We start from the raw sequence: 139,428 nt of genomic DNA, 5'->3' as shown, positions 1-139,428 counted from the left end.
TGTGCTGTGAGACCATCCCAGAGTGGCAAATTTTATTAGCCACGGCTCCAAATTTTACACACAGGTCTCCATTAAAGATAACCAGACTTTTACATAATTGATGGTGGATTCTTGAAAAAGTTTCTAAAGTTCCTCTTAAAGGACCAACTATCTTTACAGATGCATCCAAACAATATTTGTGCTATATACTCTCATGACTTAAACTATAAAGAGAGTAGTCAGAACCCCTTTTCAGTCCACTCAGCAGAATGAACTGTATGCGATCATTCTAGCTCTTACTTATCCAGGAGACATAAATATAATATCTGATTCAGCCTATTCAGTAGGTGTGGTACAAAGAATTGCCACAGCCCAAATAAATTTGTAGCTTCTAATATATATCAGCTCTTTAAGGAACTTCAGGAGCAAGTGAAAGAGCATCCAGAAAAGATTTATATCTTGCATGTCCACTCACATAGTGGACTCCCAGGTCCTATTTTTGAAGGGAATTCAAAGGCAGATAGCCTTCTAACTATGTTGGCCAGTACGCCTTTATTTCAGGAGGCCCAGGAATCCCATTCTAAATACCATCAGGCTGCTTGAGCTTTGTGTTTACAATTTGGGATTACAAAAGAGGAAGCTATGAGCATAGTAAAAAGCTGTACAGCTTGCCTTCCTTTCCACACTCCTACACTGCCTCCAGGGAAGAACCCTCGTGGTTTGAGACCCAATGATATCTGGCAAATGGATGTGACCCATTATAAATCTTTCGGTCATCTATCTTTTATCCATGTTGTGGTAGACACCTTTTCAGGATTCACTTTTGCAATACCAGCAGCAAAAGAGACAGCCCGAGTGGTCACTGAATTCCTCATGCAAGCATTTGCCATTATGGGTGTGCCACAAGCAATAAAAACAGACAATGGTCCTGCATATACCTCCAAACATTTAGCACACTTTTGTGCACAGTATAAGATTTTACACACCACTGGCATACCCTTTAATCTTCAAGGACAGGTAATAGTAGAGAGGAGAAACAGAGACATTAAGATGCTGCTCCAAAAACAAAGGGGGAGCCACAGGTAACCCTAGAGAACTTCTAAATCTAGCCCTTTATGCTATTAACTTCTTGATTTTTGACAAAGATGCACTGGCTCTGGCAGACAGGTTTTATAATCCACCGGAATGGCAGTGTCCAGTGTGAGCAGCTCCACTATCTTTAGATAATTGCCAGGTAATGTGGAGAGACCCAGAAAGTGGTGAATGGAAGGGACCAGATAGGCTAACTGCTTGGTGGAAAGGGTTTGCTTGTATCTCTATAGGTGGAGAAGGAATCAGATGGGTGCCAACGAGCCGTATTCGCCTTGTCCATCGCAGAGAGACGGAGCAGACCCTTGAAACGAAGGAGAAGACCCAAGAAACATCGGGTGGTTCTGTTGCTGATTGTGCTCACCATTGAAGGAGTATGGCAGTTATGGCGTTTGACTCATGGACATAGAAAATCATTGGACTTTAAAACCCTCAGGAATCATTGGATTTTCTGAGACATAAAGTTGTTTGTAGGACTTGAAAACCCTCAGGAATCATTGGATTCTTTGAGACATAAGACTTGAAAGCCCTCAGGAATCATTGGATTTTCTGAGAAATGATAAGACTTACAGGACTTCAGAATCTGCTGGAATCATTGGATTCCTTAAACATAAAAAGACTTTTGCAGGACTTCAAAAACTTGGGGGGATCATTGGATTCCCTGATATGTGAGGCAATAGACAATAGATTGGTTTTGGACCGTCTCTTGGCTGCTGAAGAAGGCATATGTGTGACTGTTTTTTACATACCCTCCTTCTAGAAATTCTGGCAATCTTTTACACCACCATGTTGATTTATATTGTTTGTTATACTTGTGTGTACAATTCATGATTGTTACACCACATCAAGCCTGCACTGACTGTGGGGAGAGTCATCACTAATAGCTTCTGTGTTATTGCTGTGTGCTTGTGTAATACCTCCCATGCTGATGGGTTTGTGCATAATAAGACCCTTCAGCCCAGAAACCTGCTAGCAACCCCCACTTCCCTTTGGTGCTTTTCATCTCCCTTCCTGAGATGTCAGGGAGGACATGATTATCTCCTTTTTAGTGCTTTCACCTCCCTTCCTGAGAAGTCAGGGGGGGTCGTGATCACCTCCTTTTTGGTGCTTTCACCTCCTTTCCTGAGAAGTCAGGGGGGTCGTGATCACCTCCCCTTGGGGGCTTTGACCTCCCTGAGGAGTCAGGGATGGCATGACCACCTGTGTTCTAAAACAAAAGAAAGCGGGAGATGTAATGGGCTGAGGCTCGAGTTGATGCACTGAGGTCCCAAGCACATGAGGCTAAATAATAATTGGACCATACTCTATTAATATATATGCTTGGAGAAAAAATGGCCCCCGCCCACTCTTTGTGCAAGTCCTGATGTGTTGTATAGGAAATGATGTTTTTGGTGGGTGGAGGCAAGGGAGTGGAAAGGGAAGCGGAAAGAGAGACTGCTGTCTGGCGTCTTGACACCACTGCTCGCATTGCTGTCACGACGGCCCTTCATCTGCAATCCTCCTCTGCTAGCTGGCTTCCTGTCGCAGCTGCCCATAATGCTACCGCAATCTTTCTTGCCCATATTGCTATCGCAATCCTTTTTCACCTCTTCACTTCAATAAAGATTGAAGATTTTTCCCTTAACCTGAATTCCTGACTCCATCTGATTTTAAATACACGGTCATCACAACATCCCCCTTGACATTTCTTATGCCACAAGAGTATCACATCATGTGCCACAACTTGTTAAGTCATTCTCCAATTTGTGATAGTATCCTGATTTCTAATTTTTTGCAACCGCAAAAAGAGTGATTGAAAATATTTACATGATTATATGTCCTAATTTTTTTTTTTTTTTAAGCTCTGGGATACAGACTAGTAATGGGATTGCTTGGTCAAGGGATACGCACACCTTAAAAACCCTTTAATCATAATTTCAAATTGTTTTCCAGAATGGTTAGACTCCATAACTCTACCAAACAATTCATTGATGTACCTATTTTTCCATTATTCCCTCCAGGATCTGTCATTTCTGATGGGTGTGAGTTGGTACCTCAGAGTTGTCTTAACTTGCATTTCTCTAATAGGTAATAATTTAGAGTATTTTTTATTTGATTATAGATAGCTTTGATTCCTTCTTCTGAAAGCTGCTTATTCATATCTTTTGACCATTTATCAATTGGGGAATGGACCTTATTTTTATGAATTTGATTCCATTCTATATTCAGTATATATTTGAAACATTATTGTGAAGTTTTTTGGAGGGGAAAGTTGGGAGAGTTTAATTACCTACCTACCACTGGCTCCACTGAAGTAATACTTGTAAAGTACTTAATACAATTTTAGCACTTAGTAGATGCTATATAAATGTTATTATCATTACTATTGCAATATTAAATCTGTACAGCTAAAAAAAAACCTATCCATTTCTGTCTTTCAACACTTCTGTTCCCTGCAGTTTGCAAACCATAAAAAATTGGTACAACTTATCCTTTTTGTTGCACTTGCAATTTTATTTATTTTATTCTTTTTCTTCCTTCTATTGCACATTTGTCTTTTATGCTATTCTGTACTATAGATGCAGGTACTCATTCCAACATCTTGTCCCATTTTAAAATTAACTATGACCATGTTCATGTCATTCAATTATATCAAATTGTTGTTCAATTTTTGCTCTTATTTTTTATGTGGCTGGCAGTGTTTCTATATGAAGCATTCTTTCTTTTGTCCATTTTAAGGTCTCTTTTTTAAAAATTAAAACAACTGTTGAGAATATGGTACAGTGGTGCATCATGTCCACAGAAAGGAGCATGTCAAAAACCCTCAACTAGCTTACACACATCACATTAATTGACTTGCATTAGATGTGACATGTTCAGTCATTTCAATACTTTCCAACTCTTTGAGACCCCACCCCCCCCCGTTGCTCCTATGTATGACATAATTTTTAATTCATACTAAAATTCACATTATTCAAACTCCTACCACCCTCCCACCCCCCGCTCTCCGCCCAGAAGTTTTCTGTATAGACACAAATCAAAATTAGCTAAAAAGCCAAAAACAAAAAACACCAATTGACCTAATCTGAGTAACTTTGTTTGGTAACTCCTTTTATCCATTAAACAATAGGCAAGAACTATTATATGAGAGTACTGCATGCTTTCTGTGGACTCACTACTATATTATTATTAGCACTTTTTGCTGTGAGTACATCACAGGTGGCTGCATGATGTTATGGATACTATTAAAAGGGAAGGGAAGAAATAATCTCAGTACCGGATGTCCACAGGGCCTCTTGCAAGTACTGGTATTTCTTCACTTGAGCTTACTCTCCACAGATAAACAGGAGAATATCCACAAGAATAATGATGATAATGAGCTATAAAATCATGACTAATGAGGAAGTTAAAGAATATAAGGATGTTTGACTTGGAGAAGATAAGATTTAGAGGGAACATAGCTGTTTTCAAGTATCTAAACTTAGATTCAAGCAACTTCACAAGTATAAGATGGAGGAAAATGACTAGGCAGCAGTTCATCTGGAAAAATAGGGATATTTTCTTAAACCTTTTTCCACTTGTGACCAAGAAATTTTTATGGGATTCCTGGTACATAGATATATAAAATAGGTATATAAATCAAACATTTATTGATAATAAATCATAATTTCTGAACCTCCCACATTCAGTTACAAGACCCCATATTGGGGATCTTGACTCAATTTAAGAAGCTGTGTTTTAGAGGATTTTAGGCTTAATGTGAGTTAATAGTAGGATACCACAGTCAGAGAATATGATCTTCAGATTCATTTTAAAAAAATAGTATCTGGAACTTCATAGTTCAACTTCTCTATAACAGGATATGCCCATGAGTCAATGTTTTTCTTCTTGTTTACATCCCATTTTCTAATTCAGTAGTTTATTTAAACTACTAGTACGATTTGCCATTTTCTTCTCCAGATCATTTTACAAATGAGGAAATTGAGATAACCAGAATTAAGTGACTTGCCCACACATGTAGTGTCTGAGGCTAGATTACAGCCCAGATCTTCCCGATTCTAGGCCCAGTACCCTATTTATTTATTGCACCACATAATTGCTCCTCCAAGATAACTACAAAGTCTGTAATCAAGTCACTTCCCACTATAGTATAATGGAAAGAAATCTGAATCATTTGTCAAGAGTTCCTGTTAAAATTCAATACTTTTCCTTGTAACACTGGGCAAATAACTTCACCTTCCTGGACTTCAGTTGCTCCATCTTTAAAGAATAAAATGGCTGAATAGATGATTTCTAAGGTCTTATTAACTCTGAAGCTTAGAACAAAACCCAATTTTTTTTTTTTAGGGAGCCAATTCTAGTATTCAAGCATATTGAATTTAGTACTAGAGCAGCAGGGTTCAAATTCTGGCTCCTCTTGTCACTAGTTCCATGATTTTAAATAAGTCAATTAATCATCCCTCATCTGTATAAAAGGAATGTTACTGATACCAACTACCCTACAGGGCTGTTGTGAGAATCATAGGAATTAATGAAAGTGAAGTGCTTTGTAAGATATTAAGCAAGAGCAGGCCTGTTATATTTGACCCTCTGAGTTTCCACCCAAGTGGGAATAGAAATCTCTGTTCAGCTCTGGCTCCCTAAGTGATTATGAAGGAAACTATGTTCCCCCATTTTTAGGGTCCAAGTAACTAGCACCCCACGTCTATTTAACAACTTAGCATTGGACTAGTTTTGAATGTTTGCTTTTAAAACAGCGGTAATAAGTATTAAAATATCGTGGGATATGTCCCCCAATACCACTCTGGTCTAAGAGTGAAAGGGGTAGTGAGGTGGAAGGTGGTGATAGACTTTAGCTTAGTTAAGCCCCCAAGTTCTTGTACAAAGTTGGCAGTTCCAGCTTCCTCTCTGAGCTGCCATACTGTACCATGCTCTTTAAGGCATTGCTACAGGATTGGCTGCAATATTCTGAATTCCTGGACTCCACAATTTTGGGACAGATTAAAGACTTCACACCCTACACCTAAAACAGAAAAGAAGAAACAAAGTCCAAAAGATTCTAGACCCATCTTTCAGGGGCAGGGGCTAAAGAAGGAGGGTACGAAGGAAGGTAGAAAGGATGCAGAGTCCAGACCCTTACTCCTTATTATGTAGTGAAGTCATCTTTACCCTTAGGTGCAAATGGAGAAAAATCCCAGCTATTGCCAAGTAAAGCCATGTAAGATGCTAGTAGTTCTGACTAAATTGCGTCCAATGGACGTGTTCCAGTGTTCTAGTCTTCTAGAATTAAATTCCCAGTATCTTCTATGTGAGTGACACTATATTAGCAAACTGATGGTGTCTGTCTTATGATGTTCCCCATTCCATTCTTCCTCTTTTTCTTAAAAAAAAAAAAATACACACACCATGAGAGAGTATTATATGGAATAACTCTCTGGGAGGAGGAAGGAAACTGGGAGAAAATTTTATTGGGTAAAAAAAAAAAAATACTAATAAAAATTTATTATTTTTTTTTTTTAGAAATAAGTTTAGAAAGAATAGAAACTAAGGGTTATATTGAGGCAATTGGCTGGGTACTAGTCTTTTGATCAGATGTTTCTACTGCTGCTGTCACCTCCATCACTCCCTTTCAGGACCTAGGGGAGGAATATGGCTGGAAAATATGAAAAACATCTTAAAATGCTTTAATAGGAGACATTTACTCTAAAATTTTTTCTGTTCTTTAAATGTTGATAATTCCTGATTTAATTAGGTAGAGTCACTTTAAATGATGGGTCATAATTGCTCTTTTAAAAAGTTAGATATATTTTTGATCAGCAAAAACATGTCTCCTCTTTCACTGAATTCTTCCCCTCTTTGTCAGGAAGTGGGTAGCTTGTTTCATCATTATTTTTATGGAATAATGGTTGGTCATTATACTGTTCAGAGTTCCGAATTCATAAAAGTTGTTTTGTCTTTATTATGTTGTCATTCTATCAATCGTTCTCCAAGTTCTGTTCAACTTAACTATCAGTTCTTACAAGTTTTTCCGTTTATAACTCTTATTTATGTTTTATTATTTGTATCTACAAAGTTACAAAAAAAGAAAAGAATAGTCTGGATATAAAGACTAAAGTGAATCATCAATAAATATGGACAATTACTGAGGACTTGGGAGGAACTAATCTTGATTTGTTAATTTTGATAAACATTCCAAGTAGCTAAAAACAGAGTCCTGGACTTTTGTACTTGGGCCAAAGCGAGTTAGACACCATTGCTGTTTGGTAGGAGGGCAGGCTGGTAAATCACCCTTCCTTCTTCAGTTTCTTTTCTCCTCTAACTGAAGGACAGAAAATTCTCTCTGGAAGAAAGTAAGTAGTTGATAGTGGTGACAGCTCATAAACAGTGGGAAGGAAAAGGGAGTGTTTGGATTCATTCACTGACTCCCACACTCCAAGAGTGAGGGCTTGAAAAGGATATGAGTTTACCCCCTTTTCATTTTCACCTTCAACTTCAAAACTTAGATAATACAAAAAAAAAAAAAAAAAAAACTTAGATAATACAAAGGCTGCACAAGACAGAGTAGTTACAAAGGAAGCTTGGATAGCGAAGTACTATCAGGTCAGACAGCTAGAGGGCTCAGTGAAGAGAACACTAAGCCTGGAGTCTGGAAGGCCCGAGTTCAAATTCAGTCTTAAAATTTGTGATAACCAGGCATTTCAGAAAACCTTCCTGGCACTTTTCTTCAGCATTATTCCAATACAGACACTGATCAAATAATTTGTTTTTTATCTTTTTGGTTATATTCCTTTCTGGAACATATAGGGCAATTCCAATAAACATTGGATAGAAAATGGCAGTGTATGTTGGTGGAATTGTGACTACATCTAGCCATTCTGGAGAGCAATTTGGAATTATGCTCAAGAAGTTATCAAACTGTACATACCTTTTGATCCAGCAGTGTTACTACTGGGCTTATACCCCAAAGAGATACTAAAGAAAGGAAAGAGACCTGTATGTGTATGAATGTTTGTGGCAGCCCTGTTTGTAGTGGCTAGAAGCTGGAAAATGAATGGATGCCCATCAATTGGAGAATGGTTGGGGAAATTGTGGTATATGAATGTTATGGAATGTTATTGTTCTGTAAGGAATGACCAGCAGGGTGAATACAGAGAGGACTGGTGAGACTTACATGAACTGATGCTAAGTGAAATGAGCAGAACCAGGAGATCATTATATACTTCAACAACAATACTGTATGAGAATGTATTCTGATAAAAATGGATATCTTCGACAAAGAGATCTAACTCAGTTTCAATTCATCAGTGATGGACAGAAGCAGCTTTACCCAAAGAAAGAACACTGAGAAATGAATGTAAATTGTTTGCATTTTTATTTTTCTTCCCGGGTTATTTTTACCTTCTGAATCCAATTCTTCCTGTGCAACAAAAGAACTGTTCAATTCTACACACATCTAGGATCTCTAGTGTATCTAGGATAAACTGTGCCATATTTAATATGTATAGGACTGCTTGCCATCTGGGGAAGGGAGGAAGGGGAAAAGTCGGAAAAGGAGTGAGTGCAAGGGATAACCCAGGCATCGGTTCTGTCAATAAAAAGTTATAATTATGAAAAAAAAAAAAAGTAAACCATTTGACCTTAAAAAGAAAAAAGAAAATGGCAGTGTAAACCAATACATTCTGCATTCACTTTTTTTTTCTTATCTTTTTTTTCTCTCGTTTTTTCGTTTTGTTCTGGTTTTTCTCTCTAAACATGATTCAAATAGAAGTGTGTATTTTAAGATTTTTAATGTACATGTATAACCAGAAAAAATAAAACACTATTTAAAAGGGAAAAAATGTAAAGAAAAAAATCATTCTCAATTTCCTTTGAAAGACACACAAGAGCTTGCTTTGCTATAACATTGTTCTTTATATAAGTCACATTTCCACTCGAAATGACTTATATTCTCAAAAGGCCAGAAGATTCCAAGAAGTAGTTATTTTGTTAGACTTCTAATACAGTACAATGTATGCCTTTCATTTAAGGACCAACCTAACTAAATTCAATCAGATGAAAATTGTCAGTCAATGTATTGTTCACAGCATTTAAAAAAATTAAAATAACAGAATGAGGAGATTATGTTTTGAATGGTGGCCAGAGTACCCATGCCTGTTAAATCATGAATTTTTAAAATTCTAGTTACATAAAAATTACTCAAATGATTAAAATGATACTGTAACATGGGCCTTGTGAAGAGTTATACGAAAGAACTGCTTATATCTATATATCCATATCTATCTATCTATCTATCTATATATATATATATGTGTGTGTATATATATATGTACATATGTGTGTGTATACTGTTATCGTACAGATTTTAAAGTGCTATTAGCCCTAGTGGAACATAAAATATAATTTAAGTCAATTTTACCAAATAAAACTTAGGAGAATTTTTTTTTTTTTTTACCAAGTTAAAAGAATACTACTTAGCAGCAAACAGCATAGCAAAGCATTCTCCTGAGAGCCTCAAATGGAGCAAGGTACAGTTTCTGATTTCAAATCTTTCTGGACTAGGCCTTTTTATATCTTAGGTAAGCACAGATGCAAAACAGCCTCTCTGCCTCCTTTAAATCAGCATCCCAGGTATAGGAACCAGTCTTAGCTGCTAACCAAGAAGGCTTTTATTTACTAGGAGAAGAAAAAGGCAGCCAAATTGGTGGGGGGAGAAGGGGGAAAGAGAGGAAGGGGAGAGAGGGAGGAGCAAAAGATCCAGAGGTAGAAGACTTTGATTCTGAACTTATGTTTAACTCAATTTAGGATCCTAACAAATCTATTACTTTCCATTAGCCTTGGTTTCTTTATTTGTAAAATGAAAAATCTGGATGACTTTTGAGGATCCTTCCAATATAAATCTATGGTCCTAGGACCTGTGGATACCATTACCATTACTTACTACTCACATTACATACTTGATTTACCATCCATAATCATTTACCATACCATTACTTCAGTTCAGGCTATGTTTTAATTCCGGGAAAGGGAAGAGCCTAAATCAGCTTCAATCCTTATATCCCCCTGGAACCCATTTACCTGGCCTTTTGCTTCCTGTTAATGAATTTCTCTGGCATGCAAAAATGCTGATGAGTCCTTGACTTTAGCTTCTCAGAACTCAATAATAAAGCTTTTCCTAATCCCCCTTTTACTGCAGAACTTTGCATCCTTTTGAGAACCAAAATGAAACAATCCAACCAAGGAATTTGTTTTTCCTGGGAACTGGAAGCACCATGTATAGAATAGATAAGAAAAGAAGGGATGTGAGAAAGTGTTGGAACTCATCAGTGATGTATAAATCTCAATTGTGGCTTAGAAATAAAGGCTCAGACAAGACCAGCTTTGTGTTTTAGATATTTTTGGAACTTTAACTGTGGAAACACATACCATTGTAGATGTCATGAAATTATTAAGTGGAAAACCTAGTAAGTAGAAACTGATCATTTCTTTCCAACATCCTCAATAAACAATCCATCAATAAACATTAATAACTACTATATTCCATATATACTATATATATGTAACTATATAATGTATATATATTTTAATAACTACTATGCCAGGAAGGAACTTGAGATACAAAAACAAAAAAAAGTCCTAGTCTTCAAAAAGTTGACCTATCAGAGAAGACAATGTGTGTATATATATAGATATATAAATGTAACTTTGATTCAAAGGACCAGTTATGTGAGACTATCTCATTGATGGATCAACTGTGAGGCTCTGGGATAAGCAGAATTTGGGAAAACAGGAGAGAAGAGAGAAAAGAGATCCATTCTCTTCAATCTCTTCAGACTCCTTTAGCTTCCAGCTTTGAGAGAAAAGATATGTGATGTCACCCTCTCTTCTGATTGCTGAAGGAAAAAAAAAAAAAACCCACTGGCAAGCAGATATGAGAGGAACTGGCAATCCTCCTCACGTCTCTAGCCCCAACTTGCAACAATGGAGACTCTCAGGACTGAGCTGTTACCTAACTCCTGGTAGGAAAGTTCTTTCTCACTGTATTGTGTGGTCTGTAAGCTCATGTGTATATTTCCTTTGATTTCTGTTTTACTGTTGAGTTGGGTAAATGTCACTTTGCCATATATATATATAATACACACACACACACATTGTAGAACTGGCATTGATGGGAAGGGAGTCCAGCCTTGCATATAAAACTTCGGGGTCCTCTTCCCCCCATTAATGAATAGATTTAAGGAAGTGATCTTAAACCTAACAGCAAGCAATACTTAAGGAAGAAAATAGGCTTAACTTTATCTTGCACCCCCTTTCTCTGAGAAGAACAGAATTGCCTGCTTCTCCTCCTGACAGAAACCAGTCTTCCTTAAAGAAGAGTAGTTAAAGATATTATGAAGATATTTACTCTTGCCTCTATAAAACACTCACATCATCACCAACCCAACCCCCGCCATAGCCATATGCTACATATAAAATAAGTATGTGGAAGAGAGTTGATCTGTGATTAACCCCCTGGGCATGAAACCAAAAATTCACTTATTTTAACAAAGTCTTTTACTATAAAGATGTGAATGCCCTTTCCTAATTTAATTAGAAATTAATAAAGTGATCTAACTATCCTATCCCTTGGGGATATTAAATAGCTATTTGTTGGTTGTTGGATCTTTTCCATTGGGTGATTCTCATGACCCCATTTGGAGTTTTCTTGGCAAAGATACTGGATTGGTTTACTAGTTCCTTCAGCTCATTTTACAGAAGAGGAACTGAGGCAAACAGCATTAAGTGCCTTGTCCAGGGCCACATCACTAGTGTCTGAGGCCATATTTGAACATTCAAGTTCTGACTCCAGGGCCAGCACTTTGCTGCACAACCTAGCACATACTTAAATATCTAAAACCCATTAACCCTGTGGAGTTCTTAGCTGAGAACCAGGATGTGGAAAAACCAGGATGCTGATAGAGAATCATCCTTTGTAAGGAATAAAGGAAGAGAATAAGGTTTTTTTTTCCTCCTTCTCTAGCTTCATTGACCTTCATGTCACTTTAAAATGAAGCTACTGCGATAGTAGGTGACACTATATTAAGCTGGGAAGACAAATAAATAATCAAGACCTACACAGTTCCAGAGAAGCCATTACTAGGAGAAAGAAGCATCCTCAACAAACAACTTCTGGCAACAAAGAGAAGAGCTGAATACATTTTTTTAAACTTTCTTATTCTTGAGTTTGTTTGATATTTTTTTGTCTACATTTTCTTTTGCAACATGGCCAATACAGAAACATTTTTCATGACTGCACATGTATAATCTGTATCAAATTACTTGCCTTTTCAAGGAGGGGGTAGAGAGAAAGGAAGAGAATTTGCAACTCAGTGTTTAAATAAAATGTTAAACTTTTTTACATGTAGTTGAGAAAAAAAAAGAGAAGTGATAATAGGCAGGAGCAGACCCTGGGCACCCACTAAACAGAAGCCCAGAACAGATGGTACATACATCATACTACAGAAACAATCTGAAGAGAGCAAGAATATTGAGGTCCTGAATCCCTAGGAATCATTCATTGCCTTTGTTATACATGTGTTCCATACATTTGTCTCACTACCATTTTAATCTAAGTCTGAGTCCATTCTTCCCATGGATACTCAATTTGGTTTAAAAGGAGGATATTTTGTTAGTTCTATGACATAATAAATGTTTTTGCTTAAAACTACCATTAATGGGAAGAATGCCACTTAAAATATGAGCTGTAATTTTAAAAGGTTAATATGCCACATGCACCCTTGAATTCTGAATATATCTCCCTAAAGATCCTAAATGTGCTTTGGGAAAGTAGCCTGGGAAAGGCTGCTATATATACATATATAATTAAATATGGAGAAATTTGGAGGAGTTGGGGATGGCAGAAGCTGGCAAAGATTAGGAAAGATGTCATGTAGAAAGTAACATATAAATTGAGTTTTGAAGTACAGTGACTTGAACACAGTGAATGCTAATAATACATGTGGATGGAATCAGAAGAGTGAAGGGTTCACAAGCTGTCTTGGAATTCTATTCCAATACTTCCCTCTCATGGCTAGAAAAGTCACTAAGACTATATAACATGATAATTGATATATCTAAATTGCTCAGGACCAGACCTAATTCAACTATTATTAAAATCACATATTAAAACAGTCTTCTGTATTGTATCAGCATTTGGCTCTCATCCATTAAATGTGGGTATTGCCTAAGGCTCAGACTTTGGCCCTCTTCTTTCTCTATATTCTCTCTTAGTTATCTTATCAGTTCCCATGAGTTTATCATCTTTCTGCAGATGACACACAAATTTGAATATCATGCAGCCCCAGTCCTTCTAACATCCAATCTAATTGCTAATTCCCCATAGAACATCTCTACTTGGATGTTCCATGAACATCTAGAACTCAACATGTTTAAAATAGAGTTCATTATCTTCCTCCCCAGATCCTTCCTCCAATCTGCTTTTTTTCTGTTAAGCTCACTATGATCCAGGTACCCAAGGTCAAGCAGTTGCTCCCTCTTCCCTCTCCCATCCCCACATATTCAAAACAGTTGTCAAATCTTATTAATTCACAACATCACTTTGTATCCTTTCTTTTCTTACTTACACAGCTTTTATTCTAGTTCAGATTCTTATGATTTTCCACATAATCTTTGAAATAACCTCCTAATTGACTTCTTGCCTCCAGCCTCTCTCTTCTCCCATCCATTTCCATGTATCTATCAAACTGATATTCTTATCACACAGACCTGACCATATCCTTCTCCTACTCACAAATTTTCAATAGCTCCTTTCTCAATTTGTTTAAGGGATTATAATCTGGCTCCAATCTTTCTAGTCTTATTTCATTTTCTCTTTTATATACTTTATTTCACTCAAAACGACCTATTTTCTGTAAATAACTTTCCATCTTGCACTTCTGTGAATTTGCATAGACAGTCACCGAGGCATGGAATAACATTTCTTATCTCTGCCTTTGAGAATCCCCAACTATCTTCTTAGCAAAGCTCAGTCACCACTTCTTTCTAAATACTTTAAACATAAAAAAGTACTCAGAGGTCATTTAGTCCAATCTCTTCATTTTACAGATAAAGAAACTGAGGCCAAAAGTTTAAGTGATTATTCACTGCAGAGAAGACCTGGGTTTTAAATGGAAATTCTCTAATTCTGAATTCACTGCTCTTTCCACTGAACCACACTGACCCCCTTCTTCCCTTTTCCTGAATCCCTTAATTGTCAGTGCCCTCTGCCTCTTGAATATACTTTGTAATACTTGGTATATAACATTCTTCATTGGTGTACATGTTATATGCCCTAGTATAACTAATGTATACTACTTGCAGGCATGATTGTTTAAATTTTGCCTTCTATCCTTCTACCTTTCATACTCCTTTTCCCATAGTAAGTCCTATTTGTTAAATTCAGTTCAGAGTTGTTTCAGGATACCTACCTAAAAGAGAGTCTTTACTGGTTTATATAGAAAGATACACTCTTGTTTGTCCTTCATTCCCAAAGAGAACCATGACTTGCAAGTGAATTGGATTTAAATGAAGAAGGGCTGGACTGAGAACTTCTATGAAATACAATCTTTTCAAAATACTTCCTTGATGTAAAGTAGAGTAAGCCTACATAGCTATATGTTTTAAATATACTTGAGATGGATGTAGGAGGGAAAAATATGGTGTAATGGGAGAAAAAGAAAGTTCTAGCTTTGGAGTCAAGGACTGAGGCTCGACTTATTTACTACATTGACAATCGTTTATCCATATTCCTTCTCTGGTTCTCATTTTTCTCATCTATAAAATGAGATTAGACTAACTGATTGCCAGCACTAATATTCTCCATATCTAGGTGCCATTTTTTTCTATTATATTGACAGAATAATAGAATTTCATAGAGACCTCAGTAGCCATTTGGTCCAATTCATATTGAGATGAATGAAAAGCTCAAGAGACAAAGTTTCTAGGTAATTAATAATCAATTTATTATTTAGGCTAGGAAATAATAAATTGGTGCTCAGTATTCTCTCTTGATAACTAGAAAAAACTATGGAATCACTGAATGCTTAAATACCTTTGGAAAGGGAGTTGTCCCTTCCTGATTGGGTGAAAATCAACCTGATTGATTAACAGTTAATGAGTGGGTAAATGTTTTTTGAGGAGGTGGGCTCAAAGCCCTCAGCTAGTACCTCAGAGAATAAGAACTCTGCTTGATCAGGAGACTAAGAAACCTCCACCACATTTTTTCCCAGAATCAAGTCCAAGCTTGTCTCTCTGCTGCTTCTACCTATTGCTCCTGGTCTGCCTCTTAAAATCAAAGAGAAGAAGTCTAATCCCTGTTTTTCATGACAATTTTAAAATACAGTTATCATGCCTTCCCAGAGTCATCTTCAATCCAGGCTAAAAAAAAATCCTCAATTCCTTGATCTTCATATCACACATACTAAGATCTGGTTGTTCTACATTGTTCAACATGGGATGTTCCCTTTTTTATCAATGTCCTTCTTTATGGCACCCCAAAAATAGAACATAGACTTCCAATTATGCTCCAACTGAGACAAAGTACCAAGTGACTATGATTATCAACTTATTCCAGGAAACTGTATCTCTCTTTTTTTAAAAATGTGTTTATTTAAAATTTAAAAAGAAAATAGAAAAAAAAATTGTCATGTGCACAGCAAAACATAAGGGAGGATTCAAAATATGTAATAATAAATTTCCATTTCAAGAAAGCCTTTATAATAATAGAAAACTTTGTATTCAGAATTATCCATATTTTCTTTGCTTCCTTATAGGTTTTCTTTTCTTCTCTGCTATGCACTTTTTCTTTATTCTTTTTTTTCTCCTTTCCTCTCTCCCACCTCACCTAAGCAGGTTGTAATTAAGCAGTTATATTTATGTACACACATACACACACACACACGTATGTGTATACATAGGTATACACACATATACCTACATACATGTACATATGTGCATGTATACACATATGTATATACACCTATACATGCACATATGTACACACATGTACCCGTGTACACATGCATATGAAACAATATTAATGTAGCTGACATAATGTAGATTTCTCTCTTGATTGAATCTCTTTTAACTATGACTTTGTCCGAGACCCTTATTTTTTTCTAATAAATTCTACTCCTGATCATTGTTATGTTTGTGTATATCTCTTGTTTCCTATCCCTGCTAGTTCTTCTACTTTACTTCTACCCATTAACAAGTCTCTCCTTTTCCCTTTACTTAACCTCACCTGGCCCCAAGGATTCCTCCTTTATTTTCTCCTCCCAACCTTTTCCTCCTTCTTTATGTCTTTCCCATTAATCTACACACTTATCCTATGAGTATTTATCTGCACACCCTTCTATACTTTACCTTATTCTATTTCCTTCCTCTCTTATTTCTTTATATATTTTAGAGTGTGTTTTATATCCTTATTGGGGGGGGGGGGTGTACATATATACATATATGTGTGTGTGTGTGTGTGTGTGTGTGTATTTGTATTGTTCCCTCTTTAACCCATTCTAGATGTGTGCAGTATTTCAGAACCAGCCCTCTTCCCCCATCTAATTTTTCTGGGTCTGGTTCTTGATCTTATACCTCATTTATACGGTATAATTATTGTTTTTATCTTTTCCTATATAGTTTTGCTTTTAGAGTCACAATATTCTCACCTCTACCTCAGTCTTTCTTTTGCACTACCCAATTACTCTCATGCTCTTAGATATATGGTTTACATTTCTAAGTATAAGACATAAAGAGTTTGTCCTTATTGAGTCTCTTGAAATTAATCTTTGAGATTGACTCATTTGTCAAATTTTCTATTGAGTTCAGATTTATTTGTGATAAAATCCCAAGAATCTGACAGTTCACTGATTGTCCTTTTTTAAAATTTAGTATTATATTTAATTTTGCTGGGTGTAATGTTTTCAGCCATAACCCTAGTTCTTTTGATCGTCAATATACAGTATTCAAGAACCTATGGTCTTCTATTGTAGCCACTGGTAGTGCAATTCTAATGGCAGCTCTGGCATATTTGAATTTTTGTTGTTGTTGCTTGTAAAACTTTCTCTTTGATTTGGAGATTTTTATATTTAGAACGATGTTTCTATATGTTTGCCTTGAAGAATTGCTTTCAGATGGTCAGTGGATATTTTTTTCTATTTCTACTTTCTCCTCTTGTTTTATTACTTCTGGACAATTTTTTTAACTATTTCTTATATTATTTTATCAAGATTCTTATTTTTGCCATAGCTTTCAGGTCATTTAATTATTTTTTTGTTTTCTTATGCATTGTTTTTCTTCTAAGATGGCTCACATTCTCTTCTATTTTTTCATTCTTTATATTTTGTTTTATTATTTCTTGTTCTCTTATAATTTCTCTGGATTTCCCTTGCCTTGTTCTAATTTCAAAGAATTCTTTTCTTCCTTAAGACTCTGGTTTTCCTTTTCTAGTTGGTTGACTTTCTTTTTATAATCTTGTTTTTCTTAGATAGTTCTTATTTAGTTGTTCCTCAATCTTTCTTATTTGATTTTTGAAGTGTTTTTTAAATTCTTTTGGAGCTTGATTTTTGAAGTCTTTTTTTGAGTTCTTTTTTTGGGCAGATAGCCATTTAACATTACTCTTTGGGATAGTAGAGGCTCTTTAAAAATCCTTTTTTTTCTTTCTTTTTTTTTTTTTGGCTGAGGCAGTTGGGGTTAAGTGACCTGCCCAAGGTCACACAGCTAGAAAGTGTTAAGTGTCTGAGGCCACATTTGAACTCAGGTCCTTCTGATTTCAGGGCTGGTGCTCGATCCACTACACCACCTAGCTGCTCCTAATCCTTTTCTTAAAATGAACCCCAGTCTTTCCTATTTCCATAGTAATTTTCTGTAGTTGGGATCCTTAACCTCTGCCTGCTTATTTAAAAAATAAAAAATAAGAGCTTGTTAGTGTAATCACTTCTAGTCCTAAGAGTCAGGAGAAGGAAGGGGGGAAGGGGAGGGTGTTGCATCTGGTTTCACTTCAGTTGTATCTTCAGGCCTGGAACCCAAAACCAAGGATTCTATATTCCTGTAAGTGCCTGTGGCAGCATCTTCCCTGCCCCACTGCTTCTGCCCTCAGCAATGTGCTGGTTCCATCATTCTTTCATCCTGTGTTTGAAAATCTGGGTAGTTTTTTTTCATTGTATTTTTTTTTCTCCATTTCACTAATTCTATTTTTCAAGGGGTTGTTTTCGTTTTCCATTTTGCCAAATCTATTTTTTAGTGTTTTTCAGTATTTTTTTTCCTATTTCACCAAATGTATTGTTTAAGGAATTGTTTTCTTTAGTCAATTTCTGTTTCCTTTTCCAAATTCTTCTACAAAGGTCTCAATTTCTTTCCCCATTTTTCTCCCAACTCTTTTTAAAGATCATTTTTGAATTCTTCCAAGAGAGTCTTTTGAGTTGGAGACCACTTCATATGCCTTTTTGAAGCTTCATCTGAAGGAGTTTTTACTTTTAGTGTCCTCAGGGTTTAAGTTCTTTTCTTCTCTGTCTCCATGATAGCTATCTATGGTCAGGGCTCTTTTTGGTTTTTTTGTTCATTTTTAAAGGTTGAGTTCTGCTCCAAGGGCACAGGGGAGATTGTCCCATGTTTCCTCTACAAGACAACAGGGACTTTACACTGCCCTAAGGCTGGTGGTGCTGCAGGCTTCTTCCCTTGGGCCTGGTCAAGTCCTGCCTGTTATTCTGAGGTGCAGAACTTACTGCTTGCCTTCTGAGGTTGCATTAGAGGTCTCACAGTTAGTCTGCTGATCTACTGACCTTATGAACTAGAGCAGAGTAGCCAATGCTGCTGTATTTTGGCTAGGAGGGAAACCAGGAGAACTTCAGGCAAAAGCCTGTCTTCTCTCTACCATCTTGACTCTGCCCCCTGGGTTTTTTTTAATCCGAGTAGAAGACCATATTGCATTTCATCTTCTTTAGATTTAGCCCAGTGTTCTAGAAATGTCAAGATCTTTTCAGATCCTGACTCTATTAAAAGTGTTAATGATGGATCCCAATTTTGTGGTTTTTCAGGTTCATTCATTTTATTAGTGCTCTTATCTCTTAATTATTATCAGTTCTGTATTTCTCCATTAGTGTCTGTCTTTCTCCTATTATTACATCCTTACAAGCACAAAAGTGAAGAAAATCAAGATCTCCAGCTTGACTAAATTCCAGTTCTACAAGACTCTATGCTAATGGTGCTGAGAACTATACATTTCATTGTGTATAATCACATTGCTGTACAATTTCCACCCACATGCTATTTTTCATGGAAATCTGTTTTTAGGAAATAGAGGTCTGCCTATTTGAAAACATGATGCTGCTTAAAGATGGCAGACTGACCTATAAGTCAAATTTAAGATGGATCTTGATGCTGTTTAAAAGCACCCAGCATTTCATCAAAAGCAATTACCTCTTTTGAAAGTGGAAATCACAGAAGACAGACAAATGTAAAATGCTGAGTGGTCAAGCTGAAACAGAGAAAAAAAATCCTTGTTTTGCTCAAAAAGTCTAAAAGAGAGATAGGAAACAAGACAAAAATGAATTGCAGACATTTTATCATTCATCAAGAAAAAAGAGAAAAAGGAGGCAGGAAAAAAGGAACTTGGGTATCAATGAGTTATTAAGCAGTCATTAAGCATTTACTATGTGCCAGTCAGTAGGAATGGGGAAGAACTTGAGCTAAGAAGACCAACCTGCAGGCTATTACAGTAGTCCAGGCTAGAAGGAAGGAATGAAGGAAGGACGAAGGAAGGAAGGAAGAAAGGAAGGAAAGAAGGAAGAGAGAGAAAGCAAGGGAGGGAGGAAGGAAAAGAGAGAGGGAGGAAAGGAAGGAAAGAGGTAGGAAGGAAGGAGAGAGGAAAGGAGGGAAGAAAGGAAAGAGGGGGGAAAGAAAGTAAGGGGGAGAAGGGAGGGGAGAGAAGAGAAGGGAGGGAAGGAAAGGAAGGAAGGAAAGGAGGAGAAGGAGGAGTGAGGGAAGTAAAAGAGGGAGGGAAGAAACAAGAAGAGGGGGAGGGAGGAAGAAAAGAAAGGAAAATAGAGGGGCAGCGAGGTGGCGCAGTGGGTAGAGCACCAGCCATGAAGTCAGGAGGACCTGAGTTCAAATGTGGCCTCAGACACTTAACATTTCCTAGCTGTGTGACCCTGAGTAAGTCACTTAACCTAATCTCAGCCAAAAAAAAAAAAAAAAAAAAAAGGAAAATAGAAAGAAAGAGAGAGCGAAAGGAAGGGAAGAAGACAGACAGAGAGAGCAAGAAGAAAGTAAGATGCAATTCTGGATGGTTTATTTTGCTCCATGATACCCTGGGTGCTGTGGGCACATCCCTTTGCTTTCTTCTTGCTATCCCGAGTCTGTGATTCTGATTAAGCACCAAATGAAGCCCAAACTAGTAAAACTTTCATCTGTACTAAGTGGTAGTGGTGCTGGTGCGGTTGGAGGAAGAAGGGAGTACAAGCTGGACACCTCAAAGCTCGACTTTGCTGGAATAGTAAGGAGCACACTGTTGGGCTCAGAGGGAGAGGAGAAAGGTGATTGAGGTGAAGGAAGGTTGGGAAGCTGGGGAGGTGGGGAACGGGAAGGAGACTGTCATGGCCAGGTAGTAAATTACTTACCGTCAGGTGGTCCTCTTCTAGTTATGTCTGTTAAGAATGCCCAACTGGGAGGGCTAGATTTTGTTGTTTTTAAAAGATGTATTTCTCAGTCTAGTCCTTCTCACCTTAATAGGTGTGACTTTCTGGAAATGAAATCCCTCAGACATCTAAAGGAGAGATACAAATAATATTTAAATTAGTTGGCTTGGACTAGAACAGAGACACCATTTAAACTTAGAGGTCTCAATGTGTAATAAGCAAAAGATAAACTTCAGTCCTTTAGGCAAATCATAAACCTTTGCCCAAGTAATACATTTCCTCACATAAACTTCTGTGCATCCCAGTGATGCCCTAGGGGCCTGCATGTTAATAAGAAATGAGACTGAATCCCATTTTGAAAACACTGCTCAGAGAGCAGAATTACAGAGGGGTGCTGCCACATTGGGGAGCTCTCAGTCACAATCTCTTAATGAGCAGCATTTAGGAGTTTAATAAAGTCAGTCTACTCCAGCTCACAATTGCCAGTGGCCTTCAAATGTGTCAGAGCAAGGCACTGATAAGAAAGGAAGCAATATTAAATGTATATATAAACCATGGAAACTAAAAACTGATTGATCCTGTGCAAGTTTCTTCATTTTATGAGACAGTGGCCAAGGTGGTAAAACCACCATTTCCTAGAATATTACCACTTCTCAGAGAAGTGTGAAATAGACTTGAACTCTCTTCTAAGAAGAAGATTTTTAAGAAGTGGAAGTGTTACTACAGAGTTAGGAGAAGTTACATATTGTAATGGATATCAGGATGGCCTTCAAATTGGTATGTCCTGGAATCAAGACTCGCCTCATAAAAACTGTACCCTTAAGCAGACACTTCACTTCAATGCTCCAGCAACTCTTAACAGAGTCTGTTAAAGATGAACGGCAAGAGCAACAAAAACAAGCCAAAATTCATCTTTGGAATAAGGGAGTAACCCTAGAAGGAGTTCAAGATCCAAGTTTGCAGGATTTCAAATATAAGGTTATAGGTTTGGACTTGACTCTGTAAGCAAAGGGAATCCATTACAGATTCTGAACAGGATGAAATAGAGTGATGACAGCAAAAATGAAAAGAAAGGGATAGGTGCAAGAGACATGGCAATATATTATCCTTTTACAGTGGTCTGTGAGCAAGTGTAGCAGTTACTACATCCATGGAGCATTCTAGTTCTTTCAACATATATACACAGAGAGAGAGAGAGATACATATACATATTTTTCATATTTCCCATCAAATTTTCTTATCTCTGATTCTTATCCTGTTTTCTAATAGAATAATTACATTCTCTGGGGAATAGAGCTAGGCCAGATGGATTGTTTTTATTCCTTAATTTCTTTCCAGACAGACTGTACAATCAGCATTACACAGATATACCTGTTTTCCCACAGTCCTGCCAACACTGGGCTGGAACATGTGTATTTAAGTTTCATCAGCTTAGTGCATATGACATGGTACTTTACAGTTATTTTGAATTGATTTTCAAAATCCTTAGGTCAAACATATTCTCAGGGATATACTTTTTGTTTTCTCATTTATTGTCTACATATATATATATATATATATATATATATATATATGTATTTTTTATGCTGAGGCAGTTAGGGTTAAGTGACTTGCCCAGGTCACATAGCTAGGAAGCTTTAAGTGTCTAAGGCCAGATTTGAACTCAGAATCTCCTGACTTCAAGTCTGGTGCTCTCAATACATATTCTTTGGTCATTATTTGTATACTGGAAACTGTACAGTTGTTCCCTCTATACCTTAGCATCAATTCCTTGCAAAAAGATCCAAATATAACTTTATCTGACAGTTATTAAAAATATTTTTCTATTTTGTTGCTTTTCTTTTTATCTTAGTTTTGCTTTCTTATTGGGTTGAACTTTTTAAAAGTTATATAATCAAACATTCAGACTTCTTCCCATTAGTTTTAACTTCACATTAGATCTATTGACAAGAATTCTCCCCTCCACATTTGGATTAAAAATAATATACATGCTTTTTTAACTTTTAAGTAGTTTGTTATTTTGAATTTAACTCATTGATCCAATTGGAGATTGTAATGCTATACCTGTTAAGGTACAGATCTAGATTTGGTGGTTTCACATTGTTATGCAGTTTTCCATGCTTGAATTTTTTTTCATGCCTATTCAAATGTTGCTATGGGATAAGAATCTTTTCAAGAAGTAAAAAGTGAAGAGCTCTTGACTGTGCAGAGTAGCTTTTCTTGTCTGTGGATAATAAGAAAAAAATTAGAGTTCTAACAATGCTGAGTAACTCATATTGATGTTTAATGTTAAATTTCTTACAAAACATGTATTTATTTAAAAACTGAAGAATGACAGTGTTAACTGGATTTGAAGGGAGAAAAACAACACAAAAACCTCTTTAAGTTATATATTACTACAAAACCTTTATCTTTTTAATGCCAGTATTTCTTTTTCTCCCAATGATATTTTATAGCACAGAGAAAAAGGATCTCAGAAGAGTCATCAATGCAAGTAAATGCAGTGCTTCATGGTGGATACAAGCAAATAATTTGCTCATGAGACATCGCTATAAAGAATTATGATAAGAAGGGGGTCAATCATACATGAGTAATGAATTATAATAGATTGACAGCTCATGTGTTGCATCTACTATCAGTAAGAGAAACAGGAGGCCTCCATTATATTGAATATATCTTCTATAAAAGACTTATGGGAAGAGATGAGCAAAGTTGGTGGTGAGTGGCTGATGATTGATTATAGTAAAAAAAAAAAAAATGGATTCACAGAATGACCAAAATACTAGGAAGCTTCAGCATCCTTGGAGAGTGTTCAAAAATTGGCAAACATGAGATAAAATGGAGCAAAGATCAATATCTGGGATTCCTTCGTTTGGAAAAAACCTATGATTCAAAATTCCAAGATTCTGTCCTTTATCCTTATGGATCAGGATCTGTAAAGAGGAGATAAAGAATTAGAGTATATATTAGGAGTGAAGTCTCTATTAGATGTATGTTTTGCTTGAGATTCCTTTTGATCCTGGGCATAGGAAGCACCTGTAGCAAACAGTGGGACTACATTGAATGTACAGATGGTTGGAATTCTGATTTTCAAACAAAGCTGCTGAAGGGTGGATAAAAGGGGGTGGGTCTCAAACTCAAGGGAAGGCCTGGATAGAGTCCTGGAAAAACAAAGTATAGCAGTGAAGAGTCAAAATCACAATAGTTTTCCATTCTGTGAAGGTGGTGGATCTGTTGCTGATGAAGAAGCATCTAGTTGCTAATTTTCTACCACACAGTTTAGAGCTATGACATGCTGAAGACTAAAGACAGGACATGTATTTCTCTCCTATACAAAGAAATGATGTGACTTTTCAGTATCCAGCTCCAAGTAAAAAGAGAGATTATAGTGGAGGGAAAGGGACAATTTCCTAGTTGCAGAAATGCACAATCACGGTCACAAGCTCCAACTTAATCCTTCCAGTATTGCTAACTGAAACTCAGGATCATTTGTATAGTGCTTACAATAATGGCCAGATACATGATGGGCACTGAAAGAATTAACTCATCTTTATCCAATATCCACTTGGCCTGAGGGATTTAGCATTGAGGAAAATAAAGTCAAAGTTTACCCTTCTCTCATCCCTGTTTCCCTGAAGCTTTTTTTTTTTTTTAATATAACATCTTCTAGGAAACAGAAAGACTGCTTCATCTCTTTCTTATATTATAGTGATCTTGGGAGGTTCAAAAAGAAGTGGGTTTTCCCTGAATAGCACCTTGAGCTCTCTGCAGAAACTCACACTATACAAGTACAAAGTACTTTTGGGGGTTCAGATTTATGGAATTATCTCACCTAAAACAGAATTGCAGCTGAAGTATTGACTCTAAGAATAGCCTTCCAACCAGTTGATTTAATTAGGCAATCTAAGCATCTTCACCATATGCTCTTCTGGGAAAAGATCCAAAATAATACTAATAAAGTAAGAAAGGCATTTCCAACATTGGTGCATCTTTAACCAAACTAAGCTTTCCTGTTTCCATTTTCACTAAACTTCTTTCTTTCAAAAATTCATTAAGTCCAAAAACAAAGCAATATTGTCTCTGTTCTCAAAAGTTCATCCTGCGTTACTTTATAGCCCTCACTAATAAACTAGAAAGTGCACTGGGATTTGGAATCAAAGTACTTGGACAAATCATTCACCTCTCCCTGAGAATTAGTTTCCTTATTCATACAGACTGAACTAGATTATCCTGGAGCTCCTTTCTGGCTCCTGAATTCAATGAGTCTTAGTAGAACAAGTGCAGAAAGGATGGAAAGCCAGGAATTCTGGAATCTCTTCTTTCCTCTCATGCAGCTTGGTGGAGAGCAGAGCAATAAAGAGAAGATATACTCCTAATCTGCATTATGCAAGGATGGAAAGGCACAGAGCAACCTGCCTTGATGGCCTGGGTCAAGTGCCGCATTTTGGGTATGAACAGTCCTGAGCAAGGCTCTAAGCCTCCCTGCTTGAAGTCTCAGCATCTTTCAGCTATAAACCAAACACCTGCCTCTGCTGATTGCTGAGAAACAATTACCTACCTTGCAGTGGGCTTGCCTCCAGGGATGATGTCCAAACAGCCCCTTTGAATGAAGTAAAGCCAAAGTGACTAATAGAGAAAGCATTTCATAATGTATCATAAGCAAAAGCATGAAATAACAGCCACAAACAAGCTGAATTATACATGAATGAACATACAATCTTAGCTATCTAGGACAAACAAAGTACACAGGCCAGTTGTCCTTAATCTAAGAGAAATTTAGTAGCTTCTGCCTCTCCTTTCTCTTGCCCCTTTTGTGGATGCTTGTAGAAATATTATACTTCAATTTTTGTTGTTCAGTCATTTTTTTACTTGTATCCAATTTTTCATGACTCCATTGCAGGGTTTTCTTGGCAAAGACACTGTAGTTGTTTGCCATTTCCTTCTCCAGCTCATTTTATAGGTAAGGAAACTTAAGGCAAACAGGGTTAAGTGAATTGTCCAGAGTTACTAAACTAGTTAATGTTCTAAGGCCAAATTTGAACTCATGAGATAAGAGTTCTTGACTATAGCCCGGCATTATTTACTGCATTTCCGAGCTCCCCTTATACTTCAACACCTGATTGTATTTGTTATTTGATTTTAAGAGGATACTGACTTTAATAATGTTGATCATACCATATCTACAGCTTTTCTTCCTTTTCTATTCTTATGTCCTCCAGTGAATTCTTCACAAAAATTTCCTTTGTCATGTTAGTGTTCTTCCTCCTAGGTCAAATAAAGTTATATAAATGCCAACATAACATAAAGCCATATTAGCCATTAATTACCTCTCATACTTGCTATATGATGAATCCACTTCCCTCAGTTCATAGAAATGAAGAATTTGAGAGTTAGGAGGGACTTCAGTTGCCATTGAGTTCAGGCTATATCCAGAAGTGAACTTCCCCACTAAAATAAATGATCATCTACCCTCTGCTTCAACATTCCAAGGAGAGGAACTCTATTTCCTAAGGCAAACATTCCATTTTTGGCCAGTTCTAATTCCTAGGAGAGGATTTTCCTTTCCCCTCAAATACTCCAATTGTTCTTTCATCTGATCAGTGGAAATGTTCCCTCCAGCAGGGCAGCTTGCAACCCATTCATGCCTGCCTTTCTTGTGTAATTTTTCCATGTCCTCCCTTATTTCAACATGAAAAGAGCTGTGGAAAACGTGTTATCTACTACCTGACCAGTCTTGTCTCCTTTTCCTACCAGAGTATGTTGGATAAGTATGTCCAAAAATTGTGAGACGTTAGGCCCAAAACTTGGATCATAGAATCTTTATAGCTTCTCACTGAGAATTGCTCCTACTTTCTGTAGTAGAATATTATTATTTTTTTTCGAATATTATTCTTAACTAGTCCATCAGATTACTTCCACCTTATCAACAGCTTTCTAGTCCCACCTACCATCAAGTAATTTCTCCCCACATTCTAACATGGCATATTCCTACCTCCACTCCTGTTGAACCATCAAACAAGTGCATTATTTCCCATCTCTGACTCTTGGCTCCAGACATTTTCTCTGACTGCCCCCCATTCATGGAACACTCTCCTTCCCCTACTTTGACTATTAAGGTCCCTGGTTTCCTTTAAGTTCCAACAAAAATCTCACCTTCTATAGGAACCCTTCTTCTACCCTTCTTGATTCCCATGCCTTCCTTCCCTTATTTATTTCCTATTTATTCTGTATATAGCTTATTTTGTGTTATTTGTTTGCATGTTGTCTCCCCCATTAAACTGTAAGCTCCTTGAGAAAATGGACTATCTTTATGTTTTTTGTATCTTCAGTGTTTAGCACAGTGCTCTTTTTCTGTTCTTTTTCAGTCTGATTCCAGGTCTGGAACTATCTACTGCCCCACCTACCTGCCCACACAGTAGATGCTTAATTAATGTTTATTGACTGATTGACTTGAGAATCTTCCTTGCTAATCTTTGGGCTGTCACCAAAAGCCCTCCTAAATATTATCAGTAAAACAATCAGTTTTTACCCTTCACTGAGGCCCAACTACTTAATGTGAGTTCGTTTTTATAAACTCCTGGGACAGAGTCTGAGGCTGAAGATTCAGAACTAGCTATTGTTTCTTTTCTTCATCCTATGCTTTGATACAGCCTTAAGAAATTACTTTTTCTTTTGTTACATTGTTTAATCAATAGTGAAAAGGTATAAAAATAATTTACCATCTTCACAAGATATTCAATTGAGATAGCTCAATTGATAAATGAATTCACAAGAAATCCTTTTCTTGTGAAATTATCCTGTGTAAATAACACAGAAATTCCCATCTTTAAGAAAATCTAGTTTGGGAACATCTAAACTCACATAATTAGTAATTTAGATCATAATTATTTGATTTACAAGAATATTTACAAAAAATTGTACCAGTTTGCTTATAAAATGATGAATATCTCAAATTTTTTAAAATTTTTTTATTCATTTCCCCAAATGGATTTTAAAATGACTTATTTATAAGAATCTGAATTACACAGAACTCTACACATCTGTTGTTTTTGAGTTCCTTTGCCCTGCTTGGATTTCCTCCTCCTCATCTCACAGAATCCCTTTCTTCCTTCAAGATACTGTTCAGGCACCTTTACACAAACCTTTCCTGATCCTCTCAAATATGAGAGCCCTGTACCTTTTTGGCTTGTCTTTCCAAATTTACCAATCATATATTAATATCCAAATCTAAGGGCCTTCTCTCAGTTTTCATTCTTCTGGACTTCTCTGCTGCATTTAACACTCTTGACCAACCTTTCCTCTTAGATATCCTTTTTTCTGAGATTTTATAAGGCTATTCTCTCCTGCATCTTTTCTGCTTTGTCTGATCACTCCTCTTTTGTTGACTCAACATCCTTATTACTCTATCTGTATTTCTCAAAGCCCTTTCAGGGTCCCATTCTCTCCCACCCCCTCCCCCATCTCTAATGTTTGTAGTAGCACTTTTTTGGGTAGCAAAGAATTGGGAAATGAGTAGATACCCATCATTTGGGGAATGGCTGAATAAGTTGTGGTATATCAAAATAGGGGAATAATATCATTCTTTAAAAAATGATGAACAAGCTGATTTTAGAAAGGCCTGGAAAGATTTACATGAACTGATACTGAGCAAGAATGTGGGACGATCAACTATGAAAGGCTTGAGTCTTCTCAATGGTTCAATGACCCAAAGCAATCCCAATAGACCTGATAAAAAATGTCTCTTGCTTCCAGAAAAAGAACTAAGAAGACTGAATGTAAATCAACGCATGCTATGTTCACATCTTAGTTTTTTTTTTCTCTCCCATGTATTAAAAATAAACTTCCTACCAAAAAATTCTTACATAACATCCAATATCTCCACTAACACAACGACCACCTTCATTTAGATTCTCATTGCTTCTCATCTACATATTAATTTAGCCTCCTAATTGGCCTCCTGGATTAATACCTCTCTACTCCAATCCATATTCTTTCTCATCATCAGAATTATTTTCCTTACAGGTAGATCTGATCATATCACTACCCTATTCAGTAAACTCCAGTAATTCCCTATTGCCTCAAGGATAAAACATAAAATCTATTTGACATTTGTCCCAAACTGGTCCCAAACTATATTTCTAGTGTTACTATACTTTAGTCTCTTTCCTACACTTTCATGGTACAAGTTGACATTTTCTCTACTCATATACAGCGATTCATCTTCCATCTCCATGTTTTTGCACTGGCCACCAGCATGCCTGAAATGTTCTCATTCTTCATTTGAACTTCAAAGAACCTTAAGTTTCAAGCATCTACCTGAAACCTTATCTGCAGTACCCAACTATTAATTGCCTCTCTTCCTACTTACCTGACATTGTCTTCCATTAGACTTAAGTTTGTTGAAAGCAGGTATTTTCTTTTGGCTTTTTTTGTATCCCTAGAATTTAGTATACTGTTTGGCACACAGCAGTGTTTATTGACTAACAATCTTGTATTTATTCTGTATATATGTATGTGTGTATGTACCTTTTGTCTCTTCTGATCAAATGTAAGCTTTTGAAGAAAAAAGATTTTTTGATTATATGTAGTGAGGGCTGCCCCCTACATGTAGCATGAGAATATCACCGTGTAGCTCAAAAGAAAGCATAATATATATTTCTTTAGAGTCTTTTTTTTTTTCCTCAATGATTCTCTAAGAGAGACTTTAATTCCTTCCAGGAAGGGAAACAGGAGGTTGACATTAAAACTTGGCCAATTTGCTTTCCTAAGAAAGGAGGGTTCCAAGCTTTATTTTATCTGCTCCCTTAAATATTATTAGTCTAAAGAATGGGGTCTTTTCTGGTTCAAGCTAAACTTCTAAATCCTGTTAACTAATGGAAGAAGGAACACCCAAGTTTTATACCCAAAGCTTGACATCCTTCCCACCAAATATTGGTTTCATAATAAACACATGTACTTAGCAAGTAGAAAAGAAAATCATTTATTCAAGTTAATTCAACTTATTCAAGTTAATTAATTCAAGTACTTGAATAATTTATTCAAGTTAACAGAAATCAGAGAAAGTAAAAATTGGAGTATGTATACCAGAAAATACAAAGAAAAGTTTTTCATTTGGAGAAAGATGACTTACTTGGGGAAGATCTGGCCCTCTCTCTTTTTGGTTAACTAACAGGAAAATTCAAGTTAATAGCAAAACAGAAATAAGAGAAAATTAAAATTGGAGAATATATACCAGAAAATACAGCAAATACTTGCTCCATTTGGAGCAAGAGGACTCAGTTTAACCAAACAAAGAGAGGGCTGTCCCAACAGAAAATTCCCTGAAGTCTGTAGCATTAACAAGTTTTGGTTCCTCTCATGTCCACTTCTTCCCAGAGTCTTATTCTTCCTTCAGCAACCTGAAGTGGAATTGATATTGCCCATCATTTTTCCCCAACCTAAGCCAGAGGTACCCAAAGAGTCTGCAGAACTTGGAGGGAGGCCCTAAAAGACTCCTGGAAGCTGTCTCCCCTATCCCTCTCACCAACTCTGCCCCACTCTTACACAGGTATGGGGTGGTGATCTCCACCAGTGAGGAAACTGCCTCTGACAAATATTGGGTTGTTTTTTTTTTTTTCAGGGGGAGGCAGAGAAAGGAGTTTGGAAGCATCTCAGGAGCCAGATCTAGTCCAGCCCATACTATCTATAAAGTACCCTCTCAACAATATACCTGACAAGTTATCTCCCAGGCTTTGCTTGAAAACTTCCATTTATGGGGAACATATTAACTCCTAAGTTGGGAGTTATGGGGGCCGCTGGATTCTGGGAAATGTTTTCCTTAGATTAAACTTCAATTTGCCAGTTTGCAATTTTTATACATTGCTTTTAATTTTACCCTGCGACCAATAATAACAAGGCTCATTCCTCTTTCCTATAACAGCACTTACGCACTTGAGACTGTTTTTATACCCCTTCTTCCCAAATCTTCTCTTCTCCAGGCTAACCGTCTCCTGTTATTGCAACCAGTCCTTAGATAACATGATCTATAGGCCCTTCACCAGCCTGATTGTTTTCTTCTGGACGCTCCCCACCTTGCCAATGCCCTCCATGCAATTGAACTATTGATGAAGTAGCAAGTTGTGGGAGAGTGGTTTGGATGAAAAAATTCACAAAAGGCATTAGTATAGTCATAAGGGCCCTTTATGGTCAAGAAAAGGCTCATGGGAAAAATCAAAATGACCTAGCAGTGGGCTGTGAGTGAAGAAAGTTATTTAAAAGTCAGAGGGAAGAGGGAGAGGGAAAGAAAGGGCAGGATCTGAAGAGTTATGAAGAAGTTAGGGAGGGAGGGGTTTAGAACAAATTCACCTGCACTTTATGTCTACACTGGCAACTGCATGATGGGGCAAGAAGATGTAGGGCACGGTAATACAGGATGAGATTGCTTTGCTCATAAAGATTGTCTGTAGGTGAGAATGTGTCTGGTGCTCTTGCTTAATTAAGGGAAGAGGGTCCTTTATCTGATCTGGTGATTTGAGCATGCCTTGGTCTCACTGGCAAGACAGTCCCCAGAATTTGGCTTCCCTTTGTGTATGATGGACGCAGAAAGGACTCAGTTAAAGTTCACATCATTCCTGAAAAAGGAGACAGGATGGACTGGTTAAAGTTTACATCACCACCAACTCCTTATTCCTTCAAGCTGTGAGTCTTCTAACCCAGCCTGAGATCATATCACAGTAGCTCTCTTGGCTGTCACATCACACTTTAGATTCATCGTTCACACTTTTCTAACCCTGTCAACTCCAAACACACTGGCTCTTCTTAAGAAGTCCAGCATCAGCTCTCCCTCCTGTCCATGTGTGGAACACACCCTTACACATGGCCCCTCTAGTCAAAGGAATACCAATTTTGATCCCTATATTTCTCAAGGTATCTTGAAGCTTGAGGGCTAGATTTTTTTTTCCTTCTCTCTTTATTCTTTAAAAACAATTGGGACAATTAACTCTATCTCTCTGGGGGAAAAAAATGAAGCTTTATTGAGATTTAAATAGAATTTAATAAGTCAAATTAAACCCAGATCACTCTGGCTCTCACTGATTGGCCATTAATAGGTCTCAGCTCAAGCCTCATTTGCTCTTTATTTGGATTTTGACAGCTCAGAGTAAGCTACTGTAAATAGCAATTTTTTATGTTCCGACCAGAAAACCTGAGTGTTTCCCCCTCTCTGACTGATTTTTTTTGTGAACCCAAAGTGGGCAATCTTTTATCTACTTTTTATCTATTTATTAACTACTGAATGTGTGCTGCCTCAGACAAACTGAGACCTGGGGAGAACCTTAGCTTATAAAGGCCAAGGTCTCCCCACTATGAACCATCATCAGTCTTCCTGATGAATGTCTTGCCCCTGGAATTCAGTGACTGGAGGAGAGAGAGGACTGATGACTTTGCACAGCTCTGCCACACTTAAATCCAATGAAGATATCATTCTCCTGATGTCATTGGTCCTCTTCATGAATGAATTAAAAAAAAAAAAATGGCAACCCAGCATCAGCCATTATTAAATCTGGCTCTCAATTTACACTTGGGGCATTTTAAAGTTTCTGAATTTTGGAAAGTTTTTTTTTTTTTTTTTTTTTAATAAGAATTCAATTACGGGGGAAGGGGAGGCAGCTTGTTGGTATAATGGATAGAGCACCACTCCTTAAGTCAAGAGGACACTGAGTTCAAATCTAGCCTCAGACACCTAACACTGTGACCCTGTGTAAATCATTTAACTCTCATTTCCTCAGCAAAAAATAAATGAATGAGTAAATAAATAGAATTCATTTTTTTTTGCAAAAATGACCTTTTATTTTAAATCTTTAAAAATTTAAAAAACCCATTAATTTATTTAAAAAAAAAAAAAACTTAAATGAATGAATAAGCCCTTTACCATTAGGGCTGTCCAAAAATGGAATGGGCTGCTTTGTGAGATAGTGAGTTCCTTGTCACCAAAAATAAAAAAAAAAAAAAAACTGAATGGCCATTTGAGAGGGATATCATGTAAGCAATTACTTCTTCAGATAGGGTTTACACTTTTTTATTATAGCTTTTTATATACAAAACATATGCATGGGTAATTTTTCAAAACTGACCCTTGGCAAAAACTTCTGTTTCAACTTTTCCTCTCCTTCCCTTCACCCTCTTCCCTAGATGGCAGGTAGTTAGGGTTTACACTTTTAAGATTCCAAGACTGATTCTGTTGAAAATGACGTGATACACAATGAAGCTTCATTGTATGCTGTCCCCATCTGTTATAGTGGTACCTGTCCTACTGTGCTTCGTTTACACGCTTTCCCTTCAATCCCAGATGACTTTAATTTGCTAGTTGGCGTTCAGTCCCAAATCTCTTTATTGAGAGAACTGTAACAGTTTTGAGATGCAGCTGTTGGCTTCCATCTCACTGCTGACAACTCACTAGCCCAATTTCCATATCAAAGTCTATTTTGTCAGGGGAACTAGAAGCTTCAGGGTAGGAGGAAACTTTCTCTTTTCATGTCCCCAGCTAGATATTCAGCCCAGGTCAGTGGTGAAGGAGAGTAGTTCCCACCTGGGATGCGCTTGATGACCACATGAATCGGTGGACCGAGCTGAGGGGAGGGCAGGTGTTGGAGCTGAAGAAAAATCCTACAATTAGCTTCGTTCCTGGCAGCTGACTGCAAAGCAAATGCAAACAGGGGCTCCAGAGGCCTAAGTCCAAATAATGCCCCAAAGATAGGGTACAGCATATGCCTTGAAGGGTCTGCACTCTGCCCATATCAACCAGGCTTTACTCCTTTTATAGCTTTTTTTCCTGCTGAAGATTGTCAATAATACCCAGACTACCTGGATGCTCGAACACTCAGTTTTGTCAGTTCTGCTCTGCCCAAGTCCAGGTGTGCATTCCTACAACAGCAAGATGGGGCTGTTTTGTGCTTAACTCAGACCAAAATGGCCATTTCTTACGGCTTGGATATCCAGATTGCCTCAGTATTTCAGGTTAGCAGGGGGCCTGTTCTACCTCTGAGTAAAGAGAAGAGAGCACTGGAATGCATATGTTCATTGGCACATCTATATACCAGACATGGAAAGCTCCCTGCCATGATATTCAAGAAGCTGGAAATGAGATGATAAAAGGTTTTTCATATATATAATATACATGTATGTACATGAAAAATATTGCTGTTAACTGATTAAACATTCTGCAAAATATAATTTACAAGCTTTTTATATTTCTTTTTGAGCACTCATCTCTACCAATGGCTAATAAATCCACTAAGTGAATGAATACCTTTCCCCCCTCCCCCAAAAAAAGTTATCTGGAAAATAAATTTGAACAACTGAATTAAATGCCTTTACTCATCTCTCCTATTTGTACTATTGTTCTTTATTAACAATTTTAAGATAGGTAAAATATAATGCTATAGTCTAGGCCATCTTTCCCCTCCCCATATTTCAAGTTCTAAGTTCCAATTCATTGACTTAAAAAAAAAGGGCAACCCCAAGAAACTGTCTTAGACATATTACTTATTTTTGTTATATAGCTGGCATTTTTATAGCAGTTTTATACACAAAGTTCACACAGGAACTCAAAATAGCATTCAAAGATCAAGTTAAATTTCATATTTTTGTAGACTGGTATCACTAAACTGGTATCACTTCACCTGTACTCCATGGAGAACTTAGGGCCCAGGAAAACCTTTCCCAATTATCTGATGCTCCTTTTCTTGTTTTGCTATAGGAGAAACCACCTAATACAGTGCTGCTTTTACTTTGCTGTTTTTCCTCTTATCATTCACTTTAGGTACTTACCTTCTCTGGTGATAGAGACAGGACTTCAAAGGGTGATGAGCAGCTGGAGGGGAGGGAGGGGTTGACATTGACTCAACCAGGAATAACTTATTAATAAAGAGTGAATACCAGGGACTGCTAGAAACACTGTCTGGTGAACCCTAGGGATAATAGGATAATCCTTCTCCAACCTGCCATGATTTATCAGTATAAATGGATTGAGAATTTTCTCAGCCAGAGAGAATATTCTGGAGAATAAGGGCCAGTGTAAGTTATGAGCTCATACATTTCTTTGTTATTTGAAAAACAAAAAAATTGTGATCATAAGATACCTAGGTTTCTGTATTAAAGTCTCTAGTCAGATTCTATAATTTATTTATATACATACACAAAATCTTATGACATTATATATAAAATTTTATATATCATATAATCTTATGAATTATAGATATAAAATATTGTTTTGATATTTAATCTCATAGACTAAATCTTAAAGGTATTATAATGTAATAGATTCTATTTTGATATTTAATATCATCTCCTGGACTAACTGTGAACAATGCTGACGTGAAGATGTGCACCATGCTGCAAAATACAAGTAGCGAGGTGGTGTAGAATATCAAGTGCCCAGCTTGGAATCAGAAAGACCCAGTTCAAACCTGCCTCAAACACTTAGAATTAGCTGGGTGACCATAAGCGGGTCATTTAATTTCCACCTGCCAATAACAGCTAACATTTATATAGCACTTATGTAAAGCTAAGTACTTTACAATTATCATCACATTTGATCCTCACATTATTATTGTCCCTATTTTAAAACACAGTACCTGGCTCAGAGCTATATAAATGTTAAGCTGTTGTTCTAAAAACTAATAGTTAGAATGTATTTTTAAAGTTTGCCAAACACATCTCATCTCAGTTGAGCCTTACCACAAACCTGTAAGGTTTGTGCTATTACCACCTTCATTTTACAGATGAGAAAACGGGAAATAGAGTGTCTGGGTCACACAATTAATTCATAAGGAAGATTTGAACATAGATAGGTCTTCTTGACTCCCAGCCCTGTACTCTTCTCACTGGGTCGCCTAGCTGCTATTTGCAAGCTTCGGTGCTCTTTAATGGCTGATTGGAATACGACAGCTTAATACAAAGTGCCCGTTCCTTGACACTTCTCAAAAATAACTTAACCATGCACCAGGCTGATGATAACTCAGGCAGAGCAGCATCTGGTGGCCAGTTCAGATACTACAGTCAGCTAAACTCCAGGCTGGGAAATTAAGACACCCACCACCTCCCTTTGGGGGCAAAGAGCACTGAAACGAAGCCAAACAGTGTCATGTTTTATTTTTTATTCAAGGGTCCTTCTGAACAATACAATACCAAAATTATAATTTTTCTATACATTAGACTTCAGGGCTTTAAGAAGGTCACAGTAAGATCTATAAAAAGAAAAAAACCCAAAAAATACAAGACAGCTAATTCAATCAAAAGTAACACAAAATCTTGTTAAATTAAGAATATAAATGCCTTTTGAAAACAAAATCAAATAGTTACTAAGAAATCTCACAATTATTTGAATTAAATTAATATAATTTAAGATTTTTTAAAAATCAGGTTTTTACAATCATCTTCAAGTTAAAATGTTGAGTTTTCTTCAAGCATTACTATTGTACATTCAGAAGTTGTTTACTTCATTTTTTATCCTCTATCCATGCATACTTTTCTATTCCCTTCAACGGTAACTTAATATCACCTTGATTTCATTTTAATATGAGGTAATAATTTTGTTAGCATTGAGAAAAAATATTTCCAATCATCTGAGTTCCACATATTTGAGTAAACTTTTTAAAAAAATAATCCAGACATCAAAGATAGTATCTCTTCAATTTATGTCCCCAGATGTGCTTTTAACCCAAACACAAATGCTTTCAGCTGTAGCTGATAAAAGGCATAACCTTGAAATAAAAAATTTTGACATCATGATAATTACAGCCATAATCAACATCATTTTAACGAGACCTGTACCATAAAGAAAAGCTTATTTGAAAAATTTTTATATTGACATAGCAGGATTTTTCAAAATGTACATTGTGGTCATAAAAGGAAAAGTTAAATTCTTAATCTACGTTATAGTAGTTCTTAAGAACAAATTACTTAAAAACTACATGTAGGCATTTTTATATAGTTGATAGTATTTCAGTGAAACGTGTTTTTTATTATTCTTTCATATTCTCTATTGGGGCAGCTAGTGGCTGAAATCACTGAAATCAAGAAAACCCGAGTTTAAATCTGGCACTGAGTAGCTGTGTGACCCTGGGCTTGACACTTAGTCCTGTTTACCTCAGTTTCCTATCTATAAAATGAGCTGGAGAAGAAAGTGGCAAAACACTGCAGTATCTTTTACCAAACCAAGAAAACGCCAAATGGGGTCACAAATCGACTGAAACTGAACTCTTCCCTCAACTGTCCTCTCAAAGGGATGATTTACCTGAAATTATAATTTCCTCTTCTTCTGTTTTACTCAGTGTACATCTAAGACTCAGCTTTAACCCTATATATTCACAAGAACTTACCCAATTGGGACTTCTTGGAAATAACAGCATCAGAAGATGCTACTGTAACTGTTACTGTATCATTTTCATGTATCTTTTCTGAATCTTCTTAAAAGCTACCAAGTTCCACTCATACTTTAGATCAAATATCTCCCTTAATCTTTTACTGATCTATGTAGTTATTATAGATCAATGTAACATCACCACTGTGGATCTAATAGCTAAAAAGATGGGGAGGAAGAGGGAAAGAGAAGTGGGTTTCCTAAAAGATGAATTCCTACTAAAATCTTGTACAAAGTAAATTTTAAAGGAAAAATTGTTAGGGTCAGTTGGAGCTTCTCTAATTTAATTAAGTAGATGAGGAAAATGAGGTCCAGAGGAAAGAAGGATTTCCCAAGGTCACACAGACTTAATGCTAGAACTAAAATTAGAAACCAGATCTCCTATAGAGAGTCCAATGGGCTATCTTACAATGGCAAATATTACCAATCTTCACAAAGGGGACATAGGGTTTAACTCCGCATGGAGGGGTGGATGTCTTTCAAATCATTTAGATTTAGAGTAAAGAAGGGATTTTAAAATTTCAAATGTTGCCAACTTCCTAAAAGAATTATCTGAGGCTTCATGAGTCTTGATTAGAATCTAGTTTTTTAAGTTCCACATTCAGTGCTCTTTCCACATAGTATGCTGCTTTTGCCTCAGATACTATCCCCTCTCCACCTTCCCCCAAATACACAGACAAGCTACAAGCCACAAGCCACATTTAGGAAGTCCAGAGAAGTCACTGTCACATTTTTCTTAATATACTTCTAATGTGTCCATACCTATTTAACAAGTCATAGCCACTCAAATACCATTGTTTTTCCTTAAAGGCTGTTTTAGGCCCAGATCCATTGAGGAAATAACACTGCTGTCAATCTGAGTAAAAAAAGAATCAAACCAATCCATATTGTTTGTCTTTTTAAAATTTATCTTTTCAACCCTCAGTGTTCCTTTTCTGTTCTTTACCATTAATGTGCATGAAAAGCATCAAAGTAGGAAAAAAAGTGATTTCATGTTAGTGGCTTACTGATGTACATAAACCCCTTTGAACCAAGTACTTAGTGCATCCAAAAAAAAAAATCAAAAAAAGGAAGAAATAGCATAATCAACACCTTAAACAAGTTATTTCAGAGATAAAAAATCATCATTGGGGAACCATCTTAGCTAAAATATCCCTGTTGTTTTTATGGCTGAACCAATTTTGCAATCAATGACTTTTAAAGCAACTGCATTTCTTTTAAGGTGTTTTTTTTTTCTTTTTAATGCGGTTAATCTATAGGTCTTCCTAGATCTGAAGATTGGTAATCCTCCCAAAAAAACTTGAGTTGATGACTTGCATAGCTAAAGTGGCCTGTACTAAGATTGTCCACACAGAACCATAAAAAATTATATAATCAATTAAAATATTATCAATGGAAGGGAATTTGGATACTATCTACTCCAACCTCTTATTTTAAAGAAATGGAAATCGAGGCCTACCCTGTTCAACATCTAAGAGTCAGGACCAGATATGTTACATAGCATGGCAAAATTCACCACCACCTTGAGACAGAATTATGATTTTTGTGAAGTATCAAAACACTTGTTCAATATTAAAATAATACTTTACATTGGGAAAATAGGCCTGAGTAAACTCTTTGGTATTACCATTATAATTTCCATAATACTGTGTTAGCAATACATCAGCACTAACAATTGTTGGTCATATGCAAGAATAATTATAAAGGATTTTAAGTATATTATATTTTATGGATGTTGAATAGTAAAGAGTATACACTGGAGTAGAAATGGATAAAGCTGGAGAAATGAATGAGCCAAACCCGATTTATGAGTTTTTCCTTTCAAATATTATAGGCACCAAATCAAACTGTGAAAAGTTATCACCTCTCTTACTTTCATACTTAAGTTTGATGTCTCTTGGATACAGTATTCTTGTCAATGTGCCAACAGAAAAAATTTCCTATTGGTTTTAGTAAAAAAAAAAAAAAATCTCAAATGACTCCTTCATATTAATTTATTTCTACCTACTATCTTGGTAATTCAAGAAATTTGCAACTTTACAAGGTAGCACGGGAATCTAACCCTATATGGTGGACCTAAATTTGGGGGAAAATTTGATTATAAAGCATTCCCATTTCTGACTAGAGATAGTCTTATTGTAAGCTAGAAACAAGGACAGGAGTGGCACCAAACTACTTCAGTATTTGTATTTTCCATGATACTTATGTATTTCATCAAACAAGAGACTAAAATGTCACTCTTGCCCAAACCAAAGAACTTCTAGAATACATACAGGTCATCACATTCTTGAGGTATATAATGTAGTGCTGCCAGGAAATTGCTATAAGAAGCTTCAAAGAGGAAAAAAAAAACTTCAAATACGGTTTAATGCTTCAAAGTCTTCTGTATGCTTTGCTCTGGTAGCCAACTAAAGTGCTTATGTTTTTGGAAGTCCAATGGATCCTGGATTCACTTCCTACTGGCTCCTTTTGCCTCTAGTGATCTCAATGCAGGGAAGACCCTGGGACATTTTATTCACATTAAGAGGTAGAAAACACAGAAGTGTATGTTTTAACCCTCAGTGTTTGAGAACTAAAGAAATCAACTAAAATGTGAAAAATGTGTTTAAACTCTAAGTCCATTTGGCTTTGTTTGAAAATTTCTATCAAACAGATATGTTTTGCTTTTATGGAAGAGCTGGTTTAATTCAATGTATTTATAGTCACAAGAAATTATTGAAATATCAGTGATTGACTGCATAAACCAAAAAAGCAACATTTTCTTAAATATCTCAGTTAACACAAATCTGGACTGCTTATGATCAAGAAATGAAAGGTAATTCCCAGGAATTGGAGGGAGAAGGGAAAGGAGAAAAGAAAATACTTCCAGTGGGCAGGGCATTGATTGAGGTTTGAAAAGATGAGCTATGCAACTGCCTTATCTATTTTATTTTTAGTTTAACTATAATACCCTTAAGGAATTAAGGAGAATGAAAATAATCTCTAATCAAGTGCCAAGTAAGAAAGACAAAAGAGCAAAAGGGAGGGAGTGGTGCTGAAAGGGAAAGGGAGATATAGAGAATTAAATCTGTTGAACAGTTAACTCAATATTTAAAAAGTGAAGTGGAATTCTTATGCCCTTGTTCAATCTGGACAAGTTTTTTCAGTACATTTTACTTTCCTATTTACAAAAAGAAAATTATAAAAAATGTAGTCAAATTCATAGAAATGGGTGGAATCAGTTTTCCTTCATTTCATGCAATCTAAAGATTGTCACTTAGTATTACCAAAGCAGGGGGTTACCATACTGCTTTCATCTCACTTTTATGCCCTTTTTTTGCCTCCAGAATAATTGATGCTAGAAATTCTGCAAGGAATTTTGATAGGGATGGGGGTGAAGCAGTCAGCAAAGGGTTTAAGAAAGCGGAGGTTATGAAGAGCAGGTGTCAAATGTCAAATGCTGAATAGTCAGACTTATTCTTCCATTTTCCATTTTCAGCCCCAAAAGGCAATGTGGTAGGGTGTGTGGTAGGAAAATAAAAGTTTTGTGAGAACAAGTTATTGAACTTTAGCAAATATGGCCACCTGGGAAAAACAAACAAACCCAACACGTGACAAATTTACACTTAACTGACATATGATTCTCTTTCCCTGTAGGGAAAAAAGGAGCCAATTTCTGCTCTAATAAAACTTGTTTTTTAAAAAAGAGATAAGGAGGAAACAACAAAATTTTCTTGCCTAAGGTGTCCTTTGTCAATGCTTTCCCTGTTGGAAATCTTTATTCCACTGTCCCTTGTTTCCCTGTCAGTATGGCTAAGCTAGTTCACTGAAAAAGCTGAGAATGAACAAGCATATCTATATTTTTCTTTAGTTGTCATCAACCTGTTCTGCTGACATTGTCAAATAATGAATGGGCAGTCTGTGTGGTCTCTAGTATGTGAATGGTATAATGATCTTTAAGTCCTGTGTAGAAAAAAAAAATTCCCTTGTATAAAAGTAAATAGGAAAACTGAAATTCCCAGGAAATAAAAGAGATAGAGAAAGTATAGGGTTATTCCCTTTCCCATTCTGTGGTTGGATTAGAAAACAAGAGCATTAGCATCCTGCTATAGCAGGAAGATGAAACTGGAAGACAATTTCCTTGCCTTGTGAAACTGCTGTATTTGTAAATCTGCTTATGCAGGAAGAAAAAGATCTAAAATAAGCTATCCATGAGGAAAAAAAGTGAAAAAATAAGATTTTCCTTCAAAGTCCAGGTTGTAAGGAGTTAAGTAATAATAAAGTTGGATAAATAAACATACACCAATCTGGTACTAAACATTTACTTTTTTTGTTTGTTTTCTGTTTTCCACATAATGTGCCCATACATTTGTATAAGCATGCATACATATACAACTACACAGACAGTAATCACTTCTCTGTCCCCTGCCAACACACAATTATGATACGCATTATGCCTTTTCTACTATATTCCTTTGACCAATTATTTTTTTTTCCAACAGGAAAAGTTACAAATATTGCCTCTGATTTGCCAAGAGCATGTTTACTTGGTCAAAACGTGTGGGCTTGACAGTTCAGAAGAAATATCTAAGACATCATAAGCGTTCTCTGCACCATTTGCCCATTCAGTATGTGGACCCCAAAATGTCTTTTGCCTATAGTAAAAAACATTCTAAGCTCCCACTTCCTAATACAAATTCAGTAAAATGTGGAGTTCAGTTGCATCAATAATCTGGTCAAGTTTTGAACTATTAAAGGAATATGACAAGAGAGAGGACCGAATAGCACCAGAGCAGGGCATACCTAATAAATACCGGGAAATCCATGCAGTATTATATGAATGCCAACTTTGGGGGGACATAGGAAGTAATATTATAATATCAATGACCTATTGCTGATTTAAGATAGTGATTGTCCATCAAACATTCAGCTAACTTAATCTCCTTCCCCAATCTCTAACCTCACTAAGTACCAGCAAGAACTTGGAATATCAAATTTGCTCTATATGATATAATTATTGCTCTGGGGTAGATGACATCTGTAAAAGAGTGAGAAGCTGAGTTACTAACTCTCCAGTAAAGTTGTTTAATCTGTCATACATTTCTGTCTTTTTAGCACAAAAATGGAGGGAATAGGTTCTTATCTCCTAAATTTGATAATGAAACTATTTATATACATTTTGGCCCCTGACTTCACAGTGCAAAGAATGAGAGACAGAAGAGGAAGAAAATAAAGAGAAAGTCCTGACCACCACACACTTTTGTTATAGCAATATGCTTCCATTTAAGAGATTCCACTTTTTAGAGAATGAAAATTATTCATTATCTACCCATATTGGTGGCCCTGATTCTATACCTAACAATTCTAGAAGGCTTATAAATCTTTTTTATGAAAATTTTGTTTGGCTGGTTTTAATAAGTGAATAAATCCAGATGTAAAAGAGAGATGACCTTACTAGGAATCTCTCAAACAATCCAGGTTGGATTTGCCTTTTTTCTTTTTAATCACATATAAAATGGCTGGGGTAAGAAGTCCATATTTTGGGAAACACTTATCTAAAATAACTTATAGATAGACCTTTCCCCTGACAATGCTGACTGGCAAAGATAACATTTGAATGGCGAAGTTGTAATATTACAGATACTGCATTCAAGATAGATGTGATTCAATTAAATTTCAATTTCAAAAACATTTGTTGTATCTAGTGTGTCCAGGGTACTGTGTTAGGCACTTTAACTGCATTGTCTTTGAGTAAGAGACAAATAGGGCAGAGGACAATTATTTTAAAAATAGTGTCTTCGATGCTATTCTACAGGATCGGAGTGTTGCCAATAGTGTGTGCATTAAAATATTCCAGTATTTCCATGGTCCATTACCCCTTCTTATTGGCTTTGAGACATGAATAGTGCTATGCGTTCTTCCATAGGGTACAGGCCATGTCAAAGGGAGTTGTTTTCCTGACTTTTTAAAGTGACTGTTTCCCTGATTTTTTAAAGTAATGAAATCTAGGTCAAAAGAATACCAAGGACCCCAATGAAGAGAATGTTTGGGGTGGAAGAGAAATCAGCACAAGCCATCCCATCCACCTTCCCTTGGAGGATGGGAGAGAAGTTACAGATGATTCTGTTTTCGACCAGGTAGAGTAACCTGGGTACCTGAATCACTGCCCAGCTTCCAAATTAGCAGCATCAATAAACGATTCTCCACTGCGTGACAATTTCTGTAAAAAAGGAGCAGATAGGCAATAGAGGAACCTTAGAGCCCTGAGTTAGACATAGCAGCAAAAGAAACGTCACTTTTCACCCAACAGGCCTGGGCGCCTGAGGCGAGCCCCCCCCCCAAACCCTTGTGTTCCTTGCCCTTCGTGCCTCCTCGGGGCGACCCCAGGAATACTTGGCGCCACGGAACCCCTGCCTGGGCAGAACGAGCCTGCCGATCCCAGACAAGAATTCCATCTGGCTTCAAGTCCTGTTCCTCCAGGGAGAGACCCGCTTCTCTTTTAGAACACCCTCCGTCGTCTTCTTCTTTTCCGCCTGCTCTGCTTTTCTCCTCTCCTCCTTGGCTTCCTTGTATCGCCACTTGGGGATCTGCAAATGGGTGTTATCTTTTGCTCCACTCTTCTTCTTCACTCTTTCTGGCTGAAAAGTGGGAGTGGGGGCCTTGTTGATTCGGACTTTGGGAATGACAAAGCCCGGCCTCACGCTGCTCCTCCTCAACAAGTGCAGGGGTAAGACGCTGGCCTTCCGAGGGGCCACCGAGCCCCCCCGGGGGGCTGCAGAGGGAGAGGGCTGGAGACTCCCTCTCCTGTCTGTATTTGGGGGTGCCTCCTCAACCTGGGAGTTCTGAGAAAGCTTCTCAGGGCTGCTGCCCCTCTTGTGATTATGGACCTCGCCAGTGTTCTGGTGCCGGAGGATCTCCTGCACCGCAAGCCGCCTCTTCCCGATGCAGGGAGGGCTCTCGGGGCACACAGTCTTGCAGGCAATTGCCACGGCTGGGCTGTGGAGACTCGTGGTCATTCGAACCATGTGGTCGAGGACCCCACCATCTTCAGGGCCTTGAACATAGCGAGAAGACAAGAGTGACCGAAAGCACTCACTGAGCCTCTGTAAACAGCTCTTGGGTTCGGCTGGTTTGACAAGAACATCCTTTCCTACGGCCAGTCTGGCTTATACTGTTCACTGAATTGCTGAGGACAGGGCCTGTCCAATAGTCTCTGGATGACGCAGACAGCCTCAAACCTTCCTGTATAAGATGCCCATTCCTGTGCAGTCATCCTTTTGCTGGGATCAGTTGCATGGACATCTGCTCCTGAAAAATGAAACAAAAATAAGTATGGTTGTATTCCACAGGAACTCTTCCCCACTCCTTACTCAAAAAAATAGAACATAGATAAATGAAAAGGAATTGAATTTAAAATGTATAACAACTCATTGTATACTTCAAGTGTCTCATTTTGAGGCAGGATAGAGAATCTAATTCCCAACTATAGGTATCCTGTATTATTATCATAGTCACCAACAACTATGAATAGAAATCAAACTTCTACTTACATTCTATTTGATGCTTTGTCTTTCTGAATTCTATTCTTACTAATCAGGAATATGGAGTGTATATTTGTGTATAAAAACTTTTTCTTGTTTTTCAAGTTCCCTCGAAATCTGCTTCAAGAATAATTTCTAATTATGATATTAATTGATGGTAAGTTAAAAGATATTTCTAAAGTATTTGGAAACAGTTTTTGCCTAAATAGGTTATATATTTCCCTTGACATATGATTTTATTAGTTGGGAATCAACAGCTCCTACTAACAATTCAAATCACACGCAAAGCACTATGCAAGCCTTAAAAAATACTATATACATGCTATCTATAATGACAATAATAATAGCTAATATTTGTTTAATGCTCTAAAATTGCAAGTACTTTACAAATATTTTATCCTCATGACAACTCTGAGAGGTAGATGCTATCATTATTCCTATTTGATAGTATGAGGAAACAGAGGCAAAGAAAAAGTGATTTTTGCCAAGGATCACACAACTGGTAAATATCTGAAACCAGATTCAAATTTGTCTTTCTAACTCCAGGTCCAGTGTTCTTGTACATATTTTTATTTTCATTTGTATCTATTGCACCCACTAAACAAACAGCAAAATTAAAATTTTAATAACAATTCACTATAAATTATTAATAATAATTCACTATTAATAACAAAATGAAATATACTAATTAAAATGTAAATAAAATTCACTATTAATAATAAAATGATAATAAAAACAGCACCTGATCTGCAACTTATGTTACTTATATAACTTAATCTCTTGTTAACAGCACTGTAAATTGCAGTGCTTAGGGCCACTACCTAGCATGTGTCTGAGGTAACATTTGAATTGAAATTTTCCAAGTTCCAAGTCCAGCATTCTATTCACTGTGCTACTTAATCACCTATGTTTAATACTGTCAACCTCTGCTTGGAAATGTATAGTTTACAAAACTGATAAGAGTTGTCCAGATCACAGATAAAAACATGCTACTTCTTCTCCAGGCCTCTAAATTCCAGAAACCAGATTAAAATCTAATTGGGAAATTTTAAACAATAAATAAAAAGTAAATTTATGTTTTTCTAAGTCAATATGCCTATATAGCGACCCATTTCTATTGGGTTTGTCATAACTGGTCTAGGATACTAGGTTGGATAGCCTTCCCAAGATCCCACAGATGGGATGATAGGTTAGAAAGATAGGTTTTAGAAAGGAAACTTGGAAACTGATTCTCAATCAATTATACTACTCTTATCTACCTTTAAGCAATCCAAATGAACAAATATTTTTTGTATTGTCAACCTCAAAACAAGGCCAACTGTACAAATGGTTATAAAAATTGAGACTTCCATTTGCAATAATATAATATCTCTAGCAATGGGATGATTTAGGGCAGCAATCTGTATAATCACATATCGACATTTTTGTCCTCCTTCTCTGTTCTTTTCTTAGCCTAAGTTAGCCTAGCTAATCTGTACTACCCTTCAGTATAACTTCATTTTCAGACAAATTAAAGAGCTATGTGGGGAGTAGTTGCAATTATTTAGAACTGAAAATTAGGAAGTAACATTAGCTGAAGTACAATTTATAAATTGACTAAAAAGGAAACAGGGCACTAAAAATGTCATTACAAAAAATAAATGGCACATTAAAACTGAATTAATTGCATGTCACTTAAAAGGGAACAAACTGCAAAATTAAAATCTTAATGAACAATTCATTGTTTGAAAGAGACATTTTTTTAAATGCTAATGGAACACAAAAAGAACAGCTGTCAAAAGTTTAAGAATCTTTTCCCTGTGGAGAAAAATATGCCCTCCTTTTTGCCCTCCGCGTATGATCTTGAGATGTACAAACGATTCAAAAGATCAGAAGACATTTCCATTATGAGACATTAAACAGTTCTAGATTTTCTGTGAGATGTATCATAAATCAGGGTGAATTCTAATTCAAAAGACACACTATCAAAATGAATATAAATACTATAGATATAGCAATTAAATAATGAAGTAGAGTGGACTGATGTTAATTATTTCTTAATTCATGCCCTTCAATGAAGATCTGACTTGTCATATTAATCATTTTATAAGAGGACCATTGTTATCTTTTACTTTCTCCTCTATACATTGCAGAATCCAGAATCCAGCTCCCTACCATCCTGAGATCATGTAAACAACACCACTGTCCTAGTGCACAGCTATTAACTGTAGATAAGTGAGCCCCAGTTCACCCCCATTGAATACACATGCCTACAGAGGATTCATGATTACTGGCAAGAAGAGGGGAAGAGCCTGTTGCTCTTTCCTATAACTAGCTTCTCTTGATAATATTTAGCAAGAAGCCTAGCTAGACTGTTAGCAAGGTGATTCTTTAGGGATAGGAAGGATTTGGAACAACTGGTACTAAAATGAAAAGCAAAACAAAACAAAAATACAAACAAAAAACCCAGCTCACATCTCATGTTGACAGTGGAAGTACCACATTTTGCAGATGAGGAAATAAGAGGCTCAGAGAACTTAATTGACTTGTCAAAGGTGACACATCTTACAAGTAGGTAAGTAAGAGTAGTAACTGGAGCTAGAAAAACTTTTCCCCCTCCACATCCCCAAAGACTCAGAATTTTGTGATTCTGTGATTGAGGAGAGAACTTAGATCTTATCTAGCACATCTAGATAAGATTATTTAGATTTAGATCATTTTCTTCAAGAGAAAACTGAGACCCAAAGAAATAAAGTGATTTACCCCCAAAACACACAGTAAATGACTGAGTCAGGTTTTATGACTATGAATTTATTTATACTCAGCCAGCCACGGACACAATACTCTCAGTTAAGTGAAGGATGTGTGAACGTATACTAATTCTCTGGCTACATGTTTTATTTTTCCTCCTTTCAAAGATGCTCTAGATATACATTTTACTCTGATTTCACCTACATAAAAATATTGGGGAAGAGGGGAAAATGAAGGAAAAAGGTTTGCTCAGTGAATTCTTACTAAATAAATTATAATGTAATGAAAAATGGGGACCATGCCAATACAGCCTTCTATTCAAGTCAATCATAAAAAGATTCCATTTGCCTTTGATTCCAACCGGGCTGAAATCTTTCCTTAGAAAGCACATACATTATCTCCTAATTTATATCTCCATTAGTTATGAAAGAGTGTAAATGCTAGTTTGAAGCTTAAATCTTAAAAAAAAAAAAAAGATTTTAGCAACTGGTCCCATCACTTCCTGGCAAAAGAGGGAGAAGAAATGAAAGCAGTATTAGCAGTGTTAGATTTTATACTTTGGGCTCAGAAACTCACTGCAGAAAGCAAATGCAGCTATGAAATTAAGACACTTGCAGGGGAAGCTAGATGGCTCAGTGGACAGAGCTTTGGTCCTGAAGTCAAAATGCTAAAGTTAGAGCTTAAATATATTGGCCACATAATGAGAAGATGAGACTCTTCTGGAAAAGTCTCAGATGTTTGGAAAGATTGAATGCAAAATGAAAAGGACATAGCAAAAAAAAAAAATGAAATAGTGTCATAAAAGCAATTAACTTGAACTTGAACAGCTTCAAGAGATAGCGCAGGACAGAAGAAGGTATGATACAACAGATGCCACAGTGGCAGACCATGATCCCAGAGTTGGATGTAGCTAAAAAACTGAATTATAAACTTATACTTCAGTTTTTGTATTTATATACCCAGTGGCTGACCCAAAAAAATGAAGGGAAAAAAAGGTGTTTTATTAAACATGTACTGAACTTTTGAATTCTTTCCAGAATGCTGTTTAGCACTTTTTAGGTCTTTAATAAATGTTGACTGTCTTTGTGGTTTAGTGGAAAGAGAAATGGTTTTGGAGACAGAGGGCTTGAGCGCTATGAGATCTTGAGCAATTCACTTAATTTCCCATGGCATCAGTTTGCTCATCTATAAAATGAGGGCATTCAACTAGATGACTCTTGACTTACCAGCTGTGAGACAAGCCATTTCTATCTTGGAGACACCATTTTCTTATTTTAGAAAATAACATAAGAGCCTGATAATTGTAAAGGTCCATTCTGACGCTAATATTTTATGAGCTCTTTGAAAGTATTACTGGATGATTTTTTTAAACACCAAGTAATGTGTTAGCAAAAGTGCTGGCATCTAAGCAGCTGCCCTTCAAGCATATTAGTGTTAACATGTAAAAGGGTTTGTCTTGCAATAAATAGCTTAAGGCTGAATGAATACTAAAACAACATCCCTGTTCACAGTCTAACCACAGGCCTCACCACTGTACTCCAGTTCCTCCTGTGGCTTTGAATGAAAGCAATCCAGTACAGTCCTGATTAAGAGGAGATCTGGAGAAAATATCTACATTTTTACTCACTGAACTCTTCAACACTGTTCCGTTTTCCAATATGAAAGCAACACTGTATCTTTAAATACAGAGGAAATATGAAAACAGAAAAGAAATCTGGATTTTTATCTGAGAGTCTAATTTGGCTTTATGAAAACAAGTAGTTTGAAGTTACCTGAGGGCAAGATAATGTAAGAGTGGCTAGGGCTCTGTTCATCATTACAACTCACTCATCATTATACTCACTCTCATAATCACAAATGTCACAACAGTTCCACCTTATTCAATGTATGCCATACAGGTTTGAAACTGAATCCTGAAGCTTATTCTTAAAAAGGAAAAAACCAAGTATCACCACTGAGTTATGTTTTTATGTAGATAAAATCATGCTCTGAATACAGTTTCTTGGGACAGCTTACTTAAACTGACCTGTCACTTTGGGAATATTAATATTCCATCAAATTAATAAGGTTTCACATTTTGAGATTATAATCAGCACAGCTGGCATTGCTGATGTGTTTGTCCTTAGTAGCCAAAGTAACAGAGTTCCAATAAATCAGAATTTCAGAACCTTGGAGAGAGAGAAACCTTTATTGAACTATAATTTTTTATTATTTTATTATTAAATTCCAGAGTTTCTGAAATTTATAATATCTCTTTGTTCTGCTTGATCAGAGCAGATAAAAGAAGTTATTGATGTGTAACATGTTATATACTCTATGAAGATGTTAGCAGTTTGGGAGGGAGGGCAATTTAATAAACAAGATATCATTGGTTTAAAAGGGGGAGAGGGGAGAGAGGGAGAACACTTCCTTTTGAATACAATGAAATACAGGTTAGAAAAAAATTCAGCTCACAAAGGAAGGCAGCAATGTTTGAGTTGGAGGGCAAAATGTATTTCCACATTAATTTTCAATATAGAGGTAACTCCTGCATCTCACAATGATCCTATTTTCTTGGTCAAAGAACTTCTAGAAGGCAATTCTAACTGAACTAACACCTAAATTCCTAAATTCTAACACCTAAGTTTTTAAGCCATAAGGAATAAAATGTTATTAACAAACAATAATACAAAAATCCAGGACCGGACTTCATAATTAATTTCCTCTTCTTAAGACTTAAGTCTGACAGAAAGCATAGAGTCATCCTTGAAGCTATGAAAATCTGGACTTCTTATAACACATACTATCTGTGTGGTATCTTTAAGATACTTAGCCTCTAACCTAGACTAGTAAGAAGAAAAGGGAAAAGGCATCTATAGGATGCCTTCTATGTACCAGTGACTGCTGAGCATTTTAAAAAATTATTTCATTTGAGATAGTAAGATAAATAGGAAGTTTCCTCATATAGGAATCCCCTACTCTAGCAAAATTACAGGTCTAGTTCTTATTCTTATTTAATATTTATTAAAGATAAAGTGGGATCCAAACCCTCAGACTAAAGTAGATAAAGTTCCCTATAACAGATATGCTTTTTTGGTTGTTTAGATAATACAAAACAAGATGGGGGATTAATACAGAAAACTCAGGGAGAAATGCTTCACTATCTCACTGATAAAATCAACTTTAACACCACTAATTAGAAAGCAGTTATTAATACTTCATCAAGGTGATCTGATAATCATTGATAAAATCAGAGATAAAACAGCACAACATTCCAGACTAATTATTTCTCCTCAGAAGATGGAAATGCCAACCTCACAATACTGTCTTATAAATACTTATAGATAGTCTTAAAAATACATCCGAAACTTACCTATATACTTTCAGTGACTTCATTTTTTAAAATATCTCGTGACTGGTGAACCAAGATATCAAGATATTCAAAACACTGATGGAACATGTAAGATAACATATCTGAAGCTAAAACCTTTCCATCAGCAATAAGCTTCAAAAAAATAAAAGATCCAGTTCTACCTGGATCCATGTTCAAATTCTACTTAGTCACTAAATAGCTGTGACTTTGAGCAAGTCACTTAATTCCATTTTGCCTCAAGTTTCCTCAGTTGTAAAATGGATTATAATAGCATCTACCTCCCGGGGTTGTGGTAAGGATCAAATGAGAGTTATTATTATTATTATTAGTTCAAAGAGACATCATTCATCAGAACCATAAAAACTGCATTTATAATAGTTTTTACTTTTGTTTATTTTACCAGGATTGGGGTGGCAATAAACTTCCCAAAATGTTCTTTCTCTCATACAGTCTCTCCAAATTTTGATAGGCTAAACACAACAGACCCTAGCAAACACCTAACTTACCATATTACACACACACACACACACACACACACACACACACACACACACACACACACATCTATCCCCAAGGTCATGTAAAAATTTCTTGGATGAAAAGGGGTTGTGAGTGGAAAAGTTTAAGAAGCCTTGATCACAACCCCTTAATTTTACAGATGAAGGAACTGAAATCAAGGAAGGTCAAAACCTTTACATCTTGTTAGGACCTGGCAGAATTTGTGCTCCACTAATATAACTTGAAAACCCATGATCATCCTGGGATGGATATAAACGTTTGAGTGGGATTTTAGTAAAGAAAATGATTAAACACACTACCCTTTGACAGACCTTCAGAAAAGGCTTGATCTGCATTAAAGGAGGGACAAGATTCATCTCCATCTCTCTGGAACTCCCATTATTTCTCAGAAAGGAAGTATTCCCATCCCTCTGGCTTCTCCCTTTGACTAATTCCTCCTGGAGCCTCATATTAAGGAGGCAGCCCAAATTCATCTGTTTTCAATCTTCCCCAAGGCTATACTGGTACTTCCAGAAAACTTCCTCTACCTAGCAGCTTTTCTGCTTCCTTTTTATATGTAGCCTTTTAGCATTATACTGCAATGTCCTTGGGGGATGGAATTTTTCTTTCTATTTGATTTATATTCCCAGCTCCTGGAACACAGTGATTAATAAATGTTGGTAGACCTGACCCAGGCCTAGGAAATCTTGAAGTATTGTCATTCAATCCCAACCTACAAGTCACTGATTGCTCCAGATCCTCACCTTTAATATAAATAGCTCTGGGGTTGACAGGATCAGGACATGAACTCCTGAGGAAGGAAGACAGCCAAGAACCATGGCAGACAGGGAATATGGAATGGGACTAACTGTAATTTTTAATAGCTTTTGCTTTTGTTTGTTTTTTAATCAGGATTGGGGTGGCAATAAACTTTACAAAAAGTTCTTTTCCCAAGACTGTTGATATTTGAAAATATAGGACTTTAACATATAAATAACAGAAGACAAATTGTCTCTCTTCAATATCTGCAAATAAAAAACACAATTTTAACTTTTCCCTGACCTTGTGGAGAGTGCAAGACATGAGAACTACCAAAGCCAAGATTACCACATACCTGCCAACATTAAAGCTCGGATGCATTCAATTCGACCTTGCATGGCCGCTTTCATCAGTGCTGTGTACCCAAATATATTCCTTCTTTCAAGGTCAAGACCAGGAAAATAGTTCAGCAAGTAGTTGGTGATGGTTATGTGCCCTGAAAAAAAAGTTGTACAGACACATATGTATGAATATATAAGCACTTTTCACCTAGACTGATCATTTCATCATGTAGGAAATCCCTGGTATAGAAATCCTCCCATATTTTCAATTGGCAATTTTTCTCTAACATAGTCAAGTTGCCTGGGAAACTTGATGATCCAGGATCACAGACCTATAATTTGTGTCAGAGGGAGGCCTCATTAGCTTTTCCTAACCAAATGCAGCTGTTTATCCAATATACCAAATATGCATGAGCATAAAAATAAGAAGGTTAAAGGGAGGGAAACAAAGGGAATGGAAGGGAAGCACAGGTAATCACTACATTATGTATAAAGTTAAGTGATAGCAATAAGTTCTCTCCTTCCCATCCACTAAAAATCACTTCAAGTGTTTGACAATTATAGTAAAAATATATTGATATATATACATATATATAATATTACAATTTAAGGGGTTTTTTCCTTTAATATTTTGAGTAATTATCTTCAATGTAAACACTGTCTAGGTAAGGAAATTCGACTAAGTAAAATAAGAGAAAAAGCAAAGAAAGAAGATTTTCCTTTTCTTTTTTTTTTTTAAATCACCTAGGATTCCTGTAATGGGCTGAGGCTTGAGTTGATGCACTGAGGTCCCAAGCACATGAGGCTAAATAGTAATTGGACCATACTCTATTAATAGATAAGCTTGGAGAAAGAATGGCCCCCACCCACTCTTTGTGCAAGTCCTGATGTGTTGTATAGGAAATGACGATTTTGGTGGGTGGAGGCAGGGGAGTGGAAAAGGAAGGGGAGGAGACTTCTGGGACTGCCATTGCCACGGCTGGCTCAGCTCACATCTCTCTCTGTTAGCTGATTTGTTTCTCTTCTTCTTTTTGCTTTTGCTGCTTTCGACTTTAAGAAAATAAGTTCCCTGTTTGTCTTATACTCACCTAAGTTCCTGGTCACTGGAGACTTCTTCAGTGAAAGTAGGGTCCTTGGTTCCCACGCTTGGGCTCTAACAAATCAGCTAACAGAGAGAGATGTGAACTGAGCCGGCCGTGGCAATGGCAGTCCCAGAAGTCTCTCCTCCCCTTCCTTTTCCACTTCCCTGCCTCCACCCACCAAAATCGTCATTTCCTATACAACACATCAGGACTTGCACAAAGAGTGGGTGGGGGCCATTCTCCAAGCTTATCTATTAATAGAGTATGGTCCAATTACTATTTAGCCTCATGTGCTTGGGACCTCAGTGCATCAACTCAAGCCTCAGCCCATTACGGATTCCTTCTCAATTTTATGACCCCCAGTCACATTCTGATAACATGGGGCTGTCTTGTGATCTTCAACAGACAGATAACTTAAAAACCTATCATTAAGAATTAGAGAGAATAAGCGAAAGAGCTCCAGGTGTTTCTTGAAATTGCCACAGTAGTGAATCTTCTAAATGCAGATATTTGACATCATCTGGGAATCAGCCTCTGATGCTGTCAAGTAACAGCATGAAATGTGGATACAAACAGGTACAAAAGTACAAATAAGCTTAAGGACAATTTCCAAATCACTGACCATTAAAAAAAGAAAACATTTTCACTACTGCAGTAAGAATTGACTAATGCACATATGTCAGAAATTCCTATTAACATCACTATAGCAAGGAACATCAAATTTAAGTGCATTGGGGGAGAAGTGAAGGAAAAGGCAAAGAAGAGAAATTCTGTGGGCTTATTCAAAGAATACCTTATCCAAATGCTTTGACAAAATGGCACCAAACAAAATCACCAGTTCCCTTCATCTCCAGGTTGCTATGAAGTTATTCCTAGTATATCAGAGTTTCTGTTCCTGCCTTACTCAGGAACAGGCTTTATCCCCTGGCAGTTCTAACCCCTTCCTGATTATAATCATCAGGTAAGTACCTAAGGACTGACACCCAGTAGGCAGCATGAAAGGTGACGCAGGGAAAGTTTGCCTTGCTTATTATTTATGGAAAGTCACTAATAACCAGGTCAGATGGGTGATTTTTCTTATGTGAAACTAGCAACAGAGCTGAATGATGCAGATCAACTAGGAGCTGATCACCTGGATTAAAAGCAGCACTGTGAGTGGTCTAAAGAAATCATGGTTGTTTATCATTTACATCATCACCTCATCTATCAGCCTTCCTTCAGAGAGTAGTAACAAATAAAATATGGGCAGCTCTGCAAGTGCTTACCTAAGTGATTACCTAAAATAATCATGTCATCCCAGGCCAACAGTCCAAAAACAAATTAATATTAGGTTATAGCCATGTGATTCACAGATCAAGACAAATATCTGGTTCCTTTTTGACTCATTTACATAACTCTCATTCGCCCCTACTCCCCTTTGGCTTGGCATTTATTTAGGATGGGTGTGAAAGTTGGGATGATAATGCAAGCTGTCAGGCGGCTGCAACAGCTTAATTGTGGCAAACTATAAAAGAATGCTCTTTGATCTCATTCTGTAGTCCAGTTGAATGCTTTGTGGTATGTGTGTCAGTTAAATTTGAGTAGGAACGTAACTGAAGCAGATTGCAATTCGTTCAGAGTCATTTTTTTTCCTATCTGAAATAGCGTATCCATTGCAATTTTCAGCAGGAGGTGTTTTGCACTGACCATGTCCTAAACACTTTGAAGAGGAGCGAAGAGAAAAAATTGAAAACCCACAAAGCAAACTGCCTGTTATACACAGTAGGCAATGTTCAAATTAGACTCTCTCTATCTTATGCTTCATTCGGGAGAATGGCCATGCAACCGATGAGTCCTGATTATGGGTTTGGCTTCTCAATGGTCCATGAAATTACTCAATGCTCCATGACATGTTCCACCCACATCAACTGGTGCTTTTTATTGCTCAGTTGATCTTGTTTCAGTCAAGTCAAGGATAGGCCTCTTCTGTGTACCAGGGAAAATCTCAGTGTTAAATTTTCTCTTTAAACATAATGACAAATGATCCATTTTCCCCTTTTTTCCTTTTGTAACCTACAAAAATATAGCTCTCTTTTATGCACTGGAACACTGAAATAAGACTATTCACTATAAAGTGAAAGACAAATCCATTTTCAATTTCATCTAGGGGGGTTCAGTTACTGAAACTCCCAAAGCACCTCATTATAAGCAATCTTACCTGTAAGGCATATTCACGGCATGGGCCCTAAGGATAGCTATATAATAAGACTCCAGAGTATTAGAAACCAATGAGTCATGGGGGCAATGAAGCTTCAACAGAACATCCTATATGAGATGAACTCATATCAATTAAGCACGCCCACAGAACAATGAAAGATTGTGCTTCAAGCTACTCTGGCCTAACTGTAGACATCTTCAAGTAATACTTAGCTTAGAGAAAGGAACAAAAGTTTTCATTGAAAGAAAAGCAAAGGGAAGTAGAATTCCCAAGACCTAGAAACCGCCCCCCCCTTTTTTTAATATCCATGATTTACTTTTATTTAAGGCAAAAAGAGCCTAAATCACACTAACTGTAAACGTACCTATCATATGTAAAGGAAAAACCTGGAAACTACCTTGCTTATTAAATATTCAAATGACAGTAATATTTAGACTAGATAGTAATACTCATTTCAATCAATACTTATTAAATGTGTTTGGTGCTGGGAATAAGGGGAAAAAAGAGGTGGGGGGGGGGTTACATTCTGTAGTCTGGAAAATAACATGTACCCACAGATATCTCTTCCCCCATTCCTTGAGATATTTTACTACTAGAATTTTGGAAATTATTTTTCCAGAGTTATATTTAACTCTTTTTCCAATTCAACGGTTACTTATTATTAAATAATACTGTGTACAGAGAACTATGCTACATTTGGCTAAGAAATTGTCTCACAAAATTTATGTTCCAAGTAGCAGGATTATTATGATTGACCTATGATTGAGGCACTAATTCCTCCTTCTAAAATCATGTAAGGTTTAGGGGAAATCCTAAATGAATTTTAGAAGTGTTCTTTTTCCTCCCTCCATTCTCTATTTTATCAAATAAATCATTATTATAGAAGAACTTTAAGCTAGGCCATGGTTACCAGGCAACAAAAAGCCTTCAGGGACTTCGCCAATCCAACGTGTCCATGAAAGGGTAGAAAACTGGTGGAAAGGAATTGGACTTGTGAATCCAGTGGTAGAGAGACCTCAAATGAGGGAACTCCCTTTTCTAATTAACTATAAAGTTAAATGCCTTCCTTAGGGTCAGGTAGCCAATATGTCCCAGAGAAGGTATTTGACTAGTTTTCCTGACCCTAAGCCCACCTCTCTATCCATGCTGTCTTGTATCTGTGTCTATGTCTATTGTTGACAATAATTCAATAAGGTAATGCTATCTAGACATTCAGTGAATTAGTCTACGTTCAGTACATACATAAACATGAAAGTTGTCAGTAAGCTACAAAATACTAAACAATGGAATTAACTTACTACAATTACTATCTTATATCATATCACAATGTTGCCATTTTTAGCACTAGTATTATTTCTGTAGAGCAGGCTATCCTATTGAACAAAACATTTTACAAGCTGAACTCTACCCATTGAGCAATGCATGTAAAAAGCTTATTTTTTCTGATCAGAAATATGCCTATGAGATGCCAAATGTTGACTAATTAAGGAGCTTTTTGCTAAGAGTTGTTTCATTGCCATTTTCTCATCTTATAGGTATATAAGTGGGGCTTTTCATTGTCATAACCTGAATGCTCAAATTTCATTAATGATAACTAAGATTACATGAGCTTTTTTATCCATCACATCACTATATTAAAGCTATGCTCAATTAAAGCCCTGAGATGATTTTTGACATGGTCTACTAGTCTTTAATCATATTCTTATAAAAATTAATGATCTTCCTCATTTCTATTTTGCATACAAAACAGCTTTTACCTATTTGCTTCAATGTTGGCTCTCAATCACATAATATGGTAAATGCTTACCTTAGATTATTCACTATATCAAGGTGAACATCAAAAATTAATCTATATTCTTCCTACTATTACCTAACATTTATATAGTACTTACTCTGTGCCAGCCTTTGTGCTAAATGCTTTTAAATTATATCATTTGATCTTCCCAACAACTCTGAGAGACAGGTGCCATTATCTCCATTTTACAGATGAGGAAACTGAGGCAGGATTTTCCTGACTCCTTGCCCAATGCTCTAGCTGCTTCTATTATCCTACAATCTCTATTTTTATGGCAATATCAAATCAACAAATATGTATTAAATACTAACAATGTTCCAGATGCTGCACTAAAGATTGGAAATATGAATACAAGCAGAAAGAAAGACAGTCCCTCCCCTTGAAGTGCTTTCATTCTAGGAGAAGACAACACACACAAGGAAGTTAAGGTACATCTAAAAAAGGAAAAGGTTGAAGGTACCAAAGCATAACCCAGAGAGAAATGAAGACATGAGTGGTTTCAACTTTAAGATTATGGGAAGAGACCTTCAATCAGAAGGAGAGCCTGGAGGTAGGGAAGGCCCTTACAAGTAGGTGGTCTAGACGTGGGCTCTGTGTTATAGTAGAGAGAGCCTGGAGAGTCAAGAAAGGAAGCCCAACAATAAGAGTTGAGAAAGAGATTAAAGGAATAAGAATAGGCAATGAGGAAACCAAATTATCACTCTTTGCTGATGATATGGTGGTATACTTAGAGAACCCCAGAGATTCTATTCAAAAGTTATTAGAAACAATTCACACCTTTAGCAAAGTTGCAAGATATAAAATAAACCCACAAAAATCATCAGCATTCTTATATATCACTAACAAAATCCAACAGTCAGAGTTACAAAGAGAAATTCCATTTAAAGTAACTACTGATTGTATAAATTATTTAGGAATCTATCTGCCAAGGAAAAATCAGGAACTATATAAGCAAAACTACAAAACGCTTTCCACACAAATTAAGTCTGATTTTTCCAACTGGAAAAATATTAAATGCTCTTGGATTGGGCGAATAAAGATGACAATACTACCTAAAATAATTATTTATTTAGTGCTATACCAATCAGACTCCCAAAAAACTATTTTAATGACCTAGAAAATAATAACAACAAAGTTCATATGGAAAACAAAAGGTCAAGGAGAAATTAAGCCCAAAAAGCATGACAAAAGCCAGGTGGACTAAGATTTGGGGAGGGAAGGGAGCCTAAGGACAGGTAAGGGAAAAATCATGCTTTCACCTTCCTGAACACACTGGATTGCACAGCCAAACTCTTGCATTGTCTGCTTCAGCAACATAAAATCATGTTATTCAGGCTGATTTCATTTTTAAAGATTTGTTAGGTACCAACAAAATGTAATATATTTAACTAAAGATATGGTGGGAGTAGGGGAGGTATGGAGAATAAAAAACAGAGGCAAGAACACAGCTAACTTTTAAAAATCAAGGTCCCAGAACTCAATGTATATTCTCTTGCTCCTAATTTTTCAGGAGGCAGCTCAGCAGTATAACAGCTGTAGTCTAGAAGATCTAAGTTCAACTCCAGTCTCAGATATTAGCTGTGTTCCCTAATTTCCTCATCTGTAAAAAAGGGTGACAATAAGACCCACCGGGATGGATATGACAAATCTTAAAAGCCTTCTATTAATACTATCTTATTATTTTGCATAAGTGATAGTGATGTTACATTGGCATCCTATACACATTCAGAAGTCTATCCCAATAAAAATAAGCACTAACTACTTGTAATGTACCAAGATAGGTGACAGTTATATAAATTAACTTGCCATCTCTATATTTCTTAACCTACAACATCTTTCTCGGGTCCTCAGTACACTCCAATAGAATATTAGCTCCTCTAGGAGAGGGACAATTTTTTTTCCATTTGTGCACCAAAAGCTGACCACAGTTCAACTTGCTGCCATTATTTTTGTCTCTGAGACAATGGCCAATTAGTAATTAAGGTTTGGTTGAATTATTGAAGGTTTCTTCCATGGCATATATGCTTTAGATGCTCTTTAATGTTTTTCATTACTTGAAGAGAATAGTGATCGTATAGATAAATACATCATATATGCTTTCAGATTCAAAAATATGTACAGCCTAGTGCTATTAGAAGAAGAATGTAATGTTGTATAATTCAGGTTCTTAAAATCTGTATTCTGAATCTGGGTGCTAAATCTGTACTTCTCCTAACTAAGCCAGTAGAGGGAACTGTAGACTTTACTAATGAAACATTAACTCAAGTACAGAGGATTATATAATCCACTTACCCTAAAAAGCACAAGACAGAATACAGGAAAAGTCTTCACTAAGAATTTTATAGCTATAGTGGCAAATGGGAAAATAGATATGAGGGGTATCTTGGAAGTAAGCAATCTTATAGAATGGTGAACAGGAATACACTGAGAGACATCCATTAACTCCAGACAAAATTTTGAAGAGGTTCATGAAAGCTAGGGCCAATATAAAAAGTCAGTCAAGGATAAGGGATCTTACAAGATCTATCTGTACAACTTGAAAAAAACCATAAATGTCATTTCTTATTCAAAGATAAAAATAAAACACAGACAATATTGAATAAAGGAAGAATAGATCCCAGAACCAAGAAGGTACTATAAATGAAAAACACACGACAAGTGTTCCATTGCTACAAAAATCCCCTTAGATATAATGTGTAATGCAGTACGGGATATGCTACACAACCCAATAAGTCCCAGTTTTTCTGTCATGTATGTAAAAATAGATCAATATTTTGAGTTGATTAAGCAAAGGGATCCAGATGCTATAGTTTTTATATACTGTTTATATACAGTAAAAACCATTGTTTTCAGGTGAATCCATTTTATGTAGTAAAACCTTTTCACTAAACAAAAATTGTATCTTTTGATTTACCTAAAAATAGTGGCTACTTTATTTTCTTCTGTGGAAACATCACTTCTTAATGTCAGCACAACAGTCTTTTTTATAACTTTTCCATTCTGGGAATTCTCCTGCTTGCATTCCTTTTTTTAACATTCATTTTAAAAACTTTTGAGTTCCAGTCTCCCCAATCCACTGCACACCAAAAATGCAAGCAATTCAAAATTGGTTATTCATGTGTAATCACACAAAACATTTCCTTAATTGTTATGTTGTGGGAGGGGGAAAAAAAAACCTTCAAGAAAAACAAAGACTAAATGAGATGAGCAGAACCAGGAGATCATTATACATTTCGACAACGATATTGTATGAGGATGTATTCTGATGGAAGTTGATTTCTATGACAAAGAGACCTAACTGAGTTTCAATGGATAAATGATGGACAGAAACAGCTACACCCAAAGAAGGAACACTGGGAAACGAATGTGAACTATTTGAATTTTTGATTTTCTTCCCGAGTTATTTTTACCTTCTGAATCCAATTCTACCTGTGCAACAGGAGAACTGTTCGGTTCTGCAAATATGTATTGTATCTAGGATATACTGCAACATATTTAACATATATAGGACTGCTTGCCATCTTGGGGGAGAGGGGGGAAGGGTGGAGGGAGAGAGGGGAAAAAAGCAAAACATAAGCGAGTGCAAGGGATAATGTTGTAAAAAATTACCCTGGCATGGATTCTGTCAATACAAAGTTATTATTAAATAAAATAAAATTTAAATTAAAAAAAAAAAAACAAAGAAAATTTTAGAATGTGTTTTAATCTGTATTTAGATACAATTCTTTCTCTGAGAACAGACAGCATTTTTCATCATAAGTCCCAAGTTGTCTTGGATCATTTTATTCCTGAGAATTATGTTATTCACAGCTGATAATCTAACAATATAGCTATTACATTTGACTTTGTATCATCTCATGGATGTCTTTCCAGGTTCTTTTGAGAGCATCCTGTTCATTTCTTATAGCATAATAGTATTCCATCACAATTACACATTTATACACACTTATTTAATTCAGTAATTTATTCAACTTATTCAGTCACTCCCCAATTGTTAGACATCCCCTCAATTTCTAATTCTTTTACTTCCAGAAAAGAGCTATTGTAAGTATTTTTTGTAGATATAAGTGTCTTTCCTTTTTGCTTTTTATCTCTTTTGGGACACTGGTACTAAGTTAAACTACTTTATAATCCTTCAAGCATAGTTCCAAATTGTTCTACATAACATAACTCAACCAAAGATGCATTATTATCTCAATTTTCTCACATATTCTCCCAAATCCAAAATGTTTGTCATTTTCCTTTTCTGCCCTATTGACCTATCTAATAGGTAAGTAGTAACACTAATAATTCATTGTTACTAACTCATAATACTAAGTTAGAACATTTTTTAATATGGCTATAGATAGCTATGATTAGTTCATCCAAAAACTGGTCATATCATTTGACCACTTATCAGTTGGGAAATGTCTCCTATTTTTATAAATTTGACTCAGTTTGAAAATTTTGTTTCAAATGTTCTTCACAATTATTCCTGCAAATTGAATTTCCTGCCTTCTTACTCTCCTTTCACCCTGTCCATCCTGCTTCTTACTACTCCCTGCCCTCCTCATATCCCTTTCCCTTCCTACTTTGCTATAGGGTAAGACAGATTTCTGTACTCAATTGAGTGTATGTTATTCCCTCTTTGACCAATTCTGATGAGAGTAAGGTTCACTCAATCTTCCTCATTTCTTTGGCACTTTAAAAATCTTTTCTTGGGATTGTGATAATTTACCCTACTATACCTCTCTCTCCTTCTAGTACATTTCTTTTACCCCTTAATTTTACCTGTATAAATATCACTGCTTCATACTCAACTAATACCCATGCCCTCTGTCTCTCTATTCCCTCTGCCATGAAAATGAAATCCTTCTAACTGTCCTAATAATGAGAAAGTCATGAGTTACAAGTATCTACCATCTTCACATATAAAAATGCCAACAGTCCAACCTCATTAAGTCCTTTTCTGTTTTGTCTTTTTTATGGAGTTATAGGGTCTGATATTTTAAAGCCAAACTTTCTATTCAGCTTTGGTCTTTTCATCAAAAATGTTTCAAAGTTTTTTTCCACTAAATATCCATTTTTCCCTCTGAAGAATTATAACTCAGTTTTGCTGGGTAGGTAGGTGATTCTTGGTTGTAATCCTAACTTATTGCTCTCTGGAATATCATATTCTAAGCCCTTAATATAAAAGCTGCTAAATCTTGCATTATTCTGAATGTGGCTTCAATATATCTGAATTATTTCTTTCTGGATGCTTGCAGTATTTTCTTCTTGACCTAAAAGTCAGAATTGGTGAGAATATTTCTGGTGAGTTAGTTGGTGGATTTCTATTCAATTTCTATTTTACCCTCTGATTCTAGAACATGAAGACACTTTTCTTTAATAATTCGTTGAAAGATGATGTCTAGGCTCTTTTTGGGGGGAAGGAAGGGGGAGAATCAGATTTCAGATAGATCAACTTTTTTAATTTTCTCTCCTGGATTTTCCAGTTAAGTTCATTTCTCAAAGTCATTAGCATCCCTTTACTCGAGTATTACTTTTTAAGGAATTATTTTTCTCAGGAAGCTTTTGTACCACCTTTTCTATTTGGCCAATTTTGCATTCTCCTCAATTTTTTTGCATTTCCTTTTGAACCACTCTCAAATTCCCTTTCTCTTACTTGATTTTGAAAATCCCTATTAAGCTTTTCCATGGTCTGAGACCATTTCATTTCATATTTTTCTTGGAGGCTTCTGATTTAAGCTTTGACTGTTATTTTCTTCTGAGTGTATGTTTTGATCTTCCTTGTCACCAGTCATTTTTTATGATCACAATTTTTTTCTGTTTGCTCATTTTCTAGCCTATTACTTTACTTTTTAACTCTTTAAAATAGGACTCATCGACCAGATTGAAGAGTACACTGCCTCAAACTTTAGGAATTTTGTGCAGCTATTTTTAAAGAGACTTTTACGGTGGTATAATTTATGCCTCTTCTAGCCTATGCTTTGGTCTGTGAATGCCTACAAGAATTATTTTCTGCCTTGGAACTTTGACTAGCCCTTGTGCTAGTGCCACTCAGCACTGTAATCCAGCAAAGCTAGCTAAGAGACCTCAGTAATTTCCTTCTGACCAACTGTTTGACGCTTTTACTCTCTAGGCTGAGAGCTCTAGAAGCCACCGTTACACAGATGTTTCACTGACTCCCAAGGCCTGCACCAGACCATCCTCATCTTGTTGTAACAGACTTTTTCTGCCAACCTGAGTTGGAAAATTGTTTCACACTGTCTTTTGGTGGCTTCAGCTATTGTAGAATTTGTTCAGAGACATTATTTTAAAGTATTTGGAAGAAATCACTCATGTTTATTACTTACTGCATATATCTCCAAGAACCAATATAACTTTGCAATGCCAATAGTTTTGCAATCACTGACAATTTCTTGATCATTTTCTGTCTCAAAACCCTTTTGGTCACTTTAAAAAATGATTTGTGTGAAGCTCTTTCAACTTCATTCAAATAATCTTCAAAAGGCTGAATTTTATTATTTCTCTGATTTGGAGGCTCACAAATATCTAGTCTTTGATCTCAGCTCTGACTACTGAACTTTAGATAAAGAAACATCATTACATTAATTACATGCTTCCATTAAATATCTCCTAATCTGCAATGGTGTTAAGTCTTTCAGAATTAACTTCTTGAACCATTTCTTTACTTTCAGAACAGTATTACAGTTTGGTCTTATTCACAAATTAACCAACTATATTCAAGCTATAATCCTAGCATTACAATTACCAATACTTTCAGATATGTTTATCATACTTGATACTTCAAGAGCAATTTCATGGTTTGCTAATGTTCTTATAAGAGATCCCATACTTTCCTTCTAGAAGATAAATTTAGTTTGATCTTCAGATAAAAAAAAAGACTATTTACTTCAACCTAAATTTGTATAAGAGGACTCAGGGACAGAAAGCTTACTTTTCTGGGCTGTTTCCTTATCATGCTGAGCCTTGTTTTTGCTATCTGTATTATCCAGTTCATCTTCTTCATCTAAATTCCATGTGTCTGGTTGGTGAGGACAGGTAGTTCTTCAATGGGTGAAACAAGTTTTATAGCTGATGGTAGACTTCGATATTGTAAAGCTATCCCAATTCACTAAGCAAAAACAGCAAGCTATTGAAAAGATCATCTTGTTCTCTCCCTATCAGAGGAATCATAAATGGATTTATAATGAGATCCATGCATCCAGCCAGATAGTAGTTCTAGTACAAACAATTTAGTACACATGAGGGGACCATGATCTGTCCTGACCATGAATTATTCAGTCAAGATAGAATTTATATGCTCTTATCTCTTTTAGAGTAAAGCTGACATGTGAGATTTATAAGTTAGCTTACCACATACATAAGCAAGAACTTTTTGATGACTAACATGCTTCTGAAATATACTTAAAATTTAAGCAAAGCATACAAAGTAAAAAAGCACTTGAGAAAACATGATTAAGAACCTTAGTGTTCTGAGGTTTGCCAGACTCCTGGTGGAAAACTGATAGAACATATTGAGTTTCACTGCATGACTGAGCCCAAGTGAATATGTCCCAGCCTGTCTTGCCACACTGCACATCAAACTTGGGCTTTACATAGCATTGGGGGGTGGGGATGGGGAGAGAAGAAGCTAATGTCCAATAAATATTTCCTACCTCCCCAAACCACATGTTACTGCCTCAAAGTGCATAAATTCTATAAAAATTTTTGTCATTGAATTGATGTCCTATTTTTTATGTAAAAGACTTTTTTTTATTTTTTCATGATCAAAATACCATTAAGCCATTTTCATGACAGAGTTTATGCTGACCAGTATAATTTCTTGATGACTATACAACAGTAGAATATTGTGTCAAAATTCTTTTTCATGATATAGTTGGCAAGAATCTTAAGATAATCTAAGTCAACTCCTTCATTTTAAAGGAAGAGAAATGTAAGAAAAACTGAGGTTACAGAAAGAGCTGATTTAAATCCAAGTATTCTTATTCTTTCTAAGTGTCTGCTGGGGAAAAAAAAGTCTCTATTTCAGCCAAGATCAATATCAAAAAGAAGGGAAAACCAAACCCAATAAACGCATTTAAAAATATAATTTCTGAACTCACCACGATTAAATATAAACTATCAGAAAATGGGTGGATAGCCCTAAATCCTTCAGGAATAAAATCAAACAAAAAGAAATGCATTTCCTAGGACATTCTATAGATTGGCAATTTTCTTCATAAAGTTCAGCATTCACATAACTATAAAGACATTGCTAAGGAAAAAAAGTGACAATGTTATTTACTAACAAAATGGTAAACAAGATGGCATTCCTTTCCAGGAATAGATCAAGCAAGCACCCATGAAACATCTATTAATGATTAAATGGCAAAAATAAGTAATATATGTACCTATGTATATTATGTGCATACATATGTATGTATCTTCTGATTTAAGGTGGAAGTCTTTTCTTATGTATAAGTCTTATAAGAAAGTCTACTTTCTTATCAAAAGTGGAACTTTATCAAAAATTACATTAAACATTAAATTTACTAGCCATATAAATATTAAGATAACCTATCTTAAAAATATTCCTGGCAAAACTTTAAAGGCAAAACCATTGCCTTACAATTAATCATATATATAGATCCTCAGCTAATAAGCAGACACTAAAGATGAGGAGATTATTAGCCAATGAGAAAAAACCCTATAATTACCTTCACTGCAATGAAACTAATTAAATATCCACATTTGTATTACAAGTTGTTAACAGTTGTAGCAATCTTTAAAAGCAGAAAATAGTCCCTAATTTTATTTTGTGGCAAAAAAGTGTTGCTTTAAAAATCATAGTAATAAGAAACTGAGAAACTGAGCTGGAAAAGTTAGTATTTCAGCATACCATTTCTGATTAATGAAGGAAGCATACCATAAACGTATCAGAAGGTCCTTGGCATTCATTTACAAAAAGGGAACAACTACTATATATATACATTTGATAATCTAAGTGAAATGGAAAAATATCTACAAAAATATAGTTTGTCCCATTTTAGAAAAAGAAATAGAACAAGGTATTGATCAACCCCCTAAGAAAAATCTCCAGGGTCAGATAGATTTACATGTAAATTCTACCAAACGTTTAAAGAACAATTAGTTCCAATATTATATAAAAAGGCCAATAGCTGATATCACATCCTCTTTACTATATATACTATTAGCATTTCTGAAATCATAAAAAATCAGTAAGGTAAATAGCACTTATTTTGGAGTTAGAAGGAAGGAAATGAGCATTTTTAAGAACAGCATATCAAGCAATATACCAATGAATAAATCCTTTATTAATTGCACATATTTATCATATACTGGATCACTAGGAGAGGGGGTGTCAAGAAGGGAGGAAAAAATTAGAACACAAGGTTTTGCAAGAGTGAAATGAGCAGAACCAGGAGATCATTATATATGGCAACAAGAAGACTATATGATGATCAATTCTGATGGACGTGGCCCTCTTCAACAATGAGCAGATTCAAACCAGTTCCACTGGCTCAGTGATGAAGAGAGCCGTCCATACTCAGAAAGAGGACTGTGAGAACTTAGTGTGGAAAACAACATAGCATCTTCACTTTTTCTGTTGTTGTTTACTTGTATTCTGTTTTCCTTCTCAGGGTTTTTTGTTTTCCTTCTTTACCTGATTCTTCTTGTGCAGCAAGATAACTCTATAAATATGTATATATACATATTGGATTTAACATATATTTTAACATATTTAACATGTATGAGACTATCTGCCATCTAAGGAAGGTGGTGGGGGGAAGGAGGGGAAAATTTGGAACAAAGTTTTGCAAGGATCAAAGCTAAAATTTACCCATGCATATGTTTTGTAACTAAAAAGCTTTAATAAAATTAAAAGGCAGTATTTTTTTAAAAAAAGAAAAAATTATCCACATATATTTTGAAAATAAAAAGCTTTAATTAAAAAGAATCTAGAAAACAAAAAATAAATCCTTTTTTAATAAAGGGTTTCTTTACCACTCACTACCATATTGACCTAGGAAAAGCTGACTGACCTCTTCCTTTCTTAGACAACCTACTTCATAAATTTTCTGTGGTGATCAAATGAGATAATGTCTATGAATCAGTCATAAATTAGTGACCAATATGTTCTAGAAACTATGCTAAGTGTTAGGAATACAATGAAAGGCAAGAATGTCTACTCAAAGAGTTCAGTTTAATGGCAAAGACAACATGCAAACTACTAAGACCTATCCAAATACAGCTATATAAAGCTTAAATTGAAGAAAATCAAGAAAGGGAAGATGCTATTAAGGAGGATAAATAAAGGCTTCTTGAAGAGTATACAATTTAGGTGTAGTTTAATGAAAACCAGAAGTCAGGAGACGGTCCAGGTAGCCAAGAAAAAAACCTGCAATGTAGAGGTGAAATGATCTATTCCAGAGAAAACAAGGTGGCAGGTGTTACTGGAACACAGATATAAAGGTTGGGATAGAAAAGAGAGTTGGAGAAGTTAAAGAAAGAAAAAACAAAACACACTAAAGGGCCAGGTTGTGAAAGGCTTTGGACAACAAACAGCACTTTGTAAATTGTACAACACTATAAATGAAAGCTATTATACACTGGGCAAGAGAATAAAAAGAATGTCAAACCTTCAGATCTTCTGGAACAAATAATTGGGAAATAAAAACAAATTATGAAGTAACATGTAAAGTCATATAAAAGAACATGTTAACAAGATCAAGATCAAGTGACGTAACATAAAATGACAGATAATGAAAAATGTGAATAACTAGTACAAGGATCCCAATCACATTAAAAATAAAATGGTCCAAAAGATCAAAACTTCTATGATCTTCACTTTCCCAATTGTGACATTTCAAAGTCCATATTAAAGATAAAGACATAATTCCTTGAGTGATACTACAATACAGAAATTTCTGAAGATTTAAGAAACCTCTTCTTCCATTCTATTTTGCGTGCATTTTTTTTAGCATTTAAGTTCAAATTTTAAAATGTATTTTTAAAATAAATTATAAGAAGAAAGGCAATGTGGTACTAAAAAATATTAGCCTTAGAGTAAGGAGTGCTCTATTTTGGTCTTTGCTTTGGAACTTAACTAAGCTATGTGGCGTTAGCCAAATTATTTCACCTAGAATTAGAAGACCAGGGTTCAGATATCCTCTCTGATACCTTCTTGAGCAAGTCAATTCACCACACTATTTTTCAATTAATTCTTTGCAAAAGTCATACATGCCTTAATCATGGAACAGAAGTGATCCTGGTCAAAGGATATGAACAGACAATTTTCAGATGAAAAAATTAAAATATTTTCTAGTCATATGGGAGAAAAAAAAAAGCTCTAAATCACTATTGATTAAAGAAATGTAAATTAAGACAACTCTGCCGTATCATTATGTATCTGCCTAAGATGACAGGAAAACATAATGATAAATGTTAGAGGAGATATGGGAAAACTAAGACACTAATACGTTATTGGTAAAATTGTGAAGTGATCCAACTATTCTGAAGAGCAATTTGGAATTAGAAAATATCTTAATAAATACATGGAAAGGTGTGGTCTAGAAACAGAAAGACACAAAACCAAAACTAAAATACCCCTAAGCTTAGGAAATTTACAAAATATAAAAGAAAATCTGAGAAAGATTGGGACAATTTTTTTTTAAGGATGCTGAAATGGCTTGGGGGAGGGGGAAAACATATATGAATCTCCCCCATATATGAACGTATATGAATCTCCCCATCACTATCACCCTTACCTATTCCTTCTTGATCACTCTTGGCCTTTGCCTCCCTCCTCATACATGTGATTTTTTTCCCCACTTAGTACCCATCTTTTTGATCTATTTTTCATACTATCCAAATTTTATTCTTGCTTATCCAGCATGTAAAGTCTCACATGGAACAGAAGTTTATGCAATGTTTTAATTTAACTTAATTGGTCATATGCTTAATAAAATCATAGGATCCTAGAGACGGAACTCCAGAAATAAAGATTTAATGAGAACAAGTAAAAAAAAAGTATGTGTCAAATGAAAAAAGGCAAGTCACTTAACTTTTGAGTTTCAATCTTCTCACACATAAAAGAGATATAAGTTTTGAAGCTTCCTTTTAACTGTAACATTATAATAATGTATCTAGTGCATTCCTCATACCAAGCAAGCAAAGTTTAAAACTAGAACATCTTTGTGGTGTGGAAATACAAAATACAAAGAAGAGAAATGCAGGTAATGTAAAAATAATTCTTAAATTTTAATTTATTTTACTATTAACATATAAATAAATAAATAAATGTTCAAGGTAAGAAATTTTTACTGTCAAGTAAAAAAAGACACTGTCAAGGTTCACCCTACAGATATGCAGCTAATCATTAAGCTTGATTCTCTATGAAAAGTGAGTGCAATTGATCAGCACATCTTCCACATCAACAAATAACTAATGAGAACTCACTATGTAGAAATGTTTACATCCCCAGTACCAAGCACAGTGCTTTACATTTACCAAAGTGTATAACATAAATGCTTGTCATTGAATGATGTGTTATATCTTTGGAAGGCTCTATATCCATATATAGATATAGCTATAGACTAAAGACCAAATTCTAGACAATCACCCACAGCAATGACTTCGATGTTCACTAGGCTTTTAATAAAAAATTACTTAGCCTCCACAGATAATTTTCATATCAGAAACCCAGGCTTAATAAATACTTTTTCATGTCCAAAGCTCAAATCAAGACAAAAGTCTCAAAAAAACAGCCCATAAGTGTGAATAGAAACAAAATTTAAGAATTTAACTGTTCTTTACTGGGGACATTAGTTAAGTGAATGCACTCTTTAGCAAACCATGCACAGAACATCTGTAAAGATCCCTTCGTTAGCCATGAAGGCTGCTCCCATTTGAGAAAGTCACTGAGAAAGATAACAGGAAACAGCCTCTAGAACTGAAATTCTTAACTTTTTTTAAGTGTCTTGGCAGGTAATGCTTCCTGTCTCAGAATATTTTTAAAATTATAAAATACACTGGAATGCAAGGGAAACAAACATTGAAATAATTATCAAAATAAAAGTAGATATTAGGTTAAAAACCACTGCTCGAAAATAAGCTTGATTCTGAAGATGAGATAGATGATCGCCTTTTTACAGGGGTTATGCTCCCAGGTATTAAATGCTACAGATAATGACAGCTTTGATTGATTTTGCTTCTTCTTCTTCTTCTTTTTTTTTTTTTTTTTTTTTAAACAATTCCTCATCCCAAGCAAGCAAAATTTAAAACTAAACATCTAAATAGAAGTTAGGTAACCCAAGTTTCATGAGATGAGATATCCAAGACATTGTCTCTCTGTGGAATGAAAATACAAAGAAGAGAAGAAATACAGGTGATATAAAAATAGTTTTTTTTAATTTTAATTTAATTTATTTTTACGTTATTATATAAATAAATAAAATTTAATGAATAATTTTTAATAGACTATCAGTTAAGCCATGGCTTTAATCTCCCCTATTAAGGAGGCTGAATCTGTCAAATCTTTACAAAAGTTCTGAGATGCAGGGGGCTAAGCATCTCAGCAAAGTGCCTACAATTGGGGAATAATGTAGTAACCCTTCCCCCCCTCCCCCACCCCCTCAAGAAAGGTCACCAAGTTGTATAAGAAAGGGAGAACCAGCCCAGGTTAAGTGACTTGCCCAGGGTCACACAGCTTGGAAGTGTTAAGTGCCTGAGGCCACATTTGAACTCAGATCCTCCTGACTTCAGGTCTAATGCTCTATCCACTGCGTCACTGTTCCACTGCCAGTCATCTTGATTTAAGGTCTTGCCACTGGACACTGATGACTTTATATGGCTCTGCCTCACTTAAATCCAACTTACAAGTTAAGACATCACTCATTCTCTTTAAGAACAAACAATGAACAACGTGAGGGCATATTTGAACTCAGGTGTTTCTAATTCTGAACCCAGTGTTTATCTAATTTGTTTATCTAATATTATCAATAACACCAACTCCTAGTTATTCAAACATTCCTTTGCCCCTCTTCTGCCTGCTGCTGCCGTTTTCATGCCTTCACCTACATATCATGAAAAGGCCAGGGAAACAAACAATTAAAAAAAAAAAAAATCAGTCCATTTTTAAAGCTTTATTGAAGAGAACTGAAGGAAGAGATGGGAAAGGAGGTTGAAATGAAATCTATTTGATTCCCATAATTACTTTAGAATTTTTATACAAATTTTCCATTTTACTTCAATTAATTGAGAACAGGATGAACCAGTATTTAATATTTACTGAACAACTTTCTCCCTCTCTCCCAAAATGTTGTAGGAATTTTGAAGAACAAAAAGAGAACTCAATGAACTTATTTCCTAATTCAGTTATAAGAAATAAACACAATTCCTTATCTATTAGGCACTTGGAATATTCAAGACAACTACAGTAGCAAGAACCACAAATGTATTAAGAGTCGTCCATATTTAATTGAAAACTGCATGAATTTTTAACTTCTTATTCATTCAACAAATTTTTACTGCACTCCCGCTATGTAAGAGTCACCATGGGGATACAACAAAGATAAAGTATTCATGATTTCCAATTATTTAGTTCATAGGATTATTTAGTTTTTCTTAAATAAAAAAAAAAAAGCAAGGTGGTCTTGCCTTTGTCCTAGAAAGGCATTTGTTCCAATTACAAAACCAATACACAACACTACTGAAGAGTTCAGGACAATGTTCCTGGAAAAATAGAGAGTACGACTGTGTCTAATAAAACCCACTGGCAGCTCCCCTGCAGAGAGCTCATGCAGAATTTGTCCATGGGCTGCCGAATTTCTGTAGGACTCAACTCCCAGAAACATTAAACATTTATTAGACTAAATAATTTATAGAATACATGCAAGATTATTTAGATAAAACATCTAAAAAAGGATACAGTGATTACAAAGAACCAGCATGGTTTCATTAAAAACAAGTTATGACAGACTAAACTCATTTTCTTTCTTTGACAGAATTACTAAACCAGGAAATAAGGAGTATGGTGAGAAAATATTTTATCTAGATTTTGACAAGCTTTTGATAAAGGTATCACACTTTTCTTATGCACAAGTTGGTGAAAGAGATATAGAGAGATTTTAATTCAACTATATGGATTCAAAACTGGTCAGAGAATCAGATTAAGGGATTATTAACATTAGGGCCATAAATCTTCTGTGCCTCTTGAGGTTTCACTGACTTCTCGTCAGAAGGATTCCTAGAAAAAGGTTCTAAGTGGTACATTCCTTTTTTTAAAAGAGGAATTTGGGAGTATGGGTATGATACCCTACATGGAAGACAGGAAGAGAGAAAAGGAGAAAGGGAAGGAAACAAATTTCCTAATAGTTTCTATTGGGTCCCCAGTGGGGCAAATTTACTCACTCTGGAAGGACAATAATCTCTTTCTTTCCTCCTTCCTTCCTTCTCCTTCCTTCTGTCCACATAGGATACCATACCCTTACCTGTGAATTTCTTTGATTGCTGAAGCCTCAACATATCTTGGGGTTTACTGGCTGGATTTCTTTCTTTAAGGACCAAGCCTTAAACCCAAACCACTCTCTCATTTATTGGCTAACTATATTTCCCAGGTCAAAACCCAATTGGTCATTGTTCAAGTCCTGATTGAATCTGAGTGAATGTGAATAGCAATCATTTCTGGTTTGCCAGAAACCCTGGATGGTCCTCCCTTTCAGAATTATCTGACTAGGTGAAAGAGGCCATTCTTTGTCTCTATTCCCACCTGGGGAAGATATGGCCTCAGTCAAACTAAATATCCTTGGCTTAAAAAGACCAAAGTCTCCCACTGCATCTGGGCCATTTCCAATCTGGCCACTGGACCCAGATGGTCCTGAAAGTGAGGAAGATGACCTTGAACAGCTCTCTCTCCCTTAAATCCAATTCACTTGCTTGTCATGATATCACCTCCCTGATACAGTGCTCTTCCAGAACAAAGGACAAATAAGTATTATAGGATATAAATTGAGTCTGTTCACAAGTTAATGTGATAGCTAATGAGCAGGATCAGTGAGGTTAAATATTAAAAATAAACTCAGGCCTAAATAATTTCCTTCATATTGACTAGTGTCTACTTTTGCATTATTTAAGATTAAGTGATGTGAAGCATGATAAATGTGGAAATATATTTAGAAGAATTGCATATGTTTAACCTATACTGGATTACTTGCAGACGAGGAGGAAGGGAGGAAAATATGGAACACAAGGTTTTACAAGGGTAAATGTTGAAAACTATCTTTGAGCATATATTTAAAAAAAATAAAGAGTTAAACTAAAAAGCAAATCTACCTCCAATGAAAATATGGGCAAACCTCTTCATAGTGGCCAGAAACTGGAAACTGAGTGGATGCCCATCAACTGGAGAATAGCTGAATAAATTGTAGTAAATGAATATATACCAAAGGACCAGCAGGATGATTTCAGAAAGGCCTGGAGAGACTTACATGAACTGATGCTGAGTGAAATGAGCAGGACCAGGAAATCATAATACATGGAAACAAGAAGACTCTATGACGATCAATTCTAATGGACGTGGCCCGCTTCAACAATGAGATGAACCAAATCAGTTCCAATAGAGCAGTAATGAACTGAACCAGCTACACCCAGTGAAAGAACTCTGGGACATGACTATGAACCACTACATAGAATTCCCAATCCCTCTATTTTTGTCTGCCTACATTTTTTATTTCCTTCACAGGCTAATTGTACACTATTTCAAAGTCAGATTCTTTTTGTACAGCAAAATGACTGTATGGACATGTATACATATATTGTATTTAACTTATACTCTAACATATTTAAATGTATTGGTCAACCTACCATCTGGGGGAAGAGATAGAGGAAAGGAAGGGGAAAGTTGGAAGAAAAGGTTTGGCAATTGTCAATGCTGAAAAATTACCCATGCATATATCTTGTAAATAAAAAGCTATAATAAAAAAAATTTTTTAAAAAGAAATCACTTTGTAAATTACAAAGTACTGTATATGTGAACTGTTAGATAGCTTTTAGAGTCATGCCATGGAACATTGGTTAAACTGTAAATTAAATCGTTTCAGTTCTTCAGTGGGTAAATCTCACTTACATGAGACACAAGGTTATCTTCCTTAATAATAAATTTGATTGTATAACCAAAAAAAAAAAAGAAAGAAAGAAAGAAAATATAGGCAAAAATGAGCTATTTCATCACTTTTCTCAAACCAACTAATCACTAGCAACTAAAGTGGGCAGTCAGAGCTGACCCAGCATTGAGGATGAGCTATAATCATAACTAAGTCAGAGAACAAACCTTGGGGAGGGGAGAGGGGGGAGGGAGAAAGAGGGAAGAGGGAAAATCATCCTTTCTTTTATAGCTTAAAAGAGAAACACAGAAACAGAGGCTGCAAGTGCCTTTGAAAACTAATCCATGATTAGTTCTGCAGTGGTACTACTTCTACAGAGTACAAGAGAGACAAAGAGAAGACCAGTCTGAAACAGGATCTATGTATTTCTATGTGGCAATGACATTGTTGTGGAGTTCTAAACTTCCCATTTCTTATGAGGGTTTCTATGGTTGTATAGTTTAATTTGGCAGGACCAAAATGCCCATAGATTAGCTCCAATGTCTTCCTCAGGAAAATGGTCTCCAAGAATGCCATGGAACTCTACAAACAAGATATGTTCAGGATAAATTGGAAGTGGTCTCAGAGGGAAGGTGCTAAAATGAGATTTTTAGCTAAGACTTAAAGGAAACAAATCAGGAAGAGATGAGAAAGAGTAATTCCAAGCATGAGAGAGTGAGACAAGGAAAATACTCAGAATTGAGAGCTTTAATGTGATATTCGAGAAAACAGCAAGGAGAGCAGTGTCATGAGATTGCAGAATGGGGAAAAGGATTCTGGGATTTCTGCTCTTTGTTCTTCCATATTCTGTCCCTTTCACAGGCTGCAATTACTTGGCTTGTCTTTTGGATTTGTTTTAGTTATATCTTTATGGCCTAGTTTTTCTTCCTTCACTGATGGCTTTCCTAGACTTCTGGCATCCCCAAAGTCAAGGTGGTCTCGTAATAGTCCTAAAGAAGGTCCCCTAAAACAGAGTTATCAAATTCCCAGCAAAATATGGGCTTAGGAACCAGATTAAACTGGGAATGGGAAAAGTTTAATAAAAAACAAAAAATACAATATAACAAGTGTTAATTTGTGGGTTTCTAAGTCATTATGTGGCCAACAAGGACCAGCTTCGATAAGGAATACGAGAGGCAGGGTTTTCCATAGATAGTGTCAAAACAGAAAGTTGAAATACCTTGTTAAGTTATATCCAACCAATCACTATGTAATTCAAGGAACAAGCTAAGAAACAAGCTAAACAAGGGGCTCCAACACCAAACCAGCTGGGGTAAATGATAAGGTACAAGCCTTTTGGCATATGAAATGGACAAAGAGGATTGTAAATCTAACCAATTATAACTGGGATTGTAAATCCAACCAAATTGTAACTAATTCTGATTATAAATCAGACCAATCCAAACTTTGAAGGGAGGGATAAGAAACTAAAAGTACAAAGCTCACTCCTGTTTTTGTATTTGGTATCTCACGTATGAGGCACATCCATTTCTCATATTGAAATTATTTTCCAGGATATTTGGCCAAGAAACCAAAAACTGCTGACATCAGTTCTTGGTTTCTAAGCGAATAACCAGTAAAAAAAAAAATTTCTCCTTGATGTTTGTTCTGGGCAGAGAGGGAAGCTGTCTGCACCTAAAACAAGTGTCCTTGCTGAATATCATTCCCCTGCCACAGTAAGTTTTTTGGTAAGCTTTATTTTTTGGAGGAGATAAACCTCAAGCTGAAAATAATCAGGACTTTTTTCAACTCTGGCCTGTAAAATAAACATATAAAGCAATGACTAACATTTTCTTTATAACTTGCTAACTGATTTTTGAAGATAATTCTAAATAGTTTTATGTGTTTTGAGCACACAGGAAAGTCTGAATTAATGAGTATAATATGCCTTAGCCACACCATAGGATTAAATGGCTAAACTAGGAATAGTAAGTGATAACATATAACTCTTCAAGGTTTGCATGAATTAGTCAAGTTATTGACCTGGGTTCTTCCCATCCTGCCCAAACAGGAAGTATGCAGAAGCCACTTCAACCTAACTTTACTCCTAATCAGCAAGGAATTTATGGCCCATTCTGTGTATAACTGTGTTCACTTCTCAGGAGCAGCTTGGCCCATTTAACACACCATATTAGTGGCAGTTTTAGTGCAAAAGATACCCTACTGATTTTAAACCAAATGTATCCGGAACTTCCTAACCAAGTGAGCCCCAGCCATCCCTAGCAACATAGATTAGAAGCACACACTACAAGTGTGACAACAATACTGTTTGTGACCCTTAGGACAACTGAAACAGTATTCTTCTCATTTTACAGATAAGGAAATAAGGCCCATAAGAGCGAAATGAAAAGCAAAGCCTTACCTGCCTGTGCAGCTGTAATTAGTGCTGTGTTCCCCTCATTGTCCTGCCAGTTTACATCAATATGAGGGCACTCTGCTAAGGCTACTACGATATCCACAAATCCTTGGTAGCAGGCAACAATAAGGCCAGTCTATAAATAAAAAGACAGAATTGAGTCAGGTGGCAGATTGTTGGTACAAAAATCAGTAACATATTGAAGAGTTAATATCACTACATATAAAACTTGCAGATTAGGTAAAATGATTATAGAGACACAAAAAATTAAGTGTACAAGTTATGTATTAAAAAATACAGTAGTTATAGCTAAATTCCCAACAAGTCTTATTCAACTAGATAATTAAGTCTCTGGATGATGAAAACAGGTATTATCATAGGCAGCCTCCGGATTCTCAAAAAGATGAGGCAAGTAGATTTTTCTCTTACCATGTAAAATTCCAGAAGTTTGCTTGTAGAACTTTCAAACTTTTGAGAATGCTGGTGATATGGAGTACAAATAAATAAATATATTCAGTTAGGGAAAGGTACATTAGTCAAAATGAATTTGGTTTGGAACTAATAGTTCCTTAAACCTATTCAGTTGTGTTCTAGGAAAAGTAGAAAGATCTTGTTTATTCAAGTCTGTTAGAGAATCTAATAACTCCCAAACACCTCTAGGATAAAATAGAAATACACATTTGGCATTTATGGCCCTTCATAATCTGTTTCCAGTCTACCTTTCTAATCTTATCTTTTATCTTGTCTCCCTTTAAGTATTCTACATTTCAATCAAACCTGTTTTCCTTTATAACAATCTTTCTCCTCCCTGCCTCCTTACTGTGGCCATTCAGAATCTCAGACCCCTTTGAAGCTCAATGTCACTGCACCAAGCAAAAAGGATTTTGTTTGGAATTCTCTCAGATACTACCAGGCCTCCTCCAAAATCCTAATTTACCTTCTGTGGGTAAATTAGAAAAGGAAGCTTTTTGCGATAGATGTGGAAAGACTGGCAGCTAGCTACTTCTATTTCCTTTCTTAGACCCTCCTTCATATTGCAAATACCCCTCACTTTTCTGTCTCTTCCATTTTCCTTTAAACTGCTTTCACTTAGTGACTTTATCAGTCATTACCATCTCTATGCTGACGATTGCCAAATCTACACATTCTGTGCCAAAGTCTCTCTGCTGACTTCCAATTGCCTTTCAGTTATCTCAGAAGGGATGTCCAGTTGATACCTTAAATCCCTATGTCCATACTATTATCTTATATTTCTTTGCATGAATTGTCTGCAATTAGATTTATAAATGTAAATTCCTTGAAGATGTATATTGTCTTTTGCTTTAAAAAAAAAAAAATACATAGCTCTTAACACATAATAGGCACTTAATACTTAAGGGTTGATTTGAGGGTATTTTATTTCACCTAGTATAGATCTTAAATAAATATTTAATAAATCAATAATTAATCAAAAAGGATTTATCAAGTAACTACTATGTGCCAAGAAGCACTGCTTTATGTTAATGATACATATAAAAATAGATGAAACAACTGTTACCTGCAAGGAGCTTATGGTCCAATAAGGGAGACAAGAGGGCATGTAACACACTACACAAAGATAATTAGTTAGGGGCAAAGTTGTTGGATAGATGCAAAGACTCTGGAACACTCTTTAGCCAAATGAGAAAATGAAACCAATTCTACACCTGCTACAATGATGAATCCCACAAAATATACCAAAACTGAAAGGAACAAGGCTATTTTTAAGTCATTAGTTGTTATGATTCTTCTTCCACAGGAAATTTGTGGAAAGTTGTGGCTGCATGTGCTTCCTTGACTCAACAGAATAAATATAGCCATTTCCATAAATTATGAATCATCTTAAGTCAGAGCCATAAATAAAAACTGAAATTGAGGTTTTAAGAGATCAGCTATGTCTTTTATTTATTAAACCACATGTATAACCAACAGTACTAAGCCTAGGAAAAAAAATACACAAGGGCAATGAATAGGAAGCCTTTTTGGACAAGAAGTAGAAAGGACTGAGGAGTCCTGGCTAATACTCTGGTCCAAGAGAGACCACTCATTCATAATACACTGCATGGGGGATATCAAAGTGGGCTGGGTGATCCTCCTTGAATCCTCCTTGCCTTTTGTGCATGAGGTTATTACACACAGAGAGGCCAGGAGAGAAGCTTGGATGTGATCCTACTAAGCTTAACAGTTTTCTTTTTTGTCAAGCAAGCATATATTAAGTGCCTACTAATTGCCAGGTACTTTTTAGACTCTGAAATTCTAAAGAATAAAAAAAAAGCAAAAAAAAAAAAAAATTATCTGTGGTCTCAAGGACATCTATTTCAACCTCTTCATTTGACAAATGAGGAAAGTGAGGATTAAAGAGGCAAGCTATAAATCTAGGTCCTCTGGCTCCAGAGTCAATTATCTACAATTCCACTATACCACCATACTACTTCCCAAATAATGCCTTTGTTAGGCAACAATAAGACTGAGGTACTCTACAGCTGCTGCTTCAGGTGGACTTAGGAAGTGATAACTATTTTTCATGCATGTAGGCATTTAAAATTGTTATGTAAAAGATTATTTATTTGTTGTTGCCCAGCTGTTTCAGTCATGACCAATTCTTTAAGATGTGATTTGGGTTTTTTGGCAAAGATACTAAAGTAATTTGCCATTTCATTCTCCAGTTCATTTTATTAAAAAGCAAACTGTGGCAAATAGGGTTAAGTGACTTGCCCAAAGTACCCTATCTAATGTGTCTAAAAGCCAGATTTGAACTCAGGAAGGTATCTTCCTTACTTCAAGCCTGGTACTCTACCATGCTACCTCTATAATAGCTGCTCTTTATAAACATATAACAAATATTTAACAACTGAGTAGTAACTGTGAATTGAAAGTATAGTGATTCTCCATATTTATATCTGCAGATATGCTCTTGAGACAAACTAGCAATCTGAACTCTGAAAAACAGCCCTGATTTTAGGAAAAAAGACAAAAAAAAAAAAAAAAAGCATCAAAGTTATTTTTTTCTAATGTGGTTATGTAGTGATTATTTTTTTCTAATCACAGAAGCAGCAACCTGAGACCTGCCAGAAGCAGACATTCCTAGCAAAAGAAAAAGCAAACATAAAATAGCAAATCAGACTTGATAATGCTATTGAATCACAAAAATAAAGTAGAACCATGTTCCAATACTCTACTTAAGAAGACCAGAACATTTAATAAAACATTTCATAGACAAATGATTAAACAATAAGAAAAATGTGCACTGATCATCTGAAGTCTATATTCATGCTAACTCAGTTTTTGATACTCAAACTGGAAGGCTGGAGCTTGGAGCAATTAACTCCTTCCAAAGCATTTCTTTATAAAGGGCTCTGAATTTCACAACTTTCCAGATGACTCTCTCTACTTCATCTGTAGTTCTGTTTGGTTTTGACTTCTGGGAATATCATAAACCTGTTCCAGGTTATCCCCCTCCACTAGTCTCCCATTCCTTTGTCCCTCTTTTCAGTTTCTTGTAGGTTGTCTTCCCTCATTAAATTGTAAAATACTTGAAAATATGAGTCTGGTTTTCTTTCCCTAATGAAAGTCCAGCATTTAGCATTATGACTGAAACACAGTAGGTGTTTTATTGAATTATTTACAACTATAGTTGATGATCATACAACCTATGATGATCACAAAGAAACTATAAAGAAGAGAAAAGGGCCCACATTTGCCAAAATGTTTATAACATCCTCTTTTTGTGACAGCAAAGAATTTGAAAATGCTCATCAAATGGGAAATGGCTGAATAAGTTATGGTATATGAAAGCTACGGAATATCACTGTTCTATAAAAAATAATGAACAAGCCTGGAAAAGAAAGGCCTAGAAAGGCTTGGAAAGATTTTCCCTACTGAGCAAAACAAGCTGAAGTAGGAACACAGTAACAGGAAGATTGTGCCATGATCAAATATGAAAGCTTTGGTTCTTCTCAGCACTTATTGAACTGCTAGATCACTGGATCAAGGCAATCCCAATTTTAAAAAATGCCATATCAATACATGCTTTCTTCATTTTCTTTTTCCTATTTTTCTTCTTCAGTCATGGTTTTCCCTTTGTTCTGATTTTTCTCTCCCAACATGATTCACAAAGAAATGTGTAATTTAAAAGTTAATACACATGTTAAATAAAATACATGTATGGGGCTGGTATGATGATGTTCAAGGGTAAAGAGGTTGCTGATTTCTGGCTTAAGAACCTAACTCTAATGCATTCTATTAAGATTCAGCATGAATTTAAAGCCATAGTTTCCAGAAGAATGATTTTGTGATCCCACATTATCTTGGTTTGTTTGGTCAAACTATATCTGAAGTTCTTTGATAAGTTCTGTCATATTTTAGGAAAGACACTAAAAAACTGAAGCATACTTATTCCATAATAGGACAAACTGAAGGAAAATTTATCTGGAAAATGAATTAGGGAAGCTATGTTAGCAGCCTTTAACTTTTTGAAGTACTGTATCATGGAAAAGGAGTTAGAACAATGGCTGTCATTTATAAAAAGACAGATGAGTTCGATATGAGTAAACACTTTCTAAGAATTACAGCTGATCAGAAATGAATGGTCTACTTCAGAACATATTGATTTCCCCATTTTTGGAAGTGCTCAATTAGACGCTCAAGGCTAGAAGGGAGAGCAAACATGTTGGATGACAGAATCATTATTTTAAAAGACCATAACTGTCTAAAGTGTATAGATGAATCCAAAATTAGGGTTTAGTTTTTGTTTCTCCTTCCCCTCCTCTCCCTCCCGCCCCCCAGTTTTGGGAGGCTCATTTTTGGTTTAAAAAAAAAAAACAACTTTGCATGTACAAAGTATTATACCAGTCCATGTAAAAAATATGGGTTTTTGAGCAGAGCAGAAATTCGATTGGATTAACATAATGGCCTGGTAGCCCAGAAAAGCTAATGCCATCTAAAGCTCAATTAAGAAAAATGAAATATTCAACTACCTACCCTGCAGTTTTCTAGCTCCTTTTTCTATGTAAACTGTGTAAACAGATTATATACTGTCTTTTTTTGTCTGTATTTGTAACCCAGAACTTATTAGCACAGTGCCTGGCACACAGTAAGCAGTTAATAAATGCTTGTTGCCTTGCCAAGGGGAACACATCTGAAGGATGTTGAAAAAGGAATTCTTATAACTAGATGATCTTAGATATCCCTCAAATGTAAAGTTCTTCGATAATTTAGAAGGAAAATAAAAACATATTTATCAAATAAGGCGTACTTTAAAATGATGCATCTTTAAAAAAAAAAAACAAAAAACTCCATGTAAATAAAATGTATATTTAAGTTACTAAGATTTGTGAGTTGGGTAATGTTTGTGAGTTGGGAAATGTTTTTCAGTTATTTGAAACTCATTTAAACTTTGATTGGGTCAAAGGCAAAGAATACAACAAAATTATTCAGGTCAATAATCTCAAGGGAATAATCTGTTTTTGAGCTTCAAACAACTCTAAGGCATTTCAAAAAAATTAAGATCTATGATGTTCTTGGATAAATGATGGACAGAAACAGCTACACCCAAAGAAGGAATACTGGGAAATTAATGTGAACTATTTGATTTTTGACTTTCTTCCCGAGTTATTTTTACCTTCTGAATCCAATTCTCCCTGTGCAGCGGGAGAACTGTTCGGTTCTGCAAATATGTATTGTATCTAGGATATACTGCAACATATTTAACATATATAGGACTGCTTGCCATCTTGGGGGGGGGGGGAGGAGGGAGGAAGGGAAAAAATGAAACAGTGATTGCAAGGGATAATGCTGTGTAAAAATTATCCTGGCATGGATTCTGTCAATACAAAGTTATTATTAAATAAAATTAAATTAAAAAAAAATTTACAAGAAAAAAAAAAAAAAAGATCTATGATGTTCATAAATGAGATACAGATCAACCTTTCAGAACCAAAACCTACTGCAAAGAAATTTATTCATTTATAAGCAGCATTTAATTATAATAGATAGCTGAAATAACACTTAGATTTTTAAAAGGTCTGTTGTCTTCAAGGCAAATTCTAAAGGGCAACATCATTCTACAAAGAGTAACTTGCCATTTCTAGCTATAACTGTTAAAAAAAAAAAATCAGCACATATGTACATATATATATGCCTGGGAATAATTTTTTTTTAATTTTCTCATAAAATTTTCTGACATTATCCCCTAATCATCTCCATTATCTTCAATATATCAAATAAGGGGAAGTAAAGTCCATAGAGAAAGTCAACTTATTCATTGCCAAAGCAAGGTCAAAGAACAAAGTCAGTTCTCCAATTAAGAGTGGAAAGAAGAAAAAAGGTAATAATGAAACAAAATTTTCATGTCACTTTAATTAATATTATGGCCATATAATATAATATTGACATTAAGATATTGATATTTTATGTAATAAGGTACATGCTGATGACTTAATATTTCCATTTAAGTGAGATCTTAAACTAAGCACATAGATTGAGAGATGTAGTCTTAAACTGTGTTCTGTTAAATTAATAAAGTAGGAAATAAGAAAAAATAAAATTTTCTCCATGGAACAACTAAACTTAAAGCTTTGAATCTTAAGAGGAAAAGCAAGATTTGGATAAATTAGGGCATAAAGACATAGCATGGAAGAGTGGAAAGAAATTTTTAGTCCAATCCTGTCATCTTTATTTTGTTCATTAATATTTCATTTCAACCTTAGTTTCCCTTTAGGTAAAATGGGGATAATATAACCTATCTTGCAGGATTGTTTTGAGCATCAAATGAAATTTATGAAATGTACAGTGCCTGGCACATAGTAAGTACTATACATAAATGTTAATTATTGTTATTATCCTCTAGATTAGAAAGATTGAACCAAACCACTTAGTACAGCTGAAATCCTAAATTTAGGTTGAAATACAGGGTAGCAATTGAGTATCTAAAGATTAAGAATCCTCTGGTTTCCAAAAGGAATATTAAAGCATCATAAGAAGTCATCTTGTCCATGTATCAAAAAAACAACAAAATAAAAATGGATGAAGCCATGAGGCTGATGATTCAAATTAAGAATACTACTTGCTGAGCCATTCCAGTTTTACATTTCTTACTGGATAAATTAATTCAGTAAGGATAGTGTATTCCTCTAAGCTTAAGGATGGCAGAACTCAGGCCACATAAACAGATTTGGACATTGTGCTTCAGTGTTACATATTCGTAAACTGAGGTTTCACCTGAGAAAATGCTGTTACTGAGAGTGCCAAGGTCCAGAGTTCCTAGTAGCGTGGCCCCCAAACTGCTCTGATTTTTACACCTATCAATATTACAGTTTCAAGAGACTGCTCTTCCTGACATTTAGATTTGGTAGATCCAACTTGACATGTAGCACCTTAGAGGATATCTCCTATCATCAGCCCCCCAAATTTTAGGATGATATCTTATCTATATCTATATGTAACTATGAATATGAGAATAGGCAACCACAAATAAACCAAGAATTTGAAATCCCTTTTGATGACACAAAGAGACCAGTCTTGGTGAATCACTGGTTTTCAACAACTATCTGCCTCCCCCCCCCCAAAAAAAATACTTACCTTGTTTGATCCCTGAATTTCTCATCTCTAATCGGTACAGAGGGCTGCAAAAGTCTTAATACAGATTTAAACTATTAAGAGCCTTTGGGACCTCCTATAGTCAGCCATAATCTATAACATCATCAACTGTTTCTAAACAGTTACATCTAGACTCCTTGGAAACAAATTCAACCTGTCCATAACAATTCATTACTTTCCATTCTTTGTCCTAACTTCCCTATTTCTGATGAGGGTACCCCAATTCTTCTCACTGAGGTTTAGAACAGTTACAACTGATCCTCACCAATCTTGAACTCACCACCCACTCCTAAAATTTACCTGCTTATCCATTAATAATATTCCTTTTTACCTCCAGGAGAAAAAAAGAATAAGTGATAATGGGACACTGTTATCAAGTTGAATTTCTTAAATGTTTTTGTTTTTAGTTTTTGCTTCCAAAAAAAAAAAAAAAAACCTTCTAAGGGATAGCTCCCTTGTAAAGGAGAAGGAAGAAGGGGGGAGGAAAAAGGATATAGGGAAAGTTTTAGGAATGTCAAAACAAAAGATACCAAAACAAATCCATTTTAAAATATACTTGTTGAATTGAGTCTATAAAGGATGACTGCTTTTATTCCTACCCTCATTTCCAGAGAGAATATTACAACTGGTTAAGAAAAACCTCATAAAAAAATAAAACTCAATCTGTCCCTTTTGCTAATAAAACATATCCCTTATAGTATATTCAAGGGCTTTTATGTATTCATATTTTTCAATGACTCAATGATTATACTTTCAGTTCATTTCCCAGGAACATAATTCATGGATGGGAGAACATTTCAAGTTTAAACATGTTCAACCTTTCCTTCACTTAATTTTATCCCATTACCCATAGTCATCAACTTGAGATGGCATAAAATGAAAAATAATTAATAACATTTCTCAGAGTCATTGCAAAATCGTGACAGTCAGGCATCTGGTATGGGGGAGTTAGGAAAGATAAGAAATCATAAATGACTTAGGAGAGAGAGGGTTTAAGATGTCAGTACCAAAAAAAGGAAACTAGAACCTCACTGTTAATATTATGTGTAAATATTCAACAGAATAACTAAGGCATTTGGGAGATGCCTTCAGAGTACAACATTATCTATGCTAATAATGAAGAAGAAAGATCTTCATCTGTTATTCTTGTTTAGTCAAGTAAGTGTGAACTATATGGAATCCCAGAGCCAAAACTAATTCAACTGGACCCAAGGCAAAATACAGCAAATATCTGATCATTTTGATTACCTGAAATTGGAAAGCTTCTACACAAGATAGAATTAACACTTCCAGGTTAAGAAAGTTAAGTGTAATCAAAGGGGCAGAAGAGGTTTATATCAAATTTCTCCATAAGGATTTATATCCAATATATGTAAACAATTTATAGAGATATAAAATACCAAAAGTCATAAAATACTCAGCAAAAATAGTCAAAAGTGAACAAATATATACCCTAACTATATAGTTCATTCAAAACAGTAACACTTTACCATTTATTGTTTATTTGAAATGACTGCAATAGAGGTTTCATAACAAACTAGTCTATTTTCTTCCTATTAAAATCAACCTTTATGGGGTTGATTAAAACACTCTGGGAAAAGGGGGGAGGAAATTGTCCATTTTTGCAACATTAAATTGGATTGAGGAAATGAATCAAGTATTGCGTCATATAACAAATCAAGAATTTCTTTCATGACCGTTTGTTCTGGTGGTAAACAAGAGATTAACATACCCATGAGACCCATGACACAAAGCAAAAGTATTGGATTTCAAAATCCAAACTTATTACTAGGCTAAAGAAAAAAAAATGATCTTATTACATTAGAAAATAAACTGAAAACACAATGCATGTCAGTATATACCTAATCATTGTATTAGGTTCAGTGAAAAAAAAAAAATCTTTCTATCTTTGAACAAAACATGTCACTAGCAGCTGGGTAAACAAACACAAGTAGGCAAAATATTACTGGCCTGTTTCTTCTAACTGAGAATTTTCCTCCTGAAAATTATAAAGACTATGTAAACATGAAGCATTTTTTTCAACTATGCTAAATGAAATGTCCAGTCAATTAAATCAAATAAATAGTCTACTGGCTATTTTTTAACCACTGTTCATTCTGTGTTTCAATACTGCGTTTCTTATATCAATTAAAAGTGTGATCCATACTGCTACATAACATTTTATTTTTCCTTTATACACATGCACAAATTTCATATTAAATTTTTAAGTCAGTACTTCTCAAACTTTTTGGTCTCAGGATCTCCTTTACACTCTTAAAATAATTTTACATTATACCTACCAAAATTTACAAATTGGGGAATTTAAAATCAGTAAATTTTAAAATATCTATTCATTCAAAATAATGACCTCATTACATGTTAACATAATCTTTTTATTAAAAGTATCAATTCTCATTTAATATTTAAGAACGTGAGTTTAAAATATTTAACAAAATTCACATGAAAATCTATCTGGTGTTAGCATGTTTTTTCTTATTTTATTTCATTTTAGCACATCTTCAATTTTCTGAAGTTGCTAATTTTTGTTTTGTCAATTTGAATAATTTGTGGATATTTATTCATTTGCATTTTATTACAAATTCTATTGGTATGTATCTAGATCTAATATATTCTGGCAATTATACTTCTGTTTATTGTGATCATCTTTCCTTTTGCTAAATTGGGTTTCCACTTTTAAAATATATCAGCAAAAAGTTTTTAAATAAAAATAACTATTCTCCAAAACAGAAGATTTTAAATATCTCTTTATAAAGGAGAGCTAGTTTTTTTTAAAATCTGCATTGTTTTACTTTCTCACTTAGTTGAATACCCTTGAACTCCTTCATAAATGTTTCTAAGAACTGTTGGTTGGAGGCTAAAAACTAACTTGTACCCAAACCCTGCACTTAATGAAGACTTCTAGACTAATCCATCTTTACAGTCTTCAATCAGTTGTAACTAGTTGGAATTTCATAATCCCTCCCCAAACCTTTCTACACTAGCCCTCCTCAGCTTCCTTTTATGTATTATTTCCCCCTATTAAACAGAAAGCTCTTTGAAGGCAGGAACTGTCTGTCTTTTTAGTATTTGTATCCCCAGAGCATCAGTAGAGTGCCTGGCAAATAGCAAATGCTTAATAAATGTTTAATGCCATTGATTGGATGGTTGAAACAAATGAAGAAAATCAGCTCCATATGGATATATAGTTGGAAAGGCAAGATTTTAGTAAGCAAATAAAGTGTTAGTATTAACTTAGTTTTGACCTCACTGACCACCTGAAATGCCAAAAGCAAAACAAAAAAAGTGCACAATTTAGATGATGAATTATAAAACTAAAAATGCTGCCTGATCATTTTTTTGTACATGTGCTTTCTTGAAGCTTCACATTTTTTTTTTTGTTAGCAAGAATGGCCTCTATGTGTAACTTTATTCTTAACAGTTTCACGTAATGTCATTGTCATTGGTTCTGACCAAACTTGTGGCTATTTGCTACATTGAAAAAAAAAATTTTTGTACCATAATATTGAAACTACCTGATAATTTTCTATATGCAAATTTTTTCCAATCTTTGTGACTTCAGTTTTTAATAAAAGAGAAATTGTGGGAAACAGAAAAATAATCAACATTTTTCAAATAAAATCATATTAAATAAATACATTTACATCTAAATAATTAAAGGCAAATACAATACTAAAGAAAGAAGCTAGTGGCAAAGAAGATTACAAAGACTCAGCACACTCAAAGGTCTAAAGTCTAGAGCAAGTTTATTGATTTCTAAACCAATCATTCCAAGTATTTAACTCACTGGTAAAATCAAAGCAATTTTTACATTAAGAGTAATCAAGGTTGATACTTCTAGTTCGTAAGCAGATAAAAATATCGTTAATAACATGTTTTACCATGAAGCCACATGACAGAATAGGATGCTGAGTTCAAGAATCAGGAAGACCCATTGCTGTTTGAATCCTGCCCCAACACAAATTAAGTCACTTAAATCTTTCTGAGACTCAGTCATTTCAGATGTAAAATTAATACCAATCCCAATTTCCGAAGGTTGTAGAGGGTCAAGTGAGATTGTATATATAAAAAATAATTTGCAAACTTTAAAAAACTCTACAAATGTAAGTTATTGCTATTCCCAGAAGTTACTATGTAAAATTAATTTGGAATTGGTATATTATTCAAACAGCTGGAAAGGACCTAACTGAAACAGCTGAGTATTTGTAAAAACATAAATTCCCAGAGAGACAGAACAGGAACAGAATACTTAAACTGTGACAAGAAACAAGAAATTGAATAAGGCATAAATGAGCTAAGGAAAAAAAAAAACCTCAGGACGAAATGGATGCAACAAATTCTACCCAACATAAGGAAAAATTCCAGCTTTACAATAAACTTTGAAAAAAATAAGTAAATAGGTAAAGAAGTTCTATTAAATTCTTTTTATGACACAAATATGTTCTTGATGGAGAGGGAGAGCTAAAGCAAAGAAAACTTTCCCACTGAATACTGACCAAGGAGATACTATATCACGTATATCACACATTATCACCAAGATGGATTTGTAACAAATGCAGAGCTAGCTCAATATTAGGAAAACTAAACACCATATTAATAACAAAAAAATTAAAACCATTCCAATAGATTCCCTTGACAAGGTTGATGACAAAATACTAACTTATTCCTGCTTTCTCAAATGATACTTTCTCTAAAACCAAGCAAGAGCAAGCATTATCATGTATGGGGATAAAGTAGAAGCTTTTCTAATAAAATCAGGGGTGAAGCAAGGATGTCCATTTTATCATTATTATTCAATATTATACCGGAGCTAACTATTACAGTAAGAAAAAGGAATTGAAGTATAAGCAACAAGGAAACAAAACTATCACTTTTTGAAGATATGATGGTTTACTTAGAGAACAGAGAACCCTAGAGAGTCAAATAAAAAATACTAGTTGAAACAAGTAATGGTTTCAGCAAAGTTACAGGATATAAAGTAAACCCACACAAATCATCAGCAATACATTACACATAACACATCACACACTTTCCACTTGAAATAACTACAGACAATATTAAATACTTAGGTCTCTACCTGCCCAAGTCACACATAAGAATTACATGAAAACAATTATAAAACATTTCACACAAAGACATCTAAATAATTGGAAATTTGAATAAATTGAAAAAATATTAATTTTTCATGGACAGAGCTAACCGTGCCATATCAAACTTGAGAAAAAAAAAAACTTGAAAAAATTTCTATTTTCTATTCTTTATTCTACTTTATAAAACTAGAATAAAATAACAAAATTAATTTGACAAATAAAAAGTCAAGAAAGCAAGGGAATCAATTTCTAAACCGACCAAACAATGGATCATTCTGATTACAAAAAAAATCAAAAAGATATCCTATGATAATATAAGCAATAGAAGAATGGCTAAGACCAGAAGAAATGGTATGAACTGTGAGAAAAGATATATTTCTATTAAAAAAAAATAATATAAACAAAAAGACAATGAAGTTACACCTATTACTCAAAGTGTAAAAAAATGGAGTAAAAATAACAGAGTTGAGGGATGATCACTTAAATTACCCTACAAAGAAATTTCAAGTTTAGATCAGAAAATGGTTGACATTTATGATACTAAGTATTATTCATCCATTATGTGGTCTAATTTAAATTGTACTAGTTAAGACTATTTCCTCCCACAAATCCAAGGAACCAAATGTGTGCAGTATTCCATTTCCTGAATATTCCAAAATGCTTGATAGGGATAATATTAATGAACAAAATACGGATGATCTGGCACTAATAAATCAGAACTAGTATCCTAACAATAGCAACTGGCACATACCTGACCATTAAACAATCTGTAATAGTATGAAAAATAAACAGGATAAAAGAAAAAAATGAAGATAAAGGGAAGGAATAAAAATCAATGTCAAATAACTAAAATGCTACTGAAATATTTCCATTACTTCATTTAACTGCCAAAAGTTTAAATTAAAATAATCTATATAAATTGAAGTATTTCTACTTCAATTAATTCTTTTTATTTTAAAAATTCTTTGATTCTATTAGTTTTTTAACATGTTATGTTGAGAATATCTTCATATTAGTAAAAATAACAAATTAATAGCTCAAATAATCTTTTAGGTAATAGGACACCAAGTTAGAGATAGTGAAATGAACCAATCATTTTTCAGCATAATTTCTGGTTGGTAAGGTCAGGGTATTTACTTAAAGCATACGCAATTATTTTATTTTACATTAACTTGAACAGAAAGTTTCTCTAAATGGAAAAGTGGTCCATAATAACAGATCAGCCATCCAAATTAAATTTCAGCAGACACTAAAATAAAAGGTTTACATTCACCTAAGTTCTATACTATATCCTAAATGACCTCTTTTTACCTTCTACAAGTTGTAGAGAGAAAATTGCTATAAGAGAGCTCATAGATAATTTAACAAGATCATAGACTGACAGCGCTAGCTTAGTTTTTTTGAGTGTGTTCTGAATACCCCTGAAAATCCCCAAGACCCTTTCAGTAAATCAAAATTATTTTCATAATAATGTTGTACTTTAATTTCTAATATGGAAAATATTGATAGACATAATCCACATACACACACACATAAAATTTTAAGAGAACAAAAATTAGAAACTATTTTCTATGCCATGTTAATCTTGTTTAAGCATAAGGATGACATTTTGATACTTCAATGCAGCAACTAATGTATTTTCCAATGACTAATTAATGTCTTTTTTTCCAATAGATCCTACCTTATGTCTTATTCTGTGAGCTGAGGACATCAAGCTGTCTTTAAGCTATCTTTCACTCCTATGTGGCTGAACTACTTAAATTCCTGATAACTACTCTGAGTTTATAAATCAACTTTACAGCTACAAACTATTTCTTTTTACTATTCACAAAGAAATCTATTAGGGAATCTTTCTAAACTTAAAAGTTTAAATAATCTTCTTCCAAAAGTAAAAACTCAAAAGTTACCACACACAATTCAGTTGCTACTTTGAAATTCAGCAAGCAAAAACTTCTAACCCTGAGCTAAAGAGGGGCAGATTGTGCTTTTAAAGATCAAAGAAACATTTAAGAAATGTCTCTAAAAGTAAAGGTAAATTTGTTGCAAAGAGTCAATCATTTTAAAATCAGCTCAAATGTGGAAATACAAATTTCCCGACTTTTTCATTGAATAACCACAAAGATAAACATGAACATCACTGAAAGGCTGAAAATGAGAACCATTATATTCACTAAATCATTTGGAATGTAAAGTAATATTATTAGCCACTGGAAAACCAATTCTGGGCTTCATGGAAATATGACATTGTATTCAGTGAACCTGAACTTGAGTATAAACATAAAATAAATACATACTTTGGAGGTTGGGGGAGACAACATGAAATTATTTCCATATGAATAAAACACATGCATGATAGATTGAAGACAATTAATAGAGGGGTGGAACCAGAATTAAGGGACATATGGATGGGGCAGTAGATGGGACAAACTCAAAACTCAAATATGGTTTCTGAAATTACCTGAGTGAGCCTAAGCAAATCACTTAATCCCATTTGCCTCAGTTTCCTCATCTGTAAAATAAGCTGAAGAATAGCAAATAGTAAATCACTCTAGTATCTTTGCCAAAAAAGATCACTGGATCATGCGAACCAAACAACTTGTCTTATAGGGGAATAAAGGAAATGTGTTCCCATAGGAAGATAGCTCTCTGTCAACCTACATATGGAATATCTGTGAAACAGCATCATAACGTCACTGTTTTGATAATATGAACTCATTGAGGCAACAGTGAAATATCAATCTCCCTTAAAAGTTCAGCATGAGGTTACCAGGCCAACGGGGGACAGAGTTAGCCAAGGGCAACCCCAATCATTCCTGGAGTTCTTCTTAGTCTATCAGAAAACTAAATCCCACTTAAAGCATTCCCAAGAAACAAGATTTTAAGGATTCCCCATAGGTTTCTATTCACTACAGCAGAATGTAGAGAAGCTTGATAGTTAAAATCCAGAAGCTCTGAGCCTTTTCAAGTTCCAATTAGATCAAATTAAAAAACACTTCAAGGCAAAGAAGATGCTGTGGGAGGTTGTGAAACAACTTTCTTCCTACTCCTGTCTTCATTATAACTCAATGACTTTTGAAAAACTTTTTAAGGTCTCTGAAAAGGGATTCAGTATAGGCCAAGCCTTCAACGTCACCAGTGAAATAGTAATTTTTTTTCATCCCCACAATGATCCAAACCTATCCTCCTGAAATGGATAGTGCACTGAACTTGGAGCTAAGACATGAGTTCAAGTATGTCCTCAAACATTTATTACTAGTTATATAACATTGGAGAAGTCACTTAACCTGTATCCCTTATTTTTTCATCTGTAAAATGATAGCACCTATTTCCCTAGCTTGTTGTGAGGATACTATGAGATATTTTTAAATGCTTTGCAAACCCTATATAAATGCTAGCTAAGGCAAATAGGATTAAGTGATTTGCCAGCATCACACAGCCTGTAAGTGTCTGGGGTCAGATTGTCTGGCACTCTATCCACAATACCACCTAGATGATTCACTTATCCAGAAAAGATACTGGGAGTTGAATGGTTTGGATTCCAACAAAGGCTTTGGCACCAATTAACTATAGGATAATACACAGAAAGTCTCTTTTTTACTTAGTAAGCCCCTGGCTCCAAAATTCTATGATTGATAAATAGTCAAACTGACCGGCTATTGTACTGAAATCAGTCAAATAACCCAGACATAATAAAATATTTGGCTCTAAATGAAGAATTAATAGGACATATTTCCTTTCAAGTTCAACCACAAAGTTAAAGTGAATGTCTGTCTAAAAAGAGTTAAATTTCCATTTGTAATTTAAACTTCTGAGATATCATGAAAAAGAAAAAAGATAATTAAAGGAAATCAAAGATTATAGGAAATCATAAAAGGGTAAAAAGGGAAATTTTCAGTTTCTGCAAGTTTGATACTTTTGATACTGAAAATAACAATATTTCATTCACACTCTGATGTACTAGAATATATGCCATTCTTTAGAATTTTGTAACTGTAGAAGTAATAGGAATATGTAGGATAGGACAATGCAAGACCTGAAAAGTCACCCTGAAATACTTTAAAATATGAGCTTGCAGAGAAATCAGTCATTTTCTAACTTTGTTCAAAAGTATCCAAACTTGCAGAAACAAATATTCTGGTCCACCTCACAGAATACCACCGTATAACATATTTCATCAGCTATCTGTCCCAGCCTGAGGTGAGCATTTCACAAGAGGATATATCTTTCTTTTTTCAAATATCATATTAACCAAGAAAAATTCCCCTAACAAGAATTCTGTGTTATAATATAGTTGGAAGAACACTACAAAAAGACTAGATTCATATCCTGACTCAACTATTTCCCAAACATATTTGATAACTTTGGACAGTTTCCTAATCTAACAAAATCTATGCTAATACCTAGTTCATAGGACTGTTGAAAGGATGAACAAATCTGTATAATACAGAAAAAGAAACCTTTCCTTTAAGATAATCCAGGGTGATCTAGGGTAAAAACCAAGTATATCCATTGTTGCCATTTCTATTTAATGTAGTACTAAGTAATGGCAAAGAAGCAGTAAAATAAAAGAATGCAAAGGAATAAGTAAAAGAAACTAAATTTTAGCTTACTGTATGATTTACTTAGAAAATCCTAAAAAGGACAAACTAATAAATTAAGCAAAGTCCTAAGACATAAAACAAATCCAGATGATTATCAAAATACTTGTCTTTTAACCAAACCCAGTTTGAAGAATTAATAAATCCAATTCAAAATAACTTAAAACTATGAAATTTGGTGTAACATACCAAGTTATACATATGAAGAATATAAAATACTTTGAAGAAAAAAAAAGACAAACCTAAATAAACACTGACTGCTCATAAATAGGCTAAATCAATATATTAAATGAGAATATTACCTAAATTGATGGATGGCTAAAACTATTAAACAAAGTTTATTGAGCTTGAAAAAAATGATGAAAGTCATATGAAAAGAAAAGTGTAAAACATCAAGGAAATTAATGAAAAAAAAAAAGTGAAGAAAGGAGGGGTACCAAATCTCAAGCTGTATTACAAAGCAATCATCATTAAACAAATGATACTGATCTGTTTAAAATACAGATTTATCAGTAGAATAGATTTCTCTGACCCAGTTACATCATTACTGACTATACCCCCAAAAAGATGAGAAAGAGGTAAAGGGCTTATACATATAAAAATATTTAAAGCAGTTCTTTTAGTAGTGTCCAAAAAATTGTAAACTAAGAAGGCAATAATTCTACTGGGGAATAGCTAAACGACCATATAGAACAAAACAGAAAATTTCTGAGAAAAATGGGAAGAGTTCTATGAATTTCTGCAAAATAAATTAAGCACAACCAGGAGAACTTATACAATGGCAATATTATGAAGAAAAAAAACTGGGACTTTAGAACTCTGAACAATGCTGTGAAAAAAAAATTACTACCTGACAAGAAATGATAAAATGAAAATGGAGACATACATTTTCAGATACGACAAGTGGAAATTTACAATAATATAATAAGGATTTTTTTTTTTTAAGTTTAGCTGAGGAGCAGCTATATACACAACTAGCTAGTAATCCTGGCAAGTCATTTAATTTAAAGTGCCTCAAATTTCCCCTTTCCCCCAAAAAAAGCTCAACTGAGTTTGAGAGACAAATTTTAAAAATCTTTAATAAGAAAAACCTCAGTATGAAAGCATGTAAGAATCTGGAACAGGATGACTAAGGATAGCTAGTTATTTCTGTAGGTAGCTTTAAGCCTAGGGTAAAACTAGGGTAAATTGTCTAGGGAAGGAATGGTCCTGGGTTGTGAGGCAGGACAATAGGGAAAATGCCATTGTCCCTAGCACTCTCAGAATCTCTCTCCATGGTGCTAACTTAAATAAGTATCATTATTCAGGGTTGGAGGTGTGCAAGGAAGTCAGGAGAAGGAAAACACTCTATAACCCATTAACCTACTTTTCAACTTCATTAAAATATTCTCCTTTACTCATAGCAAAAATCTATCTTCTGAGAATGGAACCAGATTTTAGTTTTAGCATCCCTAAACAGTGCAACAGCACTGTTTCCAAGGGACAAAAGCTACAAAGTATAGAAAGCATCAAAGGAAAGTCCAAATGATTGTTTTATCAAAACAAGATAGTTTACATAGCAAGGGAGGAGAGGTCATCTTAGAAACAGAGGGAAGGTCCTAGGCGCACATGGGAGAAGTTCAGGGCTGAGAGGACTTAGGAAAGAAGGATATATAGGCTGGAGAAGCTTGAAGAGATATAGAAAGGAAGCTCAGGATAGAGGGTCAAGGAGTACAGGGACATTTGGGGAATAGGGAAATGGATTGTGAGAAGGACTAGGTTAAAGAAAACACTGAGGAGAGAAAGGAATTTTAGGAGACTAGTGAGTGAAGCAGAGAATCAAAGGTAGAAGGAATTCTTGGCAAAAATATGTGATCTCTCCTCTGCTCAATACATAAGAATTCCATGCCATCCATAAGACTCCTTCAAGAAACTCATCTTTCATCCTCTCTTTTTTTTTAAATTTTATTTTATTTAATAATAACTTTATATTGACAGAATCCATGCCAGGGTAATTTTTTACAACATTATCCCTTGAACTCGCTTCTGTTCCGATTTTTCCCCTCCCCTAGATGGCAAGCAGTCCTATATATGTTAGATATGTTGCAGTATATCCTAGATACGATATATGTTTGCAGAACCGAACAGTTCTCTTGTTGCACAGGGAGAATTGGATTCAGAAGGTAAAAAATAACTCGGGAAGAAAATCAAAAATGCAAATAGTTCATATTCGTTTCCCAGTGTTCTTTCTTTGGGTGTAGCTGCTCTGTCTTTTTTTTTTTAAAACAGACCTGATCACCACTCTGTGTTCCCCCCTAATCTCACTCAAAACGTTAAAGCTATCTCCATGATTTCTTATACTCCTTATTTGTTTCTCCTTCACCAATGCATGGGCCTCTAGTTCTGGGAAAATGTCACATATGAATAGGATCTTTAAAAATGTCTAGCATGAATGAGTTAACAGCTAAGCAAGCCTTCCTAATCCTGAACTTTTTGCATTACAAAGAGCTGACCAATCTATTCTTTTATTGTGCCAAAGTTCCATCTTGATGTCCTGATCTAGTTTCCCCATTGTCCTATTTAATTATTCTGCCTCAGGTTATAACCTTTCCCACTTAATGTTTGATGAGATAAAGGTTTTATATCTTTAGGTTATAGACATTCCTTCTTAAAGTTTGACAAGATAAAGGTTTATCCATTTATGTCATTAGAATATCAGTAACCTCCCTCCATAAAAAAGCTTGCAGTCCTAATGCTGGGGGCTGGACTCTTAGAGATGATAGTCTGTCCAGCCCTGGGACCAAACATGGATCCATTGGTCCCAGTATTTCTCTCCATTTAATAAACTATTGAATTGGTCTCTAATCTCTGTATTGCTCACTTTCTTCTGCATTACATTTTGGAGGCCCCAGAGAGATAATTAGAAAATGAGCAGGATTAGAGATAAGAGACTTTCCAGTCTCTGCCTTGGGCAGGGTGGCTGAGGATCTGAATTCTTGGCCTGTAGAGGCCAGGCCTCCTAGATTTTTTCCAGAGCCTCCAGAAAAGAGAGCAGTTTCCAGACACAACAGCCTGATGGTAGACAACCCCATTTTGGCCACAGGAGAGTAAGTCTGTCTGGGTACCTTTTGGGATACCATCTGGTTATGTCTTAAGACTTGTTTTGTTTGGTATGCTAGCATCTGGATTCCCAGAATTATGAAATGCTGACGGGCATAGATTCTGGGAGTAGGATCTTCTGGATTCAAGGGACCCTACCTGAGTATCTCCTAAGACACATCTGGTGTGCCAGTTAGCACAACTCTGGGCATTCCAGAGTATAACCCTGGGTGTCTTCAAAGACATCATTGGCTTAGCCTTGTGTGTGAATAACCAGACATGGTTGTCACTGTTGAGGTGTCCTTGAGACGCCATTGCTTAATTCTTAAATAGTGTCTAACCAGACGTGGTTGTCACTATTGGGGTATCTTTTTGGGGGGTATCATTTGGCTTGTTTGGTTAGTGTCTAACTGGATGTGGTTGTCACTATTGGGGGTATCCTTTTTTAGGGTGCCATTTGGCTTGGTTGATTAGTGTCTAACCAGATGCGGTTGTCACTATTGGGGTGTCCTTGACACCATTTGGCTTGTTTCTTGATAAACTCCTTGAGCAGATACTTTGCTTGAGGAAACTTCCCTTTACCCCCCCACCCAAGACCAAGGAGACACATGACCATTCTAGGGACCCCACCCTTCTCGGGGGTCCCAGGCCAGAGCTCTCTTTGATCTGTTCTGGGGAGATAACCGGAGAAAAGAGGAGCTGTGTTTGAGCCCTTCTTCCACTCTACTGTTAAATGCAATGGAGTCTCTAATGGTCAGGCTGTAGCCATGAAGAGAAAAGTCACTGAATTGGGGTGAGTTTAGAGAATATCTCTATCCATGGCTGCTACTGCCTGGACAAGGGTAAGCGATCTCTCCTTCAGGTCTTGCTCTCCGAGCAAGATTTGGGGGCTTAGGTGAGCTACCCTGCCCTCGAGTTCCAACATGGAACCGCCAGAGGAGCCCTCACCATTCAGGCGCATCGTGCTGGGTAAGATGGCATCTCTTCCTCCCCGACCCTTGTTCTGGCCTTTCCTCCCACTTCTTCCATTGAGTGGGGAGTGTATACATTTGAAAATGGGACTCGGGTTTCCCTGATTTGGTCATCCTGTGTTAGAGTAATGCCCTTCCGGCACAGCCTTTTAACTGTAGAAGTCTCAAAATTAGGCTTTTGCATGCTCAGGGGGCTATCTATAAAGACCAGGGATTTTAAAACGCCATTGGGCTTGGTTTTAATGTTAGTGTCCTACTGAATGTTGTAATTGTGCAGTATGATTAGTGTTCTGTATGGCTTGTATGTTATTAGATAGTCTAGTTGTGCTCTGTGTTCTGTATGATTTTTGTCTGTGTTAAATTGTTTGTAATTTGTCTGCTTTGTTAATTTAAGAGCTCTGTTAAATTTAAGAACAATGATCAAATTTGGGAATTGGTTATTTCAATACTGAACTCCAGTTGGAGAAAACATTTTTTTAGGAATTTAAAGATGATTCTAAATTTGGGAAATGAATTGGTTATCTTTAAGTATAAGATCTTAAAGGAACAAATAGCTTGTTAAAGAAATTCTGTTAACCACCCACCCTCTGATTTCTGCTACTTTAAATGTTGGGTGGAGTAGGGATCTTTTGTAAAGATTTAAACTCAATTCCCCCCCCCCCCCCCCCCCCCCCCACTGCTGCTACTTCAGCTATTGGAGCATTTAGTTAGCCTGGAGTGAAGTTTAATTCGACTTCCCTCTTTGGAGGTGGAGTGGGGGGAAGGGCAGTCACATGGAATCCTCTCCTCCCCCCTTCTAAACTGTTCCATTTTTTTTTTATCAACTTGTAGCTACCTGGTTCTTGGCTAAAAGCAGCAAACGATAAAGTTATGGTAAATATCTGTTTAGGATTTGTTACTGGAGGTAAAATTTCTTGGGTTTGTAGTTAATATGTCACTGCATTTTTTCCTCCTGTAACTGATTTCTATAAACAGAGCAATGGTCAATAACAAATTGTTAATTCGATTATGTCATACCTTGCTGTTTCCAATCTGGTTATCTGTAATCATTATATCCTAAATACTTGAGCAAATAAGTATTTAGTCTGGTCCTCTATTGGTTACTAGATATTGTGTCTGGATATTAAGGTTTTTTTTAAGATTTGTTAGTAATAAGAGGCCACATCTTGTGGCAGTCTTTGTGGAACAGTCTTCCTATCTCAGACTGTTCTAAATTTTCTTTGTTAGATTTGTTTTTATTTCTAGATTTGGTCAAATTACAGATATATTGGCTTGCTTCTGGGATCTACATCAAGCTTTGTCAGCATGCCACACTCCACCCATTTTCAGCAGGAAGCAACTATTGAGAACCATCACCCCCTTTTCCTGATGTAATTTAGACTGATATAGGGGAGTGGTTGACTTGTTAGAATTTTAACTGTATTACTGTGTGTTTAAGACTTCGGATAGAAATTGTTAAACTTGTTTAACTATTGCTGTTATGTTTGAGGGACTTTTAGTCTGTTATGTATATGCATATGTATATGATTTATATGTGGGATGGTTATTTGATAATTCCTTTCCAAAAGAAAAAAGGGAGGAAGAAATAGGTAATTGGGGAAACTGGTATATTCTCTTAGGCACTTCTGCCCTACCTCCTATCTTACTAGTTCGGATTTAATTAGAAGTCCTTTACTCCTTGTTTAAATTTACTAGATTATGATTTGCTGGTTGTGCTTTAACTTTGAAATCCCTTATTCTATTGGAATTGCCCTGGCAGACTCAGTTTTGGGGATTATTTTTTAGAAACAACCAGAAATTGGATACCTGTCTTGGAACTGGCAGTCTCTCTGATCTGTTTCTCCACTCCTGTTACCCCAGGTCCTTAATTATTATTTCAGCATACTTAAAGGATCTTGTAGTTGCTATCGGACCTCTAAAAGTTTGGGGTTTGCCTGCCTTGGTCTAACTGTGCATAATCTGCTCAGAAATCTGATGCTTTCTGCAGCCCTGTTTGTTCCTCTGGGCAGGACAGGTGGGGCTACTCCAAGCCTCACCCTTCTCCCCTGGAGCGGGTTGCCCCTCTGAATGGGCAGCACAACTGTCTTGAGTCCTGCTGCTCTGTAAGCAGAGGCCCAGTCATGCACAAATGACCACAGTTGTCCATATGCTCCCCAACTGCAGAGGATCTGACATGATTGAAATAAGGAACTTTGTGTATTGCTGATTAACTCTGGGGTCATCAGGGAGAGACTTGACCTTGCCATAAGTACTTGCATTGGTCTAGCTTTATTTTGATTTTTATTTGGTCTATTTACTTCACATAGGGTTGTTCAAAATTATGGTGCTAAGACATTCTAGAGGAAAGTAATTCAAAGATTTGAATAGTTACCAGAGAAAGAGTGGGGAATGTCGTGCCAAAGTTCCATCTTGATGTCCAGACCAAGTTTCCCCATCGTCCTATTTAGTTATTCTGTCTCAGGTTAAAACCTTTCCCTCTTAATGTTTGATGAAATAAAGGTTTTATATCTTTAGATTATAGATATTCCTTCTTAATGTTTGACAAGATAAAGGTTTATCTATTTTAGATGTCATTAAAATATCAGTAACCTCCCTCCATTGTGTCATCCTAAGGGTCCTATCAAATTGGTCTCTAATCTCTGTCTTGCTCAGTTTCTTCGGCATTACACTTTATTAAATCTCCAAACAAATCTTTGGTTTTGTACTGCATGGTGGTACCTAATTTGCTATAGGTTCCAAGTAACAAACATGAAGTGAACACTAGTCCTAGGAGAAGAATGATTATCCCTATTATGCTGAGTAGATAAAGATCTAAAGAGAAGGAACTCAACCAGTTCATACAATACTTATAAACCATACTATATATATTTATAAACTACATATAGTTTATAAGGGTTTTATAAGTATAGTTATATATAGTTTATAAAACAAGAATAGCAACAGTAAGAATATATGTACCTGATTCATTCCTAATTTAATCAAAATAGCCAAAATGATAAGAACAGGGAAAGCTGCGCGTGTGTGTGTGTGTGTGTGTGTGTGTGTGTGTGTGTATGTGAACAGGATTGCTGTGATTACTATCAACTATAATTACTCTAAACTTTTGTGAAACATTTTGGAAAGTTAAAAAATTATAGTATAATTAGTCTAAGATTCTTAAAAAAAAAAAACCTTCAAATAAAATTCTTAAGAGAAATATGTAAAAAGACCACAAAATTTTTATTTTTAATAAGAACTTATTTTCTGAATTTCATGTAAAAACAATTTCTAACTTTCTTATTTTTAATTCTGAGCTCCAAAATATCCTCCTTTCTTTCTTTCCTCCCTCCCTGAAATAAACAATTTGATATAGGTTATACATGTGCATAGATCATGCAAAACATATTTCCATATTAGTCATGTTGAAAACATGAAATTCTCACAACACAAATGTCTCAATAATCCCAAAGAGAACATGAGATTATGAACAACAATAGAGCATGACAATAGACCCTAGCATGCCCTAGACCGCTCCCTCCCCATCCCCAAGTATCTGAATTTAGGCCTTAAATATTCTCTAATGTGAATGATAAAGGCCTACTGCTTTCCTTATCACTTGTCTATTTGACTCTTTTGTGAAAACATTCTCTAAACCTCCAAATTTGCTTTAATTAACTGGGACAAAATTCTAGAATGGATTCTTGGAGATAATAAAAGCTAACATTTATATATCAACTTACTATGTGCCAGGCACTGTGCTAAGTGCTTTATAATTCTCTCATTTGATTCTCATGACAATCCTGAAAGATAGATGGTATTTGTAATTTACAGACAGGAAACTGAGGCAGACTTTTGGCCAAGGTAATACAGCTACTAAATGTCTGAGGTCAGATATGGACATGGCTTTTCCTGAATCCAGGCCTGGCATTCTATCCACTGCCCAGCAAAGAAATGTAGTGATGAGCCAGAATGAAGCAGTACTCTTAAGCCTTTCCAAATCTATCTTATTTCCTTTTTCAGAAAGAATTATTAAAAGGGAGATTCAAAAAACTGTTACAGTTTGCATGCTTCATTATGACATTTAACCAAGTCTCCTATTTTTGGGGACAAGAAAGAGAAATGTATTCTCAATGATAGTTCAATTAAGTAGATTTATGGGTGACTGAAAGACCATACTCAGTATTGATTTATGTCAATCCAGAATGAGTTGCCTCAAGCCTGGGTTCTTGGTCCAATCCTATTCATTCACAGATTGAAGTGAGAATCAAAAGGGCATTGAAAGAATTGACCATCATAGGGAATCTAAAATAAGATATTTTAAAAGAGTCATTTGTTTTTTATCTTTAGAAGAATCTCAGTTAAAACAAAGAGAGCATCTTATTTTATCTAAGTATCTTTAGTACCCCTCCAAGTACCTATAATGTTTTACATGTCGAATTTGTTTCATTTTCTTTAAACAAAAGTGAATTAAATTGAATTGCAGCTTGGAGTAGCTTTAAATTTATACCAAAAACAGTTTAGTTGACCTTAGCTATCAAAAACTTCAAACTACTGTCCTCTCTGTCCCTATCTCCCTCTCCAAAAAGGTGTTGCCACTTGATAAAATTAACCGAAAGTCAAATCATTCCAATCAAACTGCCATTCTCCAAACTGGCCATACAATCTCCTCCTCACAAGGCAAGCCTGTTGTTATTCCTGGAATGTAATCTTTCCTTATCTCAGCCTCTCAGAATCTTTCTTTTCTTACCTCCTACTTTCTTCCTGGTCCTCTCCCAGGGACCAAAGAGTAACTCTCTCCTTCCTTACTTCTCTATAAAAATTTTCTCCATGAGAATATAATCTTCTTTGGGGCAGAGAATACTAATTTTGAATCTCCAGCATCTACTACCTAACAAGGTGTTTAGCACTTAATTAGCATTAATAACAGGCAACCAGACAGTACAGTAGGAAGAATGCAAAACATGGAGTCAATTAGTTTTTGTCATTCAGTTGTTTCAATCATGTCCAACTCTTTCTGACCCCTTTTGAGGTTTTCTTGGCAAAGACATAGGGCTAAGTTGCTATTTAATTCTCCAGCTTATTTTACAGATAAACAAACTGAGACAAACTATTAAGTGATTTGCCCAGGGTCACACAGCTGCTCAGTGTCTGAGGCCAGGTTTGAACTGAGAAAATAAGACTTGACTCTACAACTGGCACCATCTAGCTTCCCTAAGTTCAAATATGGCAGGCCATACACTTATTGTTATGTGGACATGGGCAAATCATTTAATCTCTGCCTGATATAGTTTGCTCTTCTGTAAAATGGGTGTAACAATAGCATCTACCTCTTAGGGTGATTGTGACTATCAAATAAGATCATATATTATTTGTTTAGCCCTTTTTAAGCATTAAAGCACTATGGTAATGCTAACTTGTTATTGAGGCAGCTAGGTGCCAGGTGTGGAATCAGAAAGACTTAAGTTTTCTCATCTGTAAAATGAATCGAAGAAGAAATGGCAAATCATTGTAGTATCTCTGACAAGAAAACTTCAAATGTGGTCATGAAAAGTTGGACACAACTAAAAAATTACTAAAACAGCATTATTATTCTGCATAACTCAGCACTAACAAAAGCCTATATGTGGTACAGTGTTTAAATTGGGGACCACACATTTACAAAGAATGGTTAAAACTAGAGCATATAAATAAGTTAGAGCTCTCAAATGTCTTAAAACATTGAAATTTTATTAAACATATTAAACATTATTTTATTTTAAGTATTTTATTATTTTATTAAACATATTAAACATTAAATTTTATTCAGACTATTAAATTCCTCTGTAAAAATGTGCTAGGTTAATAGGATATACAAAATTGAGCTTATACATTGTGATTGACTCAATCAAATTTAAACTGTATTAGGAATATAAAAAAGTAACTGTAATATACAACATTTCATGATGTGTGGGTCAGAAATGGTGAGAGGTCACCATTTAATAAAAAAAAAGCTGGAGAGATCTCTAGAAGCAAAGTAAAGTTTACTATACATTCCTGTGAGAATTGGGAGTCCCACTCATACAGCAGACAATCAAAGGGAGGAAACCCCATGGGGGGCAGAGTTAACACTTTTAATCCCTAACGCAAATACCCCCTCCCACCACTGACCCTCATCCTTATTGGCTGAGGATCTTACATTCTAAATGCGGGAACTACCCAAGATATTAAACTTGACCAATAAGTACATAGTTGCCCATATTTGACTGAAATGGGGAGACACTGATGTCATGGGAGGATAGCAGGAAGGAGACTTAAGGATGCCCTTGACTCAATCTTCAAAGTCCTTCAAAGCCTACTCAAAGTCTGAAGTAGATGAAGCTTTACTTGATTTTCACAACTGTCTTGAAAGATCTCAACTCATCTCATTCAATTCTAATTCAATCTAATCATTTTTTTGGTACTTTGATATGACATTGTAAATTAAATAAGCTAGTTTAAAGTAAATTAAATTAGCTTAGGCAAAAAATTCTTTATTGTGAAGGATGGCTGACAGAGGCACATTTTGGCTATTTAAAAACAAGATATAAATAAAAACATTTTTGTTTTCTAAAGAAAAGTAAAAGTTAGAGAAGTGAAAGAAGAAACAGGTGGGTGCAATTACTCTGAAGCCCAAGAAATACATGTCACAGGAGAGGGTGGTAAATATTTTCAAAGGTTACAAAGTATTGAAGATCACTGATGTCTGAAAAGACAGTTTCAATAGAATGATAGAATAGAAGAAAGAGTAAATAGTGAAGTACAGATAAGTTAGTGTCTTGAGAATTTTAGCTATGAAAAGGAAGGGATTGAAGGAAAAATAGCTAGCGGTAAAGGATTAAGGAAGAGGCATAACCAAAATGTCAGAATATCAGTAAGTAGCACAGTAAGTTCCAAAAAACCATAACACCACCACCCCCCACAAAAAAAAAAAAAAAAGAAAGAAAGAAAGGAAAAAAAAAAAAAAAACTAGATGGGGAAATCCCAAGAAAGCTGGTTGACTCATTTTTTCAGTGCTGGATGATACATGAACAACAATGAGGTCTGAGACCAAGAAGAAAAGAATATACACAAAGGTGTTTTTTCACTCCAGTTCCCAAAGAGAGGTGAAGCGCCAGGGCAAATATAGATAGGTCCCAGACCCATTCTAGGGCACTAGGAAAGAAGTAAACTAGTATCTCTGTAGCCCTCTGCCAAGTTGCAGGTCACAGATCCAGAGTAGACTAAGGAGGAGACCCACACTTAGATGTGTTGGAGAAACAAGTTCAAAAACAAGTAATCCTCACAGACCAAAGGGGAGCCAGCAGCTCAGTCACTGACCCAGACAGCTGATAGGAGCCAAGTCCAGAAGCTTTCTATTGTTCAGATTCAAACTCAGGTCAGGAACTTGCAGAGTTAAGATCAAAGGAACAGCAATCAGATGACTTTGTCCTTGATCAGACCACGCTTGACCTATTCCTAAGATTCTGAAACCACATATATATAACACAACAAGACCAGCCCAGACTTTCCCTACAGAATTGCAAAGCTTGGCCCTAATATCAAGTTTGAAGTCAGAAATGAAAATCAAGATGAAAGGACGAACAATGAAAGAAACTATTATGACAACAGAAATGGAAAAAGACAAAAACCCAAAATAGTTGTAAGCGAAGTCTGCAAGAAAAATATAATAGGCATAAACTCAACTGGAACTAGAAGAGATGAAATAAAGATTTAAAATGATTTTCCCAGTAGAATGAGAAATCTAGAGATAAAATAGAAAAGAAATGAGATATACAAGAATTAGAAATTAGTTTGTCAAAAGATATAAAACCTTGTCTAACCAACAACTCCTTAAAAATTAGAATAGAACAAACAAAAGCCAATGATTCCAAGAAACAAGAAATATGAAACAGAAAGAAGAAAATGTAAGGGAGAGTTCTTCAGTTGTCTATAAACTGCTTGGTTCTTCTTCAGAAGCTAAGGCAGTTAATCTGGGGAAGAGGATGGGGGGAAGAAGGGGAAAAATTGGAACAAAAGGTTTGGCAATTGTCAATGCTGTAAAATTATCCATGCATATAACTTGTAAATAAAAAGCTATAATAAATTAAAAAAAAAAAAACTAAGGCAATGTTGGGGGGTGAACCCTCACTTCAGCCAGGGATTAGCACCACTACAACTTTCTCCTCTTTTATCTCCAATCTCCAAGCTTGCTTGCATCTATTTTGTCCTTATCCTTCATGAGATTATCATCAGGGAGGATAAAATTAATTAATGCCCAAACCAAAGGGGCAAGAGCAAATGTTAAACCATTCAAGCCTGGACTGTTAGGAAAGGCCCTGAACATTGGAAGTCTCATCTGCAATGTAGGAGTTGATGGACCAGACCCATCAGCTAGTGCTGCCCCTTCTAGCACAGCTACCCCAGTTGAGGAGAGAATAAGGAAGAGAAAGCAAATAAAGACTACAAGAAGCCAGGGATGACATTGGCTTTGCTCTGTTTTGACTAAATATTTTTTGTAACATTAAATAAAAAGTCTGTCAACTAAAAAAAAAAATGTGAGAGAAAGAGGGAAGAGGGAGATATGGAAAACACATCAAGGAAAATTTAGGAATTGTTGATCTGAACACCATGATCAAAGAGTCTACACATCCTATTTTAAGAATCTGGGAAAGGGCCCATAAATTGGGGGATGGCTGAGCAAATTATGCTGATAATGTGATTGTATTGTATTGTTGTGTTCCAAGAAACAAAAGGAAACCAGAGAAACCTAGGGAGATTTAAAGCGAACCAATAAAAGGTGAAGTGCCCAAAACCAGAAAAAATTTATACAATACAAAGACAATAATATGACAAAGATGAGCAATTCTGAAAAAATTAACAACTCTATTCAGTGTCATGATCTGTCAGACGACTAATAAAACAAACTACCCTTACCCTGATAGAAAGGTGAAGGACTCAGAATAAGATGGTTTTCTTGAAATATGACAAATGTAGAATGTTTTGATTTACAAGTTTATAAACGAGATTTTTTTTCTATATGGTTTTCAACTGGGAGGGGGTGAGAGTGGGAGGTAGACTAAATAGAAGATACAAATGGCAAATTTTTGCTAACAAAAAATAATTTTTAAAAAATAGAAAACTATCAGAGAGGCTATTCTATCAATAAGGAATATGAAGGAGGTTAAACCACGTTTTTTACTATGGATGTAGAAATTAAGGAAAGGGGGACAAAGTTTAAAACAATCTATGGAATTTTTAAAAAATTAAGAAATGAATAGAGTATTTCATGAAGAACAGCTGTTTATGCTGGAGAAATCTCAAGTGGCAAGGAAACTTCATCTGGATTAGATTTATTCTGTTATCAACAGAGCACAGAACTAAGGGCGCCCCTAAGTCTGAGTTCAAAGTATAAAGTATAAGAGACAGAACATTCTAACAAGTCAAAACAATCCAAAATTAGAATGGGCCACCTGTAAGATACTGCATTTCTCATCATTGCAACACTATGAAAATTGTTACTGAAGGAAGATACCTGCCTGAAATAGAAGGTTGGATTATATTAGATAATTTCTAAGATCCTTTCCAAACTTTAATAAAAATAATATAGGAAATTGCCTTAATAAGGCTTCATTTTACGTATATTATGAAAGGAACAGCACCCTCCAAAATCTAAAAAAATAAGGAAAAGAATGTGGAAGGGAGAGACAAGGGGTAGAGGAAGAAGACAAGCAAGGGAGAGACCCATGGATGGGGGAAGGTTAAGTAAAGCAAGGCAAAAAGTTTTTTGATTGAATAAGTTTGAAGTTTGACTTTTTCTAAAACCAATGAAAAAGTCAAACTTAAAGATTCAATTGAATAAAATCTACATTATATCTCAAGTATATTAATATTGTTTTAGATGCATGTTTACATGTGGCTAAGTATGTGTGTATATGCCCGAGTATATGTAGGTATGTATGCATGTAGCCCTATGCATGTGTGTATATATACTCTATTGGGTACTATATTAAGTATATAATAAAACATTCCGATATCTGTGGGTAGTGTGAATGTATCTATATATGTACACATAAATATATCTGTGCTTAACTGTAACCTGCTTAGGGGAAGGAGGATAAAAGCAGAAAAAAAAAATAAGATTTAAAAAGGGGAGCACAGCAAAGAACACTCATGAAAAGAATTTTTTTCTATTATTGCCTTTTTTTCTTATTTCATATTTAGTGAAATAAATAATAAAGTAATTTTTTTTTTTTTAAAAATATGGCTTCATTTGATAAGGACAAGGAAGAGCAGTAGATAAAATACTGGACCTGGATTAAGAAAGACCCAAACTTAAACCAGCTGTCACTTAACAGCTATTTGCCTGTTTCCTGAGGCCAAATTAAGATAAAAACAGTTCTTACCTCAGAGTTGTTGTGAGGATCAAATGAGATAGTATTTGTGAAGCACTTATCATAACACCTAACACACAGATGCTAAATGTTTTTTGCTTCCATTCCCTCTCCCCAATATTGGAGTAAAATGTTTTGACAATAATGCTACTTTTATTAGCCCTACTTTAGATATGGCAAATAAGGATTGGGGAACTGCCTGCAGCCAAATGGTATCTAATTAAGTATCTAATGAAAAGTTTGAACAGAAGTTTTAATAATTCCAAATCCAGTATTATGCATTACATATGAACTGCTATATATTATCCTATAAACAGAAAGTATAATCCTTGGACTTTGTCTCCCCCACAAAGATTTTGGCCCCAGGCAATACAAGGGGTTGAAGCTAAAACAGTCATTCTTTGCTTCTCTCTTAAGGAACTACAGGAAAATCTCAAAATATTCCAAGTATATAACTCGTGTAAAATTCCACCAATGTAGCCTTAGAAGGGATGGCATTTGCAGTTTGAAATGAGAACGGGCTGACAATGGGAAAGGCATGCTGCAAGAGATGGAGTTTGATTTAAAAGAAACTAAAGATTCTAAGAGCTGAAAATGAGATGTAAAGCATCCCAAGAATGGTAAACAGTCAGTGCAAAGGCCTAGAGCCCAGAGATGGAATGTAATGAACAAGAAAATAGTATATAGATGGGTATAGTAGATCATAAAATTAGTCAAATACAAGACTGAAAAGGCAGGAAAAGGTAAGGCTGACTTAAAAGAATTTTTTAAAAAAGATCATCTAATTCAACTTCATTTTTCAGATAAGGAAACTACAATCCATTGAGGTTGACTTGCCCAAGGTCTCAACAGCTAAATAGTGATAAAACTAAATTTCTCATTTGTAAGATAAATTCACAATTTGGGTTATTTTCTATCTAAAATATTTCTTAACTGTAATAACAGCAAATATTGCTTTTTAAAGAATTTTTAACAAATCTGAACAAAATTTGTCCATTCTCTTGATCAAGAATTTATTTTACTCCTTCTCAATGTTCTCATATATTAGTGTGTTCAATTTCCATGTATGCAGTAAGACTCGTTCACATATAGAAACTAGCCCATATGAAAACTGACAGGACCAGGTCAAATGCAAAGAAAAGCTGAACTTGAGGCTTTAAAATAATTCGAGGAGATACTTTTACTTTAAAAAGAGAGAGCTTAAGATAAGATAAGCAAATAATTTCTAAACCCTTTAAAAGTATAAATTCAGAAATCTAACTTCTATTTATAATAGTTTAATTATTTAAGTCTGGAAACTGTGTTATGATTTAAGCAAACTCCATATATTAAAATGCAGGTTTACAAAAAAGTGAGGGCAATTGTTTTTACAAAGTGGCCTATAATAATATTTCTTTAATTACAACTTCTCCAACAATGTTTAAAATTAAATTCTAGGTTTAAGTTTTGATTTATAACTTTTAAATGATAAAATGCACAGATTATCTGTAAATCCATGATAAATAACTTTAAAATACTTTTTAAAAAATCTTTATGGGATTAAGTTTTAGAAATTTTCAATTATGTTGTACTTTAATGTGTAATTCTAATGTAACTATTTTCACAATATAATTTCCCAAGTCTTTTAAGTTGCAATAACTTACAACTATACTAAGACATTTACGACATATTATATAAACCACATTACATAGTAGTTATCATATCCACTGCCTATTCAGAGCAAGTCTTGAATTTTTGCATATTTTCCTTTGTCTAGCTGAGAAATAAACTAAAAATTCATATTTACAACATGTGCCACTGCAGAAAACTGGGCAAATAGCTTTAACCAAATCTCTATTTAGACTACTCAGGCATGACCTGCTACCTGGACAATTTCCTGATTGTAAATACTATTTTGCATTTATTAATCCTAGCACACTCCAGGAGAAAAAGAAGTTCAAAAAGCCTAGGGGCCCCGACAATTCAGACAGCCATTGAAACTGTTCAAGTGGTCGGTCTATCATATCAACTGCAGAAAAGTATAGTGAACTTGTTGCTTTGTGGCCCAAATGTACTCTTCTCCTCAGATGGATTGTAAAAAGTATAAATTTGAATCTACTCAGTATCCAGTGAATCAACTTTTAGGCTTACATAGCACTAAGCTGTTATTTTTTTAAACTCTTTGTGGTTAGGATCTTTTTAGGACATAGTTCATTCAATTCCCCATTCAAAATCCATAAGTGAATGAAAAGTCATTTACCAAGAGGATACAAATAAAAAAGAAAGAAGTTTCTGAACTCAATGACCTTAGTCCTATCTAATTTATAATGGGAAAGAGAGCAAGGAATCGGCATTTTATGTTTAGTTACAGGGACTGAGGGAAGGAAGTTATAGGAAAATAGACTCACACACCCTTTTCAGAAGCAATGACGGATCTGATATTGATTATGATTCTAGTACTTTTTGAGGTGGGGTTAGGGAATAGAGCTAAATTTCTGTTTCAGCATCAATATCCCAATTTCCAAAGCCTCTCCTGGTTCCCCTGCAGTCTCTATAATCCAGAAACTTTACTGGTCATAAGTCTCCTATAAAAATATGAACCATTGCTTATCTTCCCTTTTCTGAGCTCTGATGAAGTGCCATGAGTTGCTCGAAGAAACAAAACCAAGATGAAGACTCCTGTTCCCTGTTTCAGAAAACTAGATATTCATCAATAACTATGTCAATGAGAATAATACTGCCCAGGACAACTAAACAAGATACAAAGTTCCAGTATTTAAGGGCCTTCCTTCTTAAAATTTACCTAGTTTTATGATTAATGTTGTCAATGCAATCCCTGGGATGTCCTAAATTTCAAATAAAAAAAAAAAATCCACAAGTCCCCAATACCAACATTTACAAGGTCTCAAATGCTTTGTCATGGGCCTTCTTGTTTTAAATGATTGAGATCAAGTGGTAAGATTCTTCAAAAAGACAAGGTAAATTACCAGAAAATAGATAATATAAATGATATATGCTCAAATGGATTAACAGACACACTCAAATAATGGTATTGGGAATGCCCGAGTACAAGTCCTGCCCCTAGCACTTATTGATATTATTACTACTAAGTTACTGCCTCATAACTTTCAAAAAAAAGTGGAAAGAGACAAAGAGAATGTTTCCCAAGCTAAAGATTCACTCAAAACAAGCAAACAAAAAGAACTAGAAAACGAATGAGCGGAAAATGTCTGAACAATGATATATAACTAATGGAATAATGTGTAATGAGAAATCATTATGAGGAATTCAAAGAAACATGGATAGATTTTTCTGACTTGCAAAGTACAATTAGAACCAAAAGAAAAAAAAATACATGATTGCAATGAGATCAATGAAGATTACTAAAATTCTGAAAATGGACTTTAGATAAGTGAGAAATCAACAGTGTTCTAGCAAAGCATAGCTTCTTTCTATCAACAGATGAGAATAGAATACCAGAGGCACTGTTAGATGGTCACTGTAACTCTTTTTTCCATGATCTATTTCAGGAAAGTTATACATGTGAAAACATAGCACATGACTATATGAAATTAATAAAATTATGACAGCCTCTTGTCTAAAATAGATCTAAATTGAATCAAAGACTTAATCACTTTTCACTTAATAAAAGACACTTTGATGGAAGGATCCCTGAAATTAGAATTATTCCAGCTTGCCTTGTTTAAAGTGACCAAATTAAGATTTTGTTCACCTTTGACCAGACTTGTTTTCTGGAAGATATTTTCTCAAGGGTATCTCCGCCTGTAATATTTGTTGTTCTGTTTAAGGAAATCAAAGCATCTAAAATTTAAACCATACACTTTTATTTTGCTGTGGCATTTTGTCTTTTGCTATGGAATATAACTGGAAATTGGCTAAGTGAAAACATTCTGCTTAGCACAGGTTATTTTCCGTATTTGAACTTCTCTTCAAATAGAAATGGATAAACAAGTAATAGTTTTTTCTTTCATACAAAAGAAGATTCAATGTGGAAGACAATATATTCAGAAATAACATTTTTTAAAAATAAAAGGCAACAATTAAAAAAATAATACCTTAAAGTGAAATTGCTTATTAAACATTTGAAATGAAAGAATGTTTGTATAGAAAAATAAGCTCATCTTAATGTCCCTTTTAAAAGGGTGATCAGATTGATCAGAGTGGTCAGAGTGATTAGAAATGGTGGTCACCAGGATTCTTACTAGTACTTACTAGAACTCAGGTAAAACAATTAACTCAAAATAAATTCAGATATTCAGATCTTTAATGCTGTCAATTCCTCAAATACTTTAAAGCAGTATCTGATGTCTCTAGGTAAGTATAAACCATAGAAAGTTAAAGATTTTATTGGGTAATGTCTTCTAACAATTCTCGCCTACATTCTTCTACCCAATCCTGACATTAATTTATGCACAGATGAAATGAGATGATTTGTTTCCCTTTCCCATCCTTCCCCACAGAAGGGCAAAGGCAAAAATTTTTTCTTAAAAAAAACTTTTACTAACTTTCTTTTTCTTTATTTTTTGCTTATCTATTTGATCAAAATCAAATAGAAATCAGGACCCACTAATCTTTACATAAGGATCCCTATAGGCTGTATATTGACTTAGTTTTAAATGCAATGTTATCTGTTACCTATTTTTATTGTATTTTTTATTTATTTTATTAAATATTTCCCAGGAACATTTTAATCTTGTTATGGTAGTACTCAGGAGTGCTGCCTATTGGTATTTGACATTTCTGTCATAGACTATGATATGAGTTTTAAATCTCTTTTTTATCATGACTCGAAGGAAAAAAAACCCCCAACAAATTTGGAGTTCCAAAATCTGATACTTACCTATCTGTGTCAATTAAGCAAGTCATCTCTCTGGGACAGTTTTTTCCCCTTTATTTATAACATACGTTGCATAAATAATCAATAAGGTCCATTTGATTCCAAATCCACATTGCCCTAGCCCACCTTTTAACCAATATATTTAGCTACATAAATCTGTTCCCTTATCCTCCAAAACCAGTTTAAAAGTCTAGGAGGGCCTATGTGCCAGAGAAAAGTGCTAGCATGTTAGGTCACAGATCTAGACCTGACAAAGGTGCCTTTTATTTTTTAATCTCCTCTTCTTAAGAGGATACAAATATCTTCTTTCAAATTCTTAAGAATTGAAACCAAATGACTTGTGTAAATAATATTTCTCTTCTGTGATTCTGTTACTTTGCTACCACTCTAATCCTATTATAGCATCTTAGCTACAAGATATTATTGTAACACCGATTTCCAGGACATTAAATTACTAAGAAGTAAAGTCAGCCTTCAAATGACTTTCTAACATAGAAACTGAATCTCTTCATAATCCTAGTCATTCAATATATATATTTTTGCCCAGGTGGCACAATGAATGGAGTCAGGAAGCTTCACCTTACTGAGTTCAAATCTGACCTCAGACACTTATTAAGCTGAGCAAGTCAGTTAACCCTGTTGACCCCAGTTTCATGAGCTGGAGAAAGAAATGTCAAAATACCAGACTCGTTGCCAATAAAACTCCTAATAGGGTCTCAAAGAGATGACAGTTAATGACTAAACAACAACAAATGATTTCAACAATGAAGGAAATTCAAGACTGAAATGACTGAATATCAACAAATCATTTCAAAGATTCTTCTTGGTAACTTTTAGTCATAGAAATATTTAGGGCCTTGATAGGTTAAACAACATAGTTACACAGCCTGTATATATTAGAAGCAAGATTTAAGCCTAATCTTCCTGACTCTTAGGCCAGCCCTTTATCTACTTAAGACAATGTTTCTATACATATAATCTAAGCACATACAGCAGAAGGCCCCAACTAAAAAACTAATCTCGAGGTCAATCTTTTAAGTCTTTCCTCATCCCAGCAGTGTGAGGACCTCAGCAACTTCTCCACGCTGCTAAACAAGCCGCATCTGGAATCAGCTCAAGTTCTCTGAGTCATCATGCCGAAATAAGCCCTGCTAGGATTCTGACAGAGACAGGTGGCTCTACCCCCACCCCATTCTAGTGTGTAATACTAGGCTCTGAATCTTCATCCACTATCATCACGGTTTAGGGCTCCTGTTCACCCCCCAAAGCTACTGGGGCTTTCCCCAGGAAAACAGTATAAAAACTCACTCAACTTTACTAGTTCTGGTGGCCCCCTCTACCCAGACCTCGGCAGACCTGAACTATATGACCTGTGTTCAGTCTCTGTGACTGCCTTTTTTAGTGCACTTCCCCACAACTGGCTTGCTTTATACTTCTCTGCTACTGTGTTCACAGTTTTGGGGCTCTGTGCTTCCTTTGGAAATCCAAAGCTGCATTAAGACAATCAGTTACTGTCATCAGAACTCCCTTTACTTTCATTTTGCTGGAATTCCCAAGGAGCAACAAATCCATTGTGAAAGCATCCAGTCTCTCATGCACACATCCCAAGACCCAAAGCTCAAACACCCTTCAAGTCTTCAGGGACAATGAAGAGTTAGCTTCTGTGTACAATATTGATTAACTTGATTTTACAGCACACAACTTAGCACAATTATGGAGCTACCTAAGGTTATATTAAAGCATCAACATTTAAAGTATGATCCCTGATTCAAAATGAGGAAGTTTTTAACATACAAGAATATATTAATTCATGTAAAAAGAAAATAAGTAACCTATTAAGGCACTGTACTCAGGGGAAAAAATTTAGGGGTGATAGCATTCTTCAAGAAATTAAAGACATCCAAAGAAAGGATTAAGCACATTCAGTGTGGCTTCAGAGGATAACTGAAAAAGAAACAAATTAGGCATGTAGAAAAGGGGGAAAAAACAGGAAAGGACTAAAAGTGAAGCCATTTCTGGGAAAAGAGTTTCATGTAGAGTTTGAATAAGAACTTGGGTATGCCTAGGGCAGTAGTATGAAACTCAAAAGGAAACTTCAGGGAGGTCAGTTAACTTTGAAAACCACAAATTAACATTATCTACGTTCTGCATTTTTATTTTGTCATTTTAATCTGGCTCATGCCCAGGTTTTACATATCTCTTCAAGTGCATTTGTATTAGAACAAATATATATTTATAGGTTGACTAAATGCTACAGTTAGGCAGCTAATTCTGGTCTATTTCAAGATTTTGTCGCCCAGGATTAGAAGGGAAACAATACACTGGGAAAACATTTTTACAGTCAAAGGTTCTGATAAAGGCCTCATTTCCAATATATATATATATATATATATATACATATTCCAATATATATATATATATAATACTACCTATTACTGTAGGTGACAAAATCTTATTTTTTTTTAAAACTTTTTATTGACAGAACCCATGCCAGGGTAATTTTTTACAGCATTATCCCTTGCACTCACTTCTATTCCGATTGGAAAAATATTTTTAATAACTGGAGTCTGAAAGATCCGAGTTCAAATATGACCTCAGATACTGACGAGATAAGTCATATCACTGGTCTGTTTCCTCACTTTTGGGGATCATACTAGCACCTACCTCACAGAGATGTTGTAAAAATCAAATGAGATAATATTTGTAAAGTGCTTTGCAAACCTTTTAACTGCTAGTTGGCTACTGTCATTACTATTATAGCTAACTTTTAATCTGTCTAAACTGAAAAATACTGCTTTGGTTGGGCAGTTTTTCACAAAGTGAAAAAGACAGATTAGTAAATCATTATGTGGTAGAACACAAGAAATGCTGAAGAGGGAGGACGAGGTGGGGCCATTTGACCTAGACAAATCTCAGGTCATATTCCTTTTCTAAAAAAAACCAGGTTTGTTCCCCCACCCCCCCCCATCTGCTAATTGAGAATAATAAATGAGTGCTAGTAAATATTTACATGTTTCCCAAATTTATTGTGAATTTAGGATCATATATCCAGAATTGGAGGGAACCTCAAAGTTTATATAATTCAGAAGTTCTTACTCTGAGTTCTATGAACTTGTTTTTGAAATATTTTTATATTTATATTTCAACTTAACTGGTTTCCTTTATAATTTATTTTATGAATTTAAAACATCATTGTGAATGTGTCTAAGGGCATTTACAGACTAAGGCAGATGGCAGAGTGGATAGAGAGCTCTAAGAATGAGGAAAGTTCAAATACTCCTAATTTTAAATTCTCCTGATGGTTTCAGTTTTATTTTCCTGTGCACTTTCTATGAAACCTGCCAGGATTCAGGGAAACCCTCACTTTTGTTCGGATAGCCCAACTATGTTTGTCTCCATATTTACATAGTCTTTTTTAAGGAAAGTTTCTACTAAGGAAACATTTCACAGCCCCCATGTTCAGTGGGGGAAAGCATTATCTGAATTTAAATCTAGAACACTGAATAGTCCCTAAAGGGAAATTCAGTACCAAGATCATCAACCCCAACTTATCTTACAGAAGAGGAAATTGGAGTTGAACAGTTAAATAACTTGTCACATGACTAGCTAGTGTCTAAGATTGGATTACTGACAGTGTGGTAAAATAGATTAGCAGCTCCAACTCTGCAGTTTTTTTCCAACTTTTCAACTGATTACCTACATTTTTCTTAAGGCCTGTTTTAAGCAGCTTGTTTTCATTCTTCTGGCCTAGGACCCATTTCTCCATCTCATCCCCTCTGCAAGACAACCAAAACATACTCCTTAAATAAACCCTTTTCATTCATTTGACACCATCTTTAAGACTTCAAAAAGCCAAGGCAGACATAATCAAGAGGAGTAAAGACATATGTAAAAAAGGAATGTTAGCCATATTTATTCAACTTGCAACTATCCCAAAAGATGGTAGTTAACAAACAAAATACAGAAGGAATGAGCTTAAAAACAAAAGAACGATTGATTTGTGTTAAGAAGTTTTAGTATTTTTTGTTCTATTAAAAATGATGAACAAGCTTATTTTACAAAAGCCTGTAAAGATTTAGAAGAATTGATGCTGAGTAAAACAAGTAGAAACGAATACACCACAGATAGTAACAACAAGATTGTACAATGATCAACTAGGAAAAATTTAGTTCTCAATTCCCAAAGCAATTCCAAATAAACTAGGTAGAATAAACTGGATAGAAAATGCAGCCTGCATCTAAAGAGCAATTTAGAGAGACTGAATATAAATCAACATATGCTATATTCACCTTTGTTCTTTCTTTTTTTCCTCTCTTGTATTTTTTGTTCTGATTTTTCTCTCCCAACATGACTCATGTTTTTTTAAAAATTAATGTACATGTATAATCAAAAAAAAATTTTTAAGGGGAGAAAAGGTTTAAAAAGTTATATGAACCTTTCTGTATAGAATAAAAACATTCTCTCATTTAAAAAAAAAAAAAAAACCTAAAACTCAGCTATCATTATTAGTTATTGTGATGGAATAGAGCTCAAAAAAAAGAGGGAGGAACTCATAACATGATAAACTCCTCTAGTGATTTTCAAAACTTTCTAAAACGAATCTTTACAGCCTCATTATATATTATTCTTCTATATAGTCAAATTAACCTCTGTTCATACACCCGACTCCTTTCTCCATGCATTTATATTAGCTGTCTGCCATGCTTTAATGGATTCTATTCTCCTCCTTCAAGATACCACATTCCACATGAGGTCATAACTGATCCCCTCAACTGCTTCAAACTCCTTTGGTATTTACTAATTTTTTATTTATTCTTAATTGTTTTAGTCTTAGTATGCATTCTTTTTCTTTTCTTTTTTTTTTTTGTAAAAAATGTATCTTTATTTTTTCTTTTCTTTTCTTTTCTTTTTTTAATATTTTCTTTTCTTTTATTTAATAATAACTTTATATTGACAGAATCCATGCCAAGGTAATTTTTTTACAACATTATCCCTTGCACTCGTTTCTGTTCCGATTTTTCCCCTCCCTCCCTCCCTCCACCCCCTCCCCTAGATGGCAAGCAGTCCTATATATGTTAGATATGTTGCAGTATATCCTAGATACAACATATGTTTGCAGAACCAAACAGTTCTCTTGTTGCACAGGGAAAATTGGATTCAGAAGGTAAAAATAACCCGGGAAGAAAAACAAAAATGCAAATAGTTCACATTCGTTTCCCAGTGTTCTTTCTTTGGGTATAGCTGCTTCTGTCCATCGTTTATCAATTGAAACTGAGTTAGGTCTCTTTGTCAAAGAAATCCACTTCCATCAGAATACATCCTCATACAATATCGTTGTTGAAGTGTATAATGATCTCCTAGTTCTGCTCATTTCACTTAGCATCAGTTCATGTAAGTCTCTCCAAGCCTCTCTGTATTCATCCTGCTGGTCATTTCTTATAGAACAATAATATTCCATATTAGTATGCATTCTTTAAACTTTATATATATCCTTGCTATTTTCCCCAATAGGAATAGTTTCATATTTGTAACCATATTTGAATTTGTAACCCTATACAGCCTAGCACATAAACAGATACTTAAATACTTGTTAACAGACTGAATCTTTCCATTATTGTTCCACTTCAATAAAAATAGTAATTATACACCCTCAGATTTCAGTGTTTTCCCAGGAGTGATTTCTCTATTTGACTGGAAAAGTACTCTAGGTAACAACATTAGAACACAGAAAAATAACAATAGGATTGGGAGGTTAACAACATGCTTAAATGCTACCAGATTGGGGAGAGGAAAAACCCTGTAATTCTAATTTTAGAATTAACTGGAAAATTGTATGAAGAATATTTGTGTTTTATATCCTAAATTATGCAGCCCTTTTTCAATCATAAATATTTTAAAAGGAAAATTATATACTCAATAGTCTACTAGTCACAAGAGAATATATTGGAAAAAAAGACAGTCTTTAAACAAAACAAACCAGATATTTATTTACTCTTTCCAAGTAAAACACTGAACAGCTTAAGGAAGATGAAGTGAGATTCAATCTCATAAATGAAATGGTGTTTTGCGAACCAATGAACATTCTGAGAACTACATTCCCCAAGAAAACCACTTTTTCCCTAGATATAAATTATGTTCCCAGAGAAAACTGGCTACTGGAAAAGAGACAAAGTTTCTTAGAGATTTTTCACCTATATTATAAGTTTTACAATTCCTGGGCCTCAAAACATTTTAAGTTTCCCCCATTCTATAACCAAATTCATAATATATTCCTTAGTTACATTATCAAACAGCTAGTCTGGTCAGCACCAATCTAGTCCTGAGAGAATACGGTATTTCCTGCTCAGAAATTAATTTAATCAGCTGTAGAAGATCAGATCCCCAGTACTATGACAGACAGGATTCTGCAGCTGTTAATGAAGTCAGATTCCAGTTCCATCTAGGATATTTACTCATGTTCTGGTCATGAAAAAAATTGCTTAAATTGTCAGCGCCTTGGTTTCCTCATTTGTAAAATGAATTCTATCTCATGGGAATATGAAATAATATGAAGTGCTTTGCAATCCTTAAATATGAGGTACTATCTAAGGTGCCTTCTAGAACCAAAATAATGTTTAAGGAAATTTGGTGATAGTTACCCAGACTTTATCCAAGTAAAAAACAATACTGTACTAGAATACCATTGGATTATTACTGAATGGGACTGATTGGATGAAGTATTTCTCAGTATTGAGTCACATGATCCCTGTTCCCAGAGCTGAGAGACTTTAGGTCCAGGAGGGAGGGAGGGACTCTGGAGGGTCAAGACCTTGAACCTTAGGATGCAAGAAGTTAATGAAATTACAGAAAGTGACCAGACCCACAGGAAGTAGACAACATGGGTGATCATTGGTTAAGGATGGTTCCATTCTTTTAGTCTATCCAATGAAAAGGCTCAGGTCTTTTGCTTTTTAAACCTTGGACAAGCCGGAAACTGGCCAGATTCAGGAGCACATGGTGAGAGATGGGATGGCTCCCAGGTGTGTCTGGACCTCTCCCTACAGGAATTAAATAAATGCTTTCTCTTTGTACCTGACGATGTCTCTGATTAGTTAAGAGTCTAATACCGGTCTCACACATTACCAAAGAGAACATCAGGCTCAAAATCTGATCAGAGTAATCACCACCACCATTACCACCATCCTTCCTTCCCTCCCCCCCCCAAAAAAAGGCAAAATAATCATACAGAATCAAAAAGATTCTGAAAATGGCAAAAGACCTCAGAAGCCCATCTAGTCTAACTTACAAAATACACACGTAATGATTAAATTGTTACTGGAAGACCTTCAGAAAAGGGAAGCTGTCATCCCACCAGGTAACCTAAATTTTGAAAAGTTCTTTAATATTGAGAAGTTTAAAAATTTTTTTTTTAATTTTGCCTCTTTGACCTCTGAGATCAGAGCTAATATCTCCTCCCTCAAATGATGGTAAAAAGCTAATTTATTCCCTTTTCTCCCTCCCTCCTTCCCCAACCAATTCTTCTCTTCCCCAGGACAAAATGATGTTAATGTTCAAGTTCTGTAGTCAATGGGCTATCAATACTGGGCTACCAATGAAACGTTTAAAAAGTCCTTGGAAAGGAGCTAAAGTAAATTCCTAGGGGGGATTTGAATAAGATTGGTTCTGTATTAAGTTTAACTTTTACTTTAAAAAAAGGTTTAATAAAAGAATGACCATTTCTCCCATTTAAGTACTGGGAGTCCTTGAAATGTCTACCCCCCACCCCAAAGGCTCCATCTTCAAGGACCCCTTCAGAAGGGTTCAGCAACCCTACTGTTAGAGAATGTAAAAGGGTCCTTGGATATATACCCAGAATGAAATCCTTTCCCCACTCCATTCTTTGTATGTGAATAGTTTCTTTGATACTTTCAAATTCTTAAAAAAAAAAAAATTTAAGATTGTACTTATTCGATCAAAGGGATTTTATAACAAAAAGGGTGGAAGGAGAAAACTACTTTTATGTCCAGGTATCAGAATATGAATAGAATAAATCAAAATACCAGAAGCTCACAGCATACAAAATCTAAGAAAACCATCATAACTAAAACTAATGTTTTCAAAATGACTGAAGATTAGGCAAGCTGATTCCTTAATATATGGTTTCTTGCCTTTTTTCTATAGGTGAAGCTTACTGATTCTTTGTTGTAATTATAGCTTTTTGTTTTCATTCTTAATGTTAGGAAATTCTAAGTTTTGATTGCAGATTAGTGAAAATAAATGTCGAATTTTTTTCTCCCATTTAAGTTCTGGGTAGTCCTTGAAATGTCTACTCCCAAAGGCTCCATCTCCAAAGATCCCTTCAGAAGGATTCAGAAACCTTACTGTTATAGAATGTAAAAGATTCCTTGAAAGCAGAGACCATGTCACTTTTGTATACACATCCATAGTGCCTGACACGTAATAGGCACTTCATAAATGTTTGCTGCTTAGACTGAAGAACTAGTGGTCCTATAGAAGGAAGCACATTTAACCTCCAAGGTCAAAGATTTGGCACAATTATATAAATACAAATGAAATCTGCAAAAGTAACTTTATCAAAAGAAACAAAGTAAAAGATATTGACTGAACAAAAAGCATTTATTAAAAACTTACGTGCAAAGTGAAGATACAAATAGAAAAGTTAAGATGGGTCCCCCTGCTTTAGGAAGTTTACATTGTAATGGAGACAACATAAATAGGAAATTTCAAGTGTAACTTGCAACGTCTCATTGTTCCTAAGGTTCAATGATATAAAGATAAATAGAAGCAATTCTGTACAAGAATTCTACCAACCACCTGAACAAGAAGAAATTGATGCGAAGTTAATGAAGTAGATAGTAATCTTTGCCCAGAGTCATGATAGAGTATATTGTGATAGGTGTCTTCAGACAGGAAACTTCAGATGAACTTCTAAAGAAAACAATTTCAATAAGGGGGTGAAGACTTTATCAGACAAATTTGGAAGAACAGAGAATCACCAATTAAGATTTTTTTTTTTTTTAAAGAAAATGCAGAGAAAGTGGAAGAACATAAAACAAAGGAGGAATAGTCCTGTAAAAACGTCACAATCATGTAAAAAGGAATATAAAGGCTCAGAATGAACTGTGGCTGTCAAAGACAGCTAAAAGCAACAACAAAAAAATTAAGATGGAGGAAGAAAACTCATTGGGAGAAATGGAAGGATCAAATCGAGTAGAGATGTATCAGAAAAAAAGAATTGCCCATCCTCACTTTGCTGATGTTTTCTCTGGCAAGAATAATCTTTATGGTAGAAATGATAGGGAATTAAAAAATGGAATAAACAGAAAAGAAGGAGTTGATATTACCTAAGATAAGAAAGCAAAAAAGTAATAGTTATTAACTATCTTTGGTGACTTAGCCCAAATTAATTATATTCTGAGATGCTAAATGATGACTCCTGAGTATCTTTCCATAAAATTGAATGCTGTTAGAGAAGAAGAAACTACAGGATTAGGGGAAAGCATACTTTCCAAAAGAGGAGGTGAAAGGGAAAGGGATTCTGACAACTACAGGCCAATGAACTATAGATCATTTCTTAGAAAAATGTAGATTAAAGGAGATTAGTCTTTGGTGTTTTAAATCTAATGGTAATTACAAAGTAAAGTGGTTTCATCACATTAAATGAATGCTCCTTGAGAGTGGGATTCAGATAATACATTTTTACCCCCAAACTCTAGCAGTAAAGATCCTTTGAATTACAGATCACATATAATCCTCTCATATTGGGGACCTTGCTTCAAGCGTGGAAATAGGTTATCTACCAAGAGTTTTCTCTTCTTTAACCTACATTATCAAAACTCATTTTCTATTTTTTTTAATCCTGTACCGATAGGTGTATAAGTGGTCATTACTTTTCTATATATACCCTTGATTTCATCCCATCTAATTTTCTAGAAAACTGTCCTCACAATCATGTTTCACTATCTTTCACTTCAAATCTACTGCTTCCTCATTGGCCTAAAATCATCCTCAGGTCTTTCCCAAGCTTAAAAACCCCTCACTTCAACAGGAGTATTATCTTCTAAAGCTAACATTCTTCTCTACTTTCTCTCTCAAAACTCATTTCTGAACCACATGAAATCTGGCTTCTGACTTCAATTAACAAACTATTGATTCAAAAATCACCAATTGAGAAATCCAATAGTCTCTTCTGAATCCTTAAGCTTTCTTCATCTCTCTGCAGGTAGATTAAGTAACAAGTTTTTATTAAATGCTTACAATGTACCAGCACTGTGTTGTTAGAAACAAATATCAGCAAAAATAAATTCGGTCACTGTTCTGTTCTAATAGAAGACAACACAAAAAGAAGATGAAAAGTAGAATGGGATCTAAATCCTTAAAAGGAAGGTAAGAGAGAATTCGACCAAGTCCTTAAAATTCGGATAGTCAAAACAGAATGAAGCAGAGTTGACTTGGATATATACCCAGAAGGAATTCATTAGTGGGAGGAGAGAACTATTTACAGAGATATTGTAAAATGAGAAGGCCTCGGACTGAACGATGTTCCAGGATTGGACAGCACTTGATATTGTTGACTACTTTCCCTTTCTATCATCTTTTCCAAAATATTCTTATTTCTCCTAACTTTTGGTTTGTTTCTTTCCTGCCTGGCTTACATTAAGAGATTAATAAATGTTTGTTGATTGGACAATCGGTTATTACCATTTCTATGCAAATGACTCTTAGAACTATCTCTACATCCAGGCAACATTCCTGAATGGCAAAATGCTTATTGGATGTTTCCTAAGAATCTCAAATGCCAATAATCAAAATAGAAATTAATAATACCCCTGACCCCACAAGGAAAAAAATCTTCCAAATATCCCTATTTCTATCCAGGATATCACTATCCAAACAGTCACCAAGTTTCAAAACCATGAAATCATTCTTGAATCCTCACTTAACACTCCTAGCTAGCTATTCTCCTTTCCACACAATTAGTTACCATCCCAGTTCAGATCTAATCTTCACTGAAGGGCTATTGTAACAGCTTCCCAACTGGTCTCCCTGCCTAAATTATCTTACCTCTTGAATCTATTCTACACAGGGCTTACAAAAAAGTACCCCTAAATCACAGCTCTGACCACTTCATTTCTCTGGAGGCTCCCTTTTACCTCAAGAATTAAATATAAATCCCTCTATTTGACTTTTAAACACTTTTTACAACTTGGCTCCAATATGCTATTCTGCGCCTTTTATAATTTATAGTCCAGCTACAAGGGTCTCTGGCTAAATAATTCCATCTACCATCTACCTCCCCAGCCATACACAAAAACCTTCGCCCCTAGGATCCCTTTTTTTAAAATATAGCTTTTTATTTACAAGTTATATGCATGGGTAATTTTACAGCATTGGCAATTGCCAAACCTTTTGTTCCAATCTTTCCCCTCCTTCCCTCCACTCCCTAACCCAGATGTCAGGTTGACCAATATATGTTAAATTTGTTAAAGTATAAGTTTTTTTTTTTAATTTTTATTTAATAATTACTTTTTATTGACAGAATCCATGCCAGGGTAATTTTTTTTACAACATTATCCCTTGCATAAAGTATAAGTTAAATACAATATTAGTATACATGTCCTAACAGTTATTTTGCTGTTCAAAAAGAATCGGACTTTGAAATATTGTACAATTAGCCTGTGAAGGAAATCAAAAATGCAGGCGGACAAAAATATAGGGATTGGGAATTCTATGTAGTGGTTCAGTCATCTCCCAGAGTTCTTTCACTGGGCATAGCTGGTTCAATTCATTACTGCTTCATTGAACAGATTTGGTTCATCTCATTGTTGAAGAGGGCCACATCCATCAGAATTGATCATCATATAGTATTGTTGTTGAAGTATACAATGATCTCCTGGTCCTGCTCATTTCACTCAGCACCAGTTCATGTAAGTCTCTCCAGGTCTAGGATTCCTTTTAACTAAGCTTCTACATAGTTCAATAATGATATCCCACAACTACCAGTATCTTCCCCCAAAAAATAATTATCTTACTTTGCTTATGCATGTGTATATTATACATACATATGTATAAAACTATTCTTTGTTCTTCATTCTGGAAGAACAAGACAACAAGGAGGTAATGCCATGAAATGCAAGGGAATTAGATTTAAGTGAGGAAGGGCTGTGTAAAGTCTCCTGTGACAACTTTCTCTCCAGAGCCATCTGGCCTAGTAGCCAGCCACAGAGCAGCAGGACTAGAGAAGGTCCTGGATTAAAAGAAAGACTCTCACAGTTTAATTGATCCAAAATTAGGATGACCTCCCCCCTAATAGGTTAGGGGGCTATGAGTCCAAGAATAACCTCTTTCACCTAGCCATATAAATAAATCTGGAAGGGAAGATCTGTAATGGGCTGAGGCTAAATAGTAATTGGACCATACTCTATTAATATATATGCTTGGAGAAAGAATGGCCCCCACCCACTCTTTGTGCAAGTCCTGATGTGTTGTATAGGAAATGACGATTTTGGTGGGTGGAGGCAAGGGAGTGGAAAGGGAAGCAGAAAGAGAAACTGCTGGTTGGCGTCTTGTCACAGCTGCTTGCATTGCTATCCCAACCGATCTTCACCTCTTCAATAAAGATTGAAGATTTTTCCCTTAATCTGAATTCCTGACTCTGGTTGATTATATAAGCAGTCATCACAAAGATCCACACCTGGGTTTCTAGTCAAATCAGAAAAGATTGCTATTTATATTCACTCAGATTCAATCAGGACTCAAACTATGACCAATTAAAGAAAAATGATTTTGGTTTGAGGTCGTTAAGAAATCTAGCCAGTAAACTCTTAAGATATTTTGAAAAGATTCATCAATCCAAAAAACAAAAATGTAAACATTTGCAGTGTCTTACAAGGAGGGAAGGAAGGAGGGAAAAAGGGAGAAAAAAAGGGAGGAAGGGAAAAGGAAAGTAAAGGAGGGAAAGAGAGAAGTTATAGTCATCTTCGAGAAAAGAAGCGGAATGGAACTTATTGGGCGCGTTTGAGACTAAGTCACATGATCCCTATGCCCAGAGGTAGTCTTGGACCTTGGGTTGTCACAAAGGAGTCACAAGGTCTCTAAAGGTCAGACCCTCAGGAAATGGGGTGACCTGTGAGTAGCAGACAACTTTGGTGACCATTGGTCAAGGGCGGTTAAGTCCTTTTAGTCTATTCAATGAAAAGGCTTGGGTCTTTTGCCATTTAAATTCTGACAAATGGGAAGCTGGTCAAGTTCCAGTAGCACATGGCAGCAGCTGGGATGGCTCCCAGGTATGGGTCTGGCCCTCTTCCTGCAGGGACTAAATAAATGCTTTCTCTTTGTACCTGAAGATGTCTCTGATTAGCTAATTTGGGAAAGGGGTCTAGCACCCATCCAACACAAAAGAACAACCAACCTCTGGAGTATAAGTGCCCCACTGAGAACCCAACTGGAATCATTGAGAAATTCCTTTATTTCCTTCTTTCCCTCCCTTCCTCTATTTCTTCCTTCCATATAGGGTATCATTTTGCATGCTCTTAAAGATTTGTTGTTGGGTTGTTTTTTTTTTTGGCTGCACCCACCCCCAATGGGATTTATAGGCTACATTTCCTAAAGACCAGGCATTAAACTCAAAGCACTTTTTGGCCAGAAATTCTGAGGGTCTTCTCCCAGGGGTGTGTGTGTGCGTGCGTGTGTGTGTGTGTGTGTGTGTGTGTGTGTGTGTGTCTCTGTCTGTCTGTCGAAGTAAGGGGCCATCCTTTGCTTCATTTGCTACCTAGCCTTTATCACTGAATGTATAATATCCTGAAAGGCATGCACACATAGCTCCAGTTCACACACATATAATAGGAAGCGGGCATATAATTAGACAGCAGTTTGCCTGAAAAAGATCTTGTCTGGTTGAAATCAAGTACAGAATGAGTCAGCATTGTGCTGTGGCAGCCTAAAAGCTAATTTGATTTAAGGCTCCACCAAGACACAGTTTACAAGAATAAAGTGGTAAATAGTACCCATGGACACAGTGTCCTGGCCGGTTCATATTTGGAGCATCTCCTTTATTTTTGAGCACCACACTACAGCAGGATGCTGAAAGGCCTTTTAAATCTTTTCATATGAAGATCAGCTGATGGAACTGGAGAAGTTTACCTAAATAAGGTCCATAAGAAATAAGAGCTATATTCAAGAATTTAAGGGGCAGTCAAACAAATTGGACAGCCTCCTCTACTTACCCACCCCTATAACTTTCCATAACAGAGCTACTCCAGGACACCTTCACCTAGGGAAGATATTTCCTCCTTTAAAAACAAAGCTCTAGGAGGGCAAGAACAGTCCTAGCTTAGTATTTACACTCAATCTGAGGCTATCAGGACTCAAAAAAAGACCAAAAGGGACCTGAATTGGCCAATCAAAGAGAAGGAGAGTGTTTTTGCTTTAGTTGTGGTACTTAAGAGAAACCTAGAACGGTAAACCCAAAATACCCTGGGAAAAGTTCAGAGATTCAAAAAGGAAAAAAAAAATCTCAAGCGTATTAATAAGTAAGGATACAATACCCAATGTGGACAGGGAGGAGAGAGGGAGAGACAAAGGAGGGAGAGAAAGAAAAGGAGAAAAAGATTTTCCAAATGACCAGTTCCTGAGAATCTTCTCTCAGATTTACTTAGATTTTTTTTTTTGACTAGATGAAAGGAGATTCTTTGCCTCAATTGCCATCTAGCTTTAACCATTGAATGGATAACACCTCAATCCAAATTGAGACCTATTGAGAACCTTAGCTTTAAGGTCAAGGTCTCCCATTGCATCCAGGGCCATCTTCAGTCATTTTGATCTATATCTTGCCACAGATGGCTCTGGCAGGGAAAGTAAGGCAGGTGACCGCACTTAAATCCAATTCACCTGCATGCCATGTCATTAAGTATCTGATGTCATGTCTTCTTGAAAAATAAAGAACAAATAATATTTAAAGATGAAAGGGATCTCAGAGGCCGTTTAGCATTTAGAGATGATGAAGCTGATGCACAGAGATGTTAAGATTTGCCTGGGATCACATAGATAGTTAGAAAAACTTGGTTCAAATTCTGCCTAACTCCCAAACTAGTCTGCTTGAAAAGCTTTATAAAGAAACTGGATAACCACTTGTAAATCCCTGTATAGGCAACCACTAGATCAATGGATAGAGCACTGGGACTAGTCTATGGAAGAAATGAATTTAAATCAGACCTCAGACACTAGCTACAAACCCTAGACAAATTAACTTAGATTTGTCTTAATCCACATGAGACAGAAATGGCAAACCACTCCAGTATCTAAGTGGCCCACCTGGTCAGAAAAAGGTGGACAAGACTGAACAAGAATATTCCTTTCAAGAATGGGTTGGTGCAGAAGACCACTAGGGTTACTTCCAACTATAAAATTTTATGATTCTATTTTTAAGTGTAGAAATGAGATAAAGTTTTGTAATAAATAAGTTTGTGAAGGAGAGCCATTATCTTGAATAACTCAAGAAATTCTCCTCAAGCTCAGGCTATAAACAAAATAACATTGCATGAGGTATTTCTAAAATGCAAGAATAACTAGGGGTCAAAAATCAAAATCTCAAATACTGAAACTGCAAAACAAAAGTAATGAGGCACTCACAGGAGAAGTTTTCCTTCTCTAAATAGAGGACAGCAATATTAGCCAAACCTGTGAGATTCTCTAAATTCTAAGGATTACTTCTTATAATAATTATAAAGCAGTTTATAAACTACAGATGATAAAATATGAGAGTCAAAAATAAACCCTAAGAGTTCTGTGATTCTATTATCTCACAAGCTTCAACTCATCTCACCTGAAGTCCAGGGAAGCCATTCACGACTATCAATCAATCAAAGTCATTTTTCTGAGCTTTTATGACATTTATAATCCACACAACATAATTTAACACTTAACTTTATATATTGTCCGACAGAGGAAGAACAATTCTTAGTTCTCTTGTATCCTGTATAGTGCCTACCACAGTTTTCTAACAGTACACCTTAGTAAAAATTCAGATTAATGGAATGGCTGGACAAGAGTAGTCCTCTTGCCTTATAAAACTAGATGGTGTGAGAAAGCAATTCATATAGTTTAAGGAAAGAATGAAAAATACCTTAATTGTAAAGCTCAGAAATTTAGAGACCTGAATATGGAAATTTTTATCCCAGCGTGGAGACTTTTTTATCTGTATGTGAGAACTTGGAAAGAGGAGAAAAAAAGACTAAAAACTCCTGAAGAAAAAATGCTCTGCAAGCAAAAAGAAAAATGAGGGTTGAACCGGGAAAACTTAGCTATGAAATATTACTTCAGCTGCAGAATAAATTAATGATAGTGGCAGTGGCAGAACACTTTAAAGTCTCTTATATACATCATGTCTTTTGATTAGTTTGTTTTCAGATGAAGTAGCTGATGCTCTATGAAGCATAGTTTTCACACTCATAACCATCTCTTACCTGGGTCGGTCCAAGTTCTATACTCTTTTAAGATTACCTTATATATGTACCAACTTATTTACATATCCTATATCTATTAGAAGAGGAAGATTTGTTTTCTTTCCTTTATACCCCCAGTCTTTAGATGGAAAGCTGGCGCATATATATTTCTGACTGATTTCCCTCTTACTTCTTTACCTCTAAACTGGGAGCTTACATGAATTTTGCCAAGTTATTTAGTCTTTACTGGGATAAAAACGTCAGGAAGCTAAATTTTCACTTTTCTTGGTTAGTAGGAGGAAGATTAGATTGGAAATATGCAATTATGCTTCCGAAGGCACTGGTAATGAAATACAAGTTTAATTTTAGGATGGGACACTGGGAGGGCTCTTTCTCCATCAGAAAATGGGTTTGAAATAAGTAGGTCCGAGATGAGGCTCAATGCAAAAGGGACCAAAGCTTTCGAACCTAGGAACAGTGTGCAAGAAACTTGTAAACTGGGTTGGGATGTGCTAGGGCAAACTATGCTAAAAATGGACTTTGTGATGCTCTCGAGAAAAGGATGAGCAGAGAATGTGTTTGGAGCAGTAAAGTGTAATGTGGTTGGTTTTGTGCAAAGAGAAAAGCCCGAGCCGGAGGTCTGCTGGCAGGCTAACGAGCACAAGGCATAGAGTAGGGAGTGTTTGTGGTGGGGTAAAGTTGCTGTGATTGGTTGGAGGGCGAAGGAGGGATAGGGCAGCGAGTGGACAAGCAAAGAGGCTAGGTGAGTGGGGTGAGTGGAAGGAAAAAAAGTGTGCAGAATAATTCGATGGTGGGGGCGAGGCGGGGAGGTTGGCGTTGTGATGTAGGTACTATCTCATATACGGACACGGGACCACGGACACTCGTCTCCTTCGTTCTTACCCGGCTGTTGCGGTCAGTCTCCAGCACCTCCTCAGCCCTAGGTCCCTTACTGATGAGTGCTCTCAGCAGCCCCACGTTGTTGGTGCTGGCCGCACGGAAGAGGGACACGGCCTCCGGGACGGCCCCCAGTTCCGCGTCGTCCTCCGCCTCCGAGCTGCACCAGGACTCAGGCTCGTCCTGTTCCAGCCAGCCATCCTCCTCATCGGCCGGATAAAAAGAATCATCTGAGGCTATGCTGCGAGTGTCAGGCAGCAAAGAAAAGTCCACATACTCTTCGCAGTCTTCTTCCGCCCCCTCGTCCTCCTTCTCCTGTCCGGCTTTCAGGGCCGAGAAGGACTCCTCTTCCGCGACGCAGCCCGGGCTGACCGGCTGCTCCCCGTGGCCGCGGCCACCGCCCCCGTCCTGGCAGTCCCCCGATAAAAGCCCCATGCTGGCGCCCCGCCCCACTCAGCTTCGAGTGGCGGGGGCCAGAGAGGCCGGCGGGGGCGGGTGGGATAGGGGAAAGCAGCCCCTCTCCAGGACGAGGAGCTCCAAGAAGGGTCCTTGCGCGCTCTCCCACTTCCTCTACCCCGGGGAACTCTACACGCGAGTCGGGCGCCCCACGCTGCACCGTCCGGGTTCGAGATCCCCTGAGCTTAGGATCAACGCGGGCGTGTATCTAGAGCAGTTTTCTCCCACTTCCACTCACCGCTCGCCCCCACCTCCCGAAAAATACATTTTAAAATAGAGCAGATTCTCCCTCTAGCCTCCTCCTTGTCGGAAACTAAAGACTATCTTTTTTTCACTTCGCTAAGAAAAGTACTCAGCTGCAAAATGCCGACAGAATCCCAGCGGGGTTTAGGACTAGCGGCGGGGGTTTCCAAGCACTCCAGGCGCGGGCGGAGGCAGCGGGCGGGCGCCGGGGCAGCCCCGCGTGCAGCGCAGGCCACGGGAATTCACGCCATGCACTCACCAAACTGCGCGTTCTGTGCAGAGGGCTGGATTTGGCAGGATTAGCTGTCCGAGTGACTGGCGGCCCTGCTGCTTTTTCCCTCCTCCCCTCTAAGAAATCCCCTGGGCTTAACTTCGACTAAAAGGAGGTGTGGCTCACAAGGGAGCCCCAGTCTAAAGTTGAAAAAGAAAAAAGAAACAGGTGGGGCTTCCCGCGGTCCCCGCTGGGGCTACTGACCGCCCCACCCACTTTTGGCTGCGAGAGCGGGGAGCCTGCGCTTGTTCTGGGAGGATGCGCCGAGGGTGCCTGCTGTAGCTTTCGCACTTTGGAAATCCTCAGGCGAGTGTCCCAGCGGGAAAAAAGCAGAAGTAAATAATTGCCTTCTTCTCTGAGGTCCTAAATCTAAAGAAGGCACGCTCATCCCACAAGTTAAACAAAAAAGAGATTTGGTTTTCTATTGTCGAAAATCTGATTCCCCCCAGTACTGCCACTGACGGTATACAATGCTCCCAGGGACCGTTTGGGGAAAAAAAAAAAAGTCTGTAGGTACTCTGAGTCCATTTTCTCTCCACCCTAGGGATCCCGGAGCCATGACAACAGCCCGTATCTTCCAGAATAAACTCACTCACCTTCTGCCCTTTTCTTCTTTAAGATCATTAAGGAAAAAATGAGGAGAAGCGGGATTGGGAAACAGAAAATAGCGTGGATCAGTTTTAAATAGTCCATTCTAAATCTGCTAGATGATGACTGAATATGCTGGTCCGTAAACAAGCTCTCTTTAAAACTGGCAACCGCCTAAATCATTAACCCTTTGGGACTATCTTGTGCGAAAGACTCAAGCAACCCTGCAAGATGGAAAGCAGTAGAGTCAGAAGACGAACAAAATCAAATGCATAGCGAGTCTGAGAGCCAGGAGGAAGAAAAAGGCAAGGAGGTAGCCAGATGTGTACTCTCCAGGCTTATGCCAAGTTATAGTAACAGTGCCAAGAAATACCTCTCCTCCTGTTGTCTTCGAAGATGAGAAAGGAGTAGCAACCTAACTGGAGAGAGGAGCATGAAGGAATGGAAGACAGAAAGGAGTATAACCTAGAGAGTCTACGGGAAAGGGAGGGACAGTAGTTTAAATGCGCAATGTTAGATTTGGGGGACCGAAGAGAAAACAACTTGGAGAGAAGAATGGTGAGAAAACCAGTTTTCTTTGATGAGTTTTCTATCGCAAAGATCTGGGTGAGGACAGGGTGGAGACTACTACAGCCATTTTATCACAGCCTCTCCAAGGAGAGAAAAAAACTGGCTCATAAATTTAGAGTTGGAAGGAACAGCGTCCTCTTCCATCTTCACCCCGGTTTTATAAACAAGGAAATTCCCCCAACAAAATTGTGCATAAGTGAATTGTGAAAAAATGAATGGATGGGGAAAAGCATTTATTAACCCCTTACTGGGCAACCTGTGTTAAACGACTAGATGTACAAATAAAGTAAAATCAGCCCCAGATCCCGAAAAGTTTACAATTTAGTGAAATAATTGCGTTGGAATGATGATTGGAAAATTGAAAAATTTCTGGAGTACTGGGTAGAGCTACACTTCCATAATGGTACTAACTTGATTATGCTTTCAGAACCAGAAGTGATAATCAAGGTGAGGAAAGTCAAGAAAAAAGGTGGAGATTGAGAAGATGAAGTAAAGTGAAACATGATTAAGGATCACATCAGACACTCATCTGTCAGAATCCTGAGGCTCTAGGGCAGTTCTGAAGCTAAACAAAGCAGGTTATCCCATTCAAAGTAATATATTTTCTATACATAGCCAAAATTTGACTAAATATAGCACATTTTGCAATAACTAAGAGTCATTCAAAATTATCCCAAAGCACTTAATCTATAAGAATTTACAGGAAAAAAAAGAAAAACAAATATTATATTCTTTCTACAAACCCAGCATTGTGGTCTACAGATTTGAAGATTTAAAGGGAAACAATCACAGTTCTCAAGACACAACATTTTGTTTTGGTTTTTTGGCTGAGACAATTGAGACAAATTGAGGTTAAGTGACTTGCCAGGTTCTAGGGACTTACCCAGAGTCGACACCTAACATTTTAACAATTGTATTTAAATTGATCATAGATAAAAAACCCACTCCCAGAGCATTCATTAAGTCTTTGCTAAAAGATTAGCCCTAGAAAAACAAATCAAACAAACTAGACTATTTCTGCCCCTCAGGAGTTTACATTCTAATTGGAGATTGCTAATGAAGGGTTGGGAGTGGTATGGTCACGGTGATTTGAGGTGGAAATGTCAGAGAAGTGGTGTGGAGGCCTCATTTTAGACAAGATGAAATGCAGATCACCTTTCAGAATACAGTCACTGGAGCAGAATTCCTTGCCCTTGTGGAGGTAGCACACGCAAAATTCATGAAAAGCAGGTCCAAGGTCATCTTGGAAATGGGGAAGAAGGTACTTGCAGTTTATGCACAAGGAAAAGTGTTACTTGAGCTGAATCTTGAAGGAAATGAGCTACAGTAAAAATAACCAGAAGGAGGGAGTGTATTCAAGGCATAAAGATAAGGTGTTGGAGTACAAGAAAGTCAGGGTGGGAGCAGGTAGATTGCACTGTGGGTAGAACACCAGCCCTGGAATCTGGAGGATCCGAGTTAAAATTTGGCCTCAGACACTTAATGTTTGTAGTTATGTGACCCTGGGGAAGTCACTTAACCCCAATTGTCTCCATAAAAGAATCTACACTATAAATTCCATGGAAAAGAGTAATATGGGGAAAAATAGGATGAAAACAAAATGTGAAGAACTTTAAATGCCAAATAAAAGAGTTTAAAATTGATACTAGAAGTAATAGGGAATTACTGAAGCTTGTTGAGAGGCTGGGTTACTTGGACAAATTTTTTAGCTACGTGGAAGATACATATAGAGAAATGTGAGGCAGGGAAGATTATATAAAGCTATCTCTTTAATTCAGGACAGAAGTAATGAAAGCCTGAACTAGAGTGATGACTGAGTGGAGTGAATGTGAGAGATACTGTGGAAATAAAAACAATTTGCAATTGACTGATTGGATATGTGGAACAAGTAAGATTTAAGGAGATGAGGATGATACTAAGGTTACCCACCTATGTGACTGGAAGCCGTCCTTCACAAAAACAAACAAAAAAAAGAGGCCACACTCCTGGCATAAACTGAAATGGGATATTTTCCTGGGCAGGTTACCACTTTCTACTCACTGATCTTTTTGTTCTAATTATTCATGAGATATATAGATCGTGGCAGGAATATGGGTTGTTCTCCTAATTCTCCAAAACACCAGGTTACAGCTGGCTTGAAGCGAGAAATTCGCTAACTCAAAAGGCTGGGATAAGAAGAGGCTTTTATTATTAGAAAGACACCAAAATAATGCTCTTTTGGTGGGCAATATCAAGTGATTTTTGCAAAGAGACATTTTCTAAGGACTTATTTTATATAGAAACAGAATAAAAGGGAATAAGCAAGGCCACTTAAGTTTTGCATCCATAAAGGTACATACTTTAGATAATCTTACTTCCTGCTTCCAGAGGGTGAGGGACCATATAGGTTTGTGTATGAAAAGAGTCTTTCTCTAGAGTATCTTCCAGAGAATGTAAATCCACTTAAGTTTGTTTGCATCACTTTACCTGGACCGGCTGTCCGGTTTTGCCCTTATCAATTATGACATTTGTTCCTAATTTTCTTCAGCTCTTGTTATGCCACAGTTCTCTTTAACTGTCCTGACTCAGTTTCCCTGTACAAGTTTCTCTTGTCTCAGTTTCCTTAACTGTTCTGTCTCAATCTCTTTAGTTGTAAATCCCCCTCTGACCCAGTTAAGATTGAGGACTATTTGTTCAAAGGTTATAAATTAGCAAGATAAACAAGAGAATAGACCTCCTGACTATTTTCTGTCCTCAAGGATTTACAAGATCCCTCTAAAATATTCCAAGATATCTCACTGATATCTTTATTTCTTTGTATTCAGACATCCTGTCTCTGAGTTCTTAGAATTTATGGCCTTCCCATCTTGATAGAGGTTTTCCCTCACTTCTTACCCCTTCCTTTGTTTAGAGAAAAGGTATTTAAGAAGTTGAGGTTCCTCCATTCATTGCTGGAGGATGGTGGCTGGTAGCTGTATGCTGGACGCTGGATTCTTTGGGATAACAAATCTCCTCCAGCCCTGGGACCGATATATGGATTCCTTGGTCCCAGTATATCTTTATCTCTGTCTGACTGGATAATTTGAGACGAGAGTCCTGTCCAGTCAATCTTACTCTCCCATTAATAAAATATTAAAAACTCTCTAATCTCTCTCCTGCCTCAGTTTCTCTGGCATTACACTCTCTGTCTTCAACAGATTCTTTAGTCCCAATTTTCTGGGAAGATCAATTAGAAAATACTCCTGTTTCTTCATAATCTGGAATTTAGTATTTTCCATTCAGTAAGTAAAATGATTATGTAAACTATTTTAATCACAGTCTTTGACAAGTAATATTTTAAGCTACAATAATTGAACTTAGAGCTCCAAGTCTGATTGAAGAAGATGTTAGGAGAGGGTCATAATTCAAGGGAGGAAAGGAAATAGAAAACTGATGGGTAATCGGATCATCATCTCTGAGTGAAGACAAGTGCCAGCTTAACATGTTGACATCAGGGACAAATTCTCAAAGAGATTTATTTACTAAGGAACATGGAGCTATCAGGGTTAGACAGGGCTAGATTTTCTCCTGGGTCACAGAATAAAATTGTACTTGACAGACAAGTAATTTGAATTTTAACAACAACGTCAGCTCCTATTTGTTAAACTGCTTGTCTTTGTTAACTTGTTTACTTCCTTCTTTGATCAGTCTTTAAAAGATGAATATAGCAAGAATCCAGAAAGTTGCTTTGAAAGCTTCTGAGTTAATTAGAAGCTGAAGTCTAAATGAGGATTAATGTCTAGCAAGTATGTAACAGGCATATATGTGTGAGTATCTATCTATCTAGGTTATAGAGCTATGCATAGACATATATGAACTAGTATATATATATACAACTATATACATGTCTATGTATGTACCTGTATCTAGATTGGTATATGGTATGTACCGTGTTTCCCCAATAATAAGACACTGTCTTATTATTTTTTTTTGGACAGAAAAAAAAAAAACCCAGAGGGCTTATTTTCATGAACACTGACAGCAATTTTAATAAACAGGTAAATGTGAACAAAAAAAAAGTACCTTTATTCAATAATGATCATGTCATCTTCTTCAACAACATCGTCATAAGTGTCCATACCCTGAATTCCGTCCTGGATGTCTTGCGCCTCTATTTCCTTCAGAAGAAGTGGACCCAATCTGTCATGTCCAGCAATATAGCTCTCTTTAAACGAACATGTCTTGTCCAAGTAACCTGCTCGTAGTTCCTTGGTGACACAGCTGACAGTAATTTTATCCCATGACTTCACCCAAGTCACAACTTCTTGCAGACAGGGCTTCACAAAGTTTCCACGCTGATTTCTTTCCATTCTATTCTCAATGTAGTCATTGACTTCCATGTGCAAATAGTCCTTGAATGGCTTGTTTATTGCAATATCAAGGGTCTGGAGATAGGCAGTCATTCCTGCAGAAATCATTACTTGATCTATTCTTCTTCTCTCTGCAAGGAAGTTCTTCATTTCTTTAGCATGGTGAGTGCTGGCTGAATCCCAGATTATCAGACCTCTTTGGTTACCTCGCATAACAAGTGGCAGCATTAAATCAACCCACTTTCTTATAACGCTTGTGTACACCAGGCTTTTTCTGTTTCAAAAACGTAAATGCCTGATACGCGTTCAATCTTATCTTTCTTGCCCTTACTGATGATTAGAGGTGTGGCTTTCTTTCCATCCACCCGAATTGCCAAAACACAGGTGACCCCTGTACTTTCATAGCCAGTGGTGGGAATGTAGATTGACGTTGCACCCCTGTGATGAATTGTTGTTTGAGATCCTTGTCCCATAAACACTGCAGTTTCATCCATAGCAATCATATTGCAGGTTTGGTACTTGGAAATGTCGATCCTATCAATAAAGGACTTGAATGGAAGTGCACGTTTAATAACTTCAGCATCTTCCAGCTTAAACAGTGTTGTTGATCTTCTTAGGGACAGTTCATACCGTAGAAGGAAACCATCCAACCAGTGTTGTGATGCTTTGAATCCTTCTGAGACCATTTCAAACTCTGGTGTCACTGAAAGGGCAGATGCTTGAATATCAGCCCTGTGCACAACCAAGGCCTTTGCTCTCCTGTCAGCAATCCATTCACTAATGAAGATCTCCAAGTCAGGATATAAGGGTTGCCGACCTGATCCAGACCTGCGCTTTTTCCCTTTTCCCTCATCCACCTGTTGATTGAGGTTATTATAATCTACTCTCCATTTTCTGACCATTCGAAGATCCAAAAGTTTTTCTTTACAGAAAACTGCAAGATTCTTGCCATGTGACTCCTCTACAATTGCTTTCTTGTACTCAACAGTATAGCTCTTCCTTTTTGTACTCATGTCTGGGGGTCAAAACAGACAGAATAATAAAATTATGACCATCAGTCCTTCTTTTCACTCCATCATGCCCCTCAATAATGTTTTAACCCCATCATGCTCCCTGAGTGCTCCTTCTATCCTCCATGATGCCCTCCCTGAGTTCTTCTTTTATCCTCCATGATACCCCCTGAATTCTTCTTTTATCCTCCATCATGCCCCCTCACTCCCACTTACATACCGGGTTTTTATGTTGTCCTACCTCAGCTCTCCTCCGCGGCACTGCTCTCAATGCGCCAGCAAGCAAATCACTGGGGAAGAACAGGATGACGCGCTCACTGCTGCAGCTCTGACTGGATGCAGCTCGGAGCGCGGTGTGCGTTTCACCTGGTGGGGGGGGAGGGGAGGGGGGGAGGAAACAGTGCATACAGAGGATACCGTAATGTAGCGTGTAGCGCAGAGGATCACCTTCACTACAGTAGCAATCTCAATAGGGCTTATTTTCAGGGAAGGGCTTATTTTAGAGGAATCTTACAGAGTAAGGGGAGGGCTTATTTTCGGCATAGATCTTATTATCAGGGAAACACGGTATGTACATAGAGAGATACATAGATAATTCAGAGGCAAACAACCATCTTTTGTCTGGACCCTCATTCTTCAATGGGTTTTTTAAATCTCAAGAATGTGTGTTTTTTCTCCTTGCAGAAATCAGCCCATGAATTTGTCAACAAGAAACTTCTCAAGAAGTGAAAGTGATATAAAAGTGCAATGTAAAATAAATAAGACTTAAAAAAAAAAAAGCAATCAGCCCACCAATACCTTCTCATGTAGTGTGTCTTATCCATATTTTCCTATAGATGCTCTATTAAACAAATGCTAATAACAGCTAGCATTTAGATAGATAAGCAATGTACTAAGAGATTTTCACAAATATCTCATTTATCCTTACAATAACTCTGGGAGGTTGATTTTATTATTATCTTCATTTATATCTAAGGAAACTGAGGCAAAGAGAGGTTGCCACTTTTCCAAGTTCCTATAGCTAGTAAATGTCTGAAATTAGATTTGAACTTAGATGTTCCAAGCCCAGCTATAAATTTTAATCTAAGTGTTCTACAGGGCCCTTTACCTACAATAAAGTCTCTACAAAAGATACTGCAGTTTTTATAATTTAGTTATTGAAA

General features: G+C 35.9%; 1 protein-coding gene across 1 annotated transcript; it reads right to left on the bottom strand.

Annotated features, from left to right (window-relative positions):
- Nucleotides 1-35,830: 35,830 nt before the first annotated feature.
- On the bottom strand, nucleotides 35,831-134,760 carry ANKRD33B (ankyrin repeat domain 33B). The gene is given in 5 exon segments (XM_051969852.1): nucleotides 35,831-44,242; nucleotides 44,245-44,397; nucleotides 52,325-52,465; nucleotides 76,894-77,023; nucleotides 130,806-134,760. Coding segments are annotated over 5 exon segments (1,545 nt in total). The 5' UTR covers nucleotides 131,235-134,760; the 3' UTR covers nucleotides 35,831-43,550.
- Nucleotides 134,761-139,428: the final 4,668 nt, after the last annotated feature.

The sequence above is a fragment of the Antechinus flavipes genome, chromosome 1, assembly GCF_016432865.1.
Source record: "Antechinus flavipes isolate AdamAnt ecotype Samford, QLD, Australia chromosome 1, AdamAnt_v2, whole genome shotgun sequence".
Classification (NCBI taxonomy): domain Eukaryota; kingdom Metazoa; phylum Chordata; class Mammalia; order Dasyuromorphia; family Dasyuridae; genus Antechinus; species Antechinus flavipes.
This window is presented reverse-complemented; position numbering and strand designations above follow the sequence as displayed.